Source organism: Phoxinus phoxinus, assembly GCF_949152265.1.
Source record: "Phoxinus phoxinus genome assembly, chromosome: 3".
Taxonomy (NCBI): Eukaryota; Metazoa; Chordata; class Actinopteri; order Cypriniformes; family Leuciscidae; genus Phoxinus; species Phoxinus phoxinus.
Genome location: NC_136878.1, coordinates 3,792,497 through 3,936,675, shown reverse-complemented (window position 1 = coordinate 3,936,675; position 144,179 = coordinate 3,792,497). Strand labels below are relative to the sequence as shown.

Below are 144,179 nucleotides of genomic sequence, written 5' to 3'. Positions count from 1 at the left end.
TTAGATGATTGTGATCCTTTATTTTTGCGCCTGAAATCGCTGATACAACCTTTAAGGCATTTTATGCGTTTGTCGTAATACTAAAGTATGTCAATCATCATTAGAGCGCCACCCTCAGGCTGCATGAATGCAAGGACATTAGAATTTTTACAATAATTTGTATGACGTGTTCAGTGATGATTAGCGTAAAAAATGTTATCATAAAATTAATAGGCTATTAAATGAGAAGAGACAACTCATTTAAAGAGACATTCACATATCACCTCCAGGTCCTTTTGATACTTGATAATCAGGCTGCCTACAGCAGTCTCGTCTGTTAGGCTACTCGGTCACTGAAGAATCACTTTAATGTTAAAATGTTATACTGTTATATTTTATACACAAACAGAACGTACTGTAAGCTGCGCATCCCAAATAAGGGGAGTGGCAACGCGAGTGACGTCCACAGTGTTTTGCTTGTGATGTGCCGGGGAGGAGGTTTTCTGTTGCTGCTGCTGAGTTCCTTGCCGAGGCTGCCGTGCCGGGACGTGGGTTGGAGATTGTTGTGCGACGCGTGCGAATCAACTGGGAGGGACATTTTGCTGGGGTTTTCTCCTCTTAAGTTTGGCGGCCGCCGTTGAGTTCCTTGAACGCGGTAACCCATGTCCGTTAGCGGGTAAGGAGGCCAGCAGTACACTTTCATTTTATTGTTGCTGATGTGTGTGTTGGTAATGCTTTGTTTTGCCGGGGAGGCCTTAATTTATGGGCGCAACTATTGGTCCCCCGGCGCTATTTGTGTGTACAGTGAGCGTGTGTGTGTGTGAGTAAGGGGGTAGGAGAGCAGGTTGTTATATTCCATATGCCTTTTATACTGTAAATTGATGATGGCTATGTGAGTGGTATTGGTGGTATGTCCTGATATTTGGTGTGTATTTATTGGTGTGGTATTTAAGTGATTTATGACTTTGAGGTTTTTAGTGCAATGAGATTATGCATGCTAGGTGATCACATTAATTGATTTAAGTGATTTAACCTTTGAAACCCCGTGCTGAATATATTGTCCTTGTTGATGCTTTATTCTTCTTTAAAGTTACTGATTAAATGTTATCATTAGTTACAAATACATGATTAGAATTGCTTCTGACTTTGCATCAACCTGTTGTCCACCCCCCTCCCCCCTGGGTTTTAACCCTATGATTGTCCAAAAATAAATGTGTTATTTGTATCTGATGAATTGTGTACACTCTAAAAAATGCTGGGTTGTTTCAACCCAATTTTGGGTCAAATATGGACAAACCTAAACGTTGGGTTAAAAATGTAATTTAAAAATGTAACCCAATGGCTGGGTTTGTCCATATTTGACCCAAAATTGGGTTAAAGCAACCCAGCATTTTTTAGAGTGTACCTAAGTGTTTTCCTTGGTTATTGAGCTACAGAAAAATCATTGGTCCAGTAGAGAACCTGTAAATCACCCTTATTAGCAGTTTGGGTGGTTACAACTTGGCGTAGTTTTGGCAGTCTGGACTGTGGGCAATAACCAGTAAAATGTCAACTACACAACCATCAGAGCAGTTACCTTCTACATCAAGTGAGGGGCAGCAGAGAGTAGATGGTTCACCAGGGGCCTCATTTATAACCGTTGCGTACGCACAAAACGGGGCTGAAAACATGCGTACGCCAGTTCCTGCGCAAAAGGTTGGATTTATAAAGAAAAACTTGATGTGAAAATATGTGCACCTCCACGCAAACTCTGACCCATGCGTACGCACATTTTGAAGACAAAGCAGTTTGGCGACACTGATGGTGAGTTGAGGAATTGACTGCGGATAAAGGGAATTAACCCTTTTCAAAATGGCAAAATTAAGTTTGACATATTTCAATATTTACAATATTGACAAGTTGCTCATAGGTCCCGGTTACAACAAAAAATACAAACTAGAAAAAAAAGTTTGTTGAGACAAACTTTAAGTTGGCTTGAGAAAGCCGGACCAGAGAGTTTGAAGAAGTTTAAAGTAGTTTGATGTTTAAAGTAGGTTAAAGTTTGATAGATAGATAGATTAGAAAGAAAGAAAGAAAGAAAGAAAGAAAGATATATATATAGATTAGTAAGAAAGAAAGATAAGTTAGTTTGAAAGATAGATAGATAGATAGATAGATAGATAGATAGATAGATAGATAGATAGATAGATAGATAGATAGATAGATAGATAGATAGATTTAGAATGGTAGTTTAATTGAGTCTAGGGCTTCAGGGAGTTTATATTTGAGTTTTTGGCTTGTACACTAATGGCCCACTGTAGTCTTGGCTCAATTTGAGCACTCTGCAATGTAAGTCTATGGGATTTTTATGATTTTTAATATAAATTTTTAAGAAAACTGAAAGTCAAATCAGTTTGAAAAGATATAGCACACCAAGTCAGAACAGTCTGAAGGTCTGACCAGAGTTTGGAGTTTGTAGAGTTAAAGCTCTAGGAGGAGTTACAGTTGTAAATTTTTAGGATTTCAGTTCAGTTTTCTCAAGCCAACTTAATAACATTAAATCACCATTATGGGTCCTAAAGATACATACATGCATGTATAGTTTAAAGACATAAAAGGAACTATATGCTGAAAGTACGTAAATTTAATTTCTTTCACTTCCATTCTTAAATGAATGTAGGCCTATCACTCATTATGTTTTAAAAAACACAAATGTCCTTGCTCCTTTAATATATGCATGGCTAATGAGGTAATTTGCATTGTCTATATATGGTTGAATGTGGGCGGAGAAAGGTTTTTTTTTTGCGTGCGCAAATTATTCCAGTACTCAGTATTATTCAAGTTTAATTACTGCTAATCATGGAAACTCAAAGTCACTTTTCAATATTTTAAACAAAAACACCCAACCACAGGATTCTTTGCCTCCCCATTTGTATACAACATACTTCTGTAATTCCATCATGTCATTCTTTAATGCTAAAATTTACAATATTCACCAACACCTTGACTACACTCCACACCATCTCCACAGCTTTTCTGACCCCCATCCACCCATACACACACTCTCTTCTTTTCACCTGCCCTCTCTCTCAGAACTCACCGAACTCATCCAGAAATCCAAATCGTCCACATGTCAACTAGACCCTCTACCTACACATCTTGTCAAATCCTGCCTCCCTTCTCTGCTCCCTATCATCTCTGCCATCATTCACTCATCTCTTACCACTGGAACTGTCCCCACATCCTTAAAAACTGCTGTCATTATACCTATCCTGAAAAAGCCTGGTGCTGACCCTTCCATTTTCAACAACTTCCGTCCTATATCCAACTTACCCTACATTTCCAAAATTCTTGAAAAAGAAGTTGCCACTCAAATACATTCTCACCTTTCTCACAACAATCTCTATGAACAGTTCCAGTCTGGTTTCCGCCCACTTCACAGCACAGAAACAGCACTAATAAAAATCACCAATGACCTTCTCATGGCAGCTGACTCTGGACTACTCACCATCCTCATCCTCCTTGACCTGAGTGCGGCCTTTGACACCATTTGTCATACCACCCTCCTCAAAAGATTGTCATCCATTGGTATTACCCACACTTCACTAAACTGGCTCACGTCCTACCTCTCTGGCCGCACTCAGTTCATTCAGCTTAAGTCATTCAAATCCACTTCCTCTCCCGTCACTACAGGTGTGCCCCAGGGCTCTGTCCTGGGGCCCCTTCTTTTTATTATCTACCTTCTTCCCCTTGGAAATATTCTCTGTAAATTCAATGTTAATTTTCACTGCTACGCGGATGACATCCAGCTCTACCTCACCACAAAGCCCACGTCCACTCTTCCACTCACTACCCTCACTGATTGCATTGCAGAAATAAAATCCTGGCTTACCCTCAACTTCCTTAAACTTAATAGTGATAAAACCGAGGTTCTCCTCATTGGTACCAAATCCACCATTTGGTACCAAATTTCTCCATCAAAATTGATAATTCCTCCGTCACACCTTCCCCTCAGGTTAAGAGTCTGGGTGTCATCCTTGACAGCACACTATCATTTCAACCACACATCAATAACATCACTCGGTCAGCCTACTTCCACTTACGTAACATTAATCGTCTTCGCCCTTCCCTCACCCCACACACTGCTGCCATCCTGGTCCATAGCCTTATCACCTCCCGCCTAGAATACTGCAATACACTTCCTTTGGGCCTCCCTCACAAATCCCTCCGTAAACTTCAACTAGTCCAAAATTCAGCTGCCCGAATCATTACCCGAACCCCCTTCATCCATCACATCACTCCAGTCCTCCAGCAGCTTCACTGGCTCCCTATTCAGTTCCGTATCCAGTTCAAGGTCCTCTTACTGACATTAAAAGCCATCCACAACCTCTCTCCCCCGTATTTATCTGATCTCCTACATGTTTCCACTCCATCTCGTATTCTCAGATCTTCCTCCACATTACACCTGTCTGTCCCACCTGCCCGTCTCGCCACAATGGGGAGCAGAGCATTCAGCCGCTCTGCTCCCCGCCTTTGGAATTCCCTTCCACTTCATCTCAAAAACATGGATTCTTTCCCTCATTTCAAAACTGGACTCAAAACATTTCTGTTTAAACAAGTCTATTCGTTGTAGCACCCACTCATCTGTAATTCTACTTGATTTTAAATGGATTTTAATCTATTTTTGGTATAACTTTATTATTTGTTTATTGTAACTTTTATGTATGCCTGTACGGTGACCTTGAGTGTCAGAAAGGCGCCTTTTTAAATAAAATGTATTATTATTATTATTATTATTATCAGGTAGGATGTGATTTATAAAGTGAAAATTGCGTGCAGGTGTGCGTACGCACAGTTTTATAAATCTGATATTTTTTTTGCGTACGCCATTTTTGGCTGATATGGCTCAGAATCAAGCAACAAATGCAAATATGTTTATGTTTCCAATGATGATGGGGACACCTTGGTGTCAAAAATTTAATGGAGATCAAATGGCACAGGGGAATACTTTTCAGGATTGGTATAATACGCAGACATCAACATTCAATATATACCCCTTTTCTGGGGTGCAAAAGGTCTCTGCGTTAATAAGTAATCTTGATGGGGAAGCAAGGAGGGAAGTGTTAGCCTTGCCAACAGCACAGCGTGCGACAGCTGATCAGATATTGTCATTCTTGAAAAGTATTTATGGAGATATTGTCCCCCTTGCAACCCTTCGTGCCAAATTTTTTACTCGTAAACAAAGGACAGATGAGAATGTTAGGCAGTTTGCTTTGGCACTTGAGTAATCGGTTGGAGAATAGGGGCGATGGCACCATTATGGGTAATGTTTTACGTGACCAATTTATTTTGGGACTCTGTGATGCAGGATTGTGTAGGGAACTTCGAGGTATGGTTAGGGCAGCTCCTGATAGTTATTTTGTAGAAGTCAAACAAGAAGCAATTCTACGAGCAGAGGAATTTGGGGAGGTAAGGCAAGCAGTAGCTGCAACAGTACAGTTAAAACCAGCCCCCGACACAACAAAACTGGTAGAGGAGATTAAACAGGAGGTCTTTTTGCAGTTAAAAGGAGAAATAAAGGAAATGGTTGCTGGAATGATTAAGGAAGTTCGTGAAGGAGTACAGCACTTATTGCCAAGTAGTGATAATGCAAGATCTAGGTATGAGTTAAGGAGGGGTCGAAGAAGCTCAGATCAATTTGACCATCAGGGAAGACCTATCTGCCGACGTTGTAAACAAGTTGGGCATATTAAAAGACGTTGTGGGGTTGGAGAGGGAGCACAGGGGCCTTTAAACTTTTAGAACCCACTGTACAGGCCCAATCAGTGGGTACATTGGGCAGTGGCCAATCAGAAAAGAAAGATCATTTAATAGGACAATGTCCAATTGTGGAAGTGGTGATACAGGGGGTTAAAACGCCTTGCTTAATTGATACGGGTTCACAAGTGACTACATTGACGAAAGCTATTTTTAAAAATATTTTGAGACTAGAGGACCAACAATGTACCCAACAATTCAAAAGTTCAATTGGGAGCTGCTAATGGGTTAACGATTCCGTATATTGGATATATTGAGGTGGATTTTAATATATGTGGGAAAGTTATACCAAAAAGGGGAGTGTTGATTGTTAAAGACTCAAATGGATCAGTGTACCCAGGACTAATTGGCATGAATGTGATTAAAGAGTGTAGAGATTTCCTGATGACACAGACGGGGTATAGTTGTGTAGGGGCAGAAGGTGAAGTGCAGGTTAAGGTGTGGCATCAGATGTTTTCGGTATGTGAAGATCTGTTAAAGTTTGCTGATGAGTCAGGACAGATAAGTTCAATTTACTGGCCGCAGGGAAGACGAAAGACAATACCAGCACAGTCAGAGGTAGCATGTGCACGGTTACGACCTGATAGGAAGGATTATGTGGGTTTAGTAGAACCTTGTCAAGATGTATTGCCGGGTCAGTTATTGGTAGCTAGATCACTGAGCACTGTTTCAAAGGGTAGAGTTATGGTCCGAATTCTAAATCTTTCTACAGCCCCAGTGACTCTTTTTCAGCGCTGTCGAATAGGGCAGATTTTTGATGTTGAGTTGTGTCCAAGTCAGCAAGGAGATATAGAGTTAAGACCGTTGGATGATGAGACAGTGGAGGTGGGGGTGAGGCAGAATAGAGTGCAGGATGTAGAACAAGAACAGGATTTTCAGCCGGTGACTGTCCCATTAGACCCACTACAATTTAGTACTGAACAACAAGAGATGATTGCCAAATTGTTATCCAAACATCAGAAGGTCTTCTCAGAACATGAGGAGGATTATGGGTACACTGATAGGGTGCTGCATGTGATACCAACAGGCGAGGCAGCTCCAATTAGAGAACGGTATAACAGGATTCCACCAAAATTGTATCAAGAAGTGAGGGGACTTTTGAGTAACATGCTTGAAAATGGTATTATTAGGGAGAGCTATAGCCCCTGGGCAGCGCCTGTAGTGCTTGTCAGAAAGAAGGACGCCACCCTTCGTTTCTGTGTAGACTAGAGGAGATTGAATGGTGTTACCCATAAAGATTCGTACCCCCTCCCCAGAATTGAAGAATCATTTGCTTCACTGAAGCAATCTAGAGTTTTTTCAACATTAGTTCTAGCGCATGGGTACTGGCAGGTGGGGGTGCATCCAGCTGATAAGGAGAAGACCGCCTTTGTGACCCCTATGGGGTTATATGAATTTAATCGGATGCCGATGGGGCTATGCAATGCTCCAGGAACATTTCAGAGACTGGTTGAAAGTTGCCTGGGTGACCAACATTTCGAAACATTGTTGCTCTATTTGGATGATATAATTGTCTTCTCTCCCTCTTTTGAGGCCCACATTGCCCATCTGGATAAACCATAAACCAAACCCAAACCATAATTATATAAGTACGTAGTTAATTACTATAACTCAGTATTTATTTAAGTACAAAAAAAATGTAAGACTAAATTCTGATTTAAAGGTCCAATATGTAAGAATTTTGTATCACAATATCCAAAAAGCACTTTCACAGTGTTATATATTTCTTTGAATTGTGTACTTACATTATCCTAAATGTTTCCAATTTGTAAATTCAGTGAAATTCACAATTTTAAATAGAGCCCGTCACTTGTCGTCTTCCAGTGACATAATATCCGTGTTATCCCTAGTTTCCGCTTGTACTGCCATAGTAACCATGGCGACAGACATGGACAACTGCGTACCGTCTAGCAGCACGCTCACGCTGTTGTTGTTTCATTCAAACATTGGGGACCATGGCAAGCAGAGTTTGGGACAAAAGGAGAAATAAAACGAGGATCAATATCAGTGTGGCGTTTTCGAGATGCCGAGAGCTAGCGTCCGCGACCAACTTCGACTTGACAGGGACGCCGCTCTTGCATGTACTTGATTAGACAGGTGAGCAAATGTACATAAAAATAATCAAATGTTATATAGCTCAACGTGATGAAATGTTAGACCACGCCACACAATACACCATTATGGAATAATAGATATATTACGGTTAGAAACAAATCACTGTATGACAAGAACTGGATGGAGAAAGGTATTTGGTCAGTGTTCCATTTAATTGATAGTAATAGTGGAATTATATCATATGAACATTTTTGTGTTAAATATAATCTCATTTGCAATCGGGCCAAATTTGTATCTATTACTAAAGCCATCCCTAATTCTGTTGTATGTCTAATTAAATAAATTCTCTCTTATTCTGTCTCTATGATCCCACAACTTTGTGATTTTAAAGGAAGCTAACTTTCAGACAAAACTGTTAGAAATAGATTCAACGACATTTCTAATCCTATAATAGCTTATAGAAACTCATGTATGTTTTGGATACACAACCTTGTTTGGTTCTCACGCAAATAAATCTACAAAAAGTTTTTGGATTCATCATCATTGAGCAAGGGCGTGTGGCAAATTAGTTTCCCCTGATCAGCCTCTCGGCCGACAAATTCTTTTGGCTTTCAGATTGACGCCCACACCCTTTACTTTGTTTGCTGTGGTGAAATGTGTTGAACTTAAAAATATTATTTAAAAATATATATATATTTCAAGCAATGTTTTTTTTATAGATTTACTCTAAATATTGTTAGAAATGAATCTTTTTTTTTAAATCTTTTTTTTTTACCAGAGCGTGTTGCAGGCACGGCAAAGATACGCAGTACTCGTTCCCTCTCTAGAGAGAACAGAGGTTACGTTAGAAACCGAGTACATTCACTTACGAGAGTACTCTCGTACTGCATAATATCTTACGCTAGGGGAACACAGTGTAAAACGCTGTGCGTGCTGAGATCCAACACCAAAGTCCCAAGGGCAGGTGCCCGGGGCTCATATGGTGCATGATCACCAGGGACTCACAGAGAGTCCGGGAAGAGGGGCTCGAACAGCATCATTCCCGTAATAAGTAGCGTTCAATAAGGAGCAAACTATAAAGAATAGTTTTCCACACAGTCAGGGCGAAAAACTTGGCCTGGGGTGAAGAATATTATGTGTCTTACACACTGCCCATAAAGTTACTTAATCGATCAGCGAGCGGCGCTTAAGCAGTTTCAGTATTCTGAGCCGATAGCATCGAGGCAGACAGTACTGATTTATTAGAGCGAAAGCAGCTTAGCCTGCAAGGCGGGAACCTCTAGGTTATAAAACCTTATAAATGTAGACGGGGAGGCCCAGCCTGCCGCCATACAGATATCCTGCAAGGCAATCCCACTAGACCAAGCCCACGACGAGGCCATGCCTCTTGTGGAGTGCGCTCTGACACCTAACCAGGGCTCAACATAAAAAAAAATCCCCACTGGCCCCCGGGGCCAGTAGATCAGAGTTTTGCTGGCCCCTTCTATATTTTTACTGGCCCTGAAAGAAATATAAGGAAAAGCATGGGAAACCATTTCTGGCATATCAGAATGGGTGCTGAACATAATAAAACGAGGTCACTCGCTGCAGTTCGCTCGCAGACTGCCGCACAGGGGCGGACTGGGACCAAAAAGTGGCCCTGGACTTTCTGACCCACAGCAGCCCACCACATCCCACATCATAACACATTGGCTCATTAATGTGCAGAATAATTTTTAACACTACTTATAGCATACAAATATTACACAATACAAAAATAAATGCTATTTAAACATTTATTTTAAATAACACATATTAGATAATATTTGTAAAACAAAGGGAAACAAACAGAAGAACATTAAGACACACAACAATATTAATATAAAACTATCAAGACATTAACATTTTGCAAAATATAACATTGGCCACATTGGCCAGTCCGCCCCTACGGTGAAAAGCGAAGTATCACATCTACTTCACGCCGAAATAGCGAAACTGCTGGGAAAAGGGGCTATAAAGACGAGTCGGGCTTTTACAGACGCTACTTTCTCGTCCCCAAAAAGGGTGGTGGTCTCAGACTCATCCTAGACCTCAGACGTTTGAACAAGCGCTTATGAAATGCTCGTTCAAATTGCTGACAACCAATCCTCGCGCAAATTCGCCCGTGAGATTGCATTGTTTATCTCAGTGGATCTGAAAGACGCTTACTTTCAGATACAGATAGTATCCCGTCACAGGCCATTCTTGATATTATTCGCCTCCGAGGGTCGAGCTTATAAGTACAATGTCCTGACATTCGGTCTGTCCCTAGCACCTCGCAGGGTCGCACGTTCACAAAGTGCATGGACACGGCGCGCGCTCGCCCCCCAACAACGGATTATGCGAATACTGAACTACCTCGACGATTGGCTGATTTTAGCTCAATCGGAGGCAGAGCTTATAATTCACAGCCGGAATATTCAATTACCTGAAGTAACATTGACACTCTTCGCGCCATTGTGTGTGACGAATTGCTGTTTGTTTTGCTGATAGCCAGTGACTGGCCCGCACGGGCCAGTGACTGGCCAATCAACTAGCCCGACATACTCTTTTACTGGCCCCGGGCCATCGGGCCATTGCTTATGTCGAGCCCTGACCTAACGGGCACTGGAGGCCCTTAGAGGTGTAAGCCAGCGCAATAGCATCTACTATCTATCTGGATAGACTCTGTTTCGACGCAGCTAGTCCCTTAGTACTTCCGCTGAACGAAACAAAGAGACGCTCCGTCTGTCTGAAGACAGTCGAGCAAGACACATAAGACCTTATTGCCCTGACCGGTCAAAGGAAGCTTGCGTCCTTTTCCTCATTAGAGACCGGCAGGGCCGACAGGGAAATCACCTGTGCCCTAAACGGTGTGTTGAGGGATTTAGGAACGTACCCGTGCCTTGGTTTGAGTATGACTTTCGAGTCATTTGGCCCAAATTCCATACACGTCGCGCTCACTGAGAGCGCTTGCAAGTGCCCTATATGCTTTACCAAATCGAGAGCCAGAAGAAACACTGTCTTGAAAGACTTGAAAACCGTAGAAAGGTCCCACATGTGGACTGAGGGAGGTCTGGGAGGATTCAGCCTCTTAGCTCCTCTAAGGAAGCGGATGACCAGATCGTTTCTTCCAAGTGACTGGCCAAGCGTCGGTTTAGTAAATGCTGCTATGGCTGCCACATAAACCTTGAGCGTGGATGGGGTTCTGCCCTTATCCAGTAGATCTTGCAGGAAGGAGAGAACCTCCGTCACCCCACAGTCTGGGAGTGATATGCCATGAGCTGTGCACCAGCTAGAGAACACAGACCATTTCGAGGAATAGAGCCATCTAGTAGACGGGGCCCAAGCCTGCGTGATCGTGTTTAACACTCCCACCAGGAGGTTAGCGGGTACCCCACCCCAAAGCTCTGGGTGAGGATGCCAGATCGAGCCTTTGGCCTGAGAGAGGAGGTTCCTCCTCACTGGTATTGGCCATGGCCCCATGGCATGCTTGTCAGCTGCATCAGAACTGGGAACCAAGCATGGTTCTTCCAGAACGGAGCCACAAGAAGCACTGAGTATCCGTTCTCCCTGATTCGCTCTAATACCTGAGGCAGGAGCGTGACAGGGGGAAAGGCATAGAGCGGGCAGCGGGGCCAGACGTGGGCCAGCGCATCCCTGCTCTTGGAGAAAAACTCTGGACAGTGAGCGTTTTCTTGAGACGCAAACAGGTCTACCTTCGCCCTGCCGAATGTCTTCCACAGCAGTTGGACTGTCTGCGGGTGTAGAGACCATTCTCCGGAACATTGTTTCTGGACAGTCTGTCTGGTGCCACATTCAGGTGGCCCGGCACGTGTGCAGGCAACGAGCGCAGATTGTGTTGAGCCTAGACCAGGAGGTGCTCCGTCGGCCTGTAAAGGTTTCGGTACCTGATACCTCCTTGGCGATTTATATAGGCCACCACCGGCATGTTGTCCGAACCAGGGTTATAATCGTTAACGAAAACGAACGAAAAAACAAAAACTAGATGGGAAAAAACATTGTCGTTAACTGAAATAAAAATAAAAACGAGGCAAAACAAAAAAACGATAACTAAATAAAACTGTAATGTGTGGTTGACAAAACTAACTAAAATAAAATAAAATTATAGAGTAAATGTCCTTACTTTTTGTCTTTGTCAATGTCTTTCCTTCGACGCTATTTAAAAACACGCAGAGAATTCACTCAGCTGTGTTTCCTTTCCCTGCTCTCCCTCCGTCTCTCTGTCACTCGCATGCATGCGCGCGACACACACACACACACACACACACACACACACACACACACACACACACACACACACACACACCCACACACACCCCTCCCCTCCTCTCAAGTCTCCAGAGAACGTCTCCATGTGAACGTGTTCGACGCGACGTTGAAGCAAGTTCGCAAAAGGTTGGTATCTCATGAACACCTTTACACAATCACTTACACAATCACACACATAAAAAGTGGTATACAAATATTTTATATTCTCTGAATATAATGTTCATATGAGAAGCAATTGGGCCTTCTTTAAAAAGTTAACTAGTCGCAAGTTTGAGGTAACTTAAAATGCACTTGTGTTGTCGTTGTCAAAACACTAACGTTAAGCTGCAGGGCTGGAATGGTATACTGGCATTCCGGGCAAATACCCGATGGACCGACGTACCTTTTGATTCGATACATCTCGGGATTTAATACTTTATTACTTTTCTTTTTCAACGGCCTTCTGATCTACATTGGCAGCCCATTTGTCCCATCCTTTTTAAGTTTATATTTTGTTTTATTACATGGCTTGGTTGAATTCCAATGTAGAATGCGGTCTGTTATTTCTTGATAACAGACCGCTGCGGAGTATAACAGACCGTTGCCATGAAAAATAGAGCGTTGCTATATGGACTCACAGAATTCTAACCGTAGACGGAGCGCACTATTTTCTTTGGCGGAAGCATAGCGGAAGCAATACAATCGTAAACCATAAATAAACTCCTTTTTAAATCAATATTTTGTTTCAAAGTAGTGATTTATTTGATAGGTAGCCATGTAATAAGCGGGATAATGTATAGCGAGTCGGTAGTTATTGGGAATACAACCCCTTCAGGCTGCTCAAGATCCCTCCGCTTCGCGTCGGGCTCCCGATTGCAGCCTGTTGGGGTTGTATTCCTATTGTATTGTATATATATAAAAAGACTAAAACTAATACTAAAACTAATTAAAACTAAACTAAAACTAAGCATTTTCAAAAAATAAAAAATAAACTAAACTAGCAAACCCACGTTAGAAACTAATTAAAACTAAACTGAATTTGAAAACACAAAGTTAAAACGAAATAAAAATAAAAACTAATGAATAATGCAAAACTATAATAACCCTGGTCCGAACGGACCAATACGCGGTGTCCTTTGATCTGGGTACAAAAGCGCCTGAGCGCATTGTCGACTGCCATCATCTCCAGGCAGTTTATGTGTAGAAGCTTTTCCCGTTCTGACCACTAGCCGAAAAACGGTCTGCCCTCGAGCAGCGCTCCCCATCCCGAGGTGGATGCGTCCGTAGACACCACCTTCACACTCGAGGAAGTCCCCAGGCTTACACCTGACCGGTACCAATCGGTCACTCTCCAAGATTTCAGAGCTGAGACGCTTTTCTGATCGACCTTGAGTCGGAAAAACCGGAGGTCCACGCTCGACGCGGTACTCGCGCTTTTAGCCAGAACTGCAGTGGGCGCATGCGGAGCAGACCCAACTGGAGTACTGATGATGCTGAGGCCATGAGACCCAGCATTTTCTGAAACTTTCTGAGTGGGACTATAGTGCCGCAGTGAAAGGTTTTCGTCATGCGCTGAATATTCAGTCTGCACTGTGGCGATAGTTGTGCTGTCATAGACAACGAGTCCAGTTCTGTGCCCAGAAAAGATATTCTCTGACTGGGAGACAGTAAGCTCTTCGCCCAATTGACTTTGAGACCTAGATTCTCACGATGTTCGAGTAAGATGTCTACTTCTATAACAAACCTTGGAGTCAGACTTGACACAAATCTCACATTGGACACCCACATCCGCCACCTCTGTAAGGTCTCTTTCCTCCACCTTAAAAACATCGCCAAACTCCACCCTTCCCTCTCCCAACCGGATGCTGAGAGGTCCTGACGAGGAAGCGCAAATACGATCATATCACACCTGTTCTGAAATTACTACACTGGCTGCCCATTCAATACAGAATTCAGTACAAAATATGTCTCCTCACCCATCAGTGTATACATGGAACTGCCCCTGCCTATCTCAGTGAACTCCTCATCCCACACACCGTCACCCGAAACCTACGCTCCTCTACCTCTACCTACTGCCTGTACCAACCAAGGACTAAACTCTCCTCCATTGGAGATAAGGGCCTTTCAGGCAGTCGCCCCACGGCTTTGGAATGCCCTCCCAGAGACCCTAGGCCTTTTAACTTTCATGATTTTAAATTTAAACTTTGTGGTGTTTAATTGCTATTTTATTGTTTTTTTGTGACACTTTGGGACTGTTTTTAAACCCCCTGTTACTGTAGCACTTTGAGATTTCATGGAAATGTAAAGTGCATCATAAATAAAATGTATTATTATTATTATTATATGGTCCTGTGTTCTATTAGCTCTGAGCGTGATCGAGCTAGAATCAGCCAATCGTCCAAGTAGTTCAAAACTCGCATGCCCCGAAGTTTCAGAGGTGCAAGCGCCGCGTCCAGGCACATTGTGAAGGACAGGCCGAACGGCAGGACTGTGTATTGATATGCCTGGCCCTCGAAGGCGAATCTCAAAAATCGCCTGTGACGTGGCGCTATTTGTATTTGGAAATACGCGTCCTTCAGATCTATTGACATAAACCAGTCCCCTTGGCGAATTTGCGTGGTGATTTTCCTGATTGTGAGCATTCTGAACCGGCGTTTCGAAAGCACTTTGTTCAGCTGTCTTAGATCTAGAATGGGTCTGAGACCCCCGTCTTTTTCGGTACCAGAAAATATCTGCTGTATAGACCCCCTTCGCTCTGAGCTTGAGATAAAGGCTCCTTTGCTCAACAGTTTCGCTATTTCGGCTCGAAGTAGATGTGCTACTTCCTTTTCTACCGTAGTTTTGATTCGCGCCGCGTAACAGCGGGGACGTCGAGCGAACTGTAGCGAATAGCCTCTCTTTATTATGTTCAGCACCCATTCTGATACCCCGGGAAGCTTTGCCCATGCACCTGCATAAATAGCTAGGGGTTAAATGAGATCTGAGCTCTCGCCGCGACGTGGTGGCGACCGGAGAGCTTCGGTATGCTGTAACATAGACGCCATGCTTGCAGCGTTCGAGGCGTGGGGCGTGCTGATCAAAAACCCCCGTGGGGTTTGTCATGTCTGTGAGTGAATGTGGGTGCGGGACAGTGGGCACATTTACTACATTGCGTTGGTTTAGTTTTTATAGAAACAGTGAGACATGCAGTGTGTAGTGTTTGTGGACACTGGGTCGTGGGCACATTCACTACATTTAATGCACAATTGACATGAGTCGATTTTATGTGTGCGGGCCCTGGAATGTGGCAGACTGTGCTTGTGTGTAGGAATGAGCACTGCGCTATGGGCATTTTTACTACACTCATAACACCATCGGCCATGGCTGGAATACCAGAAAATACACTCTTTATGAGATTTATCTGGGTCGCCGTAAAAACGGCGTTTGTGTGCAGGCAAACAGGCTGTCGTACCGGCTTGTTTTCTGCAAAATACACTGGAACAGTCGCATTTTCTGGAATTGAACGAGCAAGAAGTTTTGGTGGAAACTTTCGTTTTCCTAGGCGGGCTAGAAAGACTTTGAGGCCACGGGCTTTATCACAATCTATGGCCGGGGCCCACGCGGAGGGGGGCGGCGGCGGCCAGCAGAGCGAGAGCGTGGTCTCGGGTCCCAGGCCTGTCGACGCTGGGAAGCGGCGGGCTGCGGCTGAGAGTTTCGAGTAGACGGCTGCTTTGTGCGACTTGCTGCGGAGCTGGAGCGCTTAGGCAGGAAGTGCTTCATGGCCTGTGACGTTTTCTGCACCTCAGCGAGTCTATACGCGATATCTTTGACGGACGAACCAAAGAGGCCGGCAGAAGAAATGGGGGCGTCGAGGAACGCGGTGCGCTCTGACTCCGACATCTCAGAAAGCGTCAACCATAAGTGTCTCTCCACTACGGTGAGAGAGGCCATTTTCCGCCCTATGGCCTCTGCAGCGGACTTAGTGGCGTGAAGAGCTAGCGCTCCTCAAGTCCGGCACGCTGAAAGCTCCCGGTCCTTCCTCATCCAGCTTACGGAGAAGGTCGGCCTGAAAGATCTGCAGGATGGCCATTGAGTGCAACGCAGATGCAGCCTGTCCAGCGGCGGTGTAAGCGCGACTGTGCATGGCTGAAGTCGGGCGGCAAGCTTTTGATGGTAGCGCCATCTTGGCATGCCGTTCAGCGGAGGGCGGGCAAAGATGGGCCGCTACAGCTTCTTCCACAGGAGGAAGAGAATGGTATCCTCTGTTTTTAGCACCGTCCACCACAGAGAATGCTGCTGAGACAGAGGTATGCATTCTGTCTGAGAAGGGGGCTTTCCAGGACTTTGCGACTTCTTCATGAAGCTCAGGAAGAAAAGTCGCGGGTCTTGAAGATGGCGAAACGCGGTCCCCTTGCAGGAAACATCCATCCAGCCGGTTGTGTGCAGGCACCTCGGGCGTCGACCACTCATGACCGAGGCTCTCTACGGCCTGCGTGAGCAGACGCATCAGCTCTGCTTCAATGCTGGCCCTTTTCCCAGAAGGCTGGCGAGCAGATGAGGCAAGATCCACAGAGCTCGACCAATCCTCACCGCCAGATGCCAGGATAGAGCAGCTGTCATCCTCCACAGACACGGCTTCTTCATCGTCACCCATGATGGAAGCGGCGGCAGACGGTAGTTTTACCCCATTTACGGCAAATCGTTGTCCCGAGACGTTTTTGCATTATAATTAGTCAAACCTAAACATTGTATTAGAAAGTGAATGCAAGGAAGCTAATTTTATAACCATTTTTTTAGTAAAAAAAAAAAAAAAAGAATAATAATAAAAAATGCAATTCATTAAATTATAACACTTTATGAAAAATTATTTTTAACAACTTCTGCTATTGAAACAGAGCTCCAGCACACAAAAAAAGCTCAGAACGATGCCTGAGCTTCCAAGTGCTCAGTTTGTGTGTGTGTGTGTGTCACGAGGTGACGAAAGGGAAGCGGAACTGAGTTTCCCGCTGGAATTGTGTTCCGCCCGGAACGGTGTCGCTGTAACACCGGCCCACTTCCGGGTTGCGCGGTATGTCACAATAACAACACTAATGACCGATTGACATCTGGTGCGGAGAGTTCGATGTGGCGATCTGTGAGAGGATTATGGAGGCGGGGCAACCCTATAAAAAGGGAAGTACAGAGGCCATGGCAGTGTTGTTGATTCTTCCGGGGTTGTCGATTCTTCCTGTGTGTTCTTCCCTCGGAGTGTGGTGGATTCCTCCTGTGCGTCCTTCCCTCGGATGTTGTTCTTCTTCGGATGTGTTTTCCTTTGGACGTGTTCCTTGAGAGAAGTGGATTTTCCCTTGCTACTGGGCTGATGTGTGAAGGTAACTGAGGATTATTGTGGGGTTGGCTGTTCGGCTGTGGAATGGATCTAACGTTAGTCACGATTAAGTAGCCCTGAATGGAGATGTGGGAGAAGGAATGAGATTTTGTTGCGAGAGAATCAGTGAAGATAAAGCCACGCTTTATCCTTGGAGGACAGATAAGTAATATGATCTGAATATTGTTTGCATACATGCACCTGCACCGAGATTGAACATAATTGTAAAGCGAACTAAGCACGAGTGCCGCGCCCGCTTGGGAGAGCGTGTATTGCGTGATTCATTGAACCCCTGTTTTCTCTTCTGAGTGTGGGCGAGGAAGTGCTGATTCCCCGTGCTAGTGACGGAGTACCCTGACCGCCTCGCTACTGGGTGAGACCTGATCCAGCTCGACATTGGAGCTGGCGATCGTGGGGTGAGTGTTGGCCTTAATGCACCGAGTGTGGTTATGCAGTGCCTGAAGTGGAGAGTTTACACGACAATTGCTTGAAGTGGGGTGATAGAGTGGATTGAAAGTTTCATTACCTTAATTCGCCGTACACTCACCATTCCGAAAGCCTACCACTGTCTTAAACTAACAACCAAGAGCCCAGTGAGAAGATCTATTGTTATAACTTGGAGAGTTGTGCATGTTGTTGAATCACCCTGTTGTACAGAGGACGGATCCCTCTGCTGAGACTTCGTGTAACGCCTGTGGAGGAAGAAGGGGACGTTAGCAGCATCTTTCATCGGTTCCACCGAAGCCTCCCTCTCAGCCGTAAGCCCCCACCAATGAACAAAGAGTACGCACCTGTCTTGATCATTCTCTTTGTCCTATAGACAACTGATCCCTCTGCTGAGAATTCCTGTGACGCCTGCGGAGGAAAAAGGGGACATTAGCAGCATCTTTCATCGGTTTCACCGAAGCCTCCCTCTCAGCCGTAAGCCCCCACCAACGAACAAAGAATACGCACCTGTCTTGATCGTTCTCTTCGTCCTATAGACAACTGATCCCTCTGCTGAGACTTCCTGTGACGCCTGTGGAGGAAAAAGGGGACGTTAGCAGCATTCTGTCATCGGTTACACCGAAGCCTCCCTCTCAGCCGTAAGCCCCCACCAACGAACAAAGAGTACGCACCTGTCTTGATCATTCCCTTTGTCCTATAGACAATGGATCCTTCTGCTGAGATTCCCTGTGACGCCTGCGGAGGAAAAAGGGGACATTAGCAGCATCTTTCATCGGTTCCACCGAAGCCTCCCTCTCAGCCGTAAGCCCCCACCAACGAACAAAGAGTACGTACCTGTCCTGATCATTCTCTTTGTCCTATAGACAACTGATCTCTCTGCTGAGACTTCCTGGGACGCCTACTGAGGAAAAAGGGGACGTTAGCAGCATCTTTCATCGGGTCCACCGAAGCCTCCCTCTCAGTCGTAAGCCCCTCCTACCTGCTTGGAGTATACCTACCTTCCCGGTAGAAGGTCCCGCCCGGGCCAACAGCCCGTCCGCACAGTGCTACGTCCCTCCGGCCCCTCGACAAAATCCAGTTCTACTGGAACCTGGGGAAAGTTACTTACCGGAATACGCACCCACCTAGGAGGACCGCTGGTCGGCTCCTCATCTAATGTAACGGCCCGTGCTGCCCGAAGAGGATTCCACGCCTTCCTGGGTGCCCAAGGCCCGGTTCCGTCCTGGTGAGGGGAACGCAGAAGAGACTCTTGAGACTTTCTTTTTAGATTGATTTTATTTAATAAAACTGGTTCAACTTTTATTCCTTTGTTGGTCTGGTTCCTTCTGGTACGCTCCTCGGGGTGGTCCTGGGTTTCAGGGGAGGGTGCAGCCTGGTTTTGGCCCCCCCGACCTGTGACATGTGTGTGCGTGCGTGTGTGTGTGTGCGTGTGTGTGTCTGAAGGAGAAACACTGGACACACAATCCACAATCTCTGAGTATATTCATATCAGCCTCAGACATCTGACATAAAGCAGAATCAGGGGAATAATTCTCTTCAGAAGGAAAATTCTGTCATTATATTCTCCTCATGTTGTTTGGTATGCTGGTTTATTATTAAAGGGCATATTTGAGTTTTTCCATATATTGACCATCAAACCCCCCAAAATAATCAAAATATATTATAAAAGTGCTCTGCTTCATGCACGTAGTGTACTTTCATGGTAATTTTCTAATCATTTTTTGGGGTTTAATTATCAGTGTGTGAAATAAGTTGCATGAATAAATATTTTGTATGTACTTTTGCTTGGACTATAGTGTAGGTTTCTATAAGACTACTGTACTTTATATGAGCTTGATAGTGAATCAAAATGTCTCATTTTGTATTCTACGTACAAAAATGTAAAAACATACAGGTTTGGAACCGCATGAGGGTGAGCAAATAATGATAAAAATGTCATTTTGGTTTGAACTATCCCATGTCAGATTTGTTTAAAACACTCTTGAGTCTAATAATATTGCAGGACACAAAACTGACTTTTGATAGTTATTACTAGTTATTTGTTTCGATTATTATTTATCGAGCATCAGTTTTGCCTTGATGATTAGGAGGCCATGATGGAAAGAGGCCAAGGGGCAAATTTGGCCAGGATGCCGGGGTTACACTCCTACTCTTTCGAAGGACATTCCGAGGATTTCGAGGACATTTGGGAATTTTTAATGACCACAGAGAGTCAGGACCTCGGTTTAATGTTCACCTGTAAAGGGATAGTTAATTCAAAAATAACAATTCTGTTGCCATCCTGTTGTTTCAAAGTTTTAAGACTCATTTTTATGTGGAACATATTTTGAAAAATGTGTCAATTTTGTTTTGTTTTTGTACATACAATGGAAGTCAATCAGCAGTAAGTAAAGAAGTCATACTGGTTTCAAACGGGTGAGTAAATGATGACAGAGTTTTCATTTTTGAGTGAACTGTACCTTTAATCTATTCGTTTCAGGAGAGTGATTCCCAAGGTGTATGTGGAAAGATTTTGATGTTGCTTTATACATATGTGATATTTATATAGGAAACCGTGATGTTTGCCGTTTATAAAGGGAACTTGAGCCTTAAACACCGGCTGTATACAAAATAACCAAGACATTAGGAATAACACAGAATACTCACAAGAGGCTGGCTTATATACATTTTATTAGACCACAGATACATTTGTAGAGGTTTATTTCAGGCATTGTTGCAGTACTGTAGTAACCTGTAATGACAATAATCAAACTTTCCAAATTAATTTTAAAGCCTTGCAAATGAAATAAAAAAGCTAAAGACATCAAAGAGTAAAAAACTGTATTAGCCTAAACTGGCATATATTATTCACTCATTGTTTGTTACTGTTGTGTCCTTATTTAACTGAAAGCCTGTAATAAAAAATAAAAAAATCACAGGAATTTGATTTTTTGTTTTATAAAACTATGAAGAATACAGAGGATTTTGAAAATGTATGGAATTACAAAGAAATGTTGTGCTCTGTTAGAGATGGTGAATTAATTTTTGCTAAATGTCTTGAGTAAAGTGTATGTTTGTTAATTGTTTTTAAATGTTTTAATTAAAGCGTTGTAAAATCTCAAATCTCTCTCTCTCTCTCTCTCTCTCTCTCTCTCTCTCTCTCTCTCTCTCTCTCTCTCTCTCTCTCTCTCTCTCTCTCTCTCTCTCAGGTGTATGTCGGAGTAAATAAGTGCGTTCATGCATTGATATTTCAAGCTCTCCCCTGCAATGGAGGGGGACTGACTGTGACTGGAGTCCAGTACCCTAAAACCGCCAATGACACTCTGGTCCCCTTTGAAGTTAAACACTAACCGCATGCAGAGAATAGTCGGTCTGATATAATATAAGACACACAATGAGCTGCCATATAGAGGAACTATAGAAAACTGTTTCATTCCTCAATAATAAACTCAATATTCAAACCCTCAGTGCCTGTGTCAGTGTATTTATGTGAAGATGCAAACTACACCAAATTCACTTCACTTTACTGTTTTATGCTAAAATAATAAACATAAAACATAAAAAAATTCCACATCAAAAAAAAAAAAAAAAAAGGAAAAAAGGGCAATAAAATAATGTAAAATGACATTCATTTTTCAAATTTTAAGATTTAATTGACTGTCTGAATGACTTATTTAAAGGGAAAAATCTTTTCTTCTTTTTTTAAAAATAAAGTGTGGATGGCATTAATTTTGTATATTTAGACTGCACTGACTGTCTAAATGAATATAAGTTTAAAACATTTACTGATATACAGACTGTATTTAACACTGTATGAACTGAAATCGTGTTCATCTCAACCTCCCCAGATAGCATGGTGACATTGATACAATGTTGAGGTTTGATCCTATTCATCATTTTGGTTGAGATTTACATTTCAATTTTTGATGAAAGCCAACAGCACACATGGGTGGAGACAGTGTCATTGAACTAACAGTGATTTGTAGTTGATGAGCACAATATCAAGCAGGTATCTCTGCAGAACACTTGTGGGTGTTTCTCAATCAGTGGGGCGTTTTCAAACCACAATGGGCATTTTCAACCGCTTTACCCGATTTGCTCTAATCCACTGGGGGCTTGGTGTTGGGGTGAGCCTTCATGATTTTAGCAAGTCTGTTGAAAAATGGTTGAATTTTTTTTATTGTAGTTTGAAATTGGCCACTGATTGGTAATCGCCTATCTTGGTTTTGCATGTGCACTTCTCAGTAGTCGAATACTTCCTCATAAGAGAGAAAACAGGTGCATCCTGAAGTCTTGTTTGTTGAAGCAGCCGATCTCATCCCAAGGCGTCATATACTGGCTTAATAGACGGTATAAGTTAAATACACGAGTCGACTAAGTAAAATACGCTTGTGATTTTATTCAAGCAGAAAACAATGGCTACAGCATTACCCAAAACACCTGAACTAAACATCGATATTGCAATGGAGGATTTGACTTTAGCTCCACGAAAGAAACACGGACGTTGTTTAACAACTTTTCTTCACGAGCCAGAGACGAATGTAAAATATTTTTTTCGTCTCTCTGGTGGAAGATCAGTAATGTACAACTTTGACAAAGATAACCGCGAGGTTAAGCTGTGTAACATTGATAACGACGAGAGATTTACAAAGAATACGTCTGACGATCCAGAACTGGTCTTCACAGAGAAGGAATGGGCTTTATTTTACACGCGAATCTGGAGAGACTTGAAAGACTCTTTATATTGCAGAATGGAACGGATCATACGGGGCAAGATTCAGGCTATTGGCAGACCACATGAACAGGCAGGCAGAAGACTATATCTACATCCTATCGAGCGATTTTGGGAAAGATGTGCCTGAACGTGTTTGGCCAATTTCCGAAAACGACCATTTAAAACATTACCGGCTGATTTTTATGTTTAAATGGGCAGATCTTCACGTACTGGAAGATGTTTTCTTAAAAATTAAAAAAATGTTTAAGTGGACAGATGCCTACTAGCGATATAAAAGTATAAAGGTAAAATTATTCCACCCAGAATTGTGTACTCCCAGTAGGCGTGGTGTTCATACAGCTCCTCCTACATACTACAAGTAATAAATACCAGACCTCTCTCACGTAGCTCATTCGCTCACCATGACTCAAGAGAACTTTCTCCAAGAGTTTACCCCACCAGGATCTGGTGGATACGCGTCAAACGGACTAACATCAAACAGATTATCAAATGGATTAACAAACGGATTAACGAATGGATCACCAACGGCGATGAGAAATATCGATTGGCTGGATAAATTCTGTATGGATTTGGGCTACCACTGTCTGACTTTTCTCACAAGGACTAACGGCCGCAGCAGCTGAGGGAATCCCTGACGTCACGTCCTCTGACGAGCCGGATGGATGTATAACTGACACGGGCCACAGAATTATTAAAGCTGTTGTTGCTGTCATATTGGAGAACCTGATCGACAAACGGATGAAATACGATTGCTCAGGGTGTGAGGTGGATCACCCATCTAGACCAGACATTCCTGTCTGAATGAACCGTCGGCATATTTCTTTTATTCGTGCTTTGACGAGATCAGTCTGAAACTGCAACGTTCTGAGCTGAAAACCATTCTAGCTGAGGCTTTGAATCTGTGTGGAGTAACGCCGCATCTGCAAAGAATCCAGGGATCTATCGAGACGATTTTGTATGAACTCCGAGATGAAATGTTCATCGTGGCTGAGCTGTCCTCTATCAGACAGAAGTTAATTGACGAGAGCTGTGAGGAGATCATTTTCAAAGCTGTTGACAGCTGGAAGCTCGCGGAGGCCGAAAACCCCGTGAAGATGGGAAACACCTGCACCGCCTGGATTGTCAAAAATTTCTTTAAATCACGTGTCAAATGTGAAATATCTAACCTGATGTACAAGATTATCGATGACAAACATGCAACAAATGATACACACCTGCAGAAATTATTGAGTCAAATGAGCAACGTGAGGGAAATATCGGATGAATGGAATAACTTGGTACTCATGTCCCTCACCCCCGTGCCTTGTACGTCTATCAAAAACATTCTTGAACTGTTGCCTGAATGTAAGGAATCTCTTAGGATAGGAAACATTTTATGTATTTGTACGTATGTAACTGATGTTTGTAAATTGGCAAGGAATGAACAACCAGATGTTTGCAAAATTATTGATATTGCTGTCGAATATGTGGTTGAGAAAAATATTGAAACGTGTGTGAAATTTATTTAGATGTTTGGATTATACCTTGTAACATGTACATATCTGAAAAAAATAAAAAAATAATTGTTTTTTGATGGTACGTGTCATGTGTGACTTTTGTAAATAAAACGGACAACTTCTTGTCACTTTTGTTCATTATTGTATGAGGTGTAGGCATAGAGGGTAGTGTCACGGGTCAGGTGCGGATGAAGACAGGCAGAGGCACAAAGCTCCAATTCAAACTTTTACTAATAATAAATTTACACAAAAACTGGTACAGGCAGATGGGTAACACCCAATACAACGTAACAAATAAACATTGACCGACAACTGAAAGGTGAAAGACAGGAACTTAAATACACAGAGGATGACGAGGGTACAACAGGTGATGACAATGAAGGATGATTAACTGATTAACTAGACAGGTGATGAAAATGAACTAATGATGATGAAGAAAACAAACAGAAAGTCCATGATAAACGTGACATAACGCCCCCCTTCAACAAGGCGCGACCTCGCGCCGTAGAACAACAAAGGGGTGGGGGGGTGGGCGCCCTGGAGGCTGATGAAGGGGTGGCCGATCTGGAGCAGGAAGCCTCCAGGGCGGAGCAGGACGTGCAGGCGGCCAGGGCGGAGCAGGACGTGCAGGCGGCCAGGGCGGAGCAGGACGTGCAGGCGGCCAGGGCGGAGCAGGACGTGCAGGCGGCCAGGGCGGAGCAGGACGTGCAGGCGGCCAGGGCGGAGCAGGACGTGCAGGCGGCCAGGGCGGAGCAGGACGTGCAGGCGGCCAGGGCGGAGCAGGACGTGCAGGCGGCCAGGGCGGAGCATATTTCTTTTATTCGTGCTTTGACGAGATCAGTCTGAAACTGCAACGTTCTGAGCTGAAAACCATTCTAGCTGAGGCTTTGAATCTGTGTGGAGTAACGCCGCATCTGCAAAGAATCCAGGGATCTATCGAGACGATTTTGTATGAACTCCGAGATGAAATGTTCATCGTGGCTGAGCTGTCCTCTATCAGACAGAAGTTAATTGACGAGAGCTGTGAGGAGATCATTTTCAAAGCTGTTGACAGCTGGAAGCTCGCGGAGGCCGAAAACCCCGTGAAGATGGGAAACACCTGCACCGCCTGGATTGTCCAAAATTTCTTTAAATCACGTGTCAAATGTGAAATATCTAACCTGATGTACAAGATTATCGATGACAAACATGCAACAAATGATACACACCTGCAGAAATTATTGAGTCAAATGAGCAACGTGAGGGAAATATCGGATGAATGGAATAACTTGGTACTCATGTCCCTCACCCCCGTGCCTTGTACGTCTATCAAAAACATTCTTGAACTGTTGCCTGAATGTAAGGAATCTCTTAGGATAGGAAACATTTTATGTATTTGTACGTATGTAACTGATGTTTGTAAATTGGCAAGGAATGAACAACCAGATGTTTGCAAAATTATTGATATTGCTGTCGAATATGTGGTTGAGAAAAATATTGAAACGTGTGTGAAATTTATTTAGATGTTTGGATTATACCTTGTAACATGTACATATCTGAAAAAAATAAAAAAATAATTGTTTTTTGATGGTACGTGTCATGTGTGACTTTTGTAAATAAAACGGACAACTTCTTGTCACTTTTGTTCATTATTGTATGAGGTGTAGGCATAGAGGGTAGTGTCACGGGTCAGGTGCGGATGAAGACAGGCAGAGGCACAAAGCTCCAATTCAAACTTTTACTAATAATAAATTTACACAAAAACTGGTACAGGCAGATGGGTAACACCCAATACAACGTAACAAATAAACATTGACCGACAACTGAAAGGTGAAAGACAGGAACTTAAATACACAGAGGATGACGAGGGTACAACAGGTGATGACAATGAAGGATGATTAACTGATTAACTAGACAGGTGATGAAAATGAACTAATGATGATGAAGAAAACAAACAGAAAGTCCATGATAAACGTGACATAACGCCCCCCTTCAACAAGGCGCGACCTCGCGCCGTAGAACAACAAAGGGGTGGGGGGGTGGGCGCCCTGGAGGCTGATGAAGGGGTGGCCGATCTGGAGCAGGAAGCCTCCAGGGCGGAGCAGGACGTGCAGGCGGCCAGGGCGGAGCAGGACGTGCAGGCGGCCAGGGCGGAGCAGGACGTGCAGGCGGCCAGGGCGGAGCAGGACGTGCAGGCGGCCAGGGCGGAGCAGGACGTGCAGGCGGCCAGGGCGGAGCAGGACGTGCAGGCGGCCAGGGCGGAGCAGGACGTGCAGGCGGCCAGGGCGGAGCAGGACGTGCAGGCGGCCAGGGCGGAGCAGGACGTGCAGGCGGCCAGGGCGGAGCAGGACGTGCAGGCGGTGAGGACCCTTCGGGCGGCCATGGCGGTGAGGACCCTTCGGGCGGCCATGGCGGCGTGGACCCTTCGGGCGGCCATGGCGGCGTGGACCCTTCGGGCGGCCATGGCGGCGTGGACCCTTCGGGCGGCCATGGCGGTGAGGACCCTTCGGGCGGCCATGGCGGTGTGGACCCTTCGGGCGGCCATGGGAACCGTGTCGGAAGGACCTCCACGATCCCCTCAGAGGACTTATTGCCCCCCCCCAAAATTTTCTTGGGGAGGTCAGCACTGGACTGGACCAGCGGCGAAGAGGGCTCTGAGCTGACCGGAGCCAGCGGCGAAGGCGGTCCTGGGCTGGACGGGACCAGCGGCGAAGGCTCTGGGCTGGACGGGACCAGCGGTGCAGGAAGCTCTGGGCTGGACGGGACCAGCGGTGCAGGAAGCTCTGGGCTGGACGGGACCAGCGGTGCAGGAAGCTCTGGGCTGGACGGGACCAGCGGTGCAGGAAGCTCTGGGCTGGACGGGACCAGCGGTGCAGGAAGCTCTGGGCTGGACGGGACCAGCGGTGCAGGAAGCTCTGGGCTGGACGGGACCAGCGGTGCAGGAAGCTCTGGGCTGGACGGGACCAGCGGTGCAGGAAGCTCTGGGCTGGACGGGACCAGCGGTGCAGGAAGCTCTGGGCTGGACGGGACCAGCGGTGCAGGAAGCTCTGGATCGGCTGGTGTTACCGTGAGGGAGGAACCACAAACCCAAAGAGCTCTGTCCATAAACTCAATAAAAGGTCTATCTAAGTGCCTGAGCAGCAATATCTGGGCTAGTGGATCATCAAGTCCTCTCCAGAACCGTTGCTTCAAAAACTCCTCCTCCCAGTAAACATCCTGATGAAGATGCAGGTAAACTTCCACAAACTCCTCCAATGAACTCCCATTCTGATTGAACAGAAATGCCTCCATAGCGTCCTCCTCCATTACTTTATGGTCGGTCAATCTGTCACGGGTCAGGTGCGGATGAAGACAGGCAGAGGCACAAAGCTCCAATTCAAACTTTTACTAATAATAAATTTACACAAAAACTGGTACAGGCAGATGGGTAACACCCAATACAACGTAACAAATAAACATTGACCGACAACTGAAAGGTGAAAGACAGGAACTTAAATACACAGAGGATGACGAGGGTACAACAGGTGATGACAATGAAGGATGATTAACTGATTAACTAGACAGGTGATGAAAATGAACTAATGATGATGAAGAAAACAAACAGAAAGTCCATGATAAACGTGACAGGTAGTATGTCTGAGCTAATGAAAAAAATATATTATAATCCATCAAGTCCGGGAGCTTTCGGTGGTAAAGACAGGTTAAAACAGGCTGTGTTACAGAAATACAATGTAAAATTAGATGATAAGGATGTGAGTGACTGGTTGGCCAAACAGGATGTGTACACCTTACATCATCCTGAATAGCACTCTGTCATTTCAGTCCCACATTAATAACATCACTCGGTCAGCATATTTCCACTTACGTAATATTTCTCGTTTACGTCCATCTCTCTCCCCCAACAGTGCTGAAATTCTGGTTCACACCCTGGTCACCTCCCGCCTAGATTATTGCAACTCTCTTCTTTATGGTCTACCTGACAAATTCATCCATAAACTACAACTGGTCCAAAACTCTGCTGCCCGTATTATTACCAGAACCCCCTCCATCAGTCACATAACACCTGTCCTGCAGCAACTTCACTGGCTTCCTTTCAAATATCGCATCATCTATAAGATTCTCCTCCTCACATTCAAAGCTATTAATAATCTTGCCCCTGAGTATCTCATTGAGCTTCTCCATATCAAGATTCCCGCCCGTTCGCTCAGGTCCTCCTCCTCCATTCAGCTCATCCTCCCTCATGCCCGTCTGGTTACCATGGGGTTTAGGGCTTTCAGTCATTCAGCCCCACATCTCTGGAACTCTCTGCCCCAGTACATTCAACACTCCACGTCCATAACCATTTTCAAAACTCAATTAAAAACTCATCTTTTTAGACAGGCATATTCTCTTTAGTTTTTAATTTTTAATTCTTTTTTGCTGTTGTTGTTGTTTTACTATGTTATGATAATGTTTGTTCTCGTTGAATCAATGTTCAATGCATTGAGTGTTTTATTGTTGATTTTGTAAGGTGACCTTGAGTGTTGAGAAAGGCGCCTATAAATAAAATGCATTATTATTATTATTATTACACAAGACTGCACCGGTAAAATATAAGCGAAATCGTGTAGTTGTTTACGGTAAGGATCAGCAATTCCAGGCAGATCTGGTCGATATGTCTGCATACTCAAAAGAGAATGACGACATTAGATTTGTTATGACAATGATTGATCTGTTCTCCAAGTATTCTTGAACGAGGGCTTTGAAAAATAAAATACAGAAGTGACTAAAGCTTTCGAATCTATCTTGCGAGAAGGACGCATACCGGTAAAGTTACAAACAGATAAGGGGACAGAGTTTTTCAATAGAAATTTTCAACTGCTGATGAAAAAATATGGCATACATCATTTTGCCACGGCAACCGATTTAAAAGCGTGTGTAGTCGAGAGGTTTAATAGAACACTAAAAGGACGAATGTGGAAATATTTAACATCTGTAAATTCGGTCCCACTTTATATTAAGTGGCCCTAATACCTGTGAACTTACATGGTAACTACATGTGTACATAGTATGTAACTACAGTGTAAGTACACATTAGTACATAGTATCTACAGCTGTAACATTTGCGTAACTACACATAATGTAACAACCCTCAGAATGGTATGTGTAAGTACAAATGTGTAACAGGACATTGGTAACAACATTTTTTCACTTCAGTAAGTACACATGTGTAACAGTAATTATGTAACTACATTTTGTAACAACAATATGTAGCCTATTTGTTGTTCCACTTCCACATGCAGTTTTAGATACTGCAGTTACCAGTTGGAATACATGTATTTATGACTGGCAGGACTAATGTTGAATTACAACTAAAGTTTCACCTTGTGATACCAGTGTTACGTAGTACGGTGTACATTTTAGGACATCCTCAGACCTCAGCCATATGAAGACAAGGCATCATGCCTCAGACTAAAAGGCTTCAGTCATTGGACAAAACGGCATCGCGCCTCAGACTGAAAAGCTTCAGGTCTCAGGAAAAACAATGTCAGGTGTCAGGTCTCGCACAATTAGGGATCAGACGAAACAGCCTCAGACAAAAAGGCATCGGGCGAAACGGACTCAGACTAAAAGGCATCGGGAGAAACGGTCTCAGACTAAAAGGCATCAGACATAAAGGCATCAGCCTAAAAGGCATCGGGCAAAACGGACTCAGGTGGATTTTGGAGGTTCGCATTGCCCCGCCCCATGTGACGTCACATGTACGCGGTTCATAGCTCGAAAGAATGCTTAAATTTCACGATAGTTTGTCAACATACAGCTAGCTAGTTGAAATATGTCATCTAACTTTTTAAACGTGCAAATACAACTCGCGAAATGCATGTTCTCTTCTGTATACAACGTAATTAGTGTAACATTTGATTACAACTAAAAAATGCTGGGTTGTTTTAAATATGTTAAATATGTCAAATATGGACAAACCCAGCCGTCGGGTTAACATTTGTAATTTAAAATAAAGTTTGTCCACATATATATCAAATGATATGCAATGCAGTCAAATGATATATATATATATATATCATTAGTGTATATCATTAGCCTACCGTAATTATCGCATATTCACAACAGATACTATATTTCACTATCCATTCAACATAACTCAGAACAAGATAATAACTAAAAGTATCTTTTAATTATGAAGCACTTTATTTTAATATAATAACAGAAAATAGTCAAATATATTGTGTAATAGAGAATATCTACGTAAATAGATAACGTAGTCAGGTATTATTATATAGCCTATTTCGACAGATAGGCTCAATATCCATTCAACATAACTAAGAACAAGATAATAACAACTAAAAGTATCTTATTTAATTATAAAACATTTTGTTTTAATATAATAACAGAAAATAGTCAAATATATTGTGTAATAGAGAATATCTACGTAAATAGATAACGTAGTCAGGTATTATTAGCCTATTTCTGATCAACAAATTTAATCTAATATACTTTTTTGGATTGTAGAAATTATATGCAAACACTCAGGATCGCTACTGATCTATCTGTTGACAGTGAGAGAGACAAAGATCAACCACGCGAAAATGTAACAAAAGAATAACACGAAATTCAGTGCGGTCAATATGACCGTCTTTGGCCGAAACAGGCAAATATGTTCATTTGTTTTTTGCCTCATGTGTAATTTATATGAAAAACATTTTTAAATTAAAATACCGGCACTTTTAGGAAAAGGAACCAGCAAGATTTTTTTTTTTTTCAACAAAGTTATTGCAGATATAAAAATCAAAACGGTCAAAATGACCGCCATGGCCGTTCTAGTGTTAAAGCATTTATTTGCACGTTTAAAAAGATAAGATGACATATTTTAACTAGCTAGCTTGTATGTTCGCAAACTATTGTGAAAGCATTAGTTCAAGCTATGGGACGTCACATGGGGCGGGGCAATGCGAACCTCCAAAGTCCACCTGAGTCCGTTTCGCCCGATGCCTTTTAGTCTGATGCCTTTTAGTCTGAGTCCGTTTCTCCCGATGACTTTTAGTCTGAGTCCGTTTCGCCCGATGCCTTTTAGTCTGAGTCCGTTTCGCCCGATGCCTTTTAGTCTGAGTCCGTTTCTCCCGATGACTTTTAGTCTGAGTCCGTTTCGCCCGATGCCTTTTAGTCTGAGTCCGTTTCGCCCGATGCCTTTTAGTCTGAGTCCGTTTCGCCCGATGCCTTTTAGTCTGAGTCCGTTTCGCCCGATGCCTTTTAGTCTGAGTCCGTTTCGCCCGATGCCTTTTAGTCTGAGTCCGTTTCGCCCGATGCCTTTTAGTCTGAGTCCGTTTCTCCCGATGACTTTTAGTCTGAGTCCGTTTCGCCCGATGCCTTTTAGTCTGAGTCCGTTTCGCCCGATGCCTTTTAGTCTGAGTCCGTTTCGCCCGATGCCTTTTAGTCTGAGTCTGTTTCGCCCGATGCCTTTTAGTCTGAGTCCGTTTCGCCCGATGCCTTTTTGTCTGAGGCTGTTTCGCCCGATGCCTTTTAGTCTGAGTCCGTTTCGCCCGATGCCTTTTTGTCTGAGGCTGTTTCGTCTGATCCCTAATTGTGCGAGACCTGACACCTGACATTGTTTTTCCTGAGACCTGAAGCTTTTCAGTCTGAGGCGCGATGCCGTTTTGTCCAATGACTGAAGCCTTTTAGTCTGAGGCATGATGCCTTGTCTTCATATGGCTGAGGTCTGAGGATGTCCTAAAATGTACACCGTATACATGGTAACTCCTCAGGAACTGTCCACTTAATATAAAGTGTAATTGTTAAGGTAATTGTTGTGTACATCAACTGGTAACTGCAGTATCTAAGACTGCATGTGGAAGTGGAACAACAAATAGGCTACATGTTGTTACAAAATGTAGTTACATAATTCCTGTTACACTGAAAAAAGTGTTGTTACCAATGTCCTGTTACACATTTGTACTTACACATACCATTACGTGGGTTGTTACATACGTGTAGTTACACTAATAATACAGTTGTAGATACTATGTACCAATGTGTACTTACACTGTAGTTACATACTATGTACACATGTAGTTACCATGTTAGTTCACAGGTATTAGGGCCACTTAATATAAAGTGGGACCGTAAATTCCAAACGCGCAACTGTGATATACTGCAAGACCTAACCGAGGGGTATAACTCCAGTTTCCATAAATCCATAAAAATGCGCCCACTGGATGTTCATTAAGAAAATGAGACGGTAGTGTTTAATAATTTATATGGAAAAATGCGTAAAGAGACAACCGTATTCAAATACGTGGTGGGCGATGTTTTGAGAGTCTCTAAAGTCTGTGGTATATTTACTAAGGGCTATGAGCAGAATTATACAGAGGAATACTTCACCATAACAGCGTGCATTCCACGTAACCCACCCGTATACCGATTGCAGGATTATGACGGTGAAAATATCGACGGATGCTTTATCGGCGCTGACAATAATTTTTTGCAGTTCTTGTTCATAAAAGCATCCGTCAATATTTTCACCGTCAAATCCTCCATTGCAATATCGATGTTTAGTTCAGGTGTTTTGGGTAATGCTGTAGCCATTGTTTTCTGCTTGAATAAAATCACAAGCGTATTTTACTTAGTCGACTCGTGTATTTAACTTATACCGTCTATTAAGCAAGTACAGATCCGTTATGTTCTTGGGGGATACCCCTAGAGTGACGTCATTTTACCGCATCACTAACCACATCCAATGAGGGCTAAGGGTGTGTAACTACGTGTCCATTAGGAGGCATGGTCTGTGAGCCTCTGTTGCACACCTTTCAGACGTCATTATGGACAAATCTTTGAAACGGTCAGACGTGTTTAACAGACGTGGACTCTACACTAAATAGTTAAAGAGCTTTGTACATCTTTCAACAAAGGTATTTTTAAAAATTACTTGTGTGTTTTTAACATCGTAGTTGAAAAACACTTTGTAAAAACACATGTTTTATGTTGTAACATTTACAAATACGGTATGAATTTAAAATCCATGTGTTTTGTGATAAACTTTTTAAGACTTAAAACATAAAACATAATACTTTTTTGTTTTGTTTAATGTTTTAATTTTAGAAAATGCAGTTTAAATAAACTTTTGAACATTTTAACAAATGTATGAAAACACTACTTTTCAAATGCATGCATGAAAGTACATTTCTTTAATAAAAATAAAACACAACTCCCCATCTCTGACCTCTTCTTTTATTATACATTATAAGTGTCAATATATATGTCGTTTTGGAATGTTTTTTCGTAATTTTCCAACATTTACACCTCAAAAACACTCATTTACACCTAAAAAAATCAATAAAACTGTCACTTTTTGTGATTGAAAGTGGCCCTCTAATCTCTCTCTTACAGAATGTAAAGGAGGGGGGAAAGAACACATCCCTGCAGTGAGCCAGTTGATATGTGGGCCAAGTCAGAGAGATGGCCATTTACTCTCACTCACTGAGATCTATTTGTAAGAAAATCTAATAACCAGTCCACAAGGTTTGCCTCTAGTTGGAACTGTTGTAAGAGCTTCTCAACCAGCAGGTGGGGCTGAATAGTGTTAAAGGCTGACGAGAAGTCCACGAACAGAAGTCTGGCATGATTTTTGTTGCCCTCAAGGTGTTTAAGAATGAGGTTAAGTACTGTTGCAGTTGCGTCCTGGACCCCTCTGTTCAGTCTATATGCAAACTGAGAAGACAGTTCGTCCTAGATGTCAATTCTCTTTTGATCAGCTTTTCAAAGGACTTCATCACAAGTGACGTAAGGGCTATGGGTCTGTAATCATTTAAAGTCTTTAGATGGCTATTTTTTGCAATAGGGACTATAGTTGACTGTTTCCATAAGTAGATTAAAAATATAACTAAAAATGGGGCATAGCTGTTCTGCACAATAAGAAAGAACACGGCTGGCGATGGCCTGGACTTTTTTTGGCCGTTTAAAGATGTTCACAACACTTTGTGCAGAGAAACTGACAGCTGATTTGGGCAGGGACACTAAAGACTGTTTTTGCCCAACAATTTTGTTGCTAAAATCGTGTTTGTCAAATCTTGAGTAAAATTGGTTTAGTTCCTGGGCTAAGGATATATCTAAGGTGAAGTCTTCCAATGTCATCTTTTTTTCATTTTTTTTTTCATTTAGACCCACCATTGTTTTAATACTGTCCCATGCTGAGCCTAGGAGGTTATTACTCAGTTTGTGTTCCACTTTAAGTTTATAGTCCCATTTAGCCCTTTTGATTTCACGTTTAAATCTCCTTTTGTATGCTGTGTAATTCCTGAAGGTTATTTTGTCTGAATGCTAACTTTTTCTTTTTCAGCAAGTCTTTAAGTTGTTTTCTCACCCATGGCTTGTTATTTGGGTATATTTTTACAACTTTTTTCGGAATTACAATGTCCTCACAGTATGCAACCCTTGCGCTGACCACTTCAGTCAGTTCATCTATGTCCAGTGAGGATTGGACAAACTCCTCCCACAAGGTACAGTCCAAGCAGCCTTGCAAAGCCAGCGTAGCCTCCTCAGACCACATCTTCACTTGCCAGGTCTCCACTTTCCCCCTCTGAAGGCAAGTGCGATACGCTGGTATAAGATGCACACAGTTGTCATCGGCAGAACCCAAGGGAGGCAGAGGGACAGATTTGTAAGCACCTTTGATGGAGCCATAACACTGATCAAGAATCTTCCCGTTTCTAGTTGGACAGGACACATATTTATAGAATTTTGACAATGAACAGTGATTAAAATCACCTAAAATTAGATTTGGGGCATCGAGGGACACTGCCTGTAGTTTTTGAACAGTGCTATAGATTAATGATTTAGGGCAGTGCTTTCATTTGCCTTCAGATGAATGTAAACAACTGTTACAAAAATCTGCGGGAATTCTCTAGGCAAGTAGAAGGGGCGCAAGGAGACTGAGAGCTGTTCAATGTCTTTTGTACACAGCTTTTCTTTCACTAGCGTTGTTTTGCACCAACGCTCATTTATGCACAAGCACACTCCGCCCCCTCGCGATTTACCAGTAGTCTCTGCAACCCGATCCATGCGATAGGGAACACTGAAGCCATCCAGTGCAATGCCAGCGCTCGAGTCCGCTTCTCCCAGCCATGTTTCCGTCAAGGCTAAAATACAGGCTTCTTTAAATTCATGTTGGTGTCGGACATGGGCTTGTACTTCATCAGACTTATTTTGGAGAGACTGCATGTTTGCAAGGATGATAGAGGGTAAAGGAACGCGCGAAAGAGGTCGCCTTGCTCGCTCGCGTAATCCACCTTTCCTACCCCGTTTCCTTGTTCTCCGACGAGGTGCGTAGGTAGGGGTCCCGTTTTTATCATGCTGCCATTTGATGTCGGCGATATTTGGGAAGATTAGATCTGGAGGTGGCCCAGAGTTCGCTGGTAGATCGAACTTCAACAAGTGGTCCCGGCTGTATAAAATCCGAGACTGGGAAGCTTCCGCCATGGAAATTTTCCCACAACACCACCAGCAGTATACATACAGCAGTCCATTTCATTTTAACCGGTCAGAGAAATTTGTCACTGCAGAGCTGATCATACGAGGAAGTTCAGATTTGCGTTAACTGCAATCAGATATGATGTCCGGATAGCTTTAACGAGTTATACAACAAACAGACAAACAACCATACTATGCTGCCGGTCGCTGCGTGTGCATGCGCCCAAAATGCGTGGTACCGTCACGGAACATGGTGACCACTGACCAGAAGTTATCAATCAAACAACGACAGAACAATGCAATATCAAGTTAAAATCACTTTTAAAAAATAAATATTTAAAGTTAAGTACTTTTTAAAGTAAACCCTGTGGCAATTTCAAGATTGCGTGAAACTGCCACAGATTTTGAGTTAAGGGGACGTGTTCATTTCACGAAATTCTGTGAGACCAGGTTGGCTAAACGCTTCTCTTTTGGAGGGGAAATTAAAAATTCAATATCATGTGAACAATTTTGTGTAAGTTTGATTGTGGGTTGGGTTTTATTCATTACATTTTCAAAATGCTCCTCTCATGAACACTGAGTGAAAAAGAGAAACTGTACAGGTTTGTAATGAAGAGAGGTTGAGATGAAAAAGATTTCGGTTCACATAATACAATCTAATATGTCTTATCTAATAATCTGTTTATCAGTCTGAGAAATGTTTAAAATTACAACAGCCTTAAAATAAAATAAAATGAATGTCAAAAATTGATTTTTTCCCTTTAAAAAGTCATGCAGACAGCCAATTAAATCTTAAAAATAAAAAATAAAAAAATTCATTTTACATTATTTTATTTCACTTTTTGTTTTTAAAGATTTGGAATGAGGATTTTTATAACAAATATTTTTTTGTGTTTATTATTTCAGCATAAATCAATTTTAGTAAAGTGAAGTAAATTTGGTGTTGTTCATATAAACACACTGACACAGACACTGAGGGTTTGAATATTGAGTTTAATGTTGAGGAATAAAACAGTTTTCTGTAGTTCCTCTATACAGTATGGCAGTTCATTGTGTGTCTGTTATTATATCAGACAGACTATTTTCTGCTTGCGGTTAGAAGTGTTCAGAAGGGGACCAGAGGGTCCATGATGGTTTTAGGGTGCTGGACTCCAGTCACAGACAGTCCCCCTCCATAGCAGGGAAGAGCTTGAAATATCAGTGCATGAACGCATGGATCTTCTTCTTCACCATTCCCTTGACAAATGTCCACCTGAGAGAGAGAGAGAGAGAGAGAGAGAGAGAGAGAGAGAGAGAGAGAGAGAGAGAGAGAGAGAAAGAGAGAGAGAGAGAGAGAGAGAGAGAGAGAGAGAGAGAGAGAGAGAGACTTTAACAACTCTTTATTCACGAAGATTAATAAAGGTTTTTTGTTTTGTTTTTTAAAAACATCATCGCCATACAATAGCCATACAAAATGGCCTTATCACACATAAAAACATACGTACATTAAACATCAAAACCATATACATTCACAAAAAAAACATACAAAAAATAAATTAAAAAAAAATAAATTAAAGTTTAAATAAAAATAAAAATTACAGATTTAGGAATACAGTTTCCTCTTGGTCAACCACACACAACACTTCTGCTTGTCCCCAAAACTCACTGAATGCAACCACATTTTTTGTTAATTTGAAAAAAGCAAATTCTGCTTTAATCCTTGCAGATACAAAAGCCTTTAAAATAAGCTCAGGTTCAATTGTTCCACTACCTATCCGCTTATTTTTTCTTGTGATCCATATTGCCAGCTTAGCTTCACCAATTAAAAAATTGACTAAAGAAATTCTTTTCTTATCTGTTGTAATATATTTTGGGCCGAATATAAACATATTTTCATTCATATCCTCTCCAAGTTTTCTAAGCCAACCCTTTAAAATCTGAAACAAATCATTCAGCCTAGAACAATCTAAAAACAGATGCTTTAAAGTTTCTTCATGACCACAAAAATTACATTCTGTCCCCACAGTGGGGTCAACACGTGCCAGGTATCTATTAGTCGCAATTGCTGAATGCACAATCCTCCACTGAAGATCAGCTGTGCGCTTTTCTATAGGTGACTTGTACAAAGACCTCCAACATCTCTTAGGAGAGGAGTCCTGTCCAAACACCTCCAACCACTTTGATATTTTACAATTCTTCAGTTCAGATTGATGAGAGACCTTTACACATGATAAATACAAAGCTTTCTTTGAAACATCTTCAAACAAATTCAGTTCAGGTATACAGAAAAAAAGAATTGATTCTTTTCCAGGCTCTTCATCTACTATCATTGAAATCTGAAGTTTTGGAAAACATTCTTTAATTTCATCCTCTTGTTGATTTCCTTTAATACTTTGTCTGTAAATAGAAGGAAGAGCTGAGAAAATTTCCTTCATCACTTTTTCCATAAATCTAACAGACTTAATTCCCGTCAAACTACACAGTTCTTGGGGACTCTTCCATTTGTTCCCAATCGTTAGATTCGACAAACATGTGCATTCTGCTCTCACCATAGATGTTTGCAAACTTTTCATTTTCAGCACATTTGCTTGTACCAAAGGATTGTTAAAGAGTGGTTCATTTTTTATCCAACCTTCAAGATTCGAATCTCTCCTTATTTGAAAGACAGAACTCCACACTTTCAAAACTGATTTATAAAATGAAGATGAATCATTCCATGCCATATCCTTCAAACTGATTAAAAACAGATTAAAATCATATTTAAAACAATTCATGCTACGTAATAAGGAACAAGCTGTATCAGCCCAACAGATTTTTTCAGAGTACAGCAATTTCTGTGCAGTCTGCAGCCTGAAGGCCTTGATTCTGCTCTTTATATCTATTAGGCCTTGTCCACCTTCACTGACTGGTAGATATAAGATGGCAGATTTTACCCAGTGCTGACCGGACCAAAAGAAATCATTAATTTTCTTTTGTAGTGAATGAACTACTTCATCAGGTGGATTCAACACGTTTAGCTTATGCCAGAGTGCTGAAGCAGCCAGATTGTTTGCGACCAAGACTCTCCCCCTAAAAGATAACTGAGGCAGGATCCATGACCACCGTGACAAACGATCACACATCTTATCATTCATTCCTTCCCAGTTTTTCTGGATATAATTCTCAGTTCCTAAATAAATACCTAAAATCTTAAGGCCTTCTTTACCCCATTTCACACCTCCTGGTAAGACTGGTGGCTCCTCTTCAGACCAATTTCCTAAAATGAAGCCTTCACTTTTTCCCCAGTTTACCTTTGCTAAAGAGGCATTTTCATACTTTTTTAAAACTTCTTCTAAAACAATCACATCTCTTTTGTTTTTGATGAACACTGTAACGTCATCAGCGTAGGCAGAAAACTTAGGTTTAACTTTTTGTCCTTCAATTAGCAAACCATCCAAATGTTTCCCCAATTGTCTAAGCATAGGTTCGTTGGCTAAACAATATAGCATTCCTGACAAAGGACAACCTTGTCTAATACCTCTTCGTACTGACACTGGTTGACTTAGCCCTCCACCAACCTTCAACATTGTAGAGACATCAGAGTATAGCAGTTTAATCCATGAAATAAAAAGATCACCAAAACCAAAAGCTTTAAGGGAACTAAACAAATAAAAATGACTGACTCTGTCGAATGCCTTCTCCTGATCAATTGCAATTATTCCAACTTTGTCCTCATCCCTTTTTGCAATATCTATGATGTCACGAACAAAAAAAAGGTTATCCATTATCGTTCTGTCAGGAATACAATAAGTTTGATATTCATTCACTATATGTTCTAAAAACAATTTCAATCTGTTTGAAAGACATTTTGCTAAAATTTTATAGTCGGTACACAAAATTGCCACTGGTCTCCAGTTCTTTAAAAAACCAAGATCACCTTTCTTTGGCAGTAAGGATAACACGGCTCTCCGACAGCTTGTTGGCAGCTCTTTTTTTTTGTAGGATGATTTAAACACATCAAACAAATCATCTTTTAATAAGTCCCAAAATTGTTTATAAAATTCAGCCGGAAGGCCATCAATTCCTGGTGCACGTCCACTGGATAGCTGATCAACAGCCTTTGTTATTTCACCAATGTCTATTTCAAATTCCAGTTGATTTCTCTGTGTATCTGTCAACTTTGGCAAATCTTTAAAAAGGTCCTCCATACAGCCAATGTCACATGGACCATCTGAAAAGAGTTCTGTATAGAAATCAATAGCCATTGATCTCATTTCTTTAGGATTCGTTGTCACAGTCCCATCCGATTTCTTTAGATGTAGCATTGACTTCCGCGCTCCTTCCTTTTTTTCAAAACTAAAAAAGAAAGAACTTGGTGCATCCATCTCTCTCAGCGAGAGGAACCGAGCTCTTATTAAAGCTCCCTTAGCTCGCTCATGAAAGAGAGAGGCCAAAGCCTTCCTTTTTTCATTCAGTCTTTCAGTTGATTCACTATTTTGGTTAAATAAACTTCTTTCAATTGATTTTATTTCATTTTCTAATTCCATAACAGTTTTTTTAAAACAATAATTTGCATTAGCGGTATAATTCTGACAAAAAATCCTGATGTGTGCTTTTCCTACATCCCACCAATGCACAACATCATCAAAATCAGTCTTTCGCTCTCTCCATTTTGCCCAAAATAAATGAAATTTTTCACAAAAGAAAGCATCCTGCAACAACTTTACATTAAAATGCCAATAGTAACTATGGCATCTCGCTTTTTGTAAGTTAAAAACAATCATACATAAATGGTGATCTGAAAAACCACTGGGGTAAATACAGGCCTTTAAAATTCTATTACACCAATCTTTATTAATATAAAAACGATCTAACCTGGCAAAGCTAATGTGGTCACTTGAAAACTTCGACCAAGTATATTGCTTCTCTACCGGATGTTGTGATCTCCAAACATCACACAAATCAAAATGGCTTATTATATTATTTAAACATGAAGCAGAAAGAGGGCATGGTTCTTCTCCATTCCTGTCTAAGGTAAAATCTGATGTACAATTCCAGTCACCACCTAAAACTAGACAAGCATTTTTATCATAATTCCCCATTATATTTTGGCAATTTTTAAAAACTTTTATCCTTTCTGCACCATTATTAGGTGCATAGACATTAACAAAGACAAATGAAAAACCCATCAAATTAGCATGAACAGCCAAAATTCGACCCTTCTCTATTTCATCACTTGATTCAAAAGCTATGTCAATTCTTTTCGAGAACAAAATAGCAACACCACCCTTAGAATTAGTGCCATGACTTAAGAAAATATGGCCTCCCCACCACTTTTTCCACTCGGTCTCATTAGCTATGTCACTATGTGTCTCTTGTAAGAAAATGATATCCATATCCTTATTTTCAATATATTCTTTCAACACAGCTCTTCTTCTTGTCACGGTGGTCAAGTGCATTGCCTCCTTTTCGTCTCGTGTCTTTGTTTGTTTATGTGTGAGTGGGCGTTGTCCCGCTCACGTGTCTATCAGCGCTCCAGCTGATTACCATCATTATCACTCACAGCTGCAGCTCGTTCCATCTCCCATAAATACTCACCTCATTCTCTGTTTCAGTGTCGGATTGTTGTTTGTTCCTCTCCATGAGATCGGTCGTGTCTTGGGTTCCTTCTGTGTTTCCTGTTCCGTGTGGTATTCCTATTCACTTCACGTCGGCACCTGGATTGGATCAGCACTACTCACTTCACCTGCACTCGTCTGACCATCGGGTCCCTGCGTGAGCCTGAATCGCCAGCCTAGTGGATAGTGGACTGAGTACTTCTTTGTGTAACAATAAATATTCTGAGTACCTGCTTTTGCTTCCTGTGTTCCTCCCGTGACAGAACAATCCGACCACATCATGGAAGCAGCAGGTGGAACTTCAGCAACCATGGACGATTTTGTGCGCGCTAGCATTCAGAGGATGGATGCACAGGATCGGCATCAGGAGGATGCAGCGCGTGCGATTCAGGCTCTCGTCTCGCAGGTGTCCGAGCTTACCCAGCGTTTTCAACAGCTGCAACCTCCCGCTGCGCCAGCTCCACCGCCTGTTCCTCCCACTCCACCAGTGCCCGCCTCCCAGTCGGAGCCCCGCTTACCCACTCCGGAACCATATTCTGGTGAGCCCAACTTCTGTCGTCCATTTCTTACACGTTGTGGCATGCATTTCGCCCTGCAGCCCAGAATCTTCGAGAGGGAGGAATCTAAGGTGGCCTTCGTACTCACGTTGCTGACTGGGAGAGCGGCACTATGGGGAACGGCGGTGTGGGAGAACCAGGAGACCTGCTGTTCCTCGTTCCAGGCACTCTCAGCCGAGATGAGGAGAGTGTTCGACCGTGCGGTTGCGGGGAGAGAGGCTGCCAGGGTCTTATCAGAACTGCGCCAGGGGGATCGTTCGGTGTCTGACTACGCCATCGAATTTAAGACCCTGGCGGCCGAGTGTCGCTGGAACGAGGAGGCGCAGTGGGATAGGTTCCTGCATGGGCTGGCCGACCGCGTCCAGAGGGAGATCTACGCCCTGGACCTGCCCACCTCCCTCAACAATCTTATGGATCTGGCCCTGAGGGTGGACTCTCGCCTAGCTCGGGTGGGACCACGAGCGCCATCAGACATGCCTCGCGGAGGTAGGGAACATCTACGGTCCAGTGGCATGGACGCGGCCGGTCCCTTCGATCACGAGCCTATGCAGGTGGGTAGAGCTCGGCTTTCCCGGGAGGAGAGGGAGAGGCGGAGGTCCCAAGGCCTTTGCTTGTATTGCGGCGGAGCGGGGCACTTTGCATTCGCCTGCCCGGTAAAAGGCCAAGCCCGATAGTAAGTTTGAGGCTACTATCGGGTGGGATCTCCGCCGAGAAGTCCTCATCCACATCCACCATCCTCCCGGTAAGACTCCGATGGTCTATCCACGATCACCCATGCACCGCACTGGTGGACTCCGGGGCAGAAGGTAATTTTATGGATCACTCTTTCGCGTTACAGTTTCAAATTCCCCTCAGAACACTTCCCCAGAGAATCACGGTACATGCTCTCAATGGACAGCCTCTTCCAGCCATTTCTCAGATCACGGAGGATCTCACACTCATCACCTCAGGAAACCACGCAGAAACCATTGCATTTTACATCATGGACTCTCAGCACACACCCATTGTTCTTGGTCATCCCTGGTTAGATCATCACAACCCACGCATTGACTGGAAACAGAGAACCATATCAGCCTGGAGCACTGAGTGTCATAAGTCTTGTCTTGTGTCTGCATGTTCTGTGGTGTCTGTTCCTGTGTTACAGGAGGAGGTGATGGATTTGTCAAACGTGCCCTCGGAGTACCGCGACCTGAGAGAAGTGTTCAGTAAGTCAAGGGCTGCTTCTCTTCCTCCGCATCGTCCCTACGACTGTGCTATAGATTTACTGCCAGGTACGTCTCCGCCTAAAGGCAAGATTTATTCACTCTCGGTTCCTGAGAGGCAGGCTATGGAGAAATATATTTCTGATTCTCTAGCTTCTGGGTTCATCCGATCTTCTTCATCTCCGGCGGGGGCGGGGTTTTTTTTTGTGGGGAAGAAGGACGGATCACTGCGACCTTGTATTGACTACCGGGGGCTGAACAACATCACGGTGAAGAATACTTATCCTTTGCCGCTGATGTCTTCAGCCTTCGAGAGGTTGCAGGGAGCGTCTCTCTTCACAAAATTAGACTTACGTAATGCTTATCATTTGGTCCGCATCAGGAAGGGGGATGAATGGAAGACTGCTTTTAACACCCCTAGAGGACACTTTGAATATTTGGTCATGCCCTTCGGGCTGTCCAATAGTCCAGCAGTCTTTCAGGCACTCGTCAATGACGTGCTGCGAGACATGATCGATCAGTTTATTTATGTTTACCTGGATGACATTCTGATTTTTTCTTCGTCTCTCCAGGAACATGTGCAGCACGTCCGACGAGTACTCCAAAGGTTGTTAGAGAATGGGCTTTTTGTCAAGGCGGAGAAATGCGTTTTTCATGCACAGTCGGTTCCTTTCTTAGGACACATCGTGTCGGCTGAGGGAATGCGTATGGATCCTGACAAAGTTAAGGCTGTGGTAGACTGGCCAAACCCAGATTCCCGTAAGGCCCTACAGAGGTTTCTGGGGTTCGCCAATTTCTACCGGCGTTTCATTCGCAACTTTAGCCAACTAGCCGCGCCTCTGACTGCCTTGACCTCCCCCAGAACTGCGTTCAGGTGGACAGAAGCAGCCGAAACTGCTTTTTCCAAACTCAAGAGCCGCTTTGTTTCGGCTCCCATTCTCATCGCCCCTGATCCTTCACGTCAGTTCGTGGTGGAGGTCGACGCGTCAGAGGTGGGGGTAGGCGCAGTTCTTTCCCAACGCTCTCCTTCAGACAACAAGATGCATCCGTGCGCGTTTTTGTCTCATCGTCTATCACCTGCTGAGTGTAATTACGACATTGGCAACAGGGAGTTGTTGGCAGTCAAGTTAGCCTTGGAAGAATGGCGCCACTGGTTAGAGGGGTCAGGGGTACCCTTTATGGTCTGGACCGATCATAAGAATTTGGAATATATTAGGACCGCCAAAAGGTTGAACTCCAGGCAGGCTCGGTGGGCACTTTTTTTCGGCCGTTTCGATTTTTCCCTCTCGTATCGTCCGGGTTCCAAAAACATCAAACCCGATTCTTTGTCGCGTATTTTTGATCGTTCCGAACACGCATCTACTCCCGAGCGCATTTTTCCTGAGAACTTAATTATCTCTGCGCTCACTTGGGAGGTCGAGTCGAGAGTCAAGCAGGCTCTAGAAGGGGTAACGCCTCCGATCCGGTGTCCTCCTAACCGTTTATTTGTGCCAGAGAAACTTCGTCCAGACGTCATTCAGTGGGGTCACTCTTCTAGTCTAGCCTGTCATCCAGGAGTTAGTCGTACTCTATTTGTAGTCAAGCAACGATTCTGGTGGCCGCTTATGGCTCGCGACGTTCACGATTTTGTTTTGGCTTGCTCAGTCTGTGCCATTGGCAAGGCGTCCAATCGACCCCCAGATGGGCTACTCCAACCGCTGTCGGTGCCTTCGAGACCCTGGTCCCATATCTCGCTAGATTTTGTTACCGCCCTCCCACCCTCCCAGGGTAACACGGTAGTTTTAACCGTGGTGGACCGGTTCTCGAAGGCAGCTCACTTTATTCCCTTGCCCAAATTGCCCTCAGCCAAGGAGACAGCGGTTGCAGTCGTTAATCATGTCTTTCGGTTACATGGCCTCCCGACAGACGTGGTTTCCGACAGGGGACCCCAATTCGTGTCCAAATTTTGGCGAGAGTTTTGTAAGCTGCTGGGGGCGACGGTCAGTCTGTCTTCGGGGTTCCACCCCCAGAGCAATGGTCAAACTGAGAGAGCCAACCAGGATTTGGAAAGAACTTTGCGATGTACGGCTGCGAAGAATCCTTCCTCCTGGTGTCAGCAACTGTCTATGGTGGAGTACGCCCACAATTCGTTGCCAGTATCGTCTTCGGGCCTTTCTCCTTTTAAGTGTAGTATAGGATACCAGCCACCTGTTTTTCCTAGTCTGGAATCCGAAGTCGCGGTCCCCTCTGCTCACGCCTTTGTCCAGAGGTGTCACCGCACATGGACGAGAGCCCGGGAGACTCTCCTCCGTGTACGGGCACGCACCAAGGCCAAGGCCGATCGCCACCGGTCTAGGCCTCCCGTATACGTCGTCGGTTCCAAAGTGTGGCTTTCTACCAAGAATATTCCGCTCCGCTCCGTGTCTAATAAATTAGCTCCTAAATTCATTGGCCCGTTTTCTGTCACCAAGATTGTTAGTCCGGTGGCAGTCCGCCTCAACCTTCCTCTAGCGTACAAGAGAATTCATCCGGTATTCCATGTGTCTAAAATTAAGCCCGTTTTCTTTTCTCGCATTAATCCGCCTGTCCCGGTTCCCCCACCGCCGCGTCTCGTAGATGGGGAACCATCCTATTCGGTCCGTCGCATTCTGGACTCTAGGCGGAGGGGACGCGGATTTCAGTACTTGGTGGACTGGGAAGGTTACGGTCCAGAGGAGAGAAGTTGGGTTCCTACCAGTGGCATCCTGGATCACTCTCTGATCGATGATTACAATCGACAGGTAAGGGAGTCTGGGAACGCCGTGAGGCGTTCCTAGAGGGAGGGGTACTGTCACGGTGGTCAAGTGCATTGCCTCCTTTTCGTCTCGTGTCTTTGTTTGTTTATGTGTGAGTGGGCGTTGTCCCGCTCACGTGTCTATCAGCGCTCCAGCTGATTACCATCATTATCACTCACAGCTGCAGCTCGTTCCATCTCCCATAAATACTCACCTCATTCTCTGTTTCAGTGTCGGATTGTTGTTTGTTCCTCTCCATGAGATCGGTCGTGTCTTGGGTTCCTTCTGTGTTTCCTGTTCCGTGTGGTATTCCTATTCACTTCACGTCGGCACCTGGATTGGATCAGCACTACTCACTTCACCTGCACTCGTCTGACCATCGGGTCCCTGCGTGAGCCTGAATCGCCAGCCTAGTGGATAGTGGACTGAGTACTTCTTTGTGTAACAATAAATATTCTGAGTACCTGCTTTTGCTTCCTGTGTTCCTCCCGTGACACTTCTACCATCCCTTCCTCCATTAATATTAATTGTTCCTATCTTAATACTGCCCATTGAAAGAAAAGGAAGATCAAGAAAGAAAAAAAGAAGGGTTAGCAAAGAAAAATACAGAGAAAACACCCCAAGTGATTTAATCATTAAGGAATTGTTAGACCTTTTTCAAGGGCCATTTTTCTTCTCAATTTAGTTACAATTTTTTTTAATCTAAATCTTTTTCGTCTACTCAATTCATCATAATTGGCTGTCTGTTGAATTTTTACAGCTGATTGCAAGAATTTTTTTGCATCAGGAAAAAATTCACTAATCTCTATTGTTTTTCCAAAAGTCGCATCCAGGAAGTCATTAACCTCATTCACAGTATACAATTGGTCTTCACCAAATTGGGAAAGAATATCGGATGCCTCTGAAAACTTGTCATCATCCTCCGTGTCGACTTGCTCCTCAGCATCAGTTAACTGGGACAAACAAATCTGCCCAGTATTTTGTGCATCGTTTGTAACAACCTTTGGTAACTTAGATCGAAGACCCTCTTCGTCTTCATCATCACCCTCGTTTACATCCACACACGGATTTCCTCTCTTTTCAGTAGACCTACCAACTAAACTACCATTTGGGTTTCCTTGCTTCTGATTGCTCGTCCCTTCATCTGCATTTTCGTCTTTATTTTTCCCATCAATTGTTATTGTGTTTGGTTCTTCACTGATCCCTGCATTTTCACCAATGTTTACACTAGAAATAACTTCAATATTATTATTTTCTAGATGTACTTTATTATGTGGGCAAGCGATCTTTTTATGTCCAACGTCTCCGCATTCGAAACATTTCAAATTTCCGGTACTCGCGTAAATCATGTACGGTTTACCTTCATGTTTGATTCGGAAAGAGATATCTAGCGTTTGTTGATCAAGAAACATAAACACATGACGCCGAAAAGACAACACGTGTTTCAATGCTTCATTCCTACACCTCAAAGGAATCATTTTCACTTCGCTGGCCATTTTTCCAAACCTCAACAGTTCTTTTTCAATGTCACTATTTAATATAAAGGGCGGCACGTTCGAAATCGTAACTCTAATAGATTGCGATACAAGCGGTGACACAACAGTAAACGCTCCATTCACCCAAACGCCGGTTTCAGTAAGTTTACTCACCAAACTTTCATCTTTAAGGAAAACAACCACGGCTTTGTTCATCCTTGACGCTGAGATTATATTTCCATATCCAATCTGTTCACCAACAGCGACAAGCACGTCTTCCACATTAGAATCTGCGTCAGGTACACATCTAACTCCATGGCGGAGCGAGAGTGAGGCTACCCCACTCGGGTGAGCCTCCATCTCAGGCCTCCGCCACGAAGCCGAAAAACTTCCGAGAACCGAAACGTAAATGATACTCGAAATTAAGTTAATAAAAATATACACAAAGCAAAAAAAAACATAAAGAAAGAAAATACGAAAAAAAAATAAACAAAAAGAAAATTAGAAACAAAGTAGAAAAACTAATTCGCTCTTCTCACCCGTTTGTTGCTCCCATAACCCAAAACCCCCAGCATGCAAAGCAAGAGAGAGAGAGAGAGAGAGAGAGAGAGAGAGAGAGAGTCCACATAACACTACAAAGTTGAGAAGAGTTTTATCTTATGCAGAGAAACTTTATACAGTGACTTGATGCATTTTAACTTTCAGAGAGGACAGAAAAAACTACTGGACACATCACATCTGTTTAGGACACACTGCTATAGTTGACTTGTTGATATTGGAAATACAAATTGTGCCTTGGAAGAGTTTCAGTGATTAAAACATAAAACTCAAAAATCCATAAATTTCAACATAAAAACAAATCATCCATAAAACAACAAAACACTAATTTACCTTGACCAGATAGTTTATTCCTGCCACAACCTGACTCTTATAGAGTATAGGAATGAAATCTTTAAAATGTATTCCAGTCTTCTTCTCCATCTGTGACTTCACCTGAATAAACGCACGTTATATTAATCTATATTATTATTATTTTTTAAGTCTCTAGGGAGTTTCATATATCATTCAGAAAACTCATAAAACGTTTTGTGACTTTGAGTGAAAAGTAATACAGTTCTTTTGAAAATAACAACAAATAATTTCCTCAACACATTTCACAGCACCGAAATAGATCATTTTACTAGTCTGTGTTTTAACAAAAACATTTACGAGTGATTTTCAGTCTCCTACCTCATGGCAGATCTTCTTCACCTCTTCAGTGGCAAGCTGCACTGTGGTGAATCCTCCAGTAATTATCTTTGCTGCTTCAGTCATTGTGCTGGTGATCAAAGATGAAATCAACTGTATTATCAGACAGTTTGTCTCACAGATTGATTCTGATCCACTATTTATGCTGCCAAAATCATGATCATGATCAGAATGAATGAATGAATGAATGAATAGGCGGGGTTTTACTTTGGTGTGTTGTGTAATATTCAGAAAAATGTTTTTTGTAACTTTTCAGAAAAACAAAACGTTTTGACATTTATTGCACAACATATGCAATTATTTGTGGACTGCTTCTAGTTTTTAAAAAATTTAACCCAAAAAAAATGTGTCCAAATCTTCAACCAGATCATTAAAAAATGATTAAAATAAATAAATAAAATAAAAAACAATTTATTAACCACTTAAAATCCATCGAAAATCTTCGCTGTAATGTTCGTACGTTCTTTTTTAGACTTCCCTATATGGTATCACCCAATTCATGGTATCATTTGAAAGCTTAGAATCTAAACTTTACAATGAATACAATCACTTTTGTTTTTATGATACATATTAAATTAAATATTAGCTTAAATATGCATTGGCCCAGACAAAAAAAATCTGCTTTATGATTGCAAATAAATATTAATAAAAAAATGTTTTTTTATATATATTTCACAAAACAGTCAAGTCATATTTCACAAGAAAGGTCTCATTCTAAGGCATTTGGTGATGTTAGGATTTAGGATTTAGTGATTAAGGATTTATTTCCTTGTGAGAAAATCATAAATTGAATAATCTTCAAAAGAATTGCGCAGTGAAATATGATCAAACTGAGATAACAGTGAAAAGTATCAAATTCCAGCTCCGATTACAGCTTCAGCCACAAACCACCACACAATCTAAAGCCGACTTCGAGAACCACCGCCAGGTCCCAGGAAGGAACCCTGGACCTGACTGTCGGTCTCATCCTCCATGTACCATGGAGAAATAGTATGACTAGTTGGTGCCTCCCCAAAGGCCCATCACTCAGTGGTGCATGGACCCGCCGCAATGGCAGCCACGTACACCTTAAGTGTGGACGGAGAGAGACCCGCAGAGAAACGATCTTGAAGAAACTCCAGAACTGAACATACCACTTGAGGCCATATAATCTCCTAGTAGACGGAGCCCTAGAGCTAAATATGGATTTGACCACCCCAGCTGATAGACCGGCATCTAGGTACTGGACCCCCTCAGGGGCCAGACCCACAATTTCCACAGCTCCGGGCGAGGGTGGAATATTGTGCTTTCCGCCTGAGACAACAGATCCCTCCTCAGAGGAATCTGCCATGGCGGAGCTATCAGAAGTGAAAATTTGTCTGAAAACCATACTTGGGCCGGCCACAACGGGGCTACCAGAAGAAGACTGATGCCCTCCTGACGGACCCTCTCCAGGTCTTCCGGGAGCAGAGCGACCGGGGGAAAAGCGTACAGGCGAAGCCTCGGCCAGGCCTGTACCATGGCATCCAACCCCAGTGGGGCTGGATGAGTGAGGGAGAACCAAAGTGGACAGTGGGACGTCTCTCGAGACGCAAACAGATCCACTTCCAATGGTCCAACCTCTGCCATATCAACTTCACCAACTCTGGGTGAAGTCTCCATTCCCCGGGCCTCAGCCCCTGCCTCGTCAGGATGTCTGCTCCCTGATTCTTAAACCTCGGGACAGATATTGCTCTAATAGATAATAATTTCCCCTGGGACTGTAGAATAATCTGATGCGCCAGTCTGGATAGACGCCGCAATCGGAGTCCCCCTTGTCGGTTCAGATAAACTACCACTGATGTATCCGAACGTATCAGAACGTGGTAACCCTTGATGTCTGGGAGGAAGCTCCTCAGAGCCCTGGACACAGCCAACATCTCTAGGCAAATTATATGCCAAAAATGTTGATGGTTCTGCCACAGACCCCTGGCAAAGCGGCCGTCCATGACCGCGCCCACGCCAGTGAAGGAGGCGTCTGTCGAAACGGTTTTCCGGCGACATGACGCTGCTAACACTGGCCCTTGGGACAGGAACCAAGGTTTCTTCCATATTAATTAGGGAAACGAAGGCATCTGCGCGTAACCCTGATTTTTCGGAACGGATTCCCCCTCGGGGAAATCCCCTTGGCTATCAGCCACCACTGAAGGGGCCTCATGTGTAGAAGGTCCAAAAGGTATTATGTTGGACACAGCTGCCATGAGGCCCAGCAGTCTTTCAAATTGCTGTACAGTGATGGCCTGGCCTAGCTTTATCCCGGACGCCATGGCCCGGATGGACTCGTGCGGGAGACATGCGGGAGACATATGTGTCCACATCGTATCCGAGTTCCATACCATGCCCAGAAACTTAGTTTTCTGAGCTGGTACCAACACGCTTTTCTTCGTGTTGAGTCTCACCCCCAAGCTCTCAATATATTGCCAAGGACGACATCTCGATGCCGAACTGCCATTGCTCGAGACTGAGCCAGAATGGGCCAGTCGTCGGTTAAATTAAGTGTAGGGAAGCCCTGAAGCCTCAGTACCAGAGCTGCATCCATACACTTGGAGCTTTTGCGAGGGGAGAGTGCTAGGCCAAACGGAAGAACCCGAATTTGGTACGCTTCGCCCCCGAAAGCGAACCTCAGGAACCTCCTGTGTATTGGAAGGATGGAGCACGGAAGTATGCGTCTTTTAGACCTATCGTGATAAACCAGTCCTCGGACCTGATTTGATTCACAATGAGCATCTTGAACCTGGAGCTCCTCAGAGAACGATTTAAGTGACTCAGTGTGGGAGGGAAAGGGTCTATTTTTTATTTATTTAAATGGTTCTAAGCGCATCGCAGGCATCGTGAGCGCAGTAGCCTACTGATAGGGAGTGTTTCACAGAGATCACAGACAGCCCCCTCGAGAGCTGCCCGTGCGTGTTACACTCCCAAACAATTCACACACAACTGATGCGTGTCCCCACTCGTAATATATTTTGGGCAGGGGTGCACACATCTAATGAATTGCCATAATACAGTGACTGGATCAGACAAACAGAAACAACACCAAATAAGACAGACAAAAACAGAGAGCGCTTGCTGAAGAGCGAAAGGTTATTTTAAGAACTGTTGACTTAAAGGGTAGAATAACCCTTTCACTTGTTTGGGAATCACTCTCCAAATACTGTCAGATTATTGGTTGTTCACACAAAAAAAACACAAAAAAAAACAAAAGAAGATATTCTGAAGAACATTAGGAACCAGTTGAACCAATATTGGTGCTGATTGACTTCCATTGTATGTACAAAAACATATTTGAACATGTTTTTCAAAATATGTTCCACAGAAGAATGAGTCACACAACTTTGAAACAACATGAGTGTGACATAATTGTTATTTTTTTAATTAACTTTAAAACGAAGCCACAAAAGCATTAATTATCACTATTCAAAGAATTGATGAATAAAAAAGTAAGCTTTTTTATGTACAGATTCAGTATTCAATTCATTCAATTCCTTTTTATTGTCATTGCATGTAAAAATGAAACAAACCGCAAAGTATTATCACTGTGAATCATGGACGTGATGAACGCAGCATTCATAGAGATAAAATTAAAACATTATGTTATATGTATTTTTATAAAACATGTTACAAATTATATACACAACAGATATGATTATTTGGCAGTTATTTCAGACCATTCTGAAACCTTTTATTGCCACCCTGGTCCTTATGTGGCCTCACCACTGTTGACACACTGCATTAATGTAGTAATGACAACTAATCAAACTCAATTTAAATTCAAATTTAAATTATTCAAATTCAATTTAAATCCTCACAAATGAAATAAAGCTATAGACTTCAAAGAGTAAAAACTGGTTATTCACTCATTGTTTGCTCTAAACTCTTAGAATATTACATTCTATATTACATTTGAAAAATGTGAACTGTTACAGTTCATTCTTAACTTTGAAACTTCATTACCTTTTCAAAATATTCCATCAAACTGGATTATTTGAGGAGCGTGCACTAATATTTTCACTTCCGTTTGTTTTGATCGTTGTCTCAAAGACACGTCCACAATACTGGAAATATTCACTGGAACAGTTTCTCATAGGAACTGAATATTACACAACAGGGGCAGAAGTATTGCACAAACACATAGCCTACAGGCTTTTGCGTTCCACTTTAAATCATAAAAATATACATCAGAATAGCATGACACTATTGTTCTTTGTTTCATTGTACATGGTTAATAATTATAAACTGAAATTGGTGTGTTTAAATGCAATATCTGATTAATTATACATTTACGTTTAAAGCAACACCATGTAGCTTTTGCTCTCGGGATCCCCCTACAGTTGGGAAACAGTATTGTCTTCTACTACTGTCATGGTTACACCAGGGGATACAGTGCATTTGTTGACAAGCCGATACCCCCGAACTCTGCAGGAGGAGTTCTCACGTCTTGGGTTCAGACTGCCTGCGTTGTGTGTGAAATGTCTTCATCACAGGTACAGTGCCATATATGTCAGCATGTCATATGAATATAATTTCATGGGTTTTATTTTTTTTAAACGCCAAAAGATCGCGTAGCTCACGTTTACAAGCCAGCGTCATTATAGTAGCCTGTCTACTGTTTAACAGAATGGATATGCTAATTCAATTCAATGTTTGTGTGGTAGGTAATATATCGTCAATATTATAATATCAAGCTACCATAGATGAATCTTTGAAAAATCTATTTGCATATAGCCTGAGGCAAGACACTTTCACCAGAAAAATACATAAACAAACATGAATATCAGCCTGCAGTCATTAGGATAGTTATCCTAAAAGATGATTTTGTCCATCTAATCATGTATTATTTACTTGCAAGAATGTGCAAGTAAATATTACATTTAAATCTGTAAATATAAACTTGTTGTGTTCTGTAAATAAACAAACAAAACAATGTAGCCCCTACCAAACTTGTACACGCCGTGTAGACATAGCCTAGGCTTACTTATGACTTTTTTTTTGTAAAACGCTATTCCAGCCAGCCAACAAACACTAGCTGGGCTCTCACGTCCGAATTTGAGGAAGTGGGGGAAGTGAGGTATGCCGTAAAGTAGTCGAATTTTGTAGTTCTTTTTGTGCACGGTTTACTATCCGAACCCCGAAGCTCCGTAGAGCCAGTAAAAGCGATACAGACCCCGTCCGGCTATGGCAAACGTGCCATTCAACCTATTGTTAGTTGATGTACCATCACAAGGGTCTTGGAAATGTTGTGGCAAAAAACAATTACTAAACTCAGCATTCCCAGGCAAAGAGACGTCAAGATCCAAATTGTATTTAAAAAGAAAAGTAATTTATTCATGCAAGAAAAATGGTTCTCTGACCCCAGCCCTGCAGCCAGGCTGCAAGGCCAGAGTCAGAGACAGACAGACACTGGCCCTCCTGTCCTTCCTTTTTCCACAGAGAGATCGGCCTGCTACTTTATAATGCAAGGGAATCTATCAACCCCCACCGTTTACACAAGAAGGAACATCTTCCCCCACCATGGAAACTTAAGATACAGACATTCTCGGGCTCACACCTCCCTCCAGCTGAACCAACGTTACATCAGCAAAAACTCAGAATACAGACAGAGAACATACAGCATTAATCTGTTAAATCATTAGGAAAGATTAAAAATGCCATTACAAATTCTCCCTTTTTATCATTATCTGATAACCAAATAAACGCAACAATTTTAAGTCATTTCATCATATTTATACCTTTCATTTAAATCTTCCTTTTATCCCTTCCGTGACCATGTGACTAAAACCCAAATGTGAGACATTCAAAACTGACCAATCAGATAATTACAACTTCCCTCGTTGTACCAAAGGTGGGACAATTTCATACCCCCAAAATACACACATCTTAGGCCTACAGGCCTCGATCACTATCAGCACCTCGGTGCCTTTACAGACTCCAAATGGTCATTATGGAAATAGGTTGTCAAAAACAGTAAAGCAGATGTCTTTGTTCATTTCAAATATCTTGGATTATTTTCAATCCTACAATTCCCCATTGGTCCCGTTGGCCACACACATGGAGTCCAAAGGTGACACAGTCCATCTTTCTGTTTTGTACAGTTGCATCTTCAGACTTTTCGTCCAAGCTTTGTAGCAATAACAGTTTGTCAGTTGTTCAGTCTTTTGTTCACCATCCAGCCCTGCAGGATTAGGCTCTATCAAATTGGGTTGCACCGTTATGCAAATCATCCATCGAATACTTCACATCTCCACAAGAACAGGCACTGAATCTTGGAACAAACGCTGGCTCCTCTTTCTGAGGAGGGCACAGAATGTGAACTTGGGTTGCAGGGATCCTGTGATTAAAGAACATCTAGCACAATGAACAGCAAAAGCAGACACATGTCATTTGTCATTGGTCAGAGGATTGATATGGTCAGATTGAAATTAGTCTCCGGCAAAAGCCCTTAAATTGATGTATTTAAAAAAAATATGGTCAAGGAATGATAAAAAAAAGATCTTACAAGTTCTTACACTGTTTCAGGAAACACTCAAATAAATTTCATTACAACAAAACAACAACTGCTAGTTTAAAACACCATTTCATGAAGAGTATCAGCAAAATATTCAGTGTAACCAAACACAGAGATTCAATTCAATTGATGTCCAAAAATATTGTTGCAAGTCCAATGGTCAAAATACAAATAAACAGAAACCCAATAAGTTTCAGAAATCTTTCAAAATCATTAATGAGAATTCAAATAGTTATACTTCGGTTAAAATGAGAAATACTGACATACATTTTAAAAGAACTTGGTGAGACAAATGATTACATAAGTGATAAAGTAAATCCAAAGAAAAACAAAACAAACAATTTTCCGTATAACTGATCACTTGAACCTTGTTGAAGTATCAAGCAATTAAATATTAACTGAAGCAGGGCTAAATGGATAAACTCTGTCACCGCATTCCCGAATTCGGACCCGCGTTCACTCCAGTATAAACAAGAAATTGTATAGATTGTCATAGTATGAAATCCATATCAATTCAACACCCCTGGTTGATTTGAATAAACATACAAATAGTAAAAATTATAACAAAACCCCTCATTTCAAATCCTGTCCTTGTAGGTCATCTCGTAACACGCATGACTGCTGCTTTTAACCCTTTTTACATTTCATCGTCCTCAGAAAGAAAAGAAAAGAAAACAAAACAGAACAAAACAAAAGGAAAGAAATGAAAAGAAAAAAACAAAACAAAACAAAACAAAACGAAACTTAACTCAATTAATACATTTTACTGTAACTTCCGCTACTTGAATCGTCTGCATAATTTTGTTCATCCTTCTAACCAATGTAGTTGTTCAAAATTAACTCTAATATTTCCATTATGGACCGTCTTTTTTGCTTATTACACATTAATTAATAGATTTTCTACATTTTCACCAATCAAATCAATACCAAGTTTGAATCAATCAAATAAAATCATCAACATCTTCACAAAACAGATTCTTCTGCTAAACCATTAGTTGGTCGAATCGTCTTAATGGAGGCTGTTACTAGCACAAGCCTTTGATCCCTCACTTTATTCTTCGCATTGGCATGTGTGGTTGCTGATATTGGTTGGTGTATTTTAAGGTAAGATGCTTTGACACAGGTGTCACAATCTCCAACCTTGTTTTAGGACTGAACCATTTCCTGGCTGCTTTCACCTGTAAATGGAGACCTTAAAGTGTTTTTGTTAGTGACTGCTTGTCTAGTCGGTCGTCCCTCTTGATTCGACCTGTGGAATCATCAACCTAACACATTATCACCAGATAATTTCTTGCACTCAGAGTCCTTTTCCCCTGAAACACACTCAACCCACTTTGCTCATGTTAACAAAACAACATTTATACATTTGGAACAGAATCAATTCTTTTTGATCCAATCCATCCTGACATTCTGCAAAAGAAAATTTTTAAGTTATGCGCTGCGCAGGTGTCGCACCTTTCTGTCACAATAATAAGCCAGGATAGCTAGCCAAATTCATCCATAGCCATTATTGCATTGGGCACAGTCTGCCCTGTTCGTTCACTCCTGTGTGACAAGATCAAGCTGGTTTTAAAACAAATGGTCCTTCTGACCCCCCTGACCCCCCTGGGTTTTGAAAGGCTCTTATCTGATCATTTGTTCGTGTGTGTGTGTGTGTTTCTTTGCTCATGCCATGTGCCCAAAAGTCTGCATTCTCTGTAAAGAAAAACAAATGTCAAGGTTATTGTCACATGTGTTCTGTGTGTCCGTTGTGCTGCCGTATCCGCCCTAGGCGTTTCCTGTTGAAACATTTCTTGTTATTAGCACACTTTACAGACTTTTGTTAGGGAGAAGAATGACTTCTTGCAGGGCTTTACTCAATTAAACCATTCTGAGATTTACTCAATCTCAACATCCATTGCTCCACCTGTGCGATGGCTTTGGGAACACAGATGGCTTTGGGAAATCCCAAACCATCACAAACCATTCCCCATTTTTGATGCACCATCTTACTTGTGCATCAAATTAACATAATTGTGTTTTGATTCACTAAACTAAACACTGTCCTCCAGACATCTTTCTCTGCCTCCCAAACAAAACGTTGCATTCTTCACTCCAAGCCACAATCTCGTCCTCCCATCAAAGTACCCGAAACGCAAATGGCCCTCACTCTCAACTCAGTTTCAATTCTCAGTCATTTACAAACATTTTAAGTCATCAACCGTCTCCATCAGGTCAGTTGTTTCTTCACAGACTTTCTTTTGTCAGTCGAACAACATTCTCGCCCTTTGTTCACACAAATGTTAAAAGCTCTCTCGCTGATTTGATATTGATCTAGCCAATTTTTTACTGTATTGTTGACGTCAAATCTATAACTTATTTTATTTCAATCCATGATGGATTCCGATACAACTCCACAATTCCAACTTCCATCAGAACTTAAACTGATCTAGAAATTCATTCAAATCTACTGTATATCATAAATGACCAAATCAATTCAGAATTATCAACTTTTCTCAAATTTGTCATTTAGCTATCTGTAATTGATAAAACATTAATGACACATCTATGCACACTATTCAGACTATGAATAGCTTTCACTAACTAATACCTAAACTCACTCTTATCAAGACATAAACTGCGGTCATCATCAAACACACCTGACTATTAACCGTTCATATTTCTTGTCTTTTCTCCAAAAAGATTTACATTTAAATCAAAATTTTAAACTTACATTTTGCTGTAGCTTTTACCTAATTTTTTTACATGGCCTCTTAACCATTTTCAAAACATGTCTATTCATTTGCTTTTACAAACGTCAGCTGTGTTGTTTTTTGTTTTGTTCATTATCATTACTTTGTTTCACCATGTACTAACGACCTTCAGGAGTTAAAACTATCTTATAGACACATTAGTTCAAAATCAACAAATCAAAACAGTATTATTTTAAAGACTTCTTTTAAAGTCATTCAGTTTTATTTCTAAAACATTTACAATTTGCCCTAATTGTATAAGATCCTGTAACATTATTTCCTTTAACATCTCTGTGCCTATGATTTTCAACTGAAACACTGTGCTTTACCATAAATAGCTCATTAGCATTTACAATGCAGGCTCAGATAACAGCTTTTAGCTGACATTCGAATAAGAGAGAGACTTTTGAGCCATTCCTGACTAATATTTTCACTTTCATAAACTAACTTAAGACTTCATCTATCATCTTGTTAACTCTAGCCTAGTTATCTTTTCTATAAATTACATGCATTTTCAATTCAAGCATGATTTTTATAGGTTTCTTTTGCCCATATAGGGAATTTAGACATTATAAATTCCTACTCAGAATGAGTCTCTGTTGCACTGAAACTGTTTCAGCACACATCAAATTCAGATAATCAAATTGTTTTCAACCAAATCATAAACTTTATCTTATTTACAAACAGCACATCAGCTTGTAGGGTTTTCATAGTCAACACTCACAACCTTTTGTTTAATCAAATGCCTTTTACGCATTTTGCATTTTAGCAACTGTTACTCCCTCAACACTGCTTCTACGTAGCCTATTTGATTCTTTAGAGAACAAATAATTATTATTGAGTCTCAATAACGTTTCAAATTTCATCTAAATTTTAGTTGTCATGTTCTCAAATTACCATAGTTTTAATATCTTACTTCCATATTTTCTCTTCTATGAGTTTATCAATCTGCAATTATGATCATCTAGAACCTTTTTTAAGCGTTTCATTAAAAGACAATCATTTTATAGCCTTCTTCAGATCTTCTCTCTGTAATTTTCTGTTTATTCTAATACGACCATCTCTAACCCTCCCCTCCTAGGCCAAATTGTCTTTCACACCTAGGGGTCTTAATTTATGGTTAAATTGCCTTCCGTGCCTTCCTGACTGAAAAGTTTCCCGTGGCTTAAGGTGTTAAAAGTTCCCCAGTAGCATGTGTTTTTGCTATGAGCGAGCCTTAAGAAAACAGACATGCATTCCAGAAGATAAACATGCTTAACACCACACAATGTCTGAAGAAGTTAAGACAAGTTTTTTTTTTTTTTTTTTTTTTTCATTAACACTACATTAATACGTCACTCTCACATCATTTAGATGTAGCCTACTGCTGACCACAATAAAACACTTTGCCGTTTGATCACGACCAGCCTCCGAATTCACCCCCACTTGCAGTTTTGTCCCATTCAGGAAAGCAAACAACAATACAATCTCTCAGTTGCAAATTCAATCAAAATAGCATTCTCTGTATTCTTTTACAATCTCAGTTCCCGTAAACTAGATCTAGCCTAACTGGAGTAAAATAGAATAAAATTCTAAATTCCCCTGAGTCTTCTAAATTCCCCCTTCCCTCTGGGGTTTTACTGTCCTCACTCCCCTGAGGTTGAAAATTCTTTGTTTGTGGCTAAATAATCTCTATCTTTCCTGAAGATAATTACCTACACTAAAAGTTCAAAGGCTCTTTACCATTTGTTTGACTGTGTCTGTCACACTGTTCTGTTTACTATCTGCCTTCAAAAACATCCCCCATTCACTAATGCAAACAGAGCTACTAATGCAATCTGTTGCAAATTGAATTATAATAGCCAAATGCCAAATCATAGTAACATTACTCTGTTTTTCTAACCCATTTTAACACATAGTTTTCTTCAAATTTGTATAATTTTGGCACTTTCTTTGTTTGGAGCCAATCTGTTTATTGTTTCTTTTCAATCAGAATCAAACTTTTACAAAAGCATCATTTGCAAATCAGTTAGCTTCAGCTGCTTACAGCATTTGCTCTCTTCTGTCTCACTATTATTTATCAGGACTGTTTCACAGAAATCACAATATCATTCATATCTCAGTCCCTAAATTACACAGCTCTCATAGCCGCTTGCACATTCAACTCTTGTTATAAAATATGGCAGCAAATCTATTCTTCAATACCATTGTTTTCATAACATTAATACAATAAAGCACATTCACATCATAATTAATACTGACATATAGAATGTTGCCCATTCTGCTTAATGAAACATTCCTCATGTTAATCCCTGTTAATCATACTCAATGCCTTATTTTTATCTAAAACTCACTTTTCATACCATTTCAACTTAATTTGACTTAACAGGCGATCATAAATAGTTCCATGAATTCTATCAATCCCTACATTCCATGTTCCTTCTATCTTCAATCTTTCCCTACATTTCAGTTTCTTTCTACATCTGTTCTCTTTATCTGCAATCCAACAATTCAGTTCAACAACTCACTCTTTTGTAATTTCCATCAGAAAAAACAAACATTCTATTTTACTATCCTTTGCTAACTTCAGTTCCTTCTCTTTCATCTTCAATTCAACAATTCTTCTTTTATTCTACCTGCTTCTTCAGTTCAACAATTCTGTCTGTTCACAGTTTTACACACACGCTGAACACGACTATAAAAAGCCTTTTGTTACAATTTTCCGTTCCCCAATTTCTTGCATGCTTTTCTGGCCATAATTCTTTCTTTTTGTTTTTCTTTTTTTTTTACAAAAACTGGTGTGTAAAAATGATCTAGCTCACTGTTAGATGATCCCATTTTTGGCTGAATCTCCTCTCTTGGATTTTTATTTTCGACGCGCGTCTTATTAATCTGTTGAACGTCTTCGACAGATCTGACTTCTTAACCCAAAATCAGACGGGTTTTAGCAAATATGCTCTGTATTCAGCTGTGACTCTTCCGTTCACTTACTTAATCAGCTGTGGCTCTTCCGTCCACCTACGAGCTAGTTTTCAGAAAATTGACTTAACTTCCTCAGGTCAATTTCTCGCTTAAAAACTCTACTCACACCAAAGAACCAGTCTCAGCCAATATGGTTCACTCACAGTTAGCCTATATCAATCTACACCCAACAAAAGAGAAGAAAAATAATAATTTGGCTGTCTTTTTTACCTGAGACGCACTGCCACCAGTTCTTTCTGATCCCGGTGAGGATTCTTCTCTGGCCCTGAAATCAGGAGTTTGCTCTCTCTCTCGTAACCTGTTGAGCTCTCTTTCTCAAACCGTCGAGGTATGAGACCAGTACCTGGTACCGGGGCGATTCAGTCCGTCAAATCCGTCTCAGGACCAGGAGAAGAATTTTCCTCACGGAATCCCACTTCTGACACCAAATTGTTGTGGCAAAAAACAATTACTAAACTCAGCATTCCCAGGCAAAGAGACGTCAAGATCCAAATTGTATTTAAAAAGAAAAGTAATTTATTCATGCAAGAAAAATGGTTCTCTGACCCCAGCCCTGCAGCCAGGCTGCAAGGCCAGAGTCAGAGACAGACAGACACTGGCCCTCCTGTCCTTCCTTTTTCCACAGAGAGATCGGCCTGCTACTTTATAATGCAAGGGAATCTATCAACCCCCACCGTTTACACAAGAAGGAACATCTTCCCCCACCATGGAAACTTAAGATACAGACATTCTCGGGCTCACACCTCCCTCCAGCTGAACCAACGTTACATCAGCAAAAACTCAGAATACAGACAGAGAACATACAGCATTAATCTGTTAAATCATTAGGAAAGATTAAAAATGCCATTACAGAAATATATTATGAAGGTTGAAAAACGACATTTGTGTTGCTTTAATCATTTAGAAGACGCTTTTATCCAAAGCAACTTACAAATGAGGAGAACAATAGAAGCAATCAGACCAATCAGGTGTTATACAGCAATAAATCACAACAATCCTGTGCCATGGGCACTGCCATTTTGTAAAGATCTCATCTTTGAGTTGCTGTTCCCCTCCTGAAACGAAGCTTCAGACATCACATATCACACTGCTTCAATGTGAGACGTTTCATTTTTTTGATACAAGCTTCGGTGCCAAACATCACATCACTATAGCCTGCCCTTCACCACCCTCAAACGTAGAACGGATTCTGTCAGCCATTTCGGATCAAGCTGCAACCATTCAGAGTCACAACCCGGCTCTGTCAGAGATCCTTCACCTTCTGAGCCACCAGTCTCAAGCCTCCTCATCCCGAGAGCCACCTCCTGATCTGCCACCCAGATCTGTGCTCGCTCTACCATCAGAGGCCAGACTATCAGCCCCTGAACCATTTGATGGCAGTCCTGAGAGATGCAGAGGTTTCATTACCCAGTGTACACTGGCCTTCCCACTCCAGCCCAGCAGCTTTCCCACTGAAGGTAGTAGAGTGGCTTACACCATCACTCATTACTTTTGCATTGGACTGGGCTAAGATATATGTTCTGCTGCCTTGAGTTAAGTAAAGGTTCACAATGTTACGAACGTCTCCTGTATGCAAGTATCGATTCTTACAGTCCAGAAAAAAAGAAAAAAATTGTGTTTTAAATATTATTTATTCTTCTGAAGCAATATTCTCATCAGTGTTCAGTCAGCTTGACATATTTAAATCTGCATATTATGATATTTTAACCTTTATAAAGGGAATTTTCTCTAATTGTTTAAATTGTTTTTAAATTCTTAATTTTCTTAATTAAACTTTTAATTCATTTTCAATTCTTAAATTTGATCAATGAATGTAATTAGAATAATAAGACACTATGGCTGTTACCAATCAAATTAAATAATTTACACTGAAAAATGACAACTGCATTAACATTAACTAAAAATCCCATTTTCACTCGTGATGGTATTCAGCACTCCTGGCCGTGTGATGTTGCTTAACTATCATATTTATATCAACATTATTATATATTTTTACCGCAGTATGTTAACTGAGTTCAGTCCCGGTGTGGTGAAGTGCTGAAAGTGATGAGTCCCGGCTTAGGACCTCAGTACCGGATCTAAAACTGTTCCCGCGATTCTTAGTTTAAATCAAACCCCTTAATTCATGTAGCCGAATAATCTTTAATTTTTATCCTGATTATTTATATAGTGAAAGAAATTGAATTTTTAGGCCTGTGTTTTGTGACATTGTTATTAAGCAATAAGGAATATACTTTAAATTACTTTAATTTGTATTTTTCATTCATATATATCTATGTATATTGAGTTGTCATAATTGATTTTGTTATTATTCATTGTTCCCCTTTACTATGTCTCAGGCAGTGTTTGTTGTGTTGTAATGTGTTAAACTTAAATATATTATTTAAAAAAAGAAAATATTTTGAGCAATGTTATTTACTGTAAATTATTGTAAATTAATACATGTTTTTTTTTTTTTAAGGATCTGCTTTGAAGTTTGGGACAAAACGTTCCTACATAATGTCCCAAATTGTACTTTTTTTTTTTTGTTTTACTGTAAAGCTGTTTTCAGTATCTCAGTATCTTCAGTTTTATATTTTTCTTTGGAGTTGCATTTACCGGTTGACATGTAGCTACAGTGTCACGCCTAAAGGATTTCAAACTGTTTCTGATGAAACACTGAACGCAGCACACACTAGTTGCATACGTTGTGAAATATATGTCGAAACGTCTTTGTTTTGTTTTTCTGGAAAAACGAGAAAACCTACATACATAAGATGTATTCATTCACTTTGGTATTACTTATTGGTAAATTATACAAATTCTTAGTCCTAATCAATAGTTCTGTCTTCCCCAAAACTACTACATTTTTTCTCAATTGCTTTGGCACATTTTTCGAAACAGTCCTAATATTCTCTAAACTGTAAGTTTAATTGTCACAACTGTTTGCAGGAACATCAGAACTCTATCACATGACTGCAGAAGTAACTCACAGTTGTCATCACAGGTTACACTGCAGTGTGTGTGAGCCCACATAAGAGCCCTGCACACACACACACTCAAAGGTGCCAGAATATACTAATTGTCTGGAAATAAAACGCAACTGCAAAATAATCATATCTGTTGTATATAATGTAACGTGTACTGTATATTATAATATCTAATAATTATTACTGTATAACAATACATACATAATTTTGTTTTCATTTTATTTAAATGAATGTGTGTCAACAATTTCTACAAAATGAAGTGATGACAATGAAATTAATCGTGCTATAAGGTTCAGAGTGTCTTTCCCGCACATCATTATGACGGTGAGACTCCAAACACTTACAGTTTGAGAAGAAGAGCGCTGCTTTCACGCCAATTCGTACGAATTTTGCTAAATCATACATATTTTACAAGTTGCCCAATTCGCATGAATTCGAAAGAATAACCTAGACTACACCTGACCTGACCCCGCCCCTAAATCTATAATCATAACTGGGGTTTAGACAAATCATACGAATTGGTCGTGAGATAGCGTTGCCTTTTCCAGTAAAAAGCTACTTTTCCTCAACGATTTCTATTTCAGAGAAATGCCGTTCTTTTGAACTTTCTTTTTATCAAAGAATCCTGGGGAAAAAAATACACTGTTTTCAACATTGATAATAATAATAAATGCTTCTTGATCAGCAAATCAGCGTATTAGAATGATTTCTGGAGCATCTGAATAATTTCTCAAATTATAACATCTTGTACTCTCAAAAATAAATCTTCCAAAAGTTTTTTTTTTTTACAGTAATGCCAGATAGAATAAGTATTTTTGTTCAGGCAACAGTTCTTAAAATAACCTTCTTTTAGAGTGAAGAACTTTAAAAAAAATCTAAAGAACATTTTTCCACTATAAATAACTTCTTGTTGAATAGAAAGGTTCATAGATGTTAAAGTTTCTTCATGCACCATCGATGTCAATAAAGAACCTTTATTTTTAATAGTGTCGCGCTACTGTTGACAGAGAGATCATGATTTGTAACATTATGCTTTTGTGGGTCAATTTTAAAGGGATAGTTTGTGCAAAAATAACAATTCTGTCGCACTCATGTTGTTTCAAAGTTGTGTGACTCATTCTGTGGAACATAAATCAAATTTGTCAATTATGTTTTTGTACATACAATATAAGTCAAGGGGCACCAATGTTGGTTCAACTGGTTCCCGATGTTCTTCAGAATATCTTCTTTTCTTTTCCACAGAAGAAAGAACAGTTTTTGAATATTTCACAACATCCCAAAGTGAAACTCCGCCTATTCATTCAGTCACTTTGATTTGATCAATAGAATTACAATGACGCCTGATGTCATGCGATTTTGGCAGCATAAATAGTGGATCAGAATCGATCTGTGAGACAGACTGCCTGATAATACAGTTTATTTCATCCCGGCTTTGATCACCATCACAATGACTGAACCAACGCCATGCAGTGGAGAATGGAGCACAGAGGCGCCCGTCACTGAAGAGATGGAGAACATGTGCTTTAGGGTAGGAGACTGAAAATCACTTATGTTGAAAATGTGTTTTTGTTAAAATTATCTATTTTGATGCTGTAAAATGTGTTGGCGAAATTATTTGTTAAGAACTGTTTTACTTTTCACTTAAAGTCACAAAACATTTAACATAAATTTTCTGATATCTGACTGATAGACGTACATCCCTAGAGATCATTAAACAAAATATTTTTTAAATAATAATATAAGAATGATTATAATAATATAGATGAATATAAAATGTGCATTTGTTTATTCAGGTAGCGAAGAAGGCTGGAGTCCATTTTGATGTTTGCATTCCTAAAACCTATATGGTTCAGAGTCTGTGTGGGGGAACAAACTTTCTGGTCAAGGTAAAGGAGAGTTTTGTATTGTTTTTATGGATTTTGAGCTTGATGTTTTCATCACTGAAATACTTCTGGCAAAATTTGTATTTCCAATATCAACAACTATAGCAGTGTGTCCTAAACAGATGTGATGTGTCCAGTAATGTTTCTGTCCTCTCTGAAAGGTAAAATGAAACAAGTCACTATAAAGTTTCACTGCATTTGTATAAGAGAAAACTTCTTAACTTTGTAGCGTTGCTGGACACTCAAATCTCTGCAGTGGTCACTGTAGCCGATCTCGTAGAAATATGTTTTCTGTGTCATGGAAAATAAATGTGTTTAGCTCGCTATCAATGTGAACAGAGTTTTACATGGAAGAGATCACTTAACATCCACAATCCAAATTCTCTCTCTCTCTATCTCTCTCTCTCTCTCTCTCTCTCTCTCTCTCTCTCTCTCTCTCTTTCGCTGTCTCTCTCTCTCTCTCTCTCTCTCTCTCGCTCTCTCTCTCTCTCTCTCTCTCTCTCTCTCTCTCTCTCTTTCGCTCTCTCTCTCTCGCTCTCTCTCTCTCTCTTTCGCTGTCTCTCTCTCTCTCTCTCTCTCTCTCGCTCTCTCTCTCTCTCTCTCTCTCTCTCTCTTTCGCTCTCTCTCTCTCGCTCTCTCTCAGGTGAAGGTCGGAGTAGATGATAAGTGCCTTCATGCGATGTTATGTCGAGTTTTGACTGAAGGGAGTGAACCTACTGAGACTGGAGAATGGGACCCGTCTGTGACTGGAGTCCAGTACCCTAAACATCTCCGTGACCCACTGATCCCCTTTGAAGTTGAACACTAACCGCATGCAGAAAATAGTCGGTCTGATATAATAAAAGACACACAATGAGCTGCCATACTGTATAGAGGAACTATAGAAAACTGTTTAATTCCTTAATATTAAACTCTTTATTCAAACCCTCAGTGCCTGTCAGTGTGTTTATGTGAAGATGTGAACACCAGATTCACTTTACTAAAATTGTTTTATGTATTAAAGCTGCAAGCAGCATTTATCGGGGTTTAAGCGGTTTAAGGCCTTTAAGCACATGCGTAAAAAGATATTATATTTAATTAAGCAGATTCAGTCAAGAATCATTTTATACAGACGTTAATAATGTATGTTGGATTGATGTTTATAAGGAAGTTCATCCTGATAATGCATTGTCAGCATTTGAAAGATTATTTTACCCTTTGGTGGACAAACACGCACCTATGAAAAATGCACAGTGAAGAATGTTAGGTCACCATGGATTGTTAATGAGTTGAAAAACATTGTTTGAGAGTGATGACAAGGAGGATTGGGATGCATAGCAAATTAAGAAATTAAGTAACTAAAATGAATGACGGCAGAAGGAAAGAATGTTTTAGTAAATTAAAATAAGTGAATGTAAATATGCTCTTTGAGATCTTCTCTCCAGAGGTGCATTTTATTGCTTTATTGCATTTGCAGGGGTTTTTATCTCAGCTTTTGTCTTAGCAGGAAATCAAGTCTTAAACCTTTTAATCTGAGTCAGCACACTTTGCTCCTCATTGAAATTTGATCACAAATGATAAACATAATCATGCACTATGATCAACTGTAAACATTTGAAAGAGGGATGGGGGATGTGCTTAAAGGTTAACTAAACACTAAAACAACTTTTTTTAATTAATGATCTGTAAGAATGGGGCTTCATAAATTCTGTTCATTGATTCGAGTACATTTTTTAACATTAAAGTGTTTTAATTTTCAAATATATGGTGTAAAAACGTCTGAGTGCTGCCCTCTTCAGGTTAAAGGGAATCTCCTGAAGTAGGGGTACTCTGTGACGTAGAGGTACTCTGTGACGTAGAGGTACTCTGTGAAGTAGGGGTACTCTGTGAAGTAGGGGTACTCTGTGACGTAGAGGTACTCTGTGACGTAGAGGTACTCTGTGACGTAGGGGTACTCTGTGACGTAGGGGTACTCTGTGACGTAGAGGTACTCTGTGACGTAGAGGTACTCTGTGACATAGAGGTACTCTGTGAAGTAGAGGTACTCTGTGACGTATAGGTACTCTGTGAAGTAGGGGTACTCTGTGAAGTAGGGGTACTCTGTGAAGTAGGGGTACTCTGTGACGTAGAGGTACTCTGTGACGTAGGGGTACTCTGTGATGTAGGGGTACTCTGTGACGTAGGGGTACTCTGTGATGTAGGGGTACTCTGTGACGTAGGGGTACTCTGTGATGTAGGGGTACTCTGTGATGTAGGGGTACTCTGTGATGTAGGGGTACTCTGTGATGTAGGGGTACTCTGTGACGTAGGGGTACTCTGTGATGTAGGGGTACTCTGTGACGTAGGGGTACTCTGTGATGTAGGGGTACTCTGTGAAGTAGGGGTACTCTGTGACGTAGGGGTACTCTGTGATGTAGGGGTACTCTGTGACGTAGGGGTACTCTGTGACGTAGAGGTACTCTGTGACGTAGGGGCAGGCCCGGGGTGGGTAATCTGGAGAATCGGGAGAATTCCCGGTGGGCCGCTTCACTTTTCGATTATTTTTTTATTTTTATTTTTTACGTTTGTCACGTTAGTTACAAATACAATATTAGGCTACACGCGTTCCGCATTCGGACACCGCAGCGCGCAGCCTCTGCATGGGTTGTTCCATGTGGCAGTTCTCCCCTCCCCTCCCATATAGTTGGTTGGGTCCATAGCGCGTCTTTTCCAAAACGTTTTCTACAAAACGTTAGCTGGGCCGGCCCTGCCGTAACGGTAGGCGTCAGGGAGGATGGATGGGAGGAAGAGGCCAGGAGGGGCTGAAAAAGCCAGGTTGAAAAAAAGAAAGGCATTGGAGGAGGATGCTGCCAAATGTGCCAGCTTACTGTGATGACCAGGTTCTGTTTTTGTCATGTTTCTGTGTGTTTGGACTTTGTTTTATTTATTTCATGTTTCTGTGTGTTTGGACTTTGTTTTATTTCATTCAGTTTCCTTGATTCTGTGTGTGCTTATTGTATTCAATTATCCCTAGCCTGCTTAATTATTAGTTCCTTTGTTTCAGGTGTGTTGCCTTGTTAGTTTGTTCCTCTCGTTGATGTCATTTGCCCCAGCTGTGTCTCGTTCCCTGTTCCCCTTTGTGTATTTAAACCCTGAGTTCTCTCTTGTTCCTGGTCAGTGATTGTATGTACGTTCCGTGAGTGTTCCTGTTCCTTGTTCTGAGTTTATCCTGTTCTGAGTAATTAAAGTCTACTGCTTGCATTTAGATCCGACTATCGCCTTTGCTTCCACACAAATTCATGACACTTACAGATTTATTTTCAAGAGGACAAACACAAGTGGCAAGCAGGTAAAGAGAGAGGCTAGTAATGATTAGCAATAGCAACGCTGCAACGTAATTATTCGGCTAATAACGTTGTATCTTTGTCAACCTATTCACAAGCAAAATATAAAATTTTATTAAAATATTAGCCTTTTTGTATCACTCAATACATGTAATGGCGATTCATAGACTTTGCAAATATTATGCAATTTAAATAATATTGATAACAAAACTCATGCTTGATCTGTGTATGCAGTAAAATGACCTCTTAATTATTTGTTGTTGCTTCTGAGCAGCAGAACTGTAAACATTAGTTCAATATGTCTCTTTGTGGAAAAGTGGGATACATTTCAAATGCTTTCTTTCTTTCTTTCTTTCTTGCTTTTGTTAATTTATCAACCTATTCTTCTGGAATAATGGAATATTTTTTGTTAACTTCTTCTTTTAATTATTATTTAATCTTTACATTATTTGTTGAACCATGGTATTAATACAAACTACACAATAGTATGAGCTGAACTGTTGCTTCATTTATCCAATTAGGAAAAAAATGCTAATTTGGAATTCCACCATGGAAAAAGTGGGCCGGTCTTGGGCCTGAATCTCCCGGGCTGAAAAGTGGCCCCACTCCGGCCCTGCACCAGAGGTCACACTAACCTTAAATGTACATAAAATAAAAACCACTGACAGATACAGAAATGCTGTGTATCATTTTAAAAATTAAAAACAACAACATTTAAACATGTTTTAAATCTGTTTTTCTCGGCTTAAACATGAACCCCTGGAAGTACTTCCACTTTTAATAAAGTGATTTGCAATGCTTTTCCACTGCAGACAGTGAAGGACGCTGCCAAGATGTGCAGAGAACAAAACATCCCTTTCCCTGAGGTCAACATTCCCAGTGAGGACTTCCAGAAACCGAAGGACTTCTATGTGTTCAAAGGCAAAAACGTTCCAACCGTGATTCACATCCCTCTCTTTAATGTGGTCAACTGTGGAGGCAAGTTATGATCTTACAATATCCTGAATAATATCTGACATATAAAATGTGTTCTGATTTAAGTGTGTTACTGTTTCTTCAGATAAAATTGAGGACTGGAGGAAAAAATATTGCACGTTTCAAGGTGCTTACAGCGCTGAGATGATCACTGATCTTATGGAGGTCGCTGGAAAAAACATCGCAAACAATAAAGCAAAAGTGTTGAAAGAGATTCGTGAGATCGTTGGGCTTCCGGAGTAACATGATCCAGGATAACAGGATCCAGCCGATAACATGACTAAATTTAACACTGACTAAACACAATTAATGACAATCGAAATACAGACTAAACTGATCTGCATATAGTTCATTTAACAATAAATAGTGTTTAATTTCATTTCCTATCTTTAATAATCACTTAACATTTATCAGCATTATAATCTTTTCTGCAAACTGTGATTTGTGCGCCATTATAAGATCATCGGAGGTTGGTAAAGTTTGTGCTTTATTTCTGTTAAAAATGTTTCTGCATGATTGACCTTCATTAAATATAGCTGATCATCAATTATCAAATCAGCAATAACAAACTGAATTACAAGTATAATTGCAGATTTAAAAAGTTGTATTACTTTTACAAATATTGTGTTCTTTATTGAAGATAAATAAACATTATTGTTTCTGTTCCAATGAAGTTAAAAAATAAGGTTCTGTTGACAAAATGGACATCATATGATCACTTTACAATATTATCTTCATTTTCACAGTGACAACATTTTAGTGTAAACAATACAATCTGTGGCAGTTAATAAAAATATTACACTTACATTGAAATTATTTTTTTAAGGTTGTTGTATTACAAATTTATTAAATGTTTAATTTAGGTTCCAATATAAGCTGAGAAAGTTGAGTACATTGAATTTAGCATTTTAAGGTTATGATGATGATATCAGAGTTTCCAGCCAGATTCCTGCCAGTCATGTTCTCTCTATTGCAAAAGAAATGAGTCAGATTACTGAGAATCGCACCCTTTGTCTTGAATGGCTCTTGGAGCCCCTGGCCCAGTCGTTGAATAGTTAGGCTGATTGGATTAGCATCTATGTATTTGAATGACACTGTTATGCTGATGAGATCTGGCAATGAGCTGAATCCTGTACTTCATTTAGAGAGGGGCACAATACATTTTGAGACCCAACCACCCCTGTGAACGCCACTGTTTCCCGGCACTGATGACAGCAGCTGATCCTGTATTAATCCTCTTGACTCGCTCCCTGCAATTCTTGTCAATTTGCGGCCTATTGAGAGGCAGTCTGACGGAAAAAAATGCGACGGACACAGACTTGCTGCATCAACAATCGAAGCCTAACCCATTTCTGCTGCTCTGGACGGAATTAAACCATAAATACCCCCAAAGTCCCCTCCACTCGCCGACACACCCTCACTCCCACACACACTCGCGCTGAGAACTGGTGACAGAAAGGAGAAAGAGGTAAAGATGCATTTAAAGTCTTACTTTTCATACGCATCTATTATTATTATAAAATGTCTTTGGTTTATGGTGTATATATCTTATGAATTGTTTTGTTTTAGAATTTAATATGGAAATTGGTATAAAAGAGGTAAATTTCTTTTCAGATTGTTTTCAGATCTATAGATTTTTCTTTATTAGAAATAGCGATGTGATCTTCTTGAACTTTTATTGCTAAAACAAGAAAGTGTCCAAAATCCTTTATGACTTCTTTTTCAACACTAGATATATTATTTCAGATTTTAAAACCTAACACACCTAACACAAAATGTCACGTTTTTTATGTTTTATCATCTATTGATGGTTTTGTTTTATTTGGTTGTTTTGGTTTAATTTAGTTTTGTTTTGTCTTTTTTGTGTTTTGTTTTGCAAACATCCGTGCAATGAACACAATTATCTGTGTTTAATTGCATTCCTTTTGGATGTTTTTTTTTTTGTCATTTTTCAATGTTTATTAAACCTCAGCTTGTGCATCTTTGTTCAAACTTAATGCCTTTTTTTAAAGAACGCCGCTTTCTCACATAACGCAGTGAAGCAACCCCTGCACAAGTGAATAATTGATTCTCTAGCCATCGATATCAACAAATTCAGCACCACCACCTGGTAATGTTGCATGCAAGAAGCCATATCTTAAATGGATCCTTCAGGAGTTAGCATTAAGCTTTGTATCAGTAGAAAATCTGTAGTATTTTCAAATTACCGTGCTTCCCTCCCTCATATCCCCTTGAGACAAGAGATTTATGTATTTTTTGTCTGTAAAAAAATCCTCAGATGACGGTGGGAACGCCCTACGTGATTGCATCGTGAAGCACGTGTATAATCAGTCCAATGGAAAGATGAGACGTCATAGGCGGGTGAAGCAAGTCGATCACAGGCATGCAGGGAGTATGGCAAGGCGACGCAGCGTCTCGTTCCCTCTCAGGGAACCAGGGTTATACATTGCACACCTAATACATCGCATCCAGACCTCAGGAACCTCCTGTGATGAGGATGGATAGATAAGTAAGCGTCCTTCAAGTCTATTGTGACAAACCAGTCCTCGGACTGAATCTGTGACACAATCATATTAGCGTAATTCAATTCAATTCAATTCAAGTTTATTTGTATAGCGCTTTTCACAATACACATTGTTTCAAAGCAGCTTTACAGAAAATGCATTTCAAAAATATACATACAAAAATACAGTTAGTTAATCATGAAATTTAGGGCATAACATATCGCCGGCGTTGGGTCGTCTCTTCACAGGCGTCGAGTCGTCTCATCACAGGCGTTGGGGCATCTGAAGTCTCCATGAGAGGCTGGATACTAACTGGAGCTGACAAACTCTATTTGAGTTATCTCGGGACAGGCGTCCCGATATAACAACAAAAAAGGCAGATGGGAAATAATTAGCGTAGCTGCTGTTCTTAATATGAATGCATTTGATCTGATTTAACTTTAGTATAAAAGGTATGAGATGCATCATGTGAATGCTTGGCTAAAGAGATGCGTCTTTAATCTAGTTTTAAACTGGGAGAGCGAGTCTGAGCCTCGGACAGTATCAGGAAGGCTATTCCAGAGTTTAGGAGCTAGATGTGAAAACGCCCTCCCTCCTTTAGTGGACTTAGATATCCTAGGTACGACCAGAAGCCTCGAATTTAGCGATCTTAAAGAGCGCGATGGAATATATGGCGATAGAAGATCTCTTAAATACACAGGAGCTAAACCATTTAGGGCTTTATAGGTCAGTAACCATACTTTGTAATTGATACGGAACTTAATAGGTAACCAGTGTAGAGATGATAAAATTGGTGTTATATGATCATATTTTCTTGACCTAGTAAGAACTCTAGCGGCTGCATTTTGGACTAACTGTAGCTTGTTTACGGAGGATGCAGGACAACCAGCTAATAGAGCATTACAGTAATCTAGTCTCGAGGTAAGCATACTATGAACATGAGATTCTGAAACCTGCTGTTTAATTGACGCAGGTCTAGAATAGGACGCAACCCCTCATCCTCTTACGTAAGTAACAGCTGTAAAACCCTGACTGTCTGCTGGGAGCAGCAACCCCTTCTATAGCTCATTTTGCAGAAGTGTCAGTACTTCCTGCTCCATAACCAGAGCCTGCTCGGGGTCCAACACTCTGGGGAGGACCCCAAGAAATCTGGGCAGACGAGAACCGAACTGAATTCTGAAATCCTCCTCGGAGGATCGTATGGGGACGCTGACACCTCGGTGCCCTGAAACGGCGAGCCGGCAGGGAACCCGAACTGACTGGAACATTAGATCGGTGAGGAAGAAACCTCTGGAACGCCGCTGAATAGTTTATTTCTTCAAGGTTTTTTTAAAGCGGAGTGTCCAGAAGAACAGACATAAGTTATCCTTATTTTTCTTACATCAGAAAAACTGCTATATATATATCACTCCGTGGCCACCAGCAGGAAAACAACCGAACTGGCAGCACTGCGACCCTCCTCAGAGAGTCTCCCCCAGAGGACGCCGAGGAGAAACGATTTCTCTAAACCGTCCCTCCCCGGTACAGTTTATCTGTTGCTCGACGCAATTCTCGTATAGCGTCAGTGCTGACATCCTCACATTCATCCATGTCCTTATATACTTTACCCACCAATGCTGCCTTATAATATTTATCTATTATTTATGATGGCTGGTGGGTAACGTCGGGGTTATGATGACGCCGACTCGGGAGAGAGATAGCTAGCAAGCGTCTTTTTAACCCGAGGCACTGTCATACCATGATACTTAAAGGGATAGTTCACTTTAAAATTAAAATTCTGTCATCATTTACTCACCCTCAAGTTGTTTCAAACCTGTATTAATTTATTTCTTCTGTTGAACACAAAGTACAGACTACTGTTTGGTTACTGACATTCTTCAAAATATCTTTCTTTGTGTTCAACAGAAGAAATAAATTAATACAGGTTTGAAACAACTTGAGGGTGAGTAAATGATGACAGAATTTTAATGAACTATCCCTTTAATACCCATAACATTACTATAGTGAAAGTTTGGGGATTAAACACATAAAATAGAAACCGGTTTATTCCACCATCTCGACACCTTAGTGTCGGCATTCCCCGACGAGGAGGCTGAGATATAGAGTTTTCCTTATATTCTCACTCTCATAATGTTCGGCTGGCCAGTAAATACTTAACTTAGCAACAGCACTAGATAAAACCTCCTTTATAAGCTCCTCTTTATTTAACAGAGTTATGAGCTGACTTATTTATTTATTTATTTATTGAAAACTCATAAAAGTCTACCTTATTCATTACATTTTTAATTGTTTTGTTCTCCCTTTCTTAACAAAACACTAACGATACCAATTCCTCGGAACTGGAAAATCGCAGCATGAGTGCCTCATCCCGGGGAGGAGAAACCGCAGAGAGTGCTTCTCCCTGAGATAAGGCACTGGATCTGGCAGGTGAAAGCTGAGATTGGGCGGGACCCGTCTCAATCCCTGCTGTCAGATATTGCAACTTGACAGACAACAATAAATATGACAAGGACAGAATACACAGATCGCTTGCTGAAGGCGCAGAAGCTGTCGCGGTCTGTTTTTTAGGGTTGCTTTATAGCTTCCTGGTCGATGACGTCACCCGCCTATGACGTCTCGTCTTTCCATTGGACTGATTATACACGTGCTTCACAACGCAATCAAGCAGGGCCTTCCCACCGCGTCTCGACGCAGCTCGAGTTCCCTTGAAAGGGAATCGTCATTTTGCTTCATCAGAGGATTTTTTGGCCAGAGGCTAAAAACTACAGCCAGTAGAAGGCGCTAGATCCGCATGTTTTCAACCCGCCCATAGAGGGTGGGATCTCACTCACAGAATGTACAAATAGTGTCCGCCATCTTTTTTTGGAAGCTAAGCTAACAGGTTCTTATTCTGTGGAGAAAGCTGAGTAGTAGGGGTTACCATCCTCTTTTTCCCGGACATGTCCGGCCGTAGAGATCATCCAAAATGTCCGGGATTCGGCTTTTGCTTTCTGCAGTCGTCATTCATTGTTTACATGCACACCTTTTGTTTCAATCTAACTGAATTCATTCCGATTGGTGAATCTGAATGTAGTATTCACATGAACGCTAAACAAGTGATGGGTTAATGCGTGCTTTAACATTGCTAAGAAAATTACCGCTCCTCCATCTCACGACTGGTGCGTCTCACAGGTGTCGCTCATCAGTAATCACACCACTGGCCTTGCGTCGTTCTCCTGCGGCTCGCCACAGTAAACATAACGCATTAAACTTTACTTCCTATAATTGTATGTAAGTGTGAACTCGTGAAATTCTGAAGTTGTAATACACCCAGTCTTCAATTAGGCTAATTGAAATGTATGAAGGCATGAAGGACCAGTAGGTGGCGTCCATTACACTGTTTGCAGCTCATTTTCAGATTGCACTCTGAAACTTGATGATTCCTCCCACAGCGCCAGCACTTATTGGAGTCTCTTATCCAGTTTAATTTATGGTCAACGGTAAGCTGCTTAAAGTTGTTGCAATTGTTGAGGGAGTGTTTACGGTGGTCACAGTAAGGGCAGTAAGGGGTTGAAGCAGATTTGTTGGCTGTAAGTGTCATCTTTGTCAGTAGAGGTGCTTTCTCTGTGCCAAACAGAATGGTGGCACTTTTAGCGAATGGTTTAGAGTCTCTGATCACTTCTTGTGTTTGTGCTGGATATCCATGACAACTAGCTCCAACAAACCTTGATCTGCCCTCCTGCACTTGAATTTCATACTCTAGTCACTCTGACAGATCAAGAAGGATGGGTATTGGCACCTGGTGAGGATTTGAGAAACTTGACCTGAGGACGTGCGGCAGCTTCCCTAGGAGCCGGGAGACATGGGAGCCACACTGCAATTCAAAGGTGCCCTTCCTTCCTAGTTGGAAGTATTAAAAATACTTTTTAATTAATAGCACGGTTTATATCTATGGCATATATCTTGGCTTCAAATCCTGATCACCCGTCAAGCAGGAATTTATCAGATGCTGCAGCTGAGAAGAGGCGAAAGCAATGGCAGGAAAATCAAAGAAAAAACAGGGCAGAAGCAAAACGTATAAGTGCAGTACTGGATCTTACACAAGATTCCTTTGAAGAGCCTCCTGAGGAAAATATTGAAAGATCCTCTCCTGCAGAACCCACTCAACAGCATCAGTCTCTGCCAGAACCACCATTGGCATTTTCCACCCCAAAAGAGAATAAAGAAAAGCTGTCTAACAGGTGCAAATGACTGAAAAAGCTACATTTTAGATTGAGGAAAAAGCTCTTCCAATTGAAAAAACAACTAGCTCAAGCTCAAAAAAAAAAAAAAAAGTTAAGGAAGGATCAAGTCAAGTCAAGTCATCTTCATTTATATAGCGCTTTTAACAATGTAGATTGTTTCAAAGCTGCTTTACAGAGATAAACGTACAATTTAAGGTAACAGATTGTTTTGGCTTTATAGCAGTTCTTGAATAATGTTATTATCCAGCTAAAGTTAGTTTTGATTGATTCACTTCCGTCAAAAGGATAATTTGTTATTAAATTAGGGGCCGCTAAGACGATACGTTCTCTCTACACAGACTTTAAACGCGAACATGTGAGAAACGCTAATGACGCTCACGTGCGCATCAAGAAATAATTCTATTGTTATGTGTGTTTGAATACATGTGCGCATGTTTGTAATTCCCTACAAACCAAGCCTAAACAAACTACTTGTCCTGCCTATAAATTTCATACAGAATTTATCTTTATTTTATCACTACGGGGTAGATATGCAAATATTCCACAACGCTTTATCTGTAGAGTGGTAAAGGGATCATCCATAGGGAGAGGCTAGTTGGCACTTCAGCACTGCGTTGTCATCGGGTCCAGGCGAAGGTCCTGATTTACAGATACTAGACACGTGACTTTCAAATGAAAGATTGGTATCAAAGAGCACACCCAGGTTCCTAACCGACGACGAAGACTTAACAGAGCAGCCATCACCTTCTTGTAGGTGACATTGAGGTTATAGCGCTGTAGGCGCAGCATCATCCTTTGGATGCGTGCGGAGGCGGTGTGTAGTGGCTTTTTCAGTATGGTGATGAGGGGCTGATGGTCAGTTTCAACGGTCACAGCCCGTCCGTATATGTAAAGATGGAATTCGGTGCAGGCATAGACAAGGGCCAGGAGCTCCTTTTCAATTTGGGCGTAGTGTGATTCAGTCTCTGTGAGGGCCCTTGAGGCAAAAGCCACTGGCCTGTTGTTTTGGAGGCAGACCGCACCCAGTCCATGCTGCGAGGCGTCAGCTGACAGTACCACGGGTTGGTGAACATCAAATTATTTCAGCACCGGGGGGCTGGCGATGACCTCTTTTAGTTTGGTGAATGCCGCCGTGTGGGGCTCCAGCCAGCACCAGTCCGCATCCTGACACAAGAGCTCACGCAGGGGTGCAGTGAGCTCACTGTAACCCGGTATGAACTTGGCCAGGTAGTTGGTCATACCTAGGAACCTCTGGAGGCTGTGCTTTTCCTTTGGGGGGGGGAATCAAGCGGACAGCAGCTGTCTTGGCAGGATCAGGTTTGACCTGGTCGGTGAGTAGGTGACCGACATAGGGGACTTCGGTGACCCTGAACCGGCACTTGTCCGGGTTCAATTTGAGGCTGACAGCCCGTATTCTGTCCATGACTTGGCGAAGGCGCAGATCATGCTCCTCTCTTGAGCGGCCCTACACCAAGATGACGTCGATTACAATTGTACATGGCTGCCCCTCGAAAAGCTGCTCCATGCACCTCTGAAAAACCTCACTCCCTGTGGTGATGCCATATGGCATTCGGAGAAAGGCATAGCGGCCCACGGGAGTCATGAAGGTGGTGAGTTTGGAGGAGTCTTTGCTGAGCGGCACTTGCCAGAAGCCACACTTAGCATCCAGAATGCTGAACATTTTGGCATCTGGCATGTTGGCGATCACCTCCTCCACGGTCTTCAGGGGGTGACGGGGCCTGAGGAGTGCTTTGTTGAGGTTGACAGGGTCGATGCATAGTCTGATGCTGCCGTCTCTTTTTTTCGCGGCCACCATGGCTGATACCCACTCAGTAGGCTCCTGAATCGGTGTGATAACTCCCAACTTGGTCATTCTGTGGAGCTCTGCCACAATCTTATCCCTCATGGCCAGCGGCACTCGTCTTGGAGCGCATATGGTGGGGGGCACAGTATCATCCAGGCGCATGTGGTAGACCACAGGCAGCTTGCCAATGGTGCTGTTGTCGAACAGGTCCTTGTATTCTAACAGCTCTGGCATTTCATTCTGGATGACAGCATGCACTTCTGGAGCGAAAGTTACATAACCAAGTCTGACACTGTCTCTGAGACCCAGCAGCGGTTTAACGTTCCTGTCCACGACCTGGAATTGCAGCAAACCACGAGTAAAGTTCACGTCTGCTGCTCCAAGAGTCTGGATGATGTGACCCTCATAAGCGACGAGGTTTGCTTTCTTGCTGAGATTAATGTGAGCAGCAGGATCAGTGTTCTGTAGCAACGCCCTGGATATTACGTTGCGTTTGGCCCCAGTATCAATTTTCACAATCAGTTGTCTGCCAGTGTTGCATGCAGATAGATGAGCAAACCTTTCATCTCGCTCACGCCCATCCTGTGGTTGGTCTATGCTTTCACAGTAAAACATTTCTATGCTCTCGCAGTGAAACACATCAGTCGGTTCTTGTGTTGGTTGCATGTCCAGTTCACTCACGTGTGCGTATCTGCCCCTACGTGCAGTGGGGGGCGGGAGCTGTGCTGGCCTGGTGGCGGTGGATGGTCTTCCTGATCTGCAGCATCTTGAGAAGTGGTTGGGCTTCCCACGGGTGTTGCAGTGCTTGTTGAAAGCTGGACATCTGCTGCGGTCAGGTGCATGTTGCCCACCGCAGTTTGAGCATGGGTTGAATTGCACTGTGCACACCTCTGCTTCCTTCTTTAACTCTCTGTTGCCCTTCTCAGACTGTTCATGTAACATGCAGATTTCAATGGCAGAATTTAATGTCAGCTTCTTCTCCTTTAAAAGCTGTGCACGGACGGGGTCACTGTTAATCCCACAGACCAGACGGTCTCTGATCAGTTCATCATTTAGTGCACCAAACTCACATTTCTTGGCCATTATTTTCAGTGTGGAAACATAAGACTGGACTGACTCGTGTTGTTTCTGGTTGGTTGTGTTAAATGCATGTCTGTCCATAATTACGTTTTTTACTGGCATGCATAGCTGTTCAAACTTCTGCACGAGGACGTCGGGGTCCTCTCGATCTTCGTCCCTCTCGAAGTCAAATGTGTCGAATTTATCAAGCGCCTCCGGGCCGGCAAGGTTAAGAAATGTATAGGCTTTCACCTTTTCGCTAGCTGTTGATAGTCCGGCGTTACTGTAAACGCGCTATTCCCGTTTGAACTTCTCCCAGTTGTGAGCGATATCCTCATTGAAGACGAGCGGGTCGATACGGCGGAGTCCTTGAGCCATTCTGACACCATGTAGATGTGCGTGTGTGAAATAACAATCTCCGTGTTGGAAACACTAGCCTTTATTGTGGCTTCGCACAGACAGCCTAGAACACAATACAGACTCTCCTAACGTAATCCCACAATTCCCGCGCCCCTGACGTGATCACGTCATAGCCATAACCATGGCAACTGTCAACACAGTCTACATAAGTGAAGAAGTTAATAAAGTCATTACTGCTGTGTTGCTTGGAATTTTCTGGGCATGAAGCTTTCTTTTTCATTAGTTTAGCCACAGTTTCAAATAAATACCTAGAATTATGTTTATTTTCTTCTAATAGGGTTGAAAAATAAGCAGATCTAGCAGCTTTTAAAGCCTCTCTGTAAGCAATCGAGCTCTCCTTCCATGAAATCCGAAACACCTCTAGTTTTGTTTTCTTCCAGTTTTGCTCCATTTTTCTGGCTGCTCTCTTAAGGGCCTGAGTGTGCTCATTGTGCCACGGCGTTGGACTATGTTCTTTAATCTTCTTTAAGCGCAACGGAGCAACTGTGTCTAAAGGGCTGGAAAAGAGAGAGTTAAAAGTTTCTGTTGCAATATCAAGTTCTTCTAAGCTATCCGGGATGCTAAGATGATGAAACTGATCAGGAAGATTATTGATAAAGCAATCTTTAGTGGCAGAAGTGATAGGTCTAACATATTTATAACACGGAGTCGGCTTTGCAGCCTTGGCTAAATGTAATTTACATAAGACTAGATAATGATCTGAGATGTCATCGCTCTGCTGCAGTATTTCAACGGCATCAACATCTATTCCATGTGATAGTATTAGATCTAGAGTATGATTATGACAATGAGTCGGTCCTGACACGTGTTGTCTAACTCCAATTTAGTTTACAATGTCTTTAAATGCCAATCCCAATGCATCTTTTTCATTATCTATGTGTATATTAAAATCACCAACAATTAGTACTTTATCTGCAGCCAATACTAACTCTGATAGAAAGTCAGCAAACTCTTTGATAAAGTCTGTATGGTGCCCTGGTGGCCTGTATACAGTAGCCAGCAAACGTGATTTATCGTTTACACTATATATTTTTACATTAAGCACCAACACTTCAAAATAATTATATTTACAACTAGATTTCTTAGTGGTTTTGAAAATATTACTATAAATTACAGCAACACCTCCTCCTTTGCGTTTCAGACGAGGTTCATGTTTATAACCGTAATCTTGTGGGGTTGACTCATTTAAAGCAATGTAATCGTTTGGTTTTAGCCAGGTTTCTGTCAAACACAGCACATCTAGGTTATAATCTGTAATCATATCATTAACTATTAGCGCTATTGAAGTAAGCGATCGAATATTCAGCAACCCAAGCTTTATCATTTGCTCATTTGTATTATATCTGTTTTTTATTTGTTGAACGAACATTAATTACATTTTTAACCTTAGATGGGTTTGAACGTTTTTTGGATTTCCAAGTTCGGGGAACAGACACAGTCTCTATATGATGATATCTAGGTGAAAGAGGCTCTATGTGATGGGATTTAGCTGACCTTGGTGACGTGAGGCCACTAGCAGACGGTCGGTTAAGCCAGTCTGTCTGCTTCCTGACCTGAGGCCCAGATTGTCATGTTTTATCTCTAAGACTATGAGCCAAATTACTAGAGAGAAGAGCAGCACCATCCCAGGAGGGATGAATACCATCTCTTTTCAACAGGTCAGGTTTGCCCCCCAAAAAACCTGACCAATCAGGGACACAATATTTCACCCTCTTCCGGAATTATGGATACTGTGGGCTCGGCCTCTGAGGGGGCCCAGCTCATATATTCAGGTCTCTCGACCGAGGTCGTGGAGACCATACTCCAGTCTAGAGCTCCCTCCACGAGAATACTGAATATGCATTGATATATAAACTGTTCTCTGCCTGGTGCGGAGAACACCTTCTGAATCTTGTTATCTGCCCTGATGGTACAGTACTTGATTTCTGCATTGAATGTTTCTTTGCTGGGTTATCTCTGAGGAGAGATCCTTAATTTCGTTTTCTCCGTGGTACTTGAGGCTGAGGTCTGCACGTACTTGGATTTGCACCTGGTATGGTGATAGTCTTTCTTCACCCCACGCCGGGTTGGGTTCCTAGGTCCCTACTAAATTTGCGGGTCATTTGTGCTGCAGGCCTTCTGTCCTCCACCTAATACTCCAGATCAGGAAAAACGTAATCGGTTATGCCCAGTCCGAGCTTTGGATGCTTATGTCCACAGAGCTGCCCTGTGGCGTATTTAAGAGCAATTATTTGTTTGCTTTAAGTTACCTAGTTAGGTTGCCCTGCATCTAAACAGATAATGAGAAAGTGAGTAGTTGAGGCTATCTCACTTGCTTATGAAGCGGCCGGACAGCCTTCACCTTTGGCTGTCCGGGCCCATTCTACGAGGAGTATGGCTGCCTCTATGTCTCTAATTTCGGGAGTTTCCCTTCACGACGTTTGTGATGCGGTTTCCTGGTCTATGACGCCCCCCGCCTATGACGTCTCGCTCTTTCATTGGACTGATTATACACGTGCTTCATGACGCAACACTTGGAAGTGTTCCCACAGCGTAAATGCAGCATTTCGTTCCCTCTCAGGGAACTAAGGTTACACGTAACCAGAGACGTTTTTTCAGTTGGTTCCAAATTGTTTTAGAATCCCCTTTTGCATTTTCTATTATAGTCCAAAAAAAATCTGCTTTGGCCTTGCGTATAGCTTTAACAGTCTTATTCCTCAATATTGTAAATAGATTTTTAGCACTAGCTGACTTAGTTTTAATTGCATTTAACGCACGATCCCTCTCTTTCATTAGTTTGAGTATGTCCGAGTTCATCCAGGGAAGTATGTTTTTATTGTGTTTGTGTTTAACTTTACAGCTAAAATCATTAATTGTTCTCTCAATTGTCGCCACAAAAGATTCACAGTCCATTTCACAATTTGTTCCCAACAATGTGATCCCAGTCAATCTGCTGGGCAGCACTATTAAATCCTTCCTGGCGGTTTTGGGGGATTCCAACAAACTCACGCTCTCTGACAGAATAATCAAATCTCTTTTTTGAGAGCTTTCTGGCCACAAGGATCAAATTGTGATCAGAAAGACCAGCTAACATATTGTATGATTTAAATATTCTCTCAGGTCGGTTGGTCAATGCCAAATCAATCTGGGTGCTGCTTGATGTGGTGATTTTTGTGGGCCCTTTGATCATTTCGACTAGATCAAATTTGTCAGTTATTTTTTTTTAAGTTTTTTTCTACATGATGTGTCCTCCCAGTTTATGTTGATATCCCCCAAAATAATGGTTTCTTTGTTTAAGTTAGATTCTTTCAGTAATTTTTCAAACTTTTTCGTAAAAAAATGGCATCTGAAGAGGGGGGGCGATATACCACAATGATTGTGAAAGACATTTGTGGTGATAGTATAATATTTAAGCCCAAGCATTCCAGTTCATGATCATTCAGCCATTGAATTTCCTGACACTGAATATTGTTTTTTATGTATTTCATGACACCACCACCCTTTGCTCTTTCTCTGTCTCTCCTAAACATATTATAGCCAGGGATGTTAAGTGCTGCAGAGGGGGCATTGTTATAGAGCCAGGTCTCAGATAGACAGAGATAATCCAAATTTGAGTTAAGTAACAGGATATTAACTTGTTCTGTTTTTGACATGATGCTTATATTTAAATGCCCACCCAGCAGACCTTTGGGTTTTGCTTTAAATTCAAAAAATGAATTTACTACATGTTTTACTGCAGTGATATCAATTGCTCATTGGCTCTCGCCTTCTTTGTCTCAGCCGTGTTTCAGTCAATATTTGAAATTGGGAAATGTACACTTTCACGGAGTGAAGTCGGATTATGGAGAGTTTAATGGTTTAACAACTAAAATTTCACTCTGTACCTCATACAAAACTATTATAATAGCAATAATCCTTCTGGTTATTACGGGCAAAGAATTGACTCGGGTCTTCGTTCAAGTTTCATTTGTTTACTGAAAGGTTTTGCACAAACAGAAAATAATCAATAAATAAACTCAGGTCAAAAACTGTGTTGCTCCGTCTTTCTTTCGTTCTTTGAGGAAGTGCGCTATTCTTAAAGGGAACGTCATTCTTAAAGGCGCTAAAGACAGATTCAATACTAAAACGGAGCAAACCATTACAACTTAAACAGAGGGGTCTTCAATGAATGTACATAAATAACATGAACCTAAACTATACTTAAACATTTAAGCCTTTAGTATTAAATTTTAATTATTCCAATTATGGCTCTTACATCCCCAGCCCCTAATTGTATAGGCAAACAAACTATATCAATTACCAAACTTGATTATCTAGAGCCATAAACCTTTAGAGTCTTTGAAGACCGCTGTCAGACAGCTTCTTGAAGAAGACATATCTTGGAGATGGGTCGATTCAGTGTCTTGCCTTTCGTCTTAACACACACACTGCGAACATTTCCCTTAGAGTCTGGCATTGTCTTGATAATGCGACCTATCATCCATGAATTTCGAGGTGTATTGGAATCAACAATCAGAACTATGTCTCCAATCTCGAAGTTTCTTTTCAGTCTGGACCATCGCTGGCGTTCCTGCAGGAGGGGTAAATATTCCAATGTCCACCGATGCCAGAAAATAATTTGTTTCCATCTACGCCTTGCATAGACATCATCTTTTTGAACACACCTGGAGGTAAATCTGGTTGTTTCCTCATCAACAACAGATGGTTAGGAGTCAAGGCTTCGAGGTCATTAGGGTCATCAGAAAGTTTGGTAATGGGCCTATCATTGATGATTAATTCCACCTCACACAGTAGGGTATGTAAGCCATCATCGTCCAATACTTGCTGTTTCAGTACAGAATTCAGGACCTTTCTCACAGTGCGAATCTGACTTTCCCAGACTCCGCCATGGTGAGATGCACCAGGAGTGTTAAATATCCACTGAATTTCTCTCTTTAGCATCTCTTCTTCAATTGTTGACTGATTCAAATTCTGCAATGCTATACGCAACTCCTTTTCAGCTCCTGTGAAGTTTGTTCCATTATCTGAACGGATTATTGAAACATGACCTCTTCTGCTGACAAATCGGCGTATAGCGTTGACACATGCATCTGTGTCCAAGGAAGGTGCAACTTCCAAATGAATGGCCCTAATGGTGAGGCAGGTAAAAAGCACACCATATCTATTGACCATAGAGCGTACTCTTTTCACCTCAAACGGTCCGAAGTAATCGACTCCAGTATTAGTGAACGGTGGTTTGTCTGGCAGCAACCTATCTTCCAGCAAGTTGGTCATTTTTTGTACACCAGTCTTTGCATGTAGTCGTCTGCAGACAAGACACGCATGAATTATTTTTCTAACTGCAGAATTCGCTTTAGGAAGCTAGTATTTTTGTCGTAGCTTAGCAAGAACATGGTTTCGTCCAGAGTGACCAACGCCTTGGTGTAAATGTTGAAGAACTAAAGAGCATATACGGAGGTCCTTATGCAAGATGATGGGATGCTTTGATTCTTCAGGCATCGCCGATCTGCTCAATCTTCCTCCAACTCTTAACACACCATCCTCAAGGTAAGGATCCAAACGGAATATGCAGCTGTCTTTCCTGACATGCATCTTTCCTTGTTGCAACATTTTTATTTCTTCCGGAAATTTCTGTTTCTGGCTGTAACGAATCAGATCCAGCTCAGCATTCACCATATCCTCCATGGTAGGTGTTCTTTTTTGCAAACTTCCTTTGTAGGTAGCCATTGCCTTTTGTACTAGAACGTTTTGAATATTGGGATCTCGTTCTGTTTGACTGATCCTTCTCTGAATCTCCTTCCTCTTGAGACTTAAATCCAGCAGGATTTTCTTGAGAAGCGTTAACCATGCTACGGCCTTCTTTAGACGATGCCAGCTTGAATAATAACAAACAAGTTGTTCTAGTCCTTCCTTATTGTCCTGAGTGTATATTGCGTTGACAGTGGAAACCTTTTTGAGCTCTCGGTCGTCCTCTGCAAATGACTTTGAATGCTCTGGTTGAACCGGCCACTCGCATTACGGCTTCAGCAGGAAACTAGGTCCTTTGATCCAGTTTTTGCTCCTAATCAAGTTGTCAGCATTCAGACCTCTTGAAGCTTGGTCTGCAGGATTTTCTGAAGAGCTTACATATCTCCATTGAGAAGGTTTAGAGGCCTCTCGAATTAATGAGATTCGGTTAGCAACAAATGTCTTAAATCTTGTGCAGTCATTCTCAATGTATTTCAGCACTGTAGTACTGTCAGTCCAAAAGTTAGACTCCTCGAGATCAATTTGAAGCTCCAGTTTCAGCATTCTATCCATTTTGACTGTGATGGTGGCCGCTGTCAACTCCATTCTTGGAATAGTAACTTGTTTGAGAGGCGCTACTCTGGACTTTCCCATCATGAATGTGCAGCTCTTTTGATCGTGATCGTTTGTCAACAAGAGGTATGTGACAGTTCCGTATCCGTTCTCACTAGCATCTGCAAAGTGGTGCAATTGAAAAGTCTTAACATGCCCAAACCCTGCAGATTTGATACATCTACTCACATTGAAGTTTGCGAGCTTGTGCAAATCTTCCAGCCAGGATAGCCATCTTTCAGCCTTTTTCTCTACAATTTCCTCATCCCATCCTACTTTCTCTTTACACAGGTCCTTCAGAATGAGCTTTGCTGGTAGCACAAACGGTGCTAGGAACCCAAGAGGATCGTAAACTGAGCCAACAACTGATAATATGCCTCTTCTGGTGAGTGGTTTGTTTTGCACCTCGATCTTAAAATTAAATGCTAATTCCCAATGCTCTTTACATGGGAAGTAACTCACTATCCAGATCGAGGTCTTTCACGTCAGTGGCTCGTTCTTCTTCGGTTATGGACGAAAGTACAGCTCTGCTATTACTAGTCCATTTTTTCAAATGGAACCCACCTTGCTTACAAAGCGCTCTGATTTCACTTGCAAGAGTGATTGCTTGTTCTTCAGTTGTCACTGATTTAAGGCAATCATCGACATAAAAATTCTTCAAAAGTGTCTGAGCTGCTTCTGGAGTAGTGTCGTTGATTCCATCTTCTGCTGTTCTTCGAAGAGCGTAACATGAACAACTTGGTGAAGAAGTTGCACCAAACAGGTGTACACACATCCTGTACTCCACTTCCTCTTGATCCAGGTTGCCCTGCTGCCACCCAAGGAACCTCAGGAAGTCTGCATCCACACTAGGTACTCGAACCTGATAAAACATTGATTCAATGTCAGCCATCATTGCAATCGGTCCTCACGCAAATCGAATGAGATTGACAGATTAATGCAAGATGAAAAAGATGTGAAGACTGTTGAAAGAGAGCTAAATGTCCTTGGTAAGATTTTATGTCAGTTTGAAGAGTCTTAAAGGGAACGTCATTCTTAAAGGCGCTAAAGACAGTTTCAGTAGCCGCGTTTCCATTACAGATTTGCACAAATGTTTTGCGCTGTTATCTAAATATCGATAAAAAACTATTGCGAAATTACGCCGTTTCCATTAATCCGATGTTATGCAACTAAAACGTCCTTTTTTCTCTCGCGATAAGTCATTCCAAAACTCACGGCAACGGACGTTGGTTTATATAATATCACAGCCGCATTAGACATTATTATTATTAATGGAAGGAGACGTAGGCCTACGTGTTATCCAAGCATTAATGGCAGAAAGACCCTTATACTCCAAGGAGTTTCTGGGTGTTTCCCCTCATTTCTGCTCTGAGGTTTTGATTGTGACATTTCTTTGAGCTTTAGAATCCAATATTCCTCTAGGCTAATTATTGTTTATTTTATGAATTTAATAAATAACTCTGTCTCCTATTCCAAACGATCCATGTAGGCTACTTTTGTGCCCCTTTATTAAACAATGAAAATATTCACAAATTAATATGGAAATTAATATGTCGATTTTACTGGTTTTCTAAGGCCAAATTAGAACCTGGAATTGATATTTTCCCGCAGTGCTGAATGAGAAGAGCCAATAATATTATTAGACTATTGTTTTCTACGTCGGCTAAAAACATCTCCATCTCCGCTGTTAAGCAGATGCGCTTTTAGAGAGAAATGCACCTTTCATACGGATTACTTAATCAGAACAAAATGTATTAGCTTTCGATTCGAATTTGTTAGTTTTAAAGTGGACATTTCAAGCTTTAGCATATGCTATATTTTGTTTCAGTTCTCGCGCTCCAGTTTACGGAGATCATGAAAGCGCGCCTGATTGTTTTATTTTACAAAAGCACAACGTTTTCTTGTTATTGTTTAAACAAATAAAAGTAGTTACAAATAATGTATTATTATTTTCTGTATGACCAGAAATGATAGAGTATTTTAAATTGTTTCACTGTTGATAGGAAAAAGTGTTCGCGCGCGAGCCTCCGTGCCATCCAGTGCGCGTTCCACACTCCGCTCCACAAACCCTTGGATATGCGTCAAAATCTTGTGTTTAGCCTATTTGTGATAATCTTAGTCCTGTATTATTATTGTCTAATCCGTATTATGAATGACATTTTGACGAATTGCTTTGTTCCCTTTTTTGGATAAAAGCGTCTTAAATAATGTAGCCTAGTAATAATGATGATAATTATTATTATTTGCGTACACGGACCCCAAACACACCGCGTCTTCTAAGTCAGGTGACTGTAAATGCGCAAAAACTGTTTCCATTGCAGTTTTGCGAAATATTCCTTTTTCAAATTGCCTGAAAAACCACCTCATGCGAGCGTAAAAACTTTTTTGCGATAAACGCGAGTTTTTGCAAAATTGACATGTTTCCATTGGGCGTATTTTCAATTCGAAATTTCAATTTGCGCAATTTGAAGGGTAATGGAAACGCGGCTAATACTAAAACGGAGCAAACCATTACAACTTAAACAGAGGGGTCTTCAATGAATGTACATAAATAACATGAACCTAAACTATACTTAAACATTTAAGCCTTTAGTATTAAATTGTAATTATTCCAATTATGGCTCTTACAACTATTATACTGCCAAAGAGGACAAACACATCATTTTGATATTACTTTTTGTACCACTTTTTACATTTTTGCAAGAAATAAATTATTGTGATTATTACACTTGTCTGTCTGTTAGGTTTTTCTTCATAACTGCACGTAGTTTAAATAAATGGTTATGGGTAGGTTTAAATGTGGGATTTGGATTACTAATGATGACAATCCTGAGACCTGTTCGAGACTAAAGCTGTCAGCAGCTACTTGCCCGTATTATACAAAACTGTCTGATTTCATTGAGTGCAAGTCATTAGAATAATGTAAATGCCCTGGCTATTGTGATCTATTGTGCTGTAGTTGTTTTGAGTTTAGTGTTAAAACTGAATGATATCAACATTGACCATTATTATTAAACTAATTAGAATATTAATTCCATGTAGGGACACATGCAGTAGTCCCAACAAGCATTTGTAATTAACTTTTTTTTTTTTTTTTTTTTTTTAACTGTGTTTTCTTTAGTTGGTAGATCTTATTGAGTTCAAGCAACAACAAAAAAAAGTGTGGGCTGATTTAACTGTATCTCACAAAGTTTATTTGTGCATCAAATAAAAAGTGTTGATGTGAATGTTTTTAAGGAACAAGATTTCATAAATAAGGTATATTTATCATCTATGGATATGTGGAAGTAAGCGTCTTTTAGATCTATCGTGACAAACCAGTCCTCTGACCTGATCTGACTCACGATGATAGGTATGGTTAGCATTTTGAACCTGTATCTCCTCAGAGACCAGTTCAGTACCCTGAGATCTATTATAGGACGTAACCCCCCATCCTTTTTGGGAACTATGAAGTACCGGCTGTAGAACCCGGCTTCCCTCTGTTGAAGAGGATCCTGCTCTATGGCTTCCTTTACTAAGAGGGACTGAACTTCTTGTTCCATGACCTGACCCTGCTCGGGGCTGACCAGCGTGTGCACGACCCCGCTGAATTTAGCTGGACGATACACAAACTGAATTCTGTACCCCTTTTCCACCGTTCACAGGACCCACTGAGAAATATTTCGAAGACCTTTCCAGGTGTCTAGATAATATACTAGGGGGACCAGTCTCTCGAGACTGGCCTCTGGTGTTATATTTGGGATTTCAGTGACCTGAAGCAGTTGACTGGCAGGAACTAACCAATTTCATTTTTCTGCAGGCCTTTTTGAGTGGAAGTGAACTCGACAGGGCCACCATATTTTAGCGCGGACACTGCCATATGTGTTCGCTGGAAACCAATGTGTCCTGAAGCGCAATTAGCGACGGGAAGCAAACAATGATTTCCTGAGGGCTCTTTAAGCCTGGTATGCCTGCAGAAGCCCCATAGTGTGCAGGCATGCAGCAGCCCGACCTGCCGCCATATATGCTTTCCCTACCAAGGCCGATGTTGTACGGCCTTGACTGAATCATATCAGTTCCTCAAAATTATGTGAAAGTGCATGTTTTTTAAGGTACATGTAACGATTCGCCATAAATGGGGTAAAACTAGGCCAGTCACTCACTGTGAAACAGTTTCAGACTGTTGGGTCTCATGGCAGCTGCGTCCAACGTAATTACTTTTGGCCTTCTGTACATGAGACCCCTGCAGTGGTGTAGGGATGGGACGGAATGAAAATTTCATATCACGATTATAGTGACCAAAATTATCGTGATTATCAATATTATCACGGTTTTGTTAAAACGAGATGAAAATGTTCAAAAAGAACTGATGCTCACACTTACAACATTTTAACAAGTTTTATATTTGAAAATCAACAAACAACAATTCACGAGTTCACACTCACAAATAAGTCAGATGGAATAAATGGTATGCGTATTTGGCGTGCTGTCCGAGGAGAGGGCTCCGGGCTCGGTATTCGGCCCGAACCCAGAGTACTCCCCCCGTATTCCTGGCTGTAAAAGAGAGCCAAGGGTGAGGAGTCGGGGTGGTGGAGGGATGCTGGAAACTGTCAAGGAATGTTAGGTGAGTTGACAGAATGGATATATATATATGCTTCTTGTCATGCTGATTAGGGTAGTCGTAATTGTTTGATGACAAGTAATTGGATTGGTTATCTGATCGTGCTCCTCCCGAACTTTGTTTATAAAACATCATATAAAACAAGCAGCTCTATGCACTTTTTTAAGCAAGATTCTATTCTGTGGCATTTCCTTTCTTATAATGACCGTCGTCATAGCAACGCATTATAACCGCACATCCATGTATTACAACGGACGCGCTCTCGTTTTATTCAAATACAATTTGCCGTCTTGCGTCTCCGTTTTTGATTGTATTGAAAATGAAAATGAGTTGATTTATTGTTTACAGAGATTGATAATATTGTTGTGATCATCTTGTCTGGACGATTGTTTTGTAACGTTACGCTGTACAAAATGGATTTATAAACGGGTAAGATTTAGAACATTAATCTCAATTCAATATGTCCCCGTAATTATGTTGTAAAAAAAAAAAATCGGTGTAATAAGTGTACAATGTATCTATACATTATTATTCCATAAATGGCACTCTTAATAATAGTCTTGTTTTAACTTGAATTTGTTCGTCTTTGGCTCAAAGCCACTTACTGCAAACTTTTCTTCGCGGAAGCTTGACGTTTATTTCAAGCTAGTGAGATAAAATATTTCAACTCAAAATAACATTTCGTGCCCAATTATTTCCCAGACGTAGTTTTGGTATTGAAGTCAAAGTTAACTTGCCTTGTGTTCGCTATACAACAGTGGGTGATGGTCACACAAGACGAGTAGGCAGATTTGAAGTGTTTCTATTGTAGTGACTTTTTGTTCTGCAGACAGGGTGACCATCATCGATTAAGTTTCCCTCAGGACTGTTGTAAAAGCCAAAATATGACCACACCTCAGATTTGGTCCTCTTAAAAGGCTGAAAAATCTCCCGAACACGGTCACTACCTACCGCCACTCCTTCTCGAATAAAAAAACAACAACATTGTGCGCACCCACGCAGCGCCTGCGTCAGACTGTTGCTGGCTGGACAGGATTTAGGCTACAGTGAGTTATTAAAATCGCGATAATCAAACACGGTTTTAATGATAATTAAATTTTAAACGATAATACTAACTGTCAGTACATTTTATCGTGGTTTATCATGAAACCGGTAATCGTCCCATCCCTACAGTGGTGGCTCAGGACGAAGGGGTTTTCTCCGAGGGGAAATCAGTTTTCGCATGATCAAGGTCACGTGGCTATGCCTACGTGCCTCGGTCATGTGAAAGAACCTTGGTTCCTCGCCCAGGCCCAGTGTTGGGGGCTTCTTGTCGACGCATAATGCTATCGACAGATGCTTCCCTCACAAGTGGGGGTGATCATGAGTGGTCTCTTGGCGAAGGGTCTTTGGCAGGACCATCTTCCTTTTGGCACATAATTGGCTAGAAGTGATGGTGGTATTCTGAGAATCTCAATACTTCCTGTCAGAACCGAGAGGTCACCATGTGCCTGTCCTTCTGGACAGCACACTGATGGTCTCGTATATCAGAGCAGATATCCTGTTGAGGCAGGGGCTGAGGCCCGGGGAATGGAGACTTCACCCCGAGGTGGTGGAGCTCCTTTGGGAGAACTTCGGTAAAACTCAAGTCTACCTTTCGCATCGTTTATACAACGCATTGCCCTTTGTGGTTCTCCCTGACGCATCCCGCTTGGACTGGATGCGATGTACTAGGTGTGGTGAAAAAATACATTTAACATTATTATATTTTCATTTTATTTCTATGAATGATAATACTGTGTCGGTTTGTTTGATTTTTACATTGATTATTTATTCTACGGTAACAACAACATAGTCATCAGTGGGTAAACACTGTCTATAAAATGAAGTGATGACAGAAATGAAATGGAGCTATAAGGTTCAGTGTGTCTTTCCAGCACATCATTATGACGGTGAGACTCAAACACTTACAGCTTTGAGAAGAGCTCTGCTTTGATGAGGAGTCCAAAGTTTCAATGCAAAGCGTTTACTTATATAACTTAAACTGCTACAGACAGGCAGAAGCTTCACACACACTAAATATGACAGAAAACGGAGAAAGACTGACTGAACAGAAGGGAATGATGATGATTAACTAAACACAGGTGATACAGATAAACTGATAATGATGACACATGACATGAAGACAGGCAGACAAGTCCAATGAAAACAAACTAAACAGAACACAACTGTGACACATACTGTACAATGTAAGTCAATGGGGCACCAATTTCTGTTCTACTGGTTCCCAATGTTCTTCATAATATCTTCTTTTGTGGTCCACAGAAGTAAAGTCGTACTGGTTTTGAATGGGTGAGTGAATGATGACAGAGTTTTCTTTTTTGGGTGAGCTACCTTTAATCTACACTCGAAAAAATGCTGGGTTGTTTCAACCCAATTTTGGGTAAAATATGGACAACCCCAGCTGTTGGGTTAAATTTTTACATTACATTTTTAACCCAACGTTTGGGTTTGTCCATATTTTACCCAAAATTGGGTTGAAACAACCCAACATTTTTTAGAGTGTATTAGTACTTGGAGAGTGATTCACAAACAGGGAAATATGGAAAAGATTTTAATGTTGCTTTATTAAAGCTTTAAAAAACACACACAAAAAAAAATTATAAGAGAGATACAAGTAAATGTGCATTTACTTGTGTGACTTAAATGATCATTCTACATGATACCCAGTATAATACTGTATGAGAAAACATGAAAACGTTTGGTGTTTATAAAGGGAACTTGAGCGCTACTGTTGGGACTGAGGAGGCTGGGAAACACCGACTATACAAAATAACCAAGACATTAGGAATAACACAGAATACTCACACCAGACTAGCTCATTTACATTTTATTAGGACACAGATACATTTGTTGTTGTTTATTTCAGGCATTGTTGTAGATGACACACTACAGTACTGTAGTAACCTGTAATAACAACTAATCAAACTATTCTAATTAAATTTAAAGTCTCACAAATTAAATAAAAAAGCTAAAAACATTAAATAGTAAAAAAAAAATTATCCTAAACTGTATAGGTTATTCACTCATTGTTTGCTCTGGTGAGTCCCTATTTATTTGAATGCCTGTAATCAATCAGGTAAAAACAGCTCAGGCGATTCATTATATTTCAAAACTGAATATTACATATTACATTTAAATAATCCATTAAACAAGTTGCGGTTTGAGGAGTGTGCCCTAATATTTTCAGTTCCATTCGGAACAGTTTTTCACAGGATCTGAATATTACACAACACCCCAAAGTGAAACTCCGCCTATTCATTCCCTTTGACATAACATTTTGGCAGCATAAATAGTGGATCATAATCAATCTGGGAGACAGACTGTCTGATAATAGAGTTTATTTCAATCCTTGTCTTTGATCACCAGCACAATGATGATTACACCAGGGCAAGTGTGTGCCTTATGGGCCCCAGAGGCTCATGTCACTGAAGATGTGAAGAAGTTCTGCATTAAGGTAGGAGACAGAAAATCACTCATGTAGTAAATAAGATTTTTGTTAATACAAAGCCTAGTCAAATTATCTATTTTCATGCTGTAAAATGTGTTGTGCAAATTATTTGTTGTAATTTTTAAAATAACTGTTTTACCTTTCACTCAAGGTCACAAAATATTTGACATGAGTTTTCTGATATCTGAATGTTAGATGTAACTAGAGACTAATACACTTTTTTAAAAATATGAATTTAAATTAATATCTAAAAAGTGTGTTTATTTATTCAGGAGAAGTCAGAAATAGAGAAGAAGGTTGGAACTAGTTTTCCTCATTTCACTCCAATAAGCATAAGGGTTCAGAATGCGGCCGGAACCTTCTATCTGGTCAAGGTAAATGAGTGTTTTGTTTTGATTTGTGGATTTTGAGCTTGATGTTTTCATCACTGAAACTCTTCCAAGGCACAATTTGTATTTCCAATATCAACACGATGCGATGTGTCCAGTGATTTTTCCATCCTCTCTGAAAGTTAAAATGCATTACATCACTGTATAAAGTTTCTCTGCATTTGTATAAGAGAAAACTTTTCTCAACTTTGTAGCATTGCTAGACACTCACATCTAGTCTACAATGGTCACTGTGAGGGAATTTGCTTGCTGTCATGTAAAATGAATGCGTTTTGGTCGCTATCAATCCAAAGAGTTTTACATAAGAGCTCATTTATAAATCCATGTGGATTTCTCTCTCTCTCTCTCTCTCTCTCTCTCTCTCTCTCTCTCTCTCTCTCTCTCTCTCTCTCTCTCTCTCTCTCTCTCTCTCTCTCTCTCTCTCTCTCTCTCTCTCTCTCTCTCTCTCTCTCTCTCTCTCTCTCTCAGGTACAGACCACAGGTGATGTGTGTGTTCATGTGATTATACACAAGACAGATGGAGGGATTCTGTCTGTGACTGGAGCCTGTTACCCTAGACTCCTCAGTGATGCTCTGGTCCCCTTCTGAACACTTCTAACCGCATGCAGAAAATAGTCTGTCTGATATAATAACAGACACACAACGAGCTGCCATAGAGGAACTATTGAAAATAGTCACTATTGTACTATTGAAATAGTTTTATTTCTCAATATTAAACTCAATATTCAAACCTCTATTGTCAGTGTGTTTATATAAAAAACACCAAATTTACTTTACTCTACTAAATATTTACTATAATGTATATATATATATATATATATATATATATATAATATATATAATATATATGTATATATAATATATATATATTGACATTTTGATAATATATAACATTGACAAAATTGGGAGTGTGTTAAAGATATAAAAGATTGGATGACGCGTAATTTTCTTCTATTAAATCCAGACAAGACGGAGGTACTACTCATCGGTTAAAAAAACCGCCCACAAAACCTCTCACAATACAACTTTAACATAGGAGGATGTCCTACTACTTTATCCTCTACAGTAAAAGACCTGGGTGTCATACTAGACTGCGACCTGTCTTTTAAAAATCGTATTTCATATGTTACAAAAACGGCACTTTTCCACCTTAGAAACATTGCTAAGCTACGTAATATGCTATCAGTTTCTGATGCAGAAAAGTTAGTTCATGCATTCATGACATAGAGACTAGATTACTGTAATGCTTTATTAGCTGGTTGTCCTGCATCCTCAGTAAACAAGCTACAGTTAGTCCAAAATGCAGCTGCTAAAGTTCTTACCCGATCAAGAAAATATGATAATTTAACACCGAGCTTATCATCGCTACATTGGTTACCTATAAAGTTCTGTATTAATTATAAGGTATTGTTACTGACTTATAAAGCCCTAAACGGCTTAGCTCCAGTCTATTTAACAGATCTTCTATCGCCCTATAATCCATCGCGCTCTTTAAGATCGCTAAATTCGAGGCTTTTGGTTATACCTAGGATATCTAAGTCCACCAAAGGAGGGAGAGCATTCTCACATTTAGCTCCAAAACTGGAATAGCCTTCCTGATACTGTTCGTTGCTCAGACTCGCTCTCCCAGTTCAAAACTACATTAAAGACGCATCTCTTTAACCAGGCATTCATATAAAGGTTTTAATCTTACAGTTAAATCCGGCCTCTAGTTCATAACCGCCAGAGGAGAACTGGCCCCCGACTGAGCCTGGGTTCTCCCAAGGTTTTTTTTTTTCTCCATTAGGTCACCTGATGGAGTTTTAGGTCACCATTAGGTCACCTGATGGAGTTTTTCGTTTCCTTGCCACTGTTGCCTTTGGCTTGCTCAGTTGGGGATATTCAATTTAATGAATCAATCAATATTACTATTGATTAGCATTACCAAACATGGACGTTTTATTATTATTTTAATTTAATACTGTGAAGCTGCTTTGATACAATCTGTATTGTGAAAAGCGCTATACAAATATTCTTGACTTGACTTGACTTGACTTTGGTTTGTGTTTGGAGTGTTTGTGAAACCGATTGTTTTTGTGTGCAGATCTCAGAGCCTAGGCTGCCTACAGAGACGCGTTTTTTTTTTTTGACAGCTTGCTTATGGGCCGGGCAGCTAGCGGATCCTTAGGAAAGATTAGATGATTGTGATCCTTTATTTTTGCGCCTGAAATCGCTGATACAACCTTTAAGGCATTTTATGCGTTTGTCGTAATACTAAAGTATGTCAATCATCATTAGAGCGCCACCCTCAGGCTGCATGAATGCAAGGACATTAGAATTTTTACAATAATTTGTATGACGTGTTCAGTGATGATTAGCGTAAAAAATGTTATCATAAAATTAATAGGCTATTAAATGAGAAGAGACAACTCATTTAAAGAGACATTCACATATCACCTCCAGGTCCTTTTGATAATTGATAATCAGGCTGCCTACAGCAGTCTCGTCTGTTAGGCTACTCGGTCACTGAAGAATCACTTTAATGTTAAAATGTTATACTGTTATATTTTATACACAAACAGAACGTACTGTAAGCTGCGCATCCCAAATAAGGGGAGTGGCAACGCGAGTGACGTCCACAGTGTTTTGCTTGTGATGTGCCGGGGAGGAGGTTTTCTGTTGCTGCTGCTGAGTTCCTTGCCGAGGCTGCCGTGCCGGGACGTGGGTTGGAGATTGTTGTGCGACGCGTGCGAATCAACTGGGAGGGACATTTTGCTGGGGTTTTCTCCTCTTAAGTTTGGCGGCCGCCGTTGAGTTCCTTGAACGCGGTAACCCATGTCCGTTAGCGGGTAAGGAGGTCAGCAGTACACTTTCATTTTATTGTTGCTGATGTGTGTGTTGGTAATGCTTTGTTTTGCCGGGGAGGCCTTAATTTATGGGCGCAACTATTGGTCCCCCGGCGCTATTTGTGTGTACAGTGAGCGTGTGTGTGAGTAAGGGGGTAGGAGAGCAGGTTGTTATATTCCATATGCCTTTTATACTGTAAATTGATGATGGCTATGTGAGTGGTATTGGTGGTATGTCCTGATATTTGGTGTGTATTTATTGGTGTGGTATTTAAGTGATTTATGACTTTGAGGTTTTTAGTGCAATGAGATTATGCATGCTAGGTGATCACATTAATTGATTTAAGTGCTTTAACCTTTGAAACCCCGTGCTGAATATATTGTCCTTGTTGATGCTTTATTCTTCGTTAAAGTTACTGATTAAATGTTATCATTAGTTACAAATACATGATTAGAATTGCTCCTGACTTTGCATCAACCTGTTGTCCACCCCCCTCCCCCCTGGGTTTTAACCCTATGATTGTCCAAAAATAAATGTGTTATTTGTATCTGATGAATTGTGTACCTAAGTGTTTTCCTTGGTTATTGAGCTACAGAAAAATCATTGGTCCAGTAGAGAACCTGTAAATCACCCTTATTAGCAGTTTGGGTGGTTACAACTTGGCGTAGTTTTGGCAGTCTGGACTGTGGGCAATAACCAGGAAAATGTCAACTACACAACCATCAGAGCAGTTACCTTCTACATCAAGTGAGGGGCAGCAGAGAGTAGATGGTTCACCAGGGGCCTCATTTATAACCGTTGCGTACGCACAAAACGGGGCTGAAAACATGCGTACGCCAGTTCCTGCGCAAAAGGTTGGATTTATAAAGAAAAACTTGATGTGAAAATATGCGCACCTCCACGCAAACTCTGACCCATGCGTACGCACATTTTGAAGACAAAGCAGTTTGGCGACACTGATGGTGAGTTGAGGAATTGACTGCGGATAAAGGGAATTAACCCTTTTCAAAATGGCAAAATTAAGTTTGACATATTTCAATATTTACAATATTGACAAGTTGCTCATAGGTCCCGGTTACAACAAAAAATACAAACTAGAAAAAAAGTTTGTTGAGACAAACTTTAAGTTGGCTTGAGAAAGCCGGACCAGAGAGTTTGAAGAAGTTTAAAGTAGTTTGATGTTTAAAGTAGGTTAAAGTTTGATAGATAGATAGATTAGAAAGAAAGAAAGAAAGAAAGATATATAGATTAGTAAGAAAGAAAGATAAGTTAGTTTGATAGATAGATAGATAGATAGATAGATAGATAGATAGATAGATAGATAGATAGATAGATAGATTTAGAATGGTAGTTTAATTGAGTCTAGGGCTTCAGGGAGTTTATATTTGAGTTTTTGGCTTGTACACTAATGGCCCACTGTAGTCTTGGCTCAATTTGAGCACTCTGCAATGTAAGTCTATGGGATTTTTATGATTTTTAATATAAATTTTTAAGAAAACTGAAAGTCAAATCAGTTTGAAAAGATATAGCACACCAAGTCAGAACAGTCTGAAGGTCTGACCAGAGTTTGGTTTTTGTAGAGTTAAAGCTCTAGGAGGAGTTACAGTTGTAAATTTTTAGGATTTCAGTTCAGTTTTCTCAAGCCAACTTAATAACATTAAATCACCATTATGGGTCCTAAAGATACATACATGCATGTATAGTTTAAAGACATAAAAGGAACTATATGCTGAAAGTACGTAAATTTAATTTCTTTCACTTCCATTCTTAAATGGATGTAGGCCTATCACTCATTATGTTTTAAAAAACACAAATGTCCTTGCTCCTTTAATATATGCATGGCTAATGAGGTAATTTCCATTGTCTATATATGGTTGAATGTGGGCGGAGAAAGGTTTTTTTTTGCGTGCGCAAATTATTCCAGTACTCAGTACTATTCCAGTTTAATTACTGCTAATCATGGAAACTCAAAGTCACTTTTCAATATTTTAAACAAAAACACCCAACCACAGGATTCTTTGCCTCCCCATTTGTATACAACATACTTCTGTAATTCCATCATGTCATTCTTTAATGCTAAAATTTACAATATTCACCAACACCTTGACTACACTCCACACCATCTCCACAGCTTTTCTGACCCCCATCCACCCATACACACACTCTCTTCTTTTCACCTGCCCTCTCTCTCAGAACTCACCGAACTCATCCAGAAATCCAAATCGTCCACATGTCAACTAGACCCTCTACCTACACATCTTGTCAAATCCTGCCTCCCTTCTCTGCTCCCTATCATCTCTGCCATCATTCACTCATCTCTTACCACTGGAACTGTCCCCACATCCTTAAAAACTGCTGTCATTACACCTATCCTGAAAAAGCCTGGAGCTGACCCTTCCATTTTCAACAACTTCCGTCCTATATCCAACTTACCCTACATTTCCAAAATTCTTGAAAAAGAAGTTGCCACTCAAATACATTCTCACCTTTCTCACAACAATCTCTATGAACAGTTCCAGTCTGGTTTCCGCCCACTTCACAGCACAGAAACAGCACTAATAAAAATCACCAATGACCTTCTCATGGCAGCTGACTCTGGACTACTCACCATCCTCATCCTCCTTGACCTGAGTGCGGCCTTTGACACCATTTGTCATACCACCCTCCTCAAAAGATTGTCATCCATTGGTATTACCCACACTTCACTAAACTGGCTCACATCCTACCTCTCTGGCCGCACTCAGTTCATTCAGCTTAAGTCATTCAAATCCACTTCCTCTCCCGTCACTACAGGTGTGCCCCAGGGCTCTGTCCTGGGGCCCCTTCTTTTTATTATCTACCTTCTTCCCCTTGGAAATATTCTCTGTAAATTCAATGTTAATTTTCACTGCTACGCGGATGACATCCAGCTCTACCTCACCACAAAGCCCACGTCCACTCTTCCACTCACTACCCTCACTGATTGCATTGCAGAAATAAAATCCTGGCTTACCCTCAACTTCCTTAAACTTAATAGTGATAAAACCGAGGTTCTCCTCATTGGTACCAAATCTACATTAGCCAAAACTAACAGTTTCTCCATCAAAATTGATAATTCCTCCGTCACACCTTCCCCTCAGGTTAAGAGTCTGGGTGTCATCCTTGACAGCACACTATCATTTCAACCACACATCAATAACATCACTCGGTCAGCCTACTTCCACTTACGTAACATTAATCGTCTTCGCCCTTCCCTCACCCCCCACACTGCTGCCATTCTGGTCCATAGCCTTGTCACCTCCCGCCTAGACTACTGCAATACACTTCTTTTGGGCCTCCCTCACAAATCCCTTCGTAAACTTCAACTAGTCCAAAATTCAGCTGCCCGAATCATTACCCGAACCCCCTTCATCCATCACATCACTCCAGTCCTCCAGCAGCTTCACTGGCTCCCTATTCAGTTCCGTATCCAGTTCAAGGTCCTCTTACTGACATTCAAAGCCATCCACAACCTCTCTCCCCCGTATTTATCGGTTATCTACATGTTTCTACATGTTTCCACTCCATCTCGTATTCTCAGATCTTCCTCCACATTACACCTGTCTGTCCCACCTGCCCGTCTCGCCACAATGGGGAGCAGAGCATTCAGCCGCTCTGCTCCCCGCCTTTGGAATTCCCTTCCACTTCATCTCAAAAACATGGATTCTTTCCCTCATTTCAAAACTGGACTCAAAACATTTCTGTTTAAACAAGCCTATTCGTTGTAGCACCCACTCATCTGTAATTCTACTTGATTTTAAACTGATTTTAATCTATTTTTGGTATAACTTTATTATTTGTTTATTGTAACTTTTATGTATGCCTGTACGGTGACCTTGAGTGTCAGCAAGGCGCCTTTTTAAATAAAATGTATTATTATTATTATTATTATCAGGTAGGATGTGATTTATAAAGTGAAAATTGCGTGCAGGTGTGTGTACGCACAGTTTTATAAATCTGATTTTTTTTTTTTTGCGTACGCCATTTTTGGCTGATATGGCTCAGAATCAAGCAACAAATGCAAATATGTTTATGTTTCCAATGATGATGGGGACACCTTGGTGTCAAAAATGTAATGGAGATCAAATGGCACAGGGGAATACTTTTCAGGATTGGTATAATACGCAGACATCAACATTCAATATATACCCTTTTTCTGGGGTGCAAAAGGTCTCTGCGGTAATAAGTAATCTTGATGGGGAAGCAAGGAGGGAAGTGTTAGCCTTGCCAACAGCACAACGTGCGACAGCTGATCAGATATTGTCATTCTTGAAAAGTATTTATGGAGATATTGTCCCCCTTGCAACCCTTCGTGCCAAATTTTTTACTCGTAAACAAAGGACAGATGAGAATGTTAGGCAGTTTGCTTTGGCACTTGAGTAATCGGTTGGAGAATAGGGGCGATGGCACCATTATGGGTAATGTTTTACGTGACCAATTTATTTTGGGACTCTGTGATGCAGGATTGTGTAGGGAACTTCGAGGTATGGTTAGGGCAGCTCCTGATAGTTATTTTGTAGAAGTCAAACAAGAAGCAATTCTACGAGCAGAGGAATTTGGGGAGGTAAGGCAAGCAGTAGCTGCAACAGTACAGTTAAAACCAGCCCCCGACACAACAAAACTGGTAGAGGAGATTAAACAGGAGGTCTTTTTGCAGTTAAAAGGAGAAATAAAGGAAATGGTTGCTGGAATGATTAAGGAAGTTTGTGAAGGAGTACAGCACTTATTGCCAAGTAGTGATAATGCAAGATCTAGGTATGAGTTAAGGAGGGGTCGAAGAAGCTCAGATCAATTTGACCATCAGGGAAGACCTATCTGCCGACGTTGTAAACAAGTTGGGCATATTAAAAGACGTTGTGGGGTTGGAGAGGGAGCACAGGGGCCTTTAAACTTTTAGAACCCACTGTACAGGCCCAATCAGTGGGTACATTGGGTAGTGGCCAATCAGAAAAGAAAGATAATTTAATAGGACAATGTCCAATTGTGGAAGTGGTGATACAGGGGGTTAAAACGCCTTGCTTAATTGATACGGGTTCACAAGTGACTACATTGACGAAAGCTATTTTAAAAAAATATTTTGAGACTAGAGGACCAACAATGTACCCAACAATTCAAAAGTTCAACTGGGAGCTGCTAATGGGTTAACGATTCCGTATATTGGATATATTGAGGTGGATTTTAATATATGTGGGAAAGTTATACCAAAAAGGGGAGTGTTGATTGTTAAAGACTCAAATGGATCAGTGTACCCAGGACTAATTGGCATGAATGTGATTAAAGAGTGTAGAGATTTCCTGATGACATAGTTGTGTAGGGGCAGAAGGTGAAGTGCAGGTTAAGGTGTGGCATCAGATGTTTTCGGTATGTGAAGATCTGTTAAAGTTTGCTGATGAGTCAGGACAGATAAGTTCAATTTACTGGCCGCGGGGAAGACGAAAGACAATACCAGCACAGTCAGAGGTAGTGATAGAGGCATGTGCATGGTTACGACCTGATAGGAAGGATTATGTGGGTTTAGTAGAACCTTGTCAAGATGTATTGCCGGGTCAGTTATTGGTAGCTAGATCACTGAGCACTGTTTCAAAGGGTAGAGTTATGGTCCGAATTCTAAATCTTTCTACAGCCCCAGTGACTCTTTTTCAGCGCTGTCGAATAGGGCAGATTTTTGATGTTGAGTTGTGTCCAAGTCAGCAAGGAGATGTAGAGTTAAGACCGTTGGATGATGAGACAGTGGAGGTGGGGGTGAGGCAGAATAGAGTGCAGGATGTAGAACAAGAACAGGATTTTCAGCCGGTGACTGTCCCATTAGACCCACTACAATTTAGTACTGAACAACAAGAGATGATTGCCAAATTGTTATCCAAACATCAGAAGGTCTTCTCAGAACATGAGGAGGATTATGGGTACACTGATAGGGTGCTGCATGTGATACCAACAGGCGAGGCAGCTCCAATTAGAGAACGGTATAACAGGATTCCACCAAAATTGTATCAAGAAGTGAGGGGACTTTTGAGTAACATGCTTGAAAATGGTATTATTAGGGAGAGCTATAGCCCCTGGGCAGCGCCTGTAGTGCTTGTCAGAAAGAAGGACGCCACCCTTCGTTTCTGTGTAGACTAGAGGAGATTGAATGGTGTTACCCATAAAGATTCGTACCCCCTCCCCAGAATTGAAGAATCATTGGCTTCACTGAAGCAATCTAGAGTTTTTTCAACATTAGTTCTAGCGCATGGGTACTGGCAGGTGGGGGTGCATCCAGCTGATAAGGAGAAGACTGCCTTTGTGACCCCTATGGGGTTATATGAATTTAATCGGATGCCGATGGGGCTATGCAATGCTCCAGGAACATTTCAGAGACTGGTTGAAAGTTGCCTGGGTGACCAACATTTCGAAACATTGTTGCTCTATTTGGATGATATAATTGTCTTCTCTCCTTCTTTTGAGGCCCACATTGCCCATCTGGATAAACCATAAACCAAACCCAAACCATAATTCTATAAGTACGTAGTTAATTACTATAACTCAGTATTTATTTGAGTAAGTACAAAAAAAAATGTAAGACTAAATTCTGATTTAAAGGTCCAATATGTAAGAATTTTGTATCACAATATCCAAAAAGCACTTTCACAGTGTTATATATTTCTTTGAATTGTGTACTTACATTATCCTAAATGTTTCCAATTTGTAAATTCAGTGAAATTTACAATTTTAAATAGAGCCCGTCACTTGTCGTCTTCCAGTGACATAATATCCGTGTTATCCCTAGTTTCCGCTTGTACTGCCATAGTAACCATGGCGACAGACATGGACAACTGCGTACCGTCTAGCAGCACGCTCACGCTGTTGTTGTTTCATTCAAACATTGGGGACCATGGCAAGCAGAGTTTGGGACAAAAGGAGAAATAAAACGAGGATCAATATCAGTGTGGCGTTTTCGAGATGCCGAGAGCTAGCGTCCGCGACCAACTTCGACTTGACACGCTCTTGCATGTACTTGATTAGACAGGTGAGCAAATGTACATAAAAATAATCAAATGTTATATAGCTCAACGTGATGAAATGTTAGACCACGCCACACAATACACCATTATGGAATAATAGATATATTACGGTTAGAAACAAATCACTGTATGACAAGAACTGGATGGAGAAAGGTATTTGGTCAGTGTCCCATTTAATTGATAGTAATAGTGGAATTATATCATATGAACATTTTTGTGTTAAATATAATCTCATTTGCAATCGGGCCAAATTTGTATCTATTACTAAAGCCATCCCTAATTCTGTTGTATGTCTAATTAAATAAATTCTCTCTTATTCTGTCTCTATGATCCCACAACTTTGTGATTTTAAAGGAAGCTAACTTTCAGACAAAACTGTTAGAAATAGATTCAATGACATTTCTAATTCTATAATAGCTTATAGAAACTCAATGTATGTATTGGATACACAACCTTGTTTGGTTCTCACGCAAATAAATCTACAAAAAGTTTTTGGATTCAACATCATTGAGCAAGCGCGTCTGGCAAATTAGTTTCCCCTGATCAGCCCCTTGGCCGACAAATTCTTTTGGCTTTCAGATTGACGCCCACACCCTTTACTTTGTTTGCTGTGGTGAAATGTGTTGAACTTAAAAATATTATTAAAAAATATATATATATTTCAAGCAATGTTTTTTTATAGATTTACTCTAAATATTGTTAGAAATTAATCTTTTTTTTAAATCTTTTTTTTTTAACCAGAGCGTGTTGCAGGCACGGCAAAGATACGCAGTACTCGTTCCCTCTCTAGAGAGAACAGAGGTTACGTTAGTAACCGAGTACATTCACTTACGAGAGTACTCTCGTACTGCATAATATCTTACACTAGGGGAACACAGTGTAAAACGCCGTGCATGCTGAGATCCAACACCAAAGTCCCAAGGGCAGGTGCCCGGGGCTCATATAGTGCATGATCACCAGGGACTCACAGAGAGTCCGGGAAGAGGGGCTCGACCAGCATCATTCCCGTAATAAGTAGCGTTCAATAAGGAGCAAACTATAAAGAATAGTGTTCCACACAGTCAGGGCGAAAAACTCGGCCTGGGGTGAAGAATATTATGTGTCTTACACACTGCCCATAAAGTTACTTAATCGATCAGCGAGCGGCGCTCAAGCAGTTTCAGTATTCTGAGCCGATAGCATCGAGGCAGACAGTACTGATTTATTAGAGCGAAAGCAGCTTAGCCTGCAAGGCGGGAACCTCTAGGTTATAAAACCTTATAAATGTAGACGGGGAGGCCCAGCCTGCCGCCATACAGATATCCTGCAAGGCAATCCCACTAGACCAAGCCCACGACGAGGCCATGCCTCTTGTGGAGTGCGCTCTGACACCTAACCAGGGCTCAACATAAAAAAAATCCCCACTGGCCCCCGGGGCCAGTAGATCAGAGTTTTGCTGGCCCCTTCTATATTTGTACTGGCCCTGAAAGAAATATAAGGAAAAGCATGGGAAACCATTTCTGGCATATCAGAATGGGTGCTGAACATAATAAAACGAGGTCACTCGCTGCAGTTCGCTCGCAGACTGCCGCACAGGGGCGGACTGGGACCAAAAAGTGGCCCTGGACTTTCTGACCCACAGCAGCCCACCACATCCCACATCATAACACATTGGCTCATTAATGTGCAGAATAATTTTTAACACTACTTCTAGCATACAAATATTACACAATACAAAAATAAATGCTATTTAAACATTTATTTTAAATAACACATATTAGATAATATTTGTAAAACAAAGGGAAACAAACAGAAGAACATTAAGACACACAACAATATTAATATAAAACTATCAAGACATTAACATTTTGCATTAACATGAATCCTCATGGCATAGGCTATTATTAGGCTATCATGTGATATTAAACTTGCTTATTTTCTTCCAGCTTTTAATCCATAGACAATTATTTGTAATTATCTGCTCAGATAAATTTGCAGTAACAGATCAATATCTCTCTCTCTCGCTGTAAAATTAAACGTGAAAGGGGCGTGTTTCAAGATATTCAATGGAGTAGACCAAACTAATTAACAACAGGGAGGGAGGGCAATACACTCACATGCACACAAAACACACTCATTGTCGGCCGCGCCCGCGCGATCGATTCACTCATCCATTAGCGTAGAAAATAAATGTAATATTATGATTTCCGTCATTTTTAAAATATAACATTGGCCACATTGGCCAGTCCGCCCCTACGGTGAAAAGCGAAGTATCACATCTACTTCACGCCGAAATAGCGAAACTGCTGGGAAAAGGGGCTATAAAGACGAGTCGGGCTTTTACAGACGCTACTTTCTCGTCCCCAAAAAGGGTGGTGGTCTCAGACTCATCCTAGACCTCAGACGTTTGAACAAGCGCTTATGAAATGCTCGTTCAAATTGCTGACAACCAATCCTCGCGCAAATTCGCCCGTGAGATTGCATTGTTTATCTCAGTGGATCTGAAAGACGCTTACTTTCAGATACAGATAGTATCCCGTCACAGGCCATTCTTGATATTATTCGCCTCCGAGGGTCGAGCTTATAAGTACAATGTCCTGACATTCGGTCTGTCCCTAGCACCTCGCAGGGTCGCACGTTCACGAAGTGCATGGACACGGCGCGCGCTCGCCCCCCAACAACGGATTATGCGAATACTGAACTACCTCGACGATTGGCTGATTTTAGCTCAATCGGAGGCAGAGCTTATAATTCACAGCCGGAATATTCAATTACCTGAAGTAACATTGACACTCTTCGCGCCATTGTGTGTGACGAATTGCTGTTTGTTTTGCTGATAGCCAGTGACTGGCCCGCACGGGCCAGTGACTGGCCAATCAACTAGCCCGACATACTCTTTTACTGGCCCCGGGCCATCGGGCCATTGCTTATGTCGAGCCCTGACCTAACGGGCACTGGAGGCCCTTAGAGGTGTAAGCCAGCGCAATAGCATCTACTATCTATCTGGATAGACTCTGTTTCGACGCAGCTAGTCCCTTAGTACTTCCGCTGAACGAAACAAAGAGACGCTCCGTCTGTCTGAAGACAGTCGAGCAAGACACATAAGACCTTATTGCCCTGACCGGTCAAAGGAAGCTTGCGTCCTTTTCCTCATTAGAGACCGGCAGGGCCGACAGGGAAATCACCTGTGCCCTAAACGGTGTGTTGAGGGATTTAGGAACGTACCCGTGCCTTGGTTTGAGTATGACTTTCGAGTCATTTGGCCCAAATTCCATACACGTCGCGCTCACTGAGAGCGCTTGCAAGTGCCCTATATGCTTTACCAAATCGAGAGCCAGAAGAAACACTGTCTTGAAAGACAAGAGTTTGATATCTATTAATTGGATCGGCTCGAATGGGGCACCTTTCATGGATTTCAAAACCGTAGAAAGGTCCCACATGTGGACTGAGGGAGGTCTGGGAGGATTCAGCCTCTTAGCTCCTCTAAGGAAGCGGATGACCAGATCGTTTCTTCCAAGTGACTGGCCAAGCGTCGGTTTAGTAAATGCTGCTATGGCTGCCACATAAACCTTGAGCGTGGATGGGGTTCTGCCCTTATCCAGTAGATCTTGCAGGAAGGAGAGAACCTCCGTCACCCCACAGTCTGGGAGTGATATGCCATGAGCTGTGCACCAGCTAGAGAACACAGACCATTTCGAGGAATAGAGCCATCTAGTAGACGGGGCCCAAGCCTGCGTGATCGTGTTTAACACTCCCACCAGGAGGTTAGCGGGTACCCCACCCCAAAGCTCTGGGTGAGGATGCCAGATCGAGCCTTTGGCCTGAGAGAGGAGGTTCCTCCTCACTGGTATCGGCCATGGCCCCATGGCATGCTTGTCAGCTGCATCAGAACTGGGAACCAAGCATGGTTCTTCCAGAACGGAGCCACAAGAAGCACTGAGCATCCGTTCTCCCTGATTCGCTCTAATACCTGAGGCAGGAGCGTGACAGGGGGAAAGGCATAGAGCGGGCAGCGGGGCCAGACGTGGGCCAGCGCATCCCTGCTCTTGGAGAAAAACTCTGGACAGTGAGCGTTTTCTTGAGACGCAAACAGGTCTACCTTCGCCCTGCCGAATGTCTTCCACAGCAGTTGGACTGTCTGCGGGTGTAGAGACCATTCTCCGGAACATTGTTTCTGGACAGTCTGTCTGGTGCCACATTCAGGTGGCCCGGCACGTGTGCAGGCAACGAGCGCAGATTGTGTTGAGCCTAGACCAGGAGGTGCTCCGTCGGCCTGTAAAGGTTTAGGTACCTGATACCTCCTTGGCGATTTATATAGGCCACCACCGGCATGTTGTCCGAACCAGGGTTATAATCGTTAACGAAAACGAACGAAAAAACGAAAACTAGATGGGAAAAAACATTGTCGTTAACTGAAATAAAAACGAGGCAAAACAAAAAAACGATAACTAAATAAAACTGTAATGTGTGGTCGACAAAACTAACTAAAATAAAATAAAATTATAGAGTAAATGTCCTTAGTTTTCGTCTTTGTCAATGTCTTTCCTTCGACGCTATTTAAAAACACGCAGAGAATTCGCTCAGCTGTGTTTCCTTTCCCTGCTCTCCCTCCGTCTCTCTGTCACTCGCATGCATGCGCGCGACACACACACACACACACACACACACACACACACACACACCCACACACACCCCTCCCCTCCTCTCAAGTCTCCAGAGAACGTCTCCATGTGAACGTGTTCGACGCGACGTTGAAGCAAGTTCGCAAAAGGTTGGTATCTCATGAACACCTTTACACAATCACTTACACAATCATCACACACATAAAAAGTGGTATACAAATATTTTATATTCTCTGAATATAATGTTCATATGAGAAGCAATTGGGCCTTCTTTAAAAAGTTAACTAGTCGCAAGTTTGAGGTAACTTAAAATGCACTTGTGTTGTCGTTGTCAAAACACTAACGTTAAGCTGCAGGGCTGGAATGGTAATCTGGCATTCCGGGCAAATACCCGATGGACCGACGTACCTTTTGATTCGATACATCTCGGGATTTAATACTATTTCTTTTCTTTTTCAACGGCCTTCTTATCTACATTGGCAGCCCATTTGTCCCATCCTTTTTAAGTTTATATTTTGTTTTATTACATGGCTTGGTTGAATTCCAATGTAGAATGCGGTCTGTTATTTCTTGATAACAGACCGCTGCGGAGTATAACAGACCGTTGCCATGAAAAACAGAGCGTTGCTATATGGACTCACAGAATTCTAACCGTAGACAGAGCGCACTATTTTCTTTGGCGGAAGCATAGCGGAAGCAATACAATCGTAAACTATCAATAAACTCCTTTTTAAATCAATATTTTGTTTCAAAGTAGTGATTTATTTGATAGGTAGCCATGTAATAAGCGGGATAATGTATAGCGAGTCGGTAGTTATTGGGAATACAACCCCTTCAGGCTGCTCAAGATCCCTCCGCTTCGCGTCGGGCTCCCGATTGCAGCCTGTTGGGGTTGTATTCCTATTGTATTGTATATATATAAAAAGACTAAAACTAATACTAAAACTAATTAAAACTAAACTAAAACTAAGCATTTTCAAAAAATAATAACTAAACTAAACTAGCAAACCCACGTTAGAAACTAATTAAAACTAAACTGAATTTGAAAACACAAAGTTAAAACGAAATAAAAATAAAAACTAATGAATAATGCAAAACTATAATAACCCTGGTCCGAACGGACCAATACGCGGTGTCCTTTGATCTGGGTACAAAAGCGCCTCAGCGCATTGTCGACTGCCATCATCTCCAGGCAGTTTATGTGTAGAAGCTTTTCCCGTTCTGACCACTGGCCGAAAAACGGTCTGCCCTCGAGCAGCGCTCCCCATCCCGAGGTGGATGCGTCCGTAGACACCACCTTCACACTCGAGGAAGTCCCCAGGCTTACACCTGACCGGTACCAATCGGTCACTCTCCAAGATTTCAGAGCTGAGACGCTTTTCTGATCGATACCTTGAGTCGGAAAAACCGGAGGTCCACGCTCGACGCGGTACTCGCGCTTTTAGCCAAAACTGCAGTGGGCGCATGCGGAGCAGACCCAACTGGAGTACTGATGATGCTGAGGCCATGAGACCCAGCATTTTCTGAAACTTTCTGAGTGGGACTATAGTGCCGCAGTGAAAGGTTTTCGTCATGCGCTGAATATTCAGTCTGCACTGTGGCGATAGTTGTGCTGTCATAGACAACGAGTCCAGTTCTGTGCCCAGAAAAGATATTCTCTGACTGGGAGACAGTGAGCTCTTCGCCCAATTGACTTTGAGACCTAGATTCTCACGATGTTCGAGTAAGATGTCTACTTCTATAACAAACCTTGGAGTCAGACTTGACACAAATCTCACATTGGACACCCACATCCGCCACCTCTGTAAGGTCTCTTTCCTCCACCTTAAAAACATCGCCAAACTCCACCCTTCCCTCTCCCAACCGGATGCTGAGAGGTCCTGACGAGGAAGCGCAAATACGATCATATCACACCTGTTCTGAAATTACTACACTGGCTGCCCATTCAATACAGAATTCAGTACAAAATATGTCTCCTCACCCATCAGTGTATACATGGAACTGCCCCTGCCTATCTCAGTGAACTCCTCATCCCACACACCGTCACCCGAAACCTACGCTCCTCTACCTCTACCTACTGCCTGTACCAACCAAGGACTAAACTCTCCTCCATTGGAGATAAGGGCCTTTCAGGCAGTCGCCCCACGGCTTTGGAATGCCCTCCCAGAGACCCTAGGCCTTTTAACTTTCATGATTTTAAATTTAAACTTTGTGGTGTTTAATTGCTATTTTATTGTTTTTTTGTGACACTTTGGGACTGTTTTTAAACCCCCTGTTACTGTAGCACTTTGAGATTTCATGGAAATGTAAAGTGCATCATAAATAAAATGTATTATTATTATTATTATATGGTCCTGTGTTCTATTAGCTCTGAGCGTGATCGAGCTAGAATCAGCCAATCGTCCAAGTAGTTCAAAACTCGCATGCCCCGAAGTTTCAGAGGTGCAAGCGCCGTGTCCAGGCACATTGTGAAGGACAGGCCGAACGGCAGGACTGTGTATTGATATGCCTGGCCCTCGAAGGCGAATCTCAAAAATCGCCTGTGACGTGGCGCTATTTGTATTTGGAAATACGCGTCCTTCAGATCTATTGACATAAACCAGTCCCCTTGGCGAATTTGCGTGGTGATTTTCCTGATTGTGAGCATTCTGAACCGGCGTTTCGAAAGCACTTTGTTCAGCTGTCTTAGATCTAGAATGGGTCCGTAGACATGGGCGTCAGTTTGGTTTGAAATGTGCTGGGGACAGAGACGCATTCGGAAGTGCATTTTAAGAAGTGCTGGGTACAATGACGCATTCATTTTTTTTTATCGTTCGCTTAGGTCATGTTTTGAAAGACGATGTCCTGAAGCTTACTAATGTAAGCTCTGCAAGCTACTAGCCTATGCAGTGGCGGCGTTTCACAAAAACCTAGTATGGCATTCCGTCTGGCAGAGGCGGCAATTGCCTGGGGCCACGCATTTTAAGGGGGCCCCCGAGAGCTGATCATTTAAACAATCAGAAATATTAATATAAAGACGCAGCAACATCAGTGGGGCCCCTCGCTACTGCTTTTACCTTTTTCAAACTGGTGCAGCGCTTAGGCCTACTCGCGGTAGGTAGAAAATGCATGATTTGATTTGTTAAACATGAAAAGGACTTATCCATCTGGCATGGCAGCTCGCTCTAACTTTAACCTAGATAAATGTTCGCTATTAGCCTATATGGATATTAGGTGCATATCCAAAGTGTGTGTGCGGAGTGTAGAGCGCGCACTGCATGGCAGGCGTCGGCGCGAACACTTGCATTTTCCTATCAACAGAGGAAACAACTTTAAATACTCAATCTTTTTTGAGGTCCAAAAGGAATAACGCATCAGTTGCAAGTAGCCTACTTTTATTAGGGTAAACTCACAATTACAAGAAAACGTTGTGCTTTTGTAAAATAAAATAAAAAAAACAGGGCGCGCTATAGCCTAATTATCTCCATGCCGTGAACTAGAGCGCGTCTCAATAATGAACTGAAATGCAGTGTATAGCCTCAAAAACGTGATGAATATTTCTATATAAAGCTCGAAATATCCACTTTTAAACGAAAAAATTTGAATCGAAAGCAAATACCGGCTGATTAGGCTGTCCATATGAAAGGTGCATTTCTATCTAAAGGCGCATCCACTTTACAGTGGAGATGTATATAGATATGTTTAGAGCCGACACTGATTTAGAAATATATATTTTATTAATAAACAATAAAAATGTCTCATTATTTTTCAGACATATTATCATTAGCCTGCTTTTGCCGGTGCTTTGCGGCAAGATTTATGCATGCGCTTGAGCGCGGAATAGGCTATATTACTCCATACACTCATTATTTAAGCAGAAATGAATATAAACGTGAGAAAAAAATTAAAACGAGCTCCACAGAACATAAAATATTAATTTTATTAATAATTTTATGTAGTTCGCATTTATGAGGAAAAAACAATGTTATGGACGTGACCGCTCTGAAATCGGCACTAAAATATGCTTTAAAACTTTCACAGACCTCAATCAGAAAGCACAAAGCCTTTCTTTAAAGTGAATTTCGTTTTGTATTAATTGTATCTTAATTTTAATCAATGTTTCATCAACCAATTGCCTGGATTTAATAAATAATAAGTAAAGCAGATAATAGCCTAGATATCACGACGACACGGAGGCGCCTGCGCATGAACTGGAGCTCGTCTCATAAATGAACCGAAACTCAGCACAGCCTACTTGCCTCACAGACCTGAGAAATATATATATTATCTACAGAACGCTTGAAATCATACTTTTTAAACAGAACAATTCTAAACGAAAGAAAACTATGTTATCCGTATGAAATGTGCATTTCTCTCTGCCGCGTTCATCGTCAACTTCATCTTTGCAGCGACACAGAAAACACTTGTTTATTAATAAAAATGTCTCCTTGCTATATTTGACATATTCAGATTACTTTTGCCAGTTCTTTGTGGCAGCTTTTAGGTGCTTTATTGGCAGCGTCACCCTTAGGCCTATATGTTACATGAACGGGTCACCACTGCATCAGCACCGAATTTCTTTTTATTTTATTTTTAAATCCCCCAAAAAATCGTGATACGAACTGAATCGTGGGTCAAAAATCGTGATACGAACCGAATCGTGGGTTTGGTGTATCGTTACAGCCCTACTAGCAACCCTAAAAAGTGGTGGGTACAAAATGACTCATGACGAAATCTGGTGGGTACGCGTCCCCCCGTCCCCCCCGAAATCGACGCCTATGTCCGTAGACACCACCTTCACACTCGAGGAAGTCCCCAGGCTTACACCTGACCGGTACCAATCGGTCACTCTCCAAGATTTCAGAGCTGAGACGCTTTTCTGATCGACCTTGAGTCGGAAAAACCGGAGGTCCACGCTCGACGCGGTACTCGCGCTTTTAGCCAAAACTGCAGTGGGCGCATGCGGAGCAGACCCAACTGGAGTACTGATGATGCTGAGGCCATGAGACCCAGCATTTTCTGAAACTTTCTGAGTGGGACTATAGTGCCGCAGTGAAAGGTTTTCGTCATGCGCTGAATATTCAGTCTGCACTGTGGCGATAGTTGTGCTGTCATAGACAACGAGTCCAGTTCTGTGCCCAGAAAAGATATTCTCTGACTGGGAGACAGTGAGCTCTTCGCCCAATTGACTTTGAGCCCTAGATTCTCACGATGTTCGAGTAAGATGTCTACTTCTATAACAAACCTTGGAGTCAGACTTGACACAAATCTCACATTGGACACCCACATCCGCCACCTCTGTAAGGTCTCTTTCCTCCACCTTAAAAACATCGCCAAACTCCACCCTTCCCTCTCCCAACCGGATGCTGAGAGGTCCTGACGAGGAAGCGCAAATACGATCATATTACACCTGTTCTGAAATTACTACACTGGCTGCCCATTCAATACAGAATTCAGTACAAAATATGTCTCCTCACCCATCAGTGTATACATGGAACTGCCCCTGCCTATCTCAGTGAACTCCTCATCCCACACACCGTCACCCGAAACCTACGCTCCTCTACCTCTACCTACTGCCTCTACCAACCAAGGACTAAACTCTCCTCCATTGGAGATAAGGGCCTTTCAGGCAGTCGCCCCACGGCTTTGGAATGCCCTCCCAGAGACCCTAGGCCTTTTAACTTTCATGATTTTAAATTTAAACTTTGTGGTGTTTAATTGCTATTTTATTGTTTTTTTTGTGACACTTTGGGACTGTTTTTAAACCCCCTGTTACTGTAGCACTTTGAGATTTCATGGAAATGTAAAGTGCATCATAAATAAAATGTATTATTATTATTATTATATGGTCCTGTGTTCTATTAGCTCTGAGCGTGATCGAGCTAGAATCAGCCAATCGTCCAAGTAGTTCAAAACTCGCATGCCCCGAAGTTTCAGAGGTGCAAGCGCCGCGTCCAGGCACATTGTGAAGGACAGGCCGAACGGCAGGACTGTGTATTGATATGCCTGGCCCTCGAAGGCGAATCTCAAAAATCGCCTGTGACGTGGCGCTATTTGTATTTGGAAATACGCGTCCTTCAGATCTATTGACATAAACCAGTCCCCTTGGCGAATTTGCGTGGTGATTTTCCTGATTGTGAGCATTCTGAACCGGCGTTTCGAAAGCACTTTGTTCAGCTGTCTTAGATCTAGAATGGGTCTGAGACCCCCGTCTTTTTCGGTACCAGAAAATATCTGCTGTATAGACCCCCTTCGCTCTGAGCTTGAGATAAAGGCTCCTTTGCTCAACAGTTTCGCTATTTCGGCTCGAAGTAGATGTGCTACTTCCTTTTCTACCGTAGTTTTGATTCGCGCCGCGTAACAGCGGGGACGTCGAGCGAACTGTAGCGAATAGCCTCTCTTTATTATGTTCAGCACCCATTCTGATACCCCGGGAAGCTTTGCCCATGCACCTGCATAAATAGCTAGGGGTTAAATGAGATCTGAGCTCTCGCCGCGACGTGGTGGCGACCGGAGAGCTTCGGTATGCTGTAACATAGACGCCATGCTTGCAGCGTTCGAGGCGTGGGGCGCGCTGATCAAAAACCCCCGTGGGGTTTGTCATGTCTGTGAGTGAATGTGGGTGCGGGACAGTGGGCACATTTACTACATTGCGTTGGTTTAGTTTTTATAGAAACAGTGAGACATGCAGTGTGTAGTGTTTGTGGACACTGGGTCGTGGGCACATTCACTACATTTAATGCACAATTGACATGAGTCGATTTTATGTGTGCGGGCCCTGGAATGTGGCAGACTGTGCTTGTGTGTAGGAATGAGCACTGCGCTATGGGCATTTTTACTACACTCATAACACCATCGGCCATGGCTGGAATACCAGAAAATACACTCTTTATGAGATTTATCTGGGTCGCCGTAAAAACGGCGTTTGTGTGCAGGCAAACAGGCTGTCGTACCGGCTTGTTTTCTGCAAAATACACTGGAACAGTCGCATTTTCTGGAATTGAACGAGCAAGAAGTTTTGGTGGAAACTTTCGTTTTCCTAGGCGGGCTAGAAAGACTTTGAGGCCTCGGGCTTTATCACAATCTATGGCCGGGGCCCACGCGGAGGGGGGCGGCGGCGGCCAGCAGAGCGAGAGCGTGGTCTCGGGTCCCAGGCCTGTCGACGCTGGGAAGCGGCGGGCTGCGGCTGAGAGTTTCGAGTAGACGGCTGCTTTGTGCGACTTGCTGCGGAGCTGGAGCGCTTAGGCAGGAAGTGCTTCATGGCCTGTGACGTTTTCTGCACCTCAGCGAGTCTATACGCGATATCTTTGACGGACGAACCAAAGAGGCCGGCAGAAGAAATGGGGGCGTCGAGGAACGCGGTGCGCTCTGACTCCGACATCTCAGAAAGCGTCAACCATAAGTGTCTCTCCACTACGGTGAGAGAGGCCATTTTCCGCCCTATGGCCTCTGCAGCGGACTTAGTGGCGTGAAGAGCTAGCGCTCCTCAAGTCCGGCACGCTGAAAGCTCCCGGTCCTTCCTCATCCAGCTTACGGAGAAGGTCGGCCTGAAAGATCTGCAGGATGGCCATTGAGTGCAACGCAGATGCAGCCTGTCCAGCGGCGGTGTAAGCGCGACTGTGCATGGCTGAAGTCGGGCGGCAAGCTTTTGATGGTAGCACCATCTTGGCATGCCGTTCAGCGGAGGGCGGACAAAGATGGGCCGCTACAGCTTCTTCCACAGGAGGAAGAGAATGGTATCCTCTGTTTTTAGCACCGTCCACCACAGAGAATGCTGCTGAGACAGAGGTATGCATTCTGTCTGAGAAGGGGGCTTTCCAGGACTTTGCGACTTCTTCATGAAGCTCAGGAAGAAAAGTCGCGGGTCTTGAAGATGGCGAAACGCGGTCCCCTTGCAGGAAACATCCATCCAGCCGGTTGTGTGCAGGCACCTCGGGCGTCGACCACTCATGACCGAGGCTCTCTACGGCCTGCGTGAGCAGACGCATCAGCTCTGCTTCAATGCTGGCCCTTTTCCCAGAAGGCTGGCGAGCAGAGGAGGCAAGATCCACAGAGCTCGACCAATCCTCACCGCCAGATGCCAGGATAGAGCAGCTGTCATCCTCCACAGACACGGCTTCTTCATCGTCACCCATGATGGAAGCGGCGGCAGACGGTAGTTTTACCCCATTTACGGCAAATCGTTGTCCCGAGACGTTTTTGCATTATAATTAGTCAAACCTAAACATTGTATTAGAAAGTGAATGCAAGGAAGCTAATTTTATAACCATTTTTTTAGTAAAAAAAAAAAAAAAAAGAATAATAAAAAATGCAATTCATTAAATTATAACACTTTATGAAAAATTATTTTTAACAACTTCTGCTATTGAAACAGAGCTCCAGCACACAAAAAAAGCTCAGAACGATGCCTGAGCTTCCAAGTGCTCAGTTTGTGTGTGTGTGTGTGTCACGAGGTGACGAAAGGGAAGCGGAACTGAGTTTCCCGCTGGAATTGTGTTCCGCCCGGAACGGTGTCGCTGTAACACCGGCCCACTTCCGGGTTGCGCGGTATGTCACAATAACAACACTAATGACCGATTGACATCTGGTGCGGAGAGTTCGATGTGGCGATCTGTGAGAGGATTATGGAGGCGGGGCAACCCTATAAAAAGGGAAGTACAGAGGCCATGGCAGTGTTGTTGATTCTTCCGGGGTTGTCGATTCTTCCTGTGTGTTCTTCCCTCGGAGTGTGGTGGATTCCTCCTGTGCGTCCTTCCCTCGGATGTTGTTCTTCTTCGGATGTGTTTTCCTTTGGACGTGTTCCTTGAGAGAAGTGGATTTTCCCTTGCTACTGGGCTGATGTGTGAAGGTAACTGAGGATTATTGTGGGGTTGGCTGTTCGGCTGTGGAATGGATCTAACGTTAGTCACGATTAAGTAGCCCTGAATGGAGATGTGGGAGAAGGAATGAGATTTTGTTGCGAGAGAATCAGTGAAGATCAAGCCACGCTTTATCCTTGGAGGACAGATAAGTAATATGATCTGAATATTGTTTGCATACGTGCACCTGCACCGAGATTGAACATAATTGTAAAGCGAACTAAGCACGAGTGCCGCGCCCGCTTGGGAGAGCGTGTATTGCGTGATTCATTGAACCCCTGTTTTCTCTTCTGAGTGTGGGCGAGGAAGTGCTGATTCCCCGTGCTAGTGACGGAGTACCCTGACCGCCTCGCTACTGGGTGAGACCTGATCCAGCTCGACATTGGAGCTGGCGATCGTGGGGTGAGTGTTGGCCTTAATGCACCGAGTGTGGTTATGCAGTGCCTGAAGTGGAGAGTTTACACGACAATTGCTTGAAGTGGGGTGATAGAGTGGATTGAAAGTTTCATTACCTTAATTCGCCGTACACTCACCATTCCGAAAGCCTACCACTGTCTTAAACTAACAACCAAGAGCCCAGTGAGAAGATCTATTGTTATAACTTGGAGAGTTGTGCATGTTGTTGAATCACCCTGTTGTACAGAGGACGGATCCCTCTGCTGAGACTTCGTGTAACGCCTGTGGAGGAAGAAGGGGACGTTAGCAGCATCTTTCATCGGTTCCACCGAAGCCTCCCTCTCAGCCGTAAGCCCCCACCAACGAACAAAGAGTACGCACCTGTCTTGATCATTCTCTTTGTCCTATAGACAACTGATCCCTCTGCTGAGAATTCCTGTGACGCCTGCGGAGGAAAAAGGGGACGTTAGCAGCATCTTTCATCGGTTTCACCGAAGCCTCCCTCTCAGCCGTAAGCCCCCACCAACGAACAAAGAATACGCACCTGTCTTGATCGTTCTCTTCGTCCTATAGACAACTGATCCCTCTGCTGAGACTTCCTGTGACGCCTGTGGAGGAAAAAGGGGACGTTAGCAGCATTCTGTCATCGGTTACACCGAAGCCTCCCTCTCAGCCGTAAGCCCCCACCAACGAACAAAGAGTACGCACCTGTCTTGATCATTCCCTTTGTCCTATAGACAATGGATCCTTCTGCTGAGATTCCCTGTGACGCCTGCGGAGGAAAAAGGGGACATTAGCAGCATCTTTCATCGGTTCCACCGAAGCCTCCCTCTCAGCCGTAAGCCCCCACCAACGAACAAAGAGTACGTACCTGTCCTGATCATTCTCTTTGTCCTATAGACAACTGATCTCTCTGCTGAGACTTCCTGTGACGCCTGCGGGGGAAAAAGGGGACGTTAGCAGCATCTTTCATCGGGTCCACCGAAATCTCCCTCTCAGCCGTAAGCCCCCACCAACGAACAAAGAGTACGTACCTGTCCTGATCATTCTCTTTGTCCTATAGACAACTGATCTCTCTGCTGAGACTTCCTGGGACGCCTACGGAGGAAAAAGGGGACGTTAGCAGCATCTTTCATCGGGTCCACCGAAGCCTCCCTCTCAGTCGTAAGCCCCTCCTACCTGCTTGGAGTATACCTACCTTCCCGGTAGAAGGTCCCGCCCGGGCCAACAGCCCGTCCGCACAGTGCTACGTCCCTCCGGCCCCTCGACAAAATCCAGTTCTACTGGAACCTGGGGAAAGTTACTTACCGGAATACGCACCCACCTAGGAGGACCGCTGGTCGGCTCCTCATCTAATGTAACGGCCCGTGCTGCCCGAAGAGGATTCCACGCCTTCCTGGGTGCCCAAGGCCCGGTTCCGTCCTGGTGAGGGGAACGCAGAAGAGACTCTTGAGACTTTCTTTTTAGATTGATTTTATTTAATAAAACTGGTTCAACTTTTATTCCTTTGTCGGTCTGGTTCCTTCTGGTACGCTCCTCGGGGTAGTCCTGGGTTTCAGGGGAGGGTGCAGCCTGGTTTTGGCCCCCCCGACCTGTGACATGTGTGTGCGTGCGTGTGTGTGTGTGTGTCTGAAGGAGAAACACTGGACACACAATCCACAATCTCTGAGTATATTCATATCAGCCTCAGACATCTGACATAAAGCAGAATCAGGGGAATAATTCTCTTCAGAAGGAAAATTCTGTCATTATATTCTCCTCATGTTGTTTGGTATACTGGTTTATTATTAAAGGGCATATTTGAGTTTTTCCATATATTGACCATCAAACCCCCCAAAATAATCAAAATATATTATAAAAGTGCTCTGCTTCATGCACGTAGTGTACTTTCATGGTAATTTTCTAATCATTTTTTGGGGTTTAATTATCAGTGTGTGAAATAAGTTGCATGAATAAATATTTTGTATGTACTTTTGCTTGGACTATAGTGTAGGTTTCTATAAGACTACTGTACTTTATATGAGCTTGATAGTGAATCAAAATGTCTCATTTTGTATTCTACGTACAAAAATGTAAAAACATACAGGTTTGGAACCGCATGAGGGTTAGCAAATAATGATAAAAATGTCATTTTGGTTTGAACTATCCCATGTCAGATTTGTTTAAAACACTCTTGAGTCTAATAATATTGCAGGACACAAAACTGACTCTTGATAGTTATTACTAGTTATTTGTTTCGATTATTATTTATCGAGCATCAGTTTTGCCTTGATGATTAGGAGGCCATGATGGAAAGAGGCCAAGGAGCAAATTTGGCCAGGATGCCGGGGTTACACTCCTACTCTTTCGAAGGACATTCCGAGGATTTCGAGGACATTTGGGAATTTTTAATGACCACAGAGAGTCAGGACCTCGGTTTAATGTTCACCTGTAAAGGGATAGTTAATTCAAAAATAACAATTCTGTTGCCATCCTGTTGTTTCAAAGTTTTAAGACTCATTTTTATGTGGAACATATTTTGAAAAATGTGTCAATTTTGTTTTGTTTTTGTACATACAATGGAAGTCAATCAGCAGTAAGTAAAGAAGTCATACTGGTTTCAAACGGGTGAGTAAATGATGACAGAGTTTTCATTTTTGAGTGAACTGTACCTTCAATCTATTCGTTTCAGGAGAGTGATTCCCAAGGTGTATGTGGAAAGATTTTGATGTTGCTTTATACATATGTGATATTTATATAGGAAACCGTGATGTTTGCCGTTTATAAAGGGAACTTGAGCCTTAAACACCGGCTGTATACAAAATAACCAAGACATTAGGAATAACACAGAATACTCACAAGAGGCTGGCTTATATACATTTTATTAGGCCACAGATACATTTGTAGAGGTTTATTTCAGGCATTGTTGCAGTACTGTAGTAACCTGTAATGACAATAATCAAACTTTCCAAATTAATTTTAAAGCCTTGCAAATGAAATAAAAAAGCTAAAGACATCAAAGAGTAAAAAACTGTATTAGCCTAAACTGGCATATATTATTCACTCATTGTTTGTTACTGTTGTGTCCTTATTTAACTGAAAGCCTGTAATAAAAAATTAAAAAATCACAGGAATTTGATTTTTTGTTTTATAAAACTATGAAGAATACAGAGGATTTTGAAAATGTATGGAATTACAAAGAAATGTTGTGCTCTGTTAGAGATGGTGAATTAATTTTTGCTAAATGTCTTGAGTAAAGTGTATGTTTGTTAATTGTTTTTAAATGTTTTAATTAAAGCGTTGTAAAATCTCAAATCTCTCTCTCTCTCTCTCTCTCTCTCTCTCTCTCTCTCTCTCTCTCTCTCTCTCTCTCTCTCTCAGGTGTATGTCGGAGTAAATAAGTGCGTTCATGCATTGATGTTTCAAGCTCTCCCCTGCAATGGAGGGGGACTGACTGTGACTGGAGTCCAGTACCCTAAAACCGCCAATGACACTCTGGTCCCCTTTGAAGTTAAACACTAACCGCATGCAGAGAATAGTCGGTCTGATATAATATAAGACACACAATGAGCTGCCATATAGAGGAACTATAGAAAACTGTTTCATTCCTCAATAATAAACTCAATATTCAAACCCTCAGTGCCTGTGTCAGTGTATTTATGTGAAGATGCAAACTACACCAAATTCACTTCACTTTACTGTTTTATGCTAAAATAATAAACATAAAACATAAAAAAATTCCACATCAACAAAAAAAAAAAAAAAAGGAAAAAAGGGCAATAAAATAATGTAAAATGACATTCATTTTTCAAATTTTAAGATTTAATTGACTGTCTGAATGACTTATTTAAAGGGAAAAATCTTTTCTTCTTTTTTTAAAAATAAAGTGTGGATGGCATTAATTTTGTATATTTAGACTGCACTGACTGTCTAAATGAATATAAGTTTAAAACATTTACTGATATACAGACTGTATTTAACACTGTATGAACTGAAATCGTGTTCATCTCAACCTCCCCAGATAGCATGGTGACATTGATACAATGTTGAGGTTTGATCCTATTCATCATTTTGGTTGAGATTCACATTTCAATTTTTGATGAAAGCCAACAGCACACATGGGTGGAGACAGTGTCATTGAACTAACAGTGATTTGTAGTTGATGAGCACAATATCAAGCAGGTATCTCTGCAGAACACTTGTGGGTGTTTCTCAATCAGTGGGGCGTTTTCAAACCACAATGGGCATTTTCAACCGCTTTACCCGATTTGCTCTAATCCACTGGGGGCTTGGTGTTGGGGTGAGCCTTCATGATTTTAGCAAGTCTGTTGAAAAATGGTTGAATTTTTTTTATTGTAGTTTGAAATTGGCCACTGATTGGTAATCGCCTATCTTGGTTTTGCATGTGCACTTCTCAGTAGTCGAATACTTCCTCATAAGAGAGAAAACAGGTGCATCCTGAAGTCTTGTTTGTTGAAGCAGCCGATCTCATCCCAAGGTGTCATATACTGGCTTAATAGACGGTATAAGTTAAATACACGAGTCGACTAAGTAAAATACGCTTGTGATTTTATTCAAGCAGAAAACAATGGCTACAGCATTACCCAAAACACCTGAACTAAACATCGATATTGCAATGGAGGATTTGGCTTTAGCTCCACGAAAGAAACACGGACGTTGTTTAACAACTTTTCTTCACGAGCCAGAGACGAATGTAAAATATTTTTTTCGTCTCTCTGGTGGAAGATCAGTAATGTACAACTTTGACAAAGATAACCGCGAGGTTAAGCTGTGTAACATTGATAACGACGAGAGATTTACAAAGAATACGTCTGACGATCCAGAACTGGTCTTCACAGAGAAGGAATGGGCTTTATTTTACACGCGAATCTGGAGAGACTTGAAAGACTCTTTATATTGCAGAATGGAACGGATCATACGGGGCAAGATTCAGGCTATTGGCAGACCACATGAACAGGCAGGCAGAAGACTATATCTACATCCTATCGAGCGATTTTGGGAAAGATGTGCCTGAACGTGTTTGGCCAATTTACCGAAAACGACCATTTAAAACATTACCGGCTGACTTTTATGTTTAAATGGGCAGATCTTCACGTACTGGAAGATGTTTTCTTAAAAATTAAAAAAATGTTTAAGTGGACAGATGCCTACTAGCGATATAAAAGTATAAAGGTAAAATTATTCCACCCAGAATTGTGTACTCCCAGTAGGCGTGGTGTTCATACAGCTCCTCCTACATACTACAAGTAATAAATACCAGACCTCTCTCACGTAGCTCATTCGCTCACCATGACTCAAGAGAACTTTCTCCAAGAGTTTACCCCACCAGGATCTGGTGGATACGCGTCAAACGGACTAACATCAAACAGATTATCAAATGGATTAACAAACGGATTAACGAATGGATCACCAACGGCGATGAGAAATATCGATTGGCTGGATAAATTCTGTATGGATTTGGGCTACCACTGTCTGACTTTTCTCACAAGGACTAACGGCCGCAGCAGCTGAGGGAATCCCTGACGTCACGTCCTCTGACGAGCCGGATGGATGTATAACTGACACGGGCCACAGAATTATTAAAGCTGTTGTTGCTGTCATATTGGAGAACCTGATCGCCAAACGGATGAAATACGATTGCTCAGGGTGTGAGGTGGATCACCCATCTAGACCAGACATTCCTGTCTGAATGAACCGTCGGCATATTTCTTTTATTCGTGCTTTGACGAGATCAGTCTGAAACTGCAACGTTCTGAGCTGAAAACCATTCTAGCTGAGGCTTTGAATCTGTGTGGAGTAACGCCGCATCTGCAAAGAATCCAGGGATCTATCGAGACGATTTTGTATGAACTCCGAGATGAAATGTTCATCGTGGCTGAGCTGTCCTCTATCAGACAGAAGTTAATTGACGAGAGCTGTGAGGAGATCATTTTCAAAGCTGTTGACAGCTGGAAGCTCGCGGAGGCCTAAAAACCCCGTGAAGATGGGAAACACCTGCACCGCCTGGATTGTCAAAAATTTCTTTAAATCACGTGTCAAATGTGAAATATCTAACCTGATGTACAAGATTATCGATGACAAACATGCAACAAATGATACACACCTGCAGAAATTATTGAGTCAAATGAGCAACGTGAGGGAAATATCGGATGAATGGAATAACTTGGTACTCATGTCCCTCACCCCCGTGCCTTGTACGTCTATCAAAAACATTCTTGAACTGTTGCCTGAATGTAAGGAATCTCTTAGGATAGGAAACATTTTATGTATTTGTACGTATGTAACTGATGTTTGTAAATTGGCAAGGAATGAACAACCAGATGTTTGCAAAATTATTGATATTGCTGTCGAATATGTGGTTGAGAAAAATATTGAAACGTGTGTGAAATTTATTTAGATGTTTGGATTATACCTTGTAACATGTACATATCTGAAAAAAATAAAAAAAAAAATTGTTTTTTGATGGTACGTGTCATGTGTGACTTTTGTAAATAAAACGGACAACTTCTTGTCACTTTTGTTCATTATTGTATGAGGTGTAGACATAGAGGGTAGTATGTCTGAGCTAATGAAAAAAATATATTATAATCCATCAAGTCCGGGAGCTTTCGGTGGTAAAGACAGGTTAAAACAGGCTGTGTTACAGAAATACAATGTAAAATTAGATGATAAGGATGTGAGTGACTGGTTGGCCAAACAGGATGTGTACACCTTACATCATCCTGAATAGCACTCTGTCATTTCAGTCCCACATTAATAACATCACTCGGTCAGCATATTTCCACTTACGTAATATTTCTCGTTTACGTCCATCTCTCTCCCCCAACAGTGCTGAAATTCTGGTTCACACCCTGGTCACCTCCCGCCTAGATTATTGCAACTCTCTTCTTTATGGTCTACCTGACAAATTCATCCATAAACTACAACTGGTCCAAAACTCTGCTGCCCGTATTATTACCAGAACCCCCTCCATCAGTCACATAACACCTGTCCTGCAGCAACTTCACTGGCTTCCTTTCAAATATCGCATCATCTATAAGATTCTCCTCCTCACATTCAAAGCTATTAATAATCTTGCCCCTGAGTATCTCATTGAGCTTCTCCATATCAAGATTCCCGCCCGTTCGCTCAGGTCCTCCTCCTCCATTCAGCTCATCCTCCCTCATGCCCGTCTGGTTACCATGGGGTTTAGGGCTTTCAGTCATTCAGCCCCACATCTCTGGAACTCTCTGCCCCAGTACATTCAACACTCCACGTCCATAACCATTTTCAAAACTCAATTAAAGGTGCTCTAAGCGATCTCGGTTGGCGTAACCTCTTGTTGATGTTTGAATTATTATCAAACAAAACGGAGGCTAGCTAGACCCTCCCTCCTCCTCATACACGCAATAACCCCCCAAACCCCACCCCACATCATTCTTGTCGGTTATTGGCTGGAACAGTTTGTTATGTTTCGTGGTACGGGTCGCTCTGTTTATTGCTCAGTTTGTTTTTGCTGCTGTTTGTGGAGCTTGGGCTCTCTGCAGAGACCGCGTTTTTTTACAGTGTGTTCAGGGGACAGGCAGCTAGCGGATAGTGAGGAGATGTTTGCGGTATGTGAAAAAAAATGTTTTGGCCTAAAAAACGCGCGAGATCGCTTAGAGCACCTTTAAAAACTCATCTTTTTAGACAGGCATATTCTCTTTAGTTTTTAATTTTTAATTCTTTTTTGCTGTTGTTGTTGTTTTACTATGTTATGATAATGTTTGTTCTCGTTGAATCAATGTTCAATGCATTGAGTGTTTTATTGTTGATTTTGTAAGGTGACCTTGAGTGTTGAGAAAGGCGCCTATAAATAAAATGCATTATTATTATTATTATTACACAAGACTGCACCGGTAAAATATAAGCGAAATCGTGTAGTTGTTTACGGTAAGGATCAGCAATTCCAGGCAGATCTGGTCGATATGTCTGCATACTCAAAAGAGAATGATGACATTAGATTTGTTATGACAATGATTGATCTGTTCTCCTAGTATTCTTGAACGAGGGCTTTGAAAAATAAAATACAGAAGTGACTAAAGCTTTCGAATCTATCTTGCGAGAAGGACGCATACCGGTAAAGTTACAAACAGATAAGGGGACAGAGTTTTTCAATAGAAATTTTCAACTGCTGATGAAAAAATATGGCATACATCATTTTGCCACGGCAACCGATTTAAAAGCGTGTGTAGTCGAGAGGTTTAATAGAACACTAAAAGGACGAATGTGGAAATATTTAACATCTGTAAATTCCAAACGCGCAACTGTGATATACTGCAAGACCTAACCGAGGGGTATAACTCCAGTTTCCATAAATCCATAAAAATGCGCCCACTGGATGTTCATTAAGAAAATGAGACGGTAGTGTTTAATAATTTATATGGAAAACTGCGTAAAGAGACAACCGTATTCAAATACGTGGTGGGCGATGTTTTGAGAGTCTCTAAAGTCTGTGGTATATTTACTAAGGGCTATGAGCAGAATTATACAGAGGAATACTTCACCATAACAGCGTGCATTCCACGTAACCCACCCGTATACCGATTGCAGGATTATGACGGTGAAAATATCGACGGATGCTTTATCGGCGCTGACAATAATTTTTTGCAGTTCTTGTTCATAAAAGCATCCGTCAATATTTTCACCGTCAAATCCTCCATTGCAATATCGATGTTTAGTTCAGGTGTTTTGGGTAACGCTGTAGCCATTGTTTTCTGCTTGAATAAAATCACAAGCGTATTTTACTTAGTCGACTCGTGTATTTAACTTATACCGTCTATTAAGCAAGTACAGATCCGTTATGTTCTTGGGGGATACCCCTAGAGTGACGTCATTTTACCGCATCACTAACCACATCCAATGAGGGCTAAGGGTGTGTAACTACGTGTCCATTAGGAGGCATGGTCTGTGAGCCTCTGTTGCACACCTTTCAGACGTCATTATGGACAAATCTTTGAAACGGTCAGACGTGTTTAACAGACGTGGACTCTACACTAAATAGTTAAAGAGCTTTGTACATCTTTCAACAAAGGTATTTTTAAAAATTACTTGTGTGTTTTTAACATCGTAGTTGAAAAACACTTTGTAAAAACACATGTTTTATGTTGTAACATTTACAAATACGGTATGAATTTAAAATCCATGTGTTTTGTGATAAACTTTTTAAGACTTAAAACATAAAACATAATACTTTTTTGTTTTGTTTAATGTTTTAATTTTAGAAAATGCAGTTTAAATAAACTTTTGAACATTTTAACAAATGTATGAAAACACTACTTTTCAAATGCATGCATGAAAGTACATTTCTTTAATAAAAATAAAACACAACTCCCCATCTCTGACCTCTTCTTTTATTATACATTATAAGTGTCAATATATATGTCGTTTTGGAATGTTTTTTCGTAATTTTCCAACATTTACACCTCAAAAACACTCATTTACACCTAAAAAAATCAATAAAACTGTCACTTTTTGTGATTGAAAGTGGCCCTCTAATCTCTCTCTTACAGAATGTAAAGGAGGGGGGAAAGAACACATCCCTGCAGTGAGCCAGTTGATATGTGGGCCAAGTCAGAGAGATGGCCATTTACTCTCACTCACTGAGATCTATTTGTAAGAAAATCTAATAACCAGTCCACAAGGTTTGCCTCTAGTTGGAACTGTTGTAAGAGCTTCTCAACCAGCAGGTGGGGCTGAATAGTGTTAAAGGCTGACGAGAAGTCCACGAACAGAAGTCTGGCATGATTTTTGTTGCCCTCAAGGTGTTTAAGAATGAGGTTAAGTACTGTTGCAGTTGCGTCCTGGACCCCTCTGTTCAGTCTATATGCAAACTGAGAAGACAGTTCGTCCTAGATGTCAATTCTCTTTTGATCAGCTTTTCAAAGGACTTCATCACAAGTGACGTAAGGGCTATGGGTCTGTAATCATTTAAAGTCTTTAGATGGCTATTTTTTGCAATAGGGACTATAGTTGACTGTTTCCATAAGTAGATTAAAAATATAACTAAAAATGGGGCATAGCTGTTCTGCACAATAAGAAAGAACACGGCTGGCGATGGCCTGGACTTTTTTTGGCCGTTTAAAGATGTTCACAACACTTTGTGCAGAGAAACTGACAGCTGATTTGGGCAGGGACACTAAAGACTGTTTTTGCCCAACAATTTTGTTGCTAAAATCGTGTTTGTCAAATCTTGAGTAAAATTGGTTTAGTTCCTGGGCTAAGGATATATCTAAGGTGAAGTCTTCCAATGTCATCTTTTTTTCATTTTTTTTTTCATTTAGACCCACCATTGTTTTAATACTGTCCCATGCTGAGCCTAGGAGGTTATTACTCAGTTTGTGTTCCACTTTAAGTTTATAGTCCCATTTAGCCCTTTTGATTTCACGTTTAAATCTCCTTTTGTATGCTGTGTAATTCCTGAAGGTTATTTTGTCTGAATGCTAACTTTTTCTTTTTCAGCAAGTCTTTAAGTTGTTTTCTCACCCATGGCTTGTTATTTGGGTATATTTTTACAACTTTTTTCGGAATTACAATGTCCTCACAGTATGCAACCCATGCGCTGACCACTTCAGTCAGTTCATCTATGTCCAGTGAGGATTGGACAAACTCCTCCCACAAGGTACAGTCCAAGCAGCCTTGCAAAGCCAGCGTAGCCTCCTCAGACCACATCTTCACTTGCCAGGTCTCCACTTTCCCCCTCTGAAGGCAAGTGCGATACGCTGGTATAAGATGCACACAGTTGTCATCGGCAGAACCCAAGGGAGGCAGAGGGACAGATTTGTAAGCACCTTTGATGGAGCCATAACACTGATCAAGAATCTTCCCGTTTCTAGTTGGACAGGACACATATTTATAGAATTTTGACAATGAACAGTGATTAAAATCACCTAAAGTTAGATTTGGGGCATCGAGGGACACTGCCTGTAGTTTTTGAACAGTGCTATAGATTAATGATTTAGGGCAGTGCTTTCATTTGCCTTCAGATGAATGTAAACAACTGTTACAAAAATCTGCGGGAATTCTCTAGGCAAGTAGAAGGGGCGCAAGGAGACTGAGAGCTGTTCAATGTCTTTTGTACACAGCTTTTCTTTCACTAGCGTTGTTTTGCACCAACGCTCATTTATGCACAAGCACACTCCGCCCCCTCGCGATTTACCAGTAGTCTCTGCAACCCGATCCATGCGATAGGGAACACTGAAGCCATCCAGTGCAATGCCAGCGCTCGAGTCCGCTTCTCCCAGCCATGTTTCCGTCAAGGCTAAAATACAGGCTTCTTTAAATTCATGTTGGTGTCGGACATGGGCTTGTACTTCATCAGACTTATTTTGGAGAGACTGCATGTTTGCAAGGATGATAGAGGGTAAAGGAACGCGCGAAAGAGGTCGCCTTGCTCGCTCGCGTAATCCACCTTTCCTACCCCGTTTCCTTGTTCTCCGACGAGGTGCGTAGGTAGGGGTCCCGTTTTTATCATGCTGCCATTTGATGTCGGCGATATTTGGGAAGATTAGATCTGGAGGTGGCCCAGAGTTCGCTGGTAGATCGAACTTCAACAAGTGGTCCCGGCTGTATAAAATCCGAGACTGGGAAGCTTCCGCCATGGAAATTTTCCCACAACACCACCAGCAGTATACATACAGCAGTCCATTTCATTTTAACCGGTCAGAGAAATTTGTCGCTGCAGAGCTGATCATACGAGGAAGTTTCAGATTTGCGTTAACTGCAATCAGATATGATGTCCGGATAGCTTTAACGAGTTATACAACAAACAGACAAACAACCATCACGCTACTATTCTGCCGGTCGCTGCGTGCGCATGCGCCCAAAATGCGTGGTACCGTCACGGAACATGGTGACCACTTGACCAGAAGTTATCGATCAAACGACGACAGAACAATGCAATATCAAGTTAAAATCACTTTTAAAAAATAAATATTTAAAGTTAAGTACTTTTTAAAGTAAACCCTGTGTCAATTTCAAGATTGCGTGAAACTGCCACAGATTTTGAGTTAAGGGGACGTGTTCATTTCACGGAATTCTGTGAGACCAGGTTGGCTAAACGCTTCTCTTTTGGAGGGGAAATTAAAAATTCAATATCATGTGAACAATTTTGTGTAAGTTTGATTGTGGGTTGGGTTTTATTCATTACATTTTCAAAATGCTCCTCTCATGAACACTGAGTGAAAAAGAGAAACTGTACAGGTTTGTAATGAAGAGAGGTTGAGATGAAAAAGATTTCGGTTCACATAATACAATCTAATATGTCTTATCTAATAATCTGTTTATCAGTCTGAGAAATGTTTAAAATTACAACAGCCTTAAAATAAAATAAAATGAATGTCAAAAATTGATTTTTTCCCTTTAAAAAGTCATGCAGACAGCCAATTAAATCTTAAAAATAAAAAATAAAAAAATTAATTTTACATTATTTTATTTCACTTTTTGTTTTTAAAGATTTGGAATGAGGATTTTTATAACAAATATTTTTTTGTGTTTATTATTTCAGCATAAATCAATTTTAGTAAAGTGAAGTAAATTTGGTGTTGTTCATATAAACACACTGACACAGACACTGAGGGTTTGAATATTGAGTTTAATGTTGAGGAATAAAACAGTTTTCTGTAGTTCCTCTATACAGTATGGCAGCTCATTGTGTGTCTGTTATTATATCAGACAGACTATTTTCTGCTTGCGGTTAGAAGTGTTCAGAAGGGGACCAGAGGGTCCATGATGGTTTTAGGGTGCTGGACTCCAGTCACAGACAGTCCCCCTCCATAGCAGGGAAGAGCTTGAAATATCAGTGCATGAACGCATGGATCTTCTTCTTCACCATTCCCTTGACAAATGTCCACCTGAGAGAGAGAGAGAGAGAGAGAGAGAGAGAGAGAGAGAGAGAGAGAGAGAGAGAGAGAGAGAGAGAGAGAGAGAGAGAGAGAGAGAGAGAGAGAGAGAGAGAGAGAGAGAGAGAGAGAGAGAGAGAGAGAGAGAGAGAGAGAGAGAGAGAGAGAGAGAGAGAGAGAGAGAGAGAGAGAGAGAGAGAGAGAGAGAGAGAGATGTTAAGTCCACATAACACTACAAAGTTGAGAAGAGTTTTATCTTATGCAGAGAAACTTTATACAGTGACTTGATGCATTTTAACTTTCAGAGAGGACAGAAAAAACTACTGGACACATCACATCTGTTTAGGACACACTGCTATAGTTGACTTGTTGATATTGGAAATACAAATTGTGCCTTGGAAGAGTTTCAGTGATTAAAACATAAAACTCAAAAATCCATAAATTTCAACATAAAAACAAATCATCCATAAAACAACAAAACACTAATTTACCTTGACCAGATAGTTCGCTCCTGCCACAACCTGACTCTTATAGAGTATAGGAATGAAATCTTTAAAATGTATTCCAGTCTTCTTCTCCATCTGTGACTTCACCTGAATAAACGCACGTTATATTTATCTATATTATTATTATTTTTTAAGTCTCTAGGGAGTTTCATATATCATTCAGAAAACTCATAAAACGTTTTGTGACTTTGAGTGAAAAGTAATACAGTTCTTTTGAAAATAACAACAAATAATTTCCTCAACACATTTCACAGCACCGAAATAGATCATTTTACTAGTCTGTGTTTTAACAAACACATTTACGAGTGATTTTCAGTCTCCTACCTCATGGCAGATCTTCTTCACCTCTTCAGTGGCAAGCTGCACTGTGGTGAATCCTCCAGTAATTATCTTTGCTGCTTCAGTCATTGTGCTGGTGATCAAAGATGAAATCAACTGTATTATCAGACAGTTTGTCTCACAGATTGATTCTGATCCACTATTTATGCTGCCAAAATCATGATCATGATCAGAATGAATGAATGAATGAATAGGCGGGGTTTTACTTTGGTGTGTTGTGTAATATTCAGAAAAATGTTTTTTGTAACTTTTCAGAAAAACAAAACGTTTTGACATTTATTGCACAACATATGCAATTATTTGTGGACTGCTTCTAGTTTTTAAAAAATTTAACCAAAAAAAAATGTGTCCAAATCTTCAACCAGATCATTAAAAAATGATTAAAATAAATAAATAAAATAAAAAACAATTTATTAACCACTTAAAATCCATCGAAAATCTTCGCTGTAATGTTCGTACGTTCTTTTTTAGACTTCCCTATATGGTATCACCCAATTCATGGTATCATTTGAAAGCTTAGAATCTAAACTTTACAATGAATACAATCACTTTTGTTTTTATGATACATATTAAATTAAATATTAGCTTAAATATGCATTGGCCCAGACAAAAAAAATCTGCTTTATGATTGCAAATAAATATTAATAAAAAAATGTTTTTTTATATATATTTCACAAAACAGTCAAGTCATATTTCACAAGAAAGGTCTCATTCTAAGGCATTTGGTGATGTTAGGATTTAGGATTTAGTGATTAAGGATTTATTTCCTTGTGAGAAAATCATAAATTGAATAATCTTCAAAAGAATTGCGCAGTGAAATATGATCAAACTGAGATAACAGTGAAAAGTATCAAATTCCAGCTCCGATTACAGCTTCAGCCACAAACCACCACACAATCTAAAGCCGACTTCGAGAACCACCGCCAGGTCCCAGGAAGGAACCCTGGACCTGACTGTCGGTCTCATCCTCCATGTACCATGGAGAAATAGTATGACTAGTTGGTGCCTCCCCAAAGGCCCATCACTCAGTGGTGCATGGACCCGCCGCAATGGCAGCCACGTACACCTTAAGTGTGGACGGAGAGAGACCCGCAGAGAAACGATCTTGAAGAAACTCCAGAACTGAACATACCACTTGAGGCCATATAATCTCCTAGTAGACGGAGCCCTAGAGCTAAATATGGATTTGACCACCCCAGCTGATAGACCGGCATCTAGGTACTGGACCCCCTCAGGGGCCAGACCCACAATTTCCACAGCTCCGGGCGAGGGTGGAATATTGTGCTTTCCGCCTGAGACAACAGATCCCTCCTCAGAGGAATCTGCCATGGCGGAGCTATCAGAAGTGAAAATTTGTCTGAAAACCATACTTGGGCCGGCCACAACGGGGCTACCAGAAGAAGACTGATGCCCTTCTGACGGACCCTCTCCAGGTCTTCCGGGAGCAGAGCGACCGGGGGAAAAGCGTACAGGCGAAGCCTCGGCCAGGCCTGTACCATGGCATCCAACCCCAGTGGGGCTGGATGAGTGAGGGAGAACCAAAGTGGACAGTGGGACGTCTCTCGAGACGCAAACAGATCCACTTCCAATGGTCCAACCTCTGCCATATCAACTTCACCAACTCTGGGTGAAGTCTCCATTCCCCGGGCCTCAGCCCCTGCCTCGTCAGGATGTCTGCTCCCTGATTCTTAAACCTCGGGACAGATATTGCTCTAATAGATAATAATTTTCCCTGGGACTGTAGAATAATCTGATGCGCCAGTCTGGATAGACGCCGCAATCGGAGTCCCCCTTGTCGGTTCAGATAAACTACCACTGATGTATCCGAACGTATCAGAACGTGGTAACCCTTGATGTCTGGGAGGAAGCTCCTCAGAGCCCTGGACACAGCCAACATCTCTAGGCAAATTATATGCCAAAAATGTTGATGGTTCTGCCACAGACCTCTGGCAAAGCGGCCGTCCATGACCGCGCCCACGCCAGTGAAGGAGGCGTCTGTCGAAACGGTTTTCCGGTGACATGACGCTGCTAACACTGGCCCTTGGGACAGGAACCAAGGTTTCTTCCATATTAATTAGGGAAACGAAGGCATCTGCGCGTAACCCTGATTTTTCGGAACGGATTCCCCCTCGGGGAAATCCCCTTGGCTATCAGCCACCACTGAAGGGGCCTCATGTGTAGAAGGTCCAAAAGGTATTATGTTGGACACAGCTGCCATGAGGCCCAGCAGTCTTTCAAATTGCTGTACAGTGATGGCCTGGCCTAGCTTTATCCCGGACGCCATGGCCCGGATGGACTCGATACATGCGGGAGACATATGTGTCCACATCGTATCCGAGTTCCATACCATGCCCAGAAACTTAGTTTTCTGAGCTGGTACCAACACGCTTTTCTTCGTGTTGAGTCTCACCCCCAAGCTCTCAATATATTGCCAAGGACGACATCTCGATGCCGAACTGCCATTGCTCGAGACTGAGCCAGAATGGGCCAGTCGTCGGTTAAATTAAGTGTAGGGAAGCCCTGAAGCCTCAGTAGGACCAGAGCTGCATCCATACACTTGGAGCTTTTGCGAGGGGAGAGTGCTAGGCCAAACGGAAGAACCCGAATTTGGTACGCTTCGCCCCCGAAAGCGAACCTCAGGAACCTCCTGTGTATTGGAAGGATGGAGCACGGAAGTATGCGTCTTTTAGACCTATCGTGATAAACCAGTCCTCGGACCTGATTTGATTCACAATGAGCATCTTGAACCTGGAGCTCCTCAGAGAACGATTTAAGTGACTCAGTGTGGGAGGGAAAGGGTCTATTTTTTATTTATTTAAATGGTTCTAAGCGCATCGCAGGCATCGCGAGCGCAGTAGCCTACTGATAGGGAGTGTTTCACAGAGATCACAGACAGCCCCCTCGAGAGCTGCCCGTGCGTGTTACACTCCCAAACAATTCACACACAACTGATGCGTGTCCCCACTCGTAATATATTTTGGGCAGGGGTGCACACATCTAATGAATTGCCATAATACAGTGACTGGATCAGACAAACAACACCAAATAAGACAGACAAAAACAGAGAGCGCTTGCTGAAGAGCGAAAGGTTATTTTAAGAACTGTTGACTTAAAGGGTAGAATAACCCTTTCACTTGTTTGGGAATCACTCTCCAAATACTGTCAGATTAACGGTTGTTCACACAAAAAAACCACAAAAAAAAACAAAAGAAGATATTCTGAAGAACATTAGGAACCAGTTGAACCAATATTGGTGCTGATTGACTTCCATTGTATGTACAAAAACATATTTGAACATGTTTTTCAAAATATGTTCCACAGAAGAATGAGTCACACAACTTTGAAACAACATGAGTGCGACATAATTGTTATTTTTTTAATTAACTTTAAAACGAAGCCACAAAAGCATTAATTATCACTATTCAAAGAATTGATGAATAAAAAAGTAAGCTTTTTTATGTACAGATTCAGTATTCAATTCATTCAATTCCTTTTTATTGTCATTGCATGTAAAAATGAAACAAACCGCAAAGTATTATCACTGTGAATCATGGACGTGATGAACGCAGCATTCATAGAGATAAAATTAAAACATTATGTTATATGTATTTTTATAAAACATGTTACAAATTATATACACAACAGATATGATTATTTGGCAGTTATTTCCAGACCATTCTGAAACCTTTTATTGCCACCCTGGTCCTTATGTGGCCTCACCACTGTTGACACACTGCATTAATGTAGTAATGACAACTAATCAAACTCAATTTAAATTCAAATTTAAATTATTCAAATTCAATTTAAATCCTCACAAATGAAATAAAGCTATAGACTTCAAAGAGTAAAAACTGGTTATTCACTCATTGTTTGCTCTAAACTCTTAGAATATTACATTCTATATTACATTTGAAAAATGTGAACTGTTGCAGTTCATTCTTAACTTTGAAACTTCATTACCTTTTCAAAATATTCCATCAAACTGGATTATTTGAGGAGCGTGCACTAATATTTTCACTTCCGTTTGTTTTGATCGTTGTCTCAAAGACACGTCCACAATACTGGAAATATTCACTGGAACAGTTTCTCATAGGAACTGAATATTACACAACAGGGGCAGAAGTATTGCACAAACACATAGCCTACAGGCTTTTGCGTTCCACTTTAAATCATAAAAATATACATCAGAATAGCATGACACTATTGTTCTTTGTTTCATTGTACATGGTTAATAATTATAAACTGAAATTGGTGTGTTTAAATGCAATATCTGATTAATTATACATTTACGTTTAAAGCAACACCATGTAGCTTTTGCTCTCGGGATCCCCCTACAGTTGGGAAACAGTATTGTCTTCTACTACTGTCATGGTTACACCAGGGGATACAGTGCATTTGTTGACAAGCCGATACCCCCGAACTCTGCAGGAGGAGTTCTCACGTCTTGGGTTCAGACTGCCTGCGTTGTGTGTGAAATGTCTTCATCACAGGTACAGTGCCATATATGTCAGCATGTCATATGAATATAATTTCATGGGTTTTATTTTTTTTAAACGCCAAAAGATCGCGTAGCTCACGTTTACAAGCCAGCGTCATTATAGTAGCCTGTCTACTGTTTAACAGAATGGATATGCTAATTCAATTCAATGTTTGTGTGGTAGGTAATATATCGTCAATATTATAATATCAAGCTACCATAGATGAATCTTTGAAAAATCTATTTGCATATAGCCTGAGGCAAGACACTTTCACCAGAAAAATACATAAACAAACATGAATATCAGCCTGCAGTCATTAGGATAGTTATCCTAAAAGATGATTTTGTCCATCTAATCATGTATTATTTACTTGCAAGAATGTGCAAGTAAATATTACATTTAAATCTGTAAATATAAACTTGTTGTGTTCTGTAAATAAACAAACAAAACAATGTAGCCCCTACCAAACTTGTACACGCCGTGTAGACATAGCCTAGGCTTACTTATGACTTTTTTTTTGTAAAACGCTATTCCAGCCGGCAAACAAACACTAGCTGGGCTCTCACGTCCGAATTTGAGGAAGTGGGGGAAGTGAGGTATGCCGTAAAGTAGTCGAATTTTGTAGTTATTTTTGTGCACGGTTTACTATCCGAACCCCGAAGCTCCGTAGAGCCAGTAAAAGCGATACAGACCCCGTCCGGCTATGGCAAACGTGCCATTCAACCTATTGTTAGTTGATGTACCATCACAAGGGTCTTGGAAATGTTGTGGCAAAAAACAATTACTAAACTCAGCATTCCCAGGCAAAGAGACGTCAAGATCCAAATTGTATTTAAAAAGAAAAGTAATTTATTCATGCAAGAAAAATGGTTCTCTGACCCCAGCCCTGCAGCCAGGCTGCAAGGCCAGAGTCAGAGACAGACAGACACTGGCCCTCCTGTCCTTCCTTTTTCCACAGAGAGATCGGCCTGCTACTTTATAATGCAAGGGAATCTATCAACCCCCACCGTTTACACAAGAAGGAACATCTTCCCCCACCATGGAAACTTAAGATACAGACATTCTCGGGCTCACACCTCCCTCCAGCTGAACCAACGTTACATCAGCAAAAACTCAGAATACAGACAGAGAACATACAGCATTAATCTGTTAAATCATTAGGAAAGATTAAAAATGCCATTACAAATTCTCCCTTTTTATCATTATCTGATAACCAAATAAACGCAACAATTTTAAGTCATTTCATCATATTTATACCTTTCATTTAAATCTTCCTTTTATCCCTTCCGTGACCATGTGACTAAAACCCAAATGTGAGACATTCAAAACTGACCAATCAGATAATTACAACTTCCCTCGTTGTACCAAAGGTGGGACAATTTCATACCCCCAAAATACACACATCTTAGGCCTACAGGCCTCGATCACTATCAGCACCTCGGTGCCTTTACAGACTCCAAATGGTCATTATGGAAATAGGTTGTCAAAAACAGTAAAGCAGATGTCTTTGTTCATTTCAAATATCTTGGATTATTTTCAATCCTACAATTCCCCATTGGTCCCGTTGGCCACACACATGGAGTCCAAAGGTGACACAGTCCATCTTTCTGTTTTGTACAGTTGCATCTTCAGACTTTTCGTCCAAGCTTTGTAGCAATAACAGTTTGTCAGTTGTTCAGTCTTTTGTTCACCATCCAGCCCTGCAGGATTAGGCTCTATCAAATTGGGTTGCACCGTTATGCAAATCATCCATCGAATACTTCACATCTCCACAAGAACAGGCACTGAATCTTGGAACAAACGCTGGCTCCTCTTTCTGAGGAGGGCACAGAATGTGAACTTGGGTTGCAGGGATCCTGTGATTAAAGAACATCTAGCACAATGAACAGCAAAAGCAGACACATGTCATTTGTCATTGGTCAGAGGATTGATATGGTCAGATTGAAATTAGTCTCCGGCAAAAGCCCTTAAATTGATGTATTTAAAAAAAATATGGTCAAGGAATGATAAAAAAAAGATCTTACAAGTTCTTACACTGTTTCAGGAAACACTCAAATAAATTTCATTACAACAAAACAACAACTGCTAGTTTAAAACACCATTTCATGAAGAGTATCAGCAAAATATTCAGTGTAACCAAACACAGAGATTCAATTCAATTGATGTCCAAAAATATTGTTGCAAGTCCAATGGTCAAAATACAAATAAACAGAAACCGAATAAGTTTCAGAAATCTTTCAAAATCATTAATGAGAATTCAAATAGTTATACTTCGGTTAAAATGAGAAATACTGACATACATTTTAAAAGAACTTGGTGAGACAAATGATTACATAAGTGATAAAGTAAATCCAAAGAAAAACAAAACAAACAATTTTCCGTATAACTGATCACTTGAACCTTGTTGAAGTATCAAGCAATTAAATATTAACTGAAGCAGGGCTAAATGGATAAACTCTGTCACCGCATTCCCGAATTCGGACCCGCGTTCACTCCAGTATAAACAAGAAATTGTATAGATTGTCATAGTATGAAATCCATATCAATTCAACACCCCTGGTTGATTTGAATAAACATACAAATAGTAAAAATTATAACAAAACCCCTCATTTCAAATCCTGTCCTTGTAGGTCATCTCGTAACACGCATGACTGCTGCTTTTAACCCTTTTTACATTTCATCGTCCTCAGAAAGAAAAGAAAACAAAACAAAACAGAACAAAACAAAAGGAAAGAAATGAAAAGAAAAAAACAAAACAAAACAAAACAAAACGAAACTTAACTCAATTAATACATTTTACTGTAACTTCCGCTACTTGAATCGTCTGCATAATTTTGTTCATCCTTCTAACCAATGTAGTTGTTCAAAATTAACTCTAATATTTCCATTATGGACCGTCTTTTTTGCTTATTACACATTAATTAATAGATTTTCTACATTTTCACCAATCAAATCAATACCAAGTTTGAATCAATCAAATAAAATCATCAACATCTTCACAAAACAGATTCTTCTGCTAAACCATTAGTTGGTCGAATCGTCTTAATGGAGGCTGTTACTAGCACAAGCCTTTGATCCCTCACTTTATTCTTCGCATTGGCATGTGTGGTTGCTGATATTGGTTGGTGTATTTTAAGGTAAGATGCTTTGACACAGGTGTCACAATCTCCAACCTTGTTTTAGGACTGAACCATTTCCTGGCTGCTTTCACCTGTAAATGGAGACCTTAAAGTGTTTTTGTTAGTGACTGCTTGTCTAGTCGGTCGTCCCTCTTGATTCGACCTGTGGAATCATCAACCTAACACATTATCACCAGATAATTTCTTGCACTCAGAGTCCTTTTCCCCTGAAACACACTCAACCCACTTTGCTCATGTTAACAAAACAACATTTATACATTTGGAACAGAATCAATTCTTTTTGATCCAATCCATCCTGACATTCTGCAAAAGAAAATTTTTAAGTTATGCGCTGCGCAGGTGTCGCACCTTTCTGTCACAATAATAAGCCAGGATAGCTAGCCAAATTCATCCATAGCCATTATTGCATTGGGCACAGTCTGCCCTGTTCGTTCACTCCTGTGTGACAAGATCAAGCTGGTTTTAAAACAAATGGTCCTTCTGACCCCCCTGACCCCCCTGGGTTTTGAAAGGCTCTTATCTGATCATTTGTTCGTGTGTGTGTGTGTGTGTGTGTGTGTGTTTCTTTGCTCATGCCATGTGCCCAAAAGTCTGCATTCTCTGTAAAGAAAAACAAATGTCAAGGTTATTGTCACATGTGTTCTGTGTGTCCGTTGTGCTGCCGTATCCGCCCTAGGCGTTTCCTGTTGAAACATTTCTTGTTATTAGGACACTTTACAGACTTTTGTTAGGGAGAAGAATGACTTCTTGCAGGGCTTTACTCAATTAAACCATTCTGAGATTTACTCAATCTCAACATCCATTGCTCCACCTGTGCGATGGCTTTGGGAACACAGATGGCTTTGGGAAATCCCAAACCATCACAAACCATTCCCCATTTTTGATGCACCATCTTACTTGTGCATCAAATTAACATAATTGTGTTTTGATTCACTAAACTAAACACTGTCCTCCAGACATCTTTCTCTGCCTCCCAAACAAAACGTTGCATTCTTCACTCCAAGCCACAATCTCGTCCTCCCATCAAAGTACCCGAAACGCAAATGGCCCTCACTCTCAACTCAGTTTCAATTCTCAGTCATTTACAAACATTTTAAGTCATCAACCGTCTCCATCAGGTCAGTTGTTTCTTCACAGACTTTCTTTTGTCAGTCGAACAACATTCTCGCCCTTTGTTCACACAAATGTTAAAAGCTCTCTCGCTGATTTGATATTGATCTAGCCAATTTTTTACTGTATTGTTGACGTCAAATCTATAACTTATTTTATTTCAATCCATGATGGATTCCGATACAACTCCACAATTCCAACTTCCATCAGAACTTAAACTGATCTAGAAATTCATTCAAATCTACTGTATATCATAAATGACCAAATCGATTCAGAATTATCAACTTTTCTCAAATTTGTCATTTAGCTATCTGTAATTGATAAAACATTAATGACACATCTATGCACACTATTCAGACTATGAATAGCTTTCACTACCTAATACCTAAACTCACTCTTATCAAGACATAAACTGCGGTCATCATCAAACACACCTGACTATTAACCGTTCATATTTCTTGTCTTTTCTCCAAAAAGATTTACATTTAAATCAAAATTTTAAACTTACATTTTGCTGTAGCTTTTACCTAATTTTTTTACATGGCCTCTTAACCATTTTCAAAACATGTCTATTCATTTGCTTTTACAAACGTCAGCTGTGTTGTTTTTTGTTTTGTTCATTATCACTACTTTGTTTCACCATGTACTAACGACCTTTAGGAGTTAAAACTATCTTATAGACACATTAGTTCAAAATCAACAAATCAAAAACAGTATTATTTTAAAGACTTCTTTTAAAGTCATTCAGTTTTATTTCTAAAACATTTACAATTTGCCCTAATTGTATAAGATCCTGTAACATTATTTCCTTTAACATCTCTGTGCCTATGATTTTCAACTGAAACACTGTGCTTTACCATAAATAGCTCATTAGCATTTACAATGCAGGCTCAGATAACAGCTTTTAGCTGACATTCGAATAAGAGAGAGACTTTTGAGCCATTCCTGACTAATATTTTCACTTTCATAAACTAACTTAAGACTTCATCTATCATCTTGTTAACTCTAGCCTAGTTATCTTTTCTATAAATTACATGCATTTTCAATTCAAGCATGATTTTTATAGGTTTCTTTTGCCCATATAGGGAATTTAGACATTATAAATTCCTACTCAGAATGAGTCTCTGTTGCACTGAAACTGTTTCAGCACACATCAAATTCAGATAATCAAATTGTTTTCAACCAAATCATAAACTTTATCTTATTTACAAACAGCACATCAGCTTGTAGGGTTTTCATAGTCAACACTAACAACCTTTTGTTTAATCAAATGCCTTTTACGCATTTTGCATTTTAGCAACTGTTACTCCCTCAACACTGCTTCTACGTAGCCTATTTGATTCTTTAGAGAACAAATAATTATTATTGAGTCTCAATAACGTTTCAAATTTCATCTAAATTTTAGTTGTCATGTTCTCAAATTACCATAGTTTTAATATCTTACTTCCATATTTTCTCTTCTATGAGTTTATCAATCTGCAATTATGATCATCTAGAACCTTTTTTAAGCGTTTCATTAAAAGACAATCATTTTATAGCCTTCTTCAGATCTTCTCTCTGTAATTTTCTGTTTATTCTAATACGACCATCTCTAACCCTCCCCTCCTAGGCCAAATTGTCTTTCACACCTAGGGGTCTTAATTTATGGTTAAATTGCCTTCCGTGCCTTCCTGACTGAAAAGTTTCCCGTGGCTTAAGGTGTTAAAAGTTCCCCAGTAGCATGTGTTTTTGCTATGAGCGAGCCTTAAGAAAACAGACATGCATTCCAGAAGATAAACATGCTTAACACCACACAATGTCTGAAGTTTTTTTTTTTTTTTTTTTTCATTAACACTACATTAATACGTCACTCTCACATCATTTAGATGTAGCCTACTGCTGACCACAATAAAACACTTTGCCGTTTGATCACGACCAGCCTCCGAATTCACCCCCACTTGCAGTTTTGTCCCATTCAGGAAAGCAAACAACAATACAATCTCTCAGTTGCAAATTCAATCAAAATAGCATTCTCTGTATTATTTTACAATCTCAGTTCCCGTAAACTAGATCTAGCCTAACTGGAGTAAAATAGAATAAAATTCTAAATTCCCCTGAGTCTTCTAAATTCCCCCTTCCCTCGGGGGTTTTACTGTCCTCACTCCCCTGAGGTTGAAAATTCTTTGTTTGTGGCTAAATAATCTCTATCTTTCCTGAAGATAATTACCTACACTAAAAGTTCAAAGGCTCTTTACCATTTGTTTGACTGTGTCTGTCACACTGTTCTGTTTACTATCTGCCTTCAAAAACATCCCCCATTCACTAATGCAAACAGAGCTACTAATGCAATCTGTTGCAAATTGAATTATAATAGCCAAATGCCAAATCATAGTAACATTACTCTGTTTTTCTAACCCATTTTAACACATAGTTTTCTTCAAATTTGTATAATTTTGGCACTTTCTTTGTTTGGAGCCAATCTGTTTATTGTTTCTTTTCAATCAGAATCAAACTTTTACAAAAGCATCATTTGCAAATCAGTTAGCTTCAGCTGTGTTGTGGCAAAAATTCATCAAACAAACATCACTGCGTAAGGGAGACTCAGAGTCAAATTATAAAATTAAAAGTATTTATTCTTGCAAGAAGGAGCAGTCTAATACACAGCTGTTACCCTGTGCAGAAGAGTGACACACCCCCAGACAGACTGAACCAGCTTTTATCTATAAGTTCCAAGGCCTTCTCCGCAGAGCCTTCCTACCAGTAGTTTTCCATAGACTAAGCCCTCCTTCACCAAATGGCCTTCTGACATCTAGGTCAGAGGTCCTCGTTCGTCTGTTCTCTGGAGTGTCTCTCCCTTCTGCCTTCCCAGGTACAATAAAAGAATCTTCTCTTACTACAAGTGAGAGTCACACATGTGACATTCTTTGAATCATCTATATTTTACTTAATATCAATGAATATCATAAAATCGCCACTACAACTCCTCACTTTTTATAATTATTAATCAAACATAATAATAATAACAACAATAATAATAAATGCAAGTTCAAGTCATTACATCACATCATAAAAATCAGTCTCCTTGAACCTGTGAAGAAAAAGTTTAGAATGAAGAAGCATAAGGCTGTTTTTTGTGGGGGAAAGCCCCATTAATTATTTAGCAAGCAAGTAAACAATTTACTAATGCCGGGCTCACTACCGCAGTCACACTAGTAAGGAAAAAAATAGTTATAAACAGTAGGAAAAACAAACAATACAATAAAATGCAAATGGTAAAAGCATTAAAAATTAAAAAAAAATTAAAAAAACCCTCCTTTACATATCAATCGTTCTCAAAAAGAAAAGAAAATATCAACACATTTAACTGTAATCTCTACTTGAATCATCTGCATAATTTTGTTCATCCCCATCATCATTCAGATAGACTGTCATTTTCACCAATTGAACAGACATTCCAGTTTTCTCATATTCACCCATGAATAACAAAATTATCAGAATAACACATACAATCATAACTCATACACATTCAACATTTTCCCCATATTTTGTTCTTTTACTTTTAATTCAATCAGGCAGTGGTTCTACTTAATCAGCT

The 144,179-nt window shown here is 41.3% G+C and overlaps 2 long non-coding RNA genes across 2 annotated transcripts; one reads left to right on the top strand and one right to left on the bottom strand.

Moving 5' to 3' along the window:
• Positions 1–48,008: 48,008 nt before the first annotated feature.
• LOC306996101 lies at positions 48,009–131,614 on the bottom strand. The gene is made up of 4 exons (XR_013797016.1): positions 131,524–131,614; positions 131,023–131,044; positions 48,330–48,350; positions 48,009–48,092 (listed from the first exon to the last, which is right to left on the bottom strand). It is a non-coding gene; the product is annotated as an uncharacterized lncRNA (long non-coding RNA).
• LOC306996100 lies at positions 69,467–70,496 on the top strand. Its single transcript, XR_013797015.1, has 2 exons — positions 69,467–69,692; positions 69,775–70,496. It is a non-coding gene; the product is annotated as an uncharacterized lncRNA (long non-coding RNA).
• Positions 131,615–144,179: the final 12,565 nt, after the last annotated feature.